Source organism: Zingiber officinale, chromosome 5A, assembly GCF_018446385.1.
Source record: "Zingiber officinale cultivar Zhangliang chromosome 5A, Zo_v1.1, whole genome shotgun sequence".
Taxonomy (NCBI): domain Eukaryota; kingdom Viridiplantae; phylum Streptophyta; class Magnoliopsida; order Zingiberales; family Zingiberaceae; genus Zingiber; species Zingiber officinale.
The window spans coordinates 117,257,527-117,370,539 of NC_055994.1; the positions used below are offsets into that span (position 1 = coordinate 117,257,527).

General features: G+C 37.9%; 2 protein-coding genes and 1 long non-coding RNA gene across 4 annotated transcripts; 2 read left to right on the plus strand and 1 right to left on the minus strand.

Annotated features, from left to right (window-relative positions):
• Positions 1–2,034: 2,034 nt before the first annotated feature.
• Positions 2,035–34,872, minus strand: LOC121981464 (2-oxoisovalerate dehydrogenase subunit beta 1, mitochondrial-like). Of its 2 annotated transcripts, XM_042533995.1 has the most exons (13): positions 34,659–34,872; positions 18,261–18,372; positions 18,044–18,079; positions 17,837–17,896; positions 4,134–4,191; positions 3,974–4,071; positions 3,465–3,554; positions 3,287–3,355; positions 3,135–3,221; positions 2,826–2,921; positions 2,670–2,747; positions 2,468–2,554; positions 2,035–2,223 (listed from the first exon to the last, which is right to left on the minus strand). In XM_042533995.1, exons 1-13 carry the CDS (start codon positions 34,817–34,819, stop codon positions 2,188–2,190), a joined length of 1,068 nt encoding a protein of 355 aa, XP_042389929.1. In that variant the 5' UTR covers positions 34,820–34,872; the 3' UTR covers positions 2,035–2,187. The 2 variants fall into 2 exon arrangements, 1 of the variants encoding a protein (XP_042389929.1); XR_006111818.1 differs by lacking the exon at positions 2,035–2,223 and having other exon boundaries at positions 2,486–2,554; positions 2,670–2,742.
• Positions 34,873–66,481: 31,609 nt separating this feature from the next.
• Positions 66,482–102,495, plus strand: LOC121981465 (mediator of RNA polymerase II transcription subunit 33A-like). Its single transcript, XM_042533996.1, has 11 exons — positions 66,482–66,821; positions 66,948–67,058; positions 70,306–70,638; positions 75,629–75,942; positions 76,084–76,175; positions 76,277–76,640; positions 86,751–86,958; positions 90,748–90,862; positions 91,004–91,171; positions 96,450–97,110; positions 101,262–102,495. Exons 1-11 carry the CDS (start codon positions 66,538–66,540, stop codon positions 101,495–101,497), a joined length of 2,886 nt encoding a protein of 961 aa, XP_042389930.1. The 5' UTR covers positions 66,482–66,537; the 3' UTR covers positions 101,498–102,495.
• Positions 102,496–102,629: 134 nt separating this feature from the next.
• Positions 102,630–109,845, plus strand: LOC121981467. Its single transcript, XR_006111819.1, has 2 exons — positions 102,630–105,997; positions 106,056–109,845. It is a non-coding gene; the product is annotated as an uncharacterized LOC121981467 (long non-coding RNA).
• Positions 109,846–113,013: the final 3,168 nt, after the last annotated feature.

Genomic DNA, 113,013 nt, shown 5'->3' on the forward strand with positions numbered 1-113,013 from the left:
ATACGATTTTCTTTAAGTGTTTTACGATTGTGTGCTTCCAATGCTTGTAAGAGGTTTCTCCGCCTACGACGAAAGGATAATTTGAGTAGTGCTTCAGAGTCTTGGATTAACAACCTTCTCGGTTGTAACCAAGTAAAAAATTGATAGTCTCTTTCTTTTTGCATTTATCAATCCCTTTTTTTTATACAAGTATCCTATTGTTTCAAAAGATTGAGAAAGATTTTGTTTGTTATTATTGTGCAGGCAATTCACCCCCTCTTGTCGTGTGCACCGGTCCTAACATTCTCTACAACTTTCATACTTGAGTGCTGCTCTGAAAATTGCTCCGAACACAACTAAGTCTTCTACTTAAGAAGTCAGTATATTTATTTACTTGCACTTAAATTTCATATCTCCATAACTTATTCGAGCTATTAATGGATTGTCCAACGAAAGCACTTAGAGAGTGCATGCCTTGGAATAGAAGTTGAATGCTTCGAACCAACTAAAAACAAAGTGTTAGCGTTGTTTTTATCTCTTTTTTATTTCTGCCACATACTTGTTATGTTTTTTTAATGAAAAGTTGAAAATATAACGTGCGTTATTCACCCTCCTAGCACATTTCGATTCTACATATACAACACCTAACACAACCTGGCCATGTTATGTAACACGACCATGTTTGATGCTCAACACGCAATCGTGTTATGCAACATGGCTGTGTTCGGCCGCACAGTGTACCACACGACTTGGCTGTGTTCGACCGCACAACACCCCACACAACCTAGCCATGTTATGCAAGTTGGCCAACATGGTTGCAGCACACCGAAACCCTATTCACTAATTACGGATCAAACACAACAATTCTCCAAAAATAGTGACGTTTACTACTGTTTTAGTAAAAAATCATGAAAACTCAATAACCTCGCATATCCTAGGTTTTCTTCATGTGTTTTATACTAAAAAAATCCTGATCTAGCACAAAACATCAAAACCAATGAAAACTGAAACTTAATGTCATAAAATTGATGAAACAACCTTGGCTCTGATACCACATGATGAGAATTAATATTTTGCCTAGCCGGGTGAATTCTAGAAATCAAGAACTCGACTAGGAAAACATACAAGAACAAGGATCTAGTAACATCAAATATTACGGTATAAAAAAAAACATAAACTAAAATTAGATGATGAAACCTAAATATAACAGAATTGTCATCGTCTCTATAAGTTTCGTCCACGGAGTCCAGAGATCCTGCTGAGGAGCAGGAGAAGCGAGGAGGTTGGTCTTCTAAAGGAAATAGGGTAACAACATCGTAATCTCTTCACTAATGGAAAGTGTAAAGATCTATCAGATTCCTAATCCAATGGAGATCAAACCCTATATCTGATAAACCTGTATATGTTATCAGCATATCATTAATGATAGTGCGGGCTAACAAATTTTACACGTATAAACCTCACAACTAATAATACAAACCCCAAATAAACATCAGTAAATGTGTTTATTTCTTAACGGCATGAATCCACGTGTGACAAAATAACATGGTTTCCCACCCAATACAGATAATAATCCAACATTTTCTGCTTTGAAGATGAAGTTGGCACAAACCCAGGTCCATCAATGTTCTTTTGGATTCATTATAGAATAATATGTCTATATTCATACTAGTTTACGAATAGATTTGAGATAAATAATCTACATTAGTTTTTTTTTTCTCCCACGGACTTTTACCCTTATCTTTGCAAGAAGCTTTTCCATTGTGAGAAGTTTCAGATTGATCATTGACTAGATGTCTTAAAATTTTCACTGAATATTATGTTATACTAATTGCTGAGTAGGAGACACTACTTGTGCAATTTTCTTTGTTACTTCCACAGCCTACTGATTGCTATTTAGGTTTGTTTGATCTGTTAGCCCACAAGCAATTGCATCCTAAAGCATATTGCTAGACTCCAAGAACCACGACAGGTTTACAAGTTGATCTTATCATGACAATAATCAAACATTATAAACTAGCAAAGAAACTAGTTATTAGGATCCATTGGTCGATGAGAATAGATAAGATGTTTGTTACGGAAATTTATTCAAATACTAATAAAGGGCTATTGCTTTACATATAAATGATACATAAATTCTGCAACTGGACCAACCTTATGTCAATAATGGAAGAACTAATAAAGTGGAATGATTCTCTCCTCTTCACATCAGTACTTCACTGTTGCCTTTATCGCATCCAATATCTGGAAATGAAATTACTAATTTAATTGAAAAGTAAGGAAGAAAAGGAGCATTGACGAAATTGTAAAGTTATTACTTTGTGACCAAAAAGTCACATGTTCGAATTCTGAAAACAGTCTCTTGCAAAAAGAAGGATAAGACTGCGTACAATAAATCCTTTTCCGAAACTCCACATGATGGGAGTTTCATACACCGGACTACCCTTTTACTTGAAAAGCGAGGAAATCAAGATATGTATTCACTCACCTTGTTCATCGTTGGTAGGTAAAATTGTTCGTAAACAAGAGGGAATGGTGTATCAAGTCCACAAACTCTTGCTATAGGAGCTTCCAACTGTGAAGCACAACAAATAAAGGTGAGAGTAAAAGGTCTGATAACGGATAAAGACTAAATCAGATCTACATTCCTGAGTTATGTAGAATGACATGTGACTTCTAGAAACATGTACCCGTAGAAAGCAGCGCTCGACAATTGAAGCAGATATCTCTGCACCAAATCCACCAGTCACAGGAGCTTCATGACTGATCTATGAAAGGGAAGAGATTTAAAAATTAGTGGAACTAGAATGTGCCAGAAGTATGTTCCATTGTACAAGGCATCTTACAAGAAGCTTTCCAGTCTTTCTAACAGAGCTTTCTATCGTTTCCTTGTCCCAGGGTATTAATGTTTTCAGGTCTATTAGTTCACAAGAAATTCCTTCCTGTATAAGTGCCAAATAGAAATTACTGGAAGTCTGTTGTATCTAAATCCACAGCATAGTTATAGAAATTTTTGCTTATTTCATGTTCAGAATTCTTTTCCAAAGAGAGTGACGAGCCAATGTGCAGAACAGCCTGTTCTTTAAGTACTTTGATATGCCTATTAGATGATAAACAACTAAAAAGTCAAACTGAATCATCAATCCATGTCATACCTTTGCAGCAGCATCACATGCTTGTTCTAATATTGAAAGCTGGGCTCCCCAGCCAATAAGTGTTATGTCACTCCCTTGACGAATCACCTGGTAGTATATAGTTAATAGCGTAAAGTTCCATGGTAGTCTGTCAGTGTGAAAAAATGGTTTACCTCAGCCTCAGATAAAGGCAACATGTAGTCATCTTCAGGAACCTCTTCTACAGATAATCTATACAACAACTGCATAGTCGCAATAACAAAGTGACAATTTCCTAAATCTAATATTTTCATGACTATGAAATAAGAAGGTATTGGGTGAAACCAAAAATCTTATCAAAGATATCCATACTTTTGGTTCAAAGAATATAACTGGATTTGGATCACGTATGCAGGATAACAGCAATCCCTTTGCTTGTCTGGGACTTCGAGGAATCACCACCTAAGAGAAAACTCATTAGAACAAATCTTGGATCCTATATGCAGGATAACAACAATCTATATTGCACGAATTCAAGTACAAATATTGGATACTGAAGTAAATCGATGTGAATTGTTATTTCCAAAACCCTTTACACATGAGCAATAGGAATATCAAGCATCCACTGAAATCTGTATGAGATTTTGTATATCAGAGACAGTAATCACTTTGCGTCTCATGAACTTTGAGAAAAATCACTTAAGATCAAAATTCATGTGACATTTAGTGAAGGGTAAATCAAGGCAAGTTGGAAGATACTAATAGGGAAAAAAAAAATCATCCTAGCATCATATGTCATAAATACATCATGAATATACTAAACTACTAAGAAAATTTAAAATGTACATAACATGAAAGCAAGAAATTAGGAGCTAAAAAACCTTAAGACCAGGCACGTGACAGAAGAAAGACTCTGGTGATTGTGAATGATAATGACCACCATGCCCAACAGCTCCATATGGAGATCTCACTGTTAAACCTGGGAATGCATATGCATGAGCTTAAAAACTCATTTAAATAGATGAACTAGGGAAAAGCTACCTCCACAGTTGAACTCATTCCCACTTCGGTATCTGAATTTGGCTGCCTCATTGACAATCTACAAGATAAAACAATCATGCCAGTGAAAGAGGAACATACAATTGGAGGACAAAGAGATGAGAAATTGCAGTCTCCAAAAAATCTAATTGAGAATTGGGATAAACTATATGTGCATCCCTTGTAGTTTACCATATAACCCTACTTTTCTAAAATAAACCAGACCCGTTAGTCAATGGCTCAGTTAACCTAATTGAAATATAAGTTAAAACACATACCATGTTATCTAAATGATTTTTGGAATAGATATGATCCTTAAGGACAGGATATGCAATGAAAATATTTTTTTTAAAAAAAACTGACTTTTAACATATGTTAAATAAGACAACTATCATATATTATGGAATATAATGGAAATTTAAGGAAAAAATAAAAGTTCAATGTAAAATCAGTTAGCTACAAGGAATGTACATACAATTTACACTTAAATTTTATGCTATTCTTCTAATTGCCATTTCAGTGAGAACTTAAAGGGTCTAAAAACTTTTGGACGTCAAATACAACTATTAAGAAAGTGACTGGTCTCCTGGGATACAAAGTAAAAAAAATCACCTAATGCCAAATAACTGACTTGAACTTTGAGTGTCTAAAAACTTTTAGATGCCAAATGCAACTCTTAAGGAAGTGACTGGTCTCCTGGAATGCAAATAAAAAATATCACCTACTAACAAATAACTGATTGTGATCCAGGGCAATATAATTCCTTTCAAGTTGGAAGCTTTAGCAAAAGAATTTGCAACAAAGCGCCTCTACACTATCTTATTTATAACAAATGATACAAAATAACACAATGTTATATTTTACAGCATGTTCTTGTTCTCTTTATTTTTAAATACTTAGTCAAAATAATATATATTATATAAATTACAAAGCCAACAAAAAATATACAAAAAAAATTGGAAATGATATCTTATATTCATTGATAACAAGAATTTTGGGAAACTACAAGACTACTAGACAAGTTTTAAAATCTCGACCTATGCCTAGGTTTTGGTCTAGATCAGAACGATACGGTTTCGATATCGTATCATGGAAACGGTTTCAGTATATATATAGTAATTATTAGATAAAGGGCAGCCCGGTGCACGAAGCTCCCATCATGCAGGGTCCCGGGGAAGGATCCATTGTACGCAGCCTTATCCTGTTTTTTGCAAAAGACTGTTTCCAGGATTTGAAACCGTGACCTTTTGGTCATATGGCAACAACTTTACCGTTGCGCCAAGGCTCCCCTTCATAGTAATTATTAGATAAATATGTTTATGATGTATAATCTAAAAATAATTTATATATTGATTTTGTATAAGTTCTATATTGTTAGAAAAAATTAATTAAATATAATTTTCTTTAAAGAAAAATTAATTTCTCAATAATTCAAATTAAAATTGATACATCTTAGCTTAAAAGTTCTAATATATATTTTAAATAGTAAAAAAAAATAAAAATATCAATTAAACAGTAAAAAAAACAAAATAATTTTAAAAAAATATAATTTTTTTAGAAATTTTTAAAATTTTTAAATGAAATTTAAAACAATACAAAATAATTAAAAAATATTAGAATATAAATCTTATTTATTAATTTTTTTAGAATTTTTAAATGAAATTTAAAACAGTAAAAAACAATTTTTTAGAATATTAATTAATAAATTTTATTAAAAAAATTTATTTTAAATTTATTTGTTAATATATTTCATTGGTATAATTTAATTAGGCTTTATAAAAGTCTCTTCGAAATATCACATAAGTGGGAATTATTTAAATTAATTAAATCGAAATGAATTTTTGATCGGTAAAATAGTAGCATCGCGCAGGTGTCCGACGATGCCGAAGGAGTCACGGGATGCTTGGCGACGGAGGTGTCCCGTGACACTTCTAGTGGCGCTAAAGGCATCCTGCGACGCATCTAAGATGCTTAGCAATGCTTCCGGCGGAGGTGGTTGCACAACGCGTGTTCAATTCCGTCTATCTCGCATGACACATGTGATGGCGCAATAAATTATCACGCGCAGGGTGCCAGTTTCGCTCCCACAAAGGAACAGTAAAAACCGTCTGTCGCCTCGCAGCTCAAGTGCCGGTGCCGAAATAATTTCAATATCAGTCAATGGGCGTAATAGTAAATTTTGCCTGTGTCGACCAACATGGCTTGGTATCACAATCATTGCTTGAGAGGTAAATAAAATATTCTTGGCAAGTTAATTGGAATCACATGTAAATTATAATAAGGAACTCTAATATGTCATGAATTAAATGCTCAATAGGAGCAATTTATTTTCCTAAAGCATGTAATATCAAAATAAAAAAATTTGCACATGAAGAATTCTATCTGCATTATATTTAGCTGATGAGATATACATTAGTATATTACACCACCATGAAATTTTAATAGATATAACCACAATATGTTTCCTTAAATAGTACAAATACAAAAAAAATGTTTGGCAAGTAAAACATAATGAAATTCAGTCAATAGTCAATGTATGCTTGTGCTTCCTTCTGGGTAGTATGAGACACATTGTTGCATTATATAATTAGGTTTAAAATTAAAAGTTTAAATGGAAGCTTTAGATAGTTTTAGTTTTTTTTTTAGTTTTCAGAAATTGTAAGTTTTATTTTGATGCTGTCAGTACAATGTAGAATACTAGGCAAAGTTGCTACGGAATTGATTATTTGTTTACCAAGTTTGTGGAATTAGGAGAGAGTTATAGTTGGGCCTTTAAAAGGAGTCTATGACAGCCTGCTCTTCTTGAATAATTTTATATTTAATTTTGAGTTTTTAAGTTAAAAGATTTATTATCCATGTAAGATTGTTTGATTTTGATGTTGCAACACATATGCACACCTTACAATAACAAGAAGAGTGCGCCAACTACTAAGAAGAGTGCTCCAGCTAGTTGGAGTCCATTACATGGATGCTTGATGCATTATCAATGAGCGTCTTAATTAATGTATAGTGATGTCTAAATGTGTTGTTACTCACTGAAACAAGGTGATGCTTTATTATATTACTATAGAACTTCGTATATAGAATAGTAGAATATGTGAGAAAGTGGAAGTCAATTAGAGAATAGGAGGAAAAAGCTTGAAAGATCAAGGGGAAAAGTTGACACCAAAATAAATTGTATTCCAATTAACATAGAACCAAGAAGGATAAACACAACATAGGTCCCTAGACCTTAAAAACATTCAAACAAAGTGCAACATAAATTTTCTACACTTAGGAAGTGTTCAAAGATAAATGCATCTTAGTTCCTAAGACCTTGAAAACAAAAAACAAATGATATATGGCAGAAGCTGGTAAGGGCATTCATGGTCCCAGGGTAACTCAAGTGTAAAAAATAACGACACATGTGGAAATGCCAGCAAGAACATAGATGGGATGAGTGGTGGAGCATATGGAGGGAAGTGGTTGAAAAATAGCAACAATTATCAGCAGTGATGGCAGCAATTTGTGGGGTAGTTAATCAAGTGGCAGTTAATGGTGGTAGTCAGTGGTCGTGGTGGTGCCTTGTTTTGAAGTAGTAGTAATTAGTAGTTGTAGTTGCGTCCCATGTGAGGAGTGGTTGGGGTCAATTATGATTTCATGGGATGTGCACTTTATATATTTGGTGAATGGAATTTCAAGCGTTCTCATTCTAAATTTCTGCTCTTCTTAGAAGATCATGTTCTCTCTTCTCTGAACAAGGCACAACCCATTCACCACTATAGGCTGGCAAAGGAAGTTGTCAGTTGCACAGAAGTTCCCCTTTTAAAAGTGTGAAAACTGCCTTTCTTCTTTGCCATCAATAGCTCTGGACGCCCCATAACTGGATCCTAGCATCAGATCCCTACCAATTTGGCATTCTAGCTAAGAAATGGAGGATTCACTGCAACTACTTTTGGAATCCTTCACAAGTATAAAGAGGATCTTAGACATCTTACTTCACCGGCAACAACTCGAGCTATCAAAGTGGCTAGTCACTTAGGTGGAGGCCTCATTCAAAAATGGGAGACTCGCAGTCAGATCAGTAGCTCATAAGATTGAGATGATCTAGAGCTCAAAGGAACCACTATGAACTGTTGGGACATGAGGATGTGATGCTAGAGGGGACTGAATAGCATATGTACCTACAAATACAATTCTGAAACTATTCTTTCTATTTTCTAAGCAAGGTCATAAACAACTAGCAGCGAAAACAAACATAAACACAAGCAAGTACTTACAATCACTAATACACTTATTTATGTGGTTCAACAACCCCAAGGCTCGTACTCTACACGCCCTATGATGCATCAGTGGATCACTCTTGAAAAACTACAATCTTTATCCTTCTCGGTCAACTATCAGAGGTGAACAAATTTCTTACAAGCATAAGGATTGCAATAAAGTACAAGAGGACGGCTAAAGAGATTACAAGAGATTTCTAATAGGTTTAACTAATACAATTTCTATGGTTTAAAATCTCGTGTCGTACATGGTGGAATAGGCAAAAATTATCATCCGCCCGCCAACCGACACAACACCAAGACGACCCTATGAGGCTCCGCAAGGCCTCCCTCGCGCGAAGGACTCCCACGATCCCCACGGCCGTTGTGTGGAGGACTCATGAACCCCGCGACCGCTGCGCGGAGGACTCGTGAGCCCCTGACCGCCACGCGAGGCCTCACTGTGAGGTCTCGCGAGGGTTTAAATTGTTAATATGAAATTTCTATCCTTTGAATGTTTAAATTAGGAATTTAATAATAATAATAATAATAATAATAATAATAAATAAATAAATAAATAAATAAATGTCAGCTCGATGTTCCGGTGAGAGTGTAATTGGGTGACTAAGGGAAAACCAGGACTAGTCCATAAACGAGGTTAAGTAATATATGTTTCCTGTAAATGCTATTTAAAGGTTGAAGGTAGGGCATAGGTTTTTAAAGAAAAATTGGGGACCCTAAAAGATAGAAGAACCCTAATTTGGATACATGCTCCTAGTCTTATGGGCCAATTGATGGGTTTTGGACTTACTATCAGAACTGGAGCCTAAATATAAATATAAAAAAAAAAGAGAAAAAGAGAAAATCTGTCCTAGGGCAAGGGGAATCGGGGACAAGACAAGGGGGAGGGGCAGTGCGATTTGGTGGAGGAAGGGCTCCCGACGACAGACGTGATCCCTTGAATGAGAGCTCCCGACGGCGCTGGTGGATTGAAGGCTCGATCTGTTTCGAAGCCGGGATTGCTCCTCCAATTTGAACGAAAGGCGAGCATTATTCATTTGGTTTTTTTTTTTCTGGAGTGGGCGATTCTCCGTGAGGATGGGTGGATTTGGATGCTTCATTCGATGGAATGATTGGGGACCTTAGGTTCGATAAAGGAGGACTTCTTAGGGAGGAAAAGTCTTTTAGATCATACCTAGCTTTCTGCCGAATTCTGGGATTTCTTGCCGTGATTTCCTGCGATGAATCCTATGTGTGAGAGCTTAACTCATGTTGGTTTGGTATTTTAGATTTGATTCCGTGATTTTCAGCTGATGAACTCAGTGTGTGCTTGCTTAAATCATGTTGGTATGGTATTACAGATTTGATTTTGCGAATTTCTACTGTTAAATTCAGTGTGAGCTTGCTTAAATCTAGTTGGCTTGGTATTTCAGATTTGATTTAGGGAGTTTCTGTCGTAAGTTCATTGATGAGTTGTTTAATCATGCTAGTTTCGCATTTCTATGGAAAAATTCTAGTAGCACGTGTTTTGATTTTAATGTTAATGCCTTTGCTTGGTTCTTGAGTTAGCTGTGTTTAATGCAATTTCAGGTGGTTCATGCTTCTCCGTGGTGTTTTCGAATTTCTGGACAGATTTGGTTGGGTTGGGAGTTGATTCGATGTTGTTCTTGATTTCTCTAGCTAGCTGTGGTTTCTGGACAAATGTAGTAGGGTGTAATGTGATTCCAATGTGGTTCTTGCTCCTTGTGATGGCTTTGGATTTTCTGGACAGATTTGAAGATGATGAATTGTTTTGATGTGTTCTTGCTTCCTATGATGGCATCGGATTTCCTGGACAGATTTGGAGATGGTGAATTGTTTCCGATGTGTTTTTGCTTCTTGTGGTAGCTTTGGATTTTATGTATTGGACGGTTTCAGTAGGTGGTAAATTTTTGTTCGATATTGATCTTGCTTCTTCAAGATGGTTTGGATATATTTCTGGACCGATTCGAAGGATGTGAATCGATTTTGATGTTGTCCTCACTTCTTCATGCTAGCTTGACTCTTTGGGACAGATTTGGTAGAATAGGAATTGATGTGTTTTTTTAGCTGCTCTTCCCTTATGTTTTTTCTCAGGTTATTTAGATTGTATATGCACTACTTGAAGCTTTAAGTGGCTTTATTTTTTTTTTATGGAAGATAGTATAACTATGAATGTTTACTTGCGAGGTAGGATACGAATGAGTTGTGTTTTTCTTACATGGATAACTAGATAAATATGTGCATGTGAGATGACACTACGGGATGAGTGCCGTAGTGCCCTGGGATGAGCCTCGAGAAAGGTCCTTCCAATCATAAATGATAATACTAATATATGTTGGCTTCGGCTATATGATTATAAGTTCTTCCAAGAGGTACCTAAAAAATTCATGATCATGGACCAATGAATGGGCTCTAATGATGGTTACAACATTTGTATCATAATCAACTTCTACAAGGTTATGTATATGTTGTTGCTCCATGCGTAAATAAGTTCATGTTCCATGTTGCCTTGTTTATTAGTCGTTTCATGTACCTTCTATTTGAATATGCTTGCTGGGTCTATAGACTCACTATGTCGATGATGCAGGTGAGGGTGATGCCTTTAAGGATATGATAGGAGATGTGAAAGTAGAGTAGCTGAGGAGATGAGATGGAAGCATGACACACTGTCGGGGATCCCTGATAGCATGTCATGAGATATGTCCGTTGCTTGTCATAATAAGTGGATTGTGGGGTTTGTCTTAGCCTAAACTGTGGTAGACAATTCATGAACTTTGTTCGAGGAGCATATGTTACGTTTTGCGATCCATATGTTATGCAAATTTTTCATGAATCCAAGTTTAGCTCTTTTGATGGAATATAATGTAGTAGGTTATCCGCATGTGCTCTGTGTGTATTGTATGTTCTTGTCATGAGTAAGGAGTCCGGGTCGTTTCACTCACGCTCCCCGCGGCAACCGCGCGAGGCCTCTATGATTTTTTTTTGCATTTTTTTAAATTTTTTAACTATTAATTTCTTTTCTTCTTTTAAAAGATTAATTCTTCTCCTTCCTCTATATTTTAAATTTTTTTATTCCTTTCCTACGTAAATACATGGGGAAAATATTTCTTTTTAACCTTTTTTATTCCTTTCCTACGTAAATACATGGGGAAAATATTTCTTTTTAACCTTTTTTATTCCTTTCCTTCTTAAATACATGGGGAAAAAATATTTCTCTTTAAAATGATTATAATAAATTTAATTTAATTTAATTTAAACCAACTTGATCATAATCATTATGTCTAAACTTTAGATAATCCTAATTTTTAAAATATTAGTTTAACCTAATAGTAAGTATTTATAGTAATCAAATATTATAATAATATTTTTAATTAATATATTTTATATTTAAAAAATACTGAAATTGTATTGGCATGGCACAATACAATACCAAAAACATATCTTTTCGATCATAAACTAAAACTCTAATATGACTCGAAATTTTAAACCATGACTATTTCACTAACCTTCAAGCCTCTGTCAAGTTCTCCTTTTATAACCTTTAAAACCCCTTCATTCTCTACATATTGTAATCTGATCTATGGCCAATCAGTCGAACTAATTTGCCCCCATCAGTCGAATCGACTACTGCACAATAGTTGAGTACCCAACATCTGTGCCCAATCTTATTCGTCAACGACTCTTTCCTTCTTTCCATATGAAGCATCAGTAGATTAGATCCCAACATTAATCAACTGATCTATCATTTGATTGCCCATTCTACTACCAACCCAAATAGAATGTTGGCATACCAACTTGTGTCGACTTCGGAGTTTTAGGTTTCTCGACTATGATCATCCTAATGATAAAGTGCACCTAAATTGAGTTCTACCCTCGCCCCATGCATATAGGACAATCAACTCTCACAGTTTGCCACCGGAATGTTACCATCGCCACTTAGCTTCGCCCAAAGGCCATCTCTTATCAAGTTTCTCATCCCCAGATGCACTTGAGCTCTCTGCTCCTCCACATGTCATCTTCACGCTCTACCTACATAGCCTTCTCTGGCTATTGTCCTCACTACTCTTCGATGTTCCTTGTCCTATAGTCCCTAAGTCACCTTTTGTAGCCTTCTCCAATCTCTTCGTACCTAGAGTCACTAAGCCTCCAACTTAGCAACACCAAGTCATGCTCCAGAGCTGCTCCAACACCACGTTAGTTCTTCTCATCATGTGATCCTTCGATTGTCTCATACAACCTTCATAGATTTCCATGGACCTCCAAGTCACTAAGCGGCCACATTGGCCACGCTAAGTTATCATCCATATCATTACTAGACCTTGTCAAGCACAAACTCTCCAAGTTCTATATGTGTTGCTACAGGTCCCTACATAATCAAACACACATATCAAATCATAACACAAGGTCTAACTTAAACTCTGTCTAAACATCAAAACCTAAGATTGTTCACTCGAAGCATGATTGCACTAATATGAACAACTCCACTACTCAGGAATGCCACTAAAATTTTCAACTGGATTTCACCAAGTAGAATGGAGGATCCAATCGGCTGGATCAATAGTTGTGAGAACTTTCTTAGGAACCAAAGGGCATCAAAGCATGGAAAGGAAGACATTGCCTCACCACTCTAGACAAGCATCACCAATAATAAAAAAAAACGCAATACTAAGCTTACATCATCCTCAAAACAGAAATAGCACCATTAAACATGTAATATCAAAACAATAAAGAAAATCTAACATATACTAATATAAACAACATTATAAAACAAGGTGGATCCGCTACCTTAGCGGCCCCCCTAATGTTGGCCCCACGGATATGAAAGGAGACCCCATGTCATCAATTTCTGAGAATCGACCCCTGGCTATTACGCCCGAGATGTCATGCGTCTACCATCTGCACTATGCCCTGGGGGCAATATAAACAACATTATAGCCCCCATAAGTGTGGCACGGTGGTAAATCACTCAGGGGAGCAATAAGAGGTCGAATCCCAAATGGGACGAATATCTTGGAGGTCAACTTCTGAGTGAGCATAAGTTGTGCTCTGGATTTACCTAGTACGCGAACCAAGGAAAGGTCATCCACCTCCAAAAGAGAAGCCCAAACACTAGGATTATCAAAAATATATATATATAAATAACAATATAAGATAAGCATGTTATACTCAAAATGTATCAATATAGTAGTAAAGAATCCAATGAACATAGGACAATATAAACAAACAACAAAAGTGTTAAAGGTCCTCCATTAAGTTAGTGTCTCAACTAGAGCACCAGTAACAAAAGTGGTAAAGAATCCATCAAGTTTTGACCAAATGACATACTACATTGCTAAGGGCGCCCATAACATTTCTCCTTAGGTTTCTGCAACTTCTTATTTTTACAATTCCTGCAGTGGGTACAGTACTTACATCATCCACACTCAACACATGCTCCCCACACGACTTACAACCTTGAACAAGGAAAAGTGGCACACACAACATGGTTACAATACAACTCAAAGGTGAAACTCCAATGATTTTGGTGATACAACACACAAACAATGTTCTCTTGGTCAATCCTTTTACCATGACTCATGTTTTCCTGATTCATCGTCTGACTCAAGAGTCTTGCACCTAACAAAGGGGTCAGAATCCTACCTAAAAAAGAAGGCTTGGCAATGTCAAAGGATTGATTCAAAGATGACATTTTTTATCCCTTGAAGTTGCTTCACTTAAACAAAAAAGAAGATTTTTTTGGAAAAATCCAATAATTCAAGGGAGGGCCAGGATCGGATGGATATGAGTCCAAGTTTTTAAAGCAGTGATGGGACACTATAGGGCTACAAGAGTTCTTTCATAGTGGGAAATTATTGCGTCAATGGAACTACACCTTGATTGCACTTGTTCTCAAATCAGCACATGCTAGCAGAGTATCAGATTATCAACCTATCCCTTGTTGTATGGTATGCTATAAGGTTATTTCTAAGGTATTGGCAGCCAGGATGTCACAAGCAGCTTTTGTGCAGGGCAGGCTCATTGGCACAGGAGCTTTTTAGGAGGTATAACAGAAAGAGGACATCACCCGATGCATCATGAAGATTGACCTCTAGAAGGCCTTTGATCCCTTCAATTGGGACTTTCTACGAGAAGCTATGTTGGGACTAAACTTTCTTATGCAGTTTGTATCATGGATCTTGGAATGCGTGACCACCACATCCTTTTCTTTGGCTATCAATGGATGAATTTTTGGACACTTCAGAGGGGCTAGAGGTTTGAGCAGGGAAACCCATTAACTCCTTATCTTTTTGGCATTTGTGTTGAGGTTTTTGGGAAACAGCTACAAAGATGCACCATAAGAGCGGACTTTCGTTTTCACCCTCAATGTGGTCATCTCCGTTTAGCACACTTGGCCTACGCAGATGATCTTCTTCTTTTCAGCCGAGGTGATGTAGCATTCATAGGTATGCTAACTACTTATTTATTAGATTTTGGTACAACAGCCAGACTTCACATTAATAGGCTGAAGTCAGATATTTTCTTGGTTGGAGTCACGGACTCTACACACTAGCAGATTCTTACCATCACTGATATGTTCTTTTGATATCTTGGGATCCTACTAGCGGCAATGCGCCTCCGACTTTCTGATTATAGCCCCCTACTTGACTCTCTGGTCTGTCGGATCAATGTTTGGCCGAAAAAGACTTTGTCATATGCTAACAAGGCACAACTAATCATGTCTGTCTTACAGGGATTGAGTGCTTCTGCTATCCATCCTTCCTTTGCCCCTTGGCATTGTTGATCGCATCCATGACATTTGCAGGTCTTTTATGTGGACATCTAAGCATCCTCCAGTATGGACAAATATGTGTAGACCGAAGGATGAAGGAGGCTTGAGATTCAGAGACTTGCGAGCTTGGAATTTAGCCCTCTTGGCTAAAGTACTTTGGCGGATACAGGCTAAGAGGCACTTTGGATAAAGTGGATCCATCACACTTACCTGAGGCGTGCGGATTTATGGATCTAGGAGGCAGCCAACACATATTCCTCTTTGGTCAAGTGGTTGCTGCAGATATAAGATCTCTCATATTATTGGCTACTGGTCTGGTCACTAGAGGCTGTTGGACAGAAGCTAGCAGAATGGTTTTCTCAGGATGGTGGGGTGGCTGAGGCATATGATTTCTTTAGGCAACCTAGGCCTAAGAAGCCATGAGCCCGGACAATGTGGAAGACATATGTACAGCCGAGTCATGCAATTACCCTCTGGATGTTGGCAATGAGGAGACTACCCATGAGTGACAAACAGGACTACGTAGAGGACTAGTAATGCGCCTTCTGTCTAAGGTGCTAGTCTAAGGTGCTAGAGTCACAGGAGCATATAATCTTTGGGTGCCCCCCTATAGCAGAGTTATGGAGGAGGATGAAAGATTGGATGCAAATGGGATGGAAGATGTCCACATATCGACGGATGATGAAGGTCTTTGGGAGATATTATCGTGGGAGTAGAATGTTGACAAAAGCTCCTCATCTTTCCTTATCTTCTATGGTACACCATGTATGGAGGGCTAGAAATAAAAGTTCTTTGGTGACGATTAGTTACCGAGCCCACCTAGTGGGATAAGGCTTGGTTGTTATTGCTGTTCGTGAGGATCAGTTAGATTGTGAGAAGATTTCCAAGAGTGTGTAAATTCATGTATACCTGTCCTTAGAAGTGTACTCTAATCTAACTCTTTGTCAAACATAAGTCACTCATAATGACCAATTCCTATACTCTTGGTTCGAGCTATAAAATTTACTTATAAAAAAAATTTAACTTTTGGCCCCTTGACAACTTACCAATTGATTTCTTAGCTACGTCGCTTAAGCCCACCACAATCACTTGTCAAACTCAAGTGATGGATCTTGTCCTTATTGTCAAAACCCACACATCTCCACTCACTATTGGAGAAGAAACAAGGGAGTCTGTTGCTCATGTGATCTCGAGCCACAAGATAGTCACGGGCTAAAAGGAAGTGACAAGGGAATGAAGCTCAATGTATCCAGCCAACCATACCCAATAATGGCACACGCATTAAGCTTAGGAATGAGATATAAAAAGAGGAAGAACTCAATCGTTAGCTTGATCTATTCCATATCAATGGCAACATGAAATCATACAAAATTCAATGGGGGTTAAACCCCTTCCCAAATCTAATGACAACCTTCTAAATAAGAGAAGGAGAACCTATCATCAGGGAGGATTCCAATTTAAGAGACAGGAATTCTTTCCATATTTCAGCTACATACAAATCATGAGGGGGATCTAGCAAACAGTTGAGGAAAAGAGGTTCTTAATAAATCCCTCGACTGAACCAAGTCCTTTTTGCTTCAAAAAGACAGGCCACCTGGTTCACCTCAAACTAACTCAGTTGGCCTTGGGAAAGAACTCAATTCGAGCCAAAAATACTTTAGGGAAAACTTACTGCATCGTGAACTTTTTATTATACATTAAAATTTTCAGAATCAAGCCACATTGATATTCAAAAAAGATAATATCATACCTAGTTTAGTTTACATGTAAAACTAAGGTATAACACTTATAAACTCAAGAACCAACCACTAACCATCCACCATCAAAAACCTAACATGTTTGGAACATCAACTAAAGGGTTTGTGCTTCAATTGTGACAAGCCCTACACTGCTATAGCCATCATAGAAAAAAACTATTTTGGTTGTATGGCATAGAAGAGGAAGAAGATTCACCACCCAATCTACTCTATAACACTGAAATATCCTTGTACGCCATGTCAGGAGAATGATACCCCAACTTTCACACTTGACAATAAGCGCAAATCCAAGGGAGAAGCAGTGATATAGCAGAAGCTAATGTGAACACACCCGGTAACATGGTAATCCAAATGTATAAAGGGCATGACAAGTGGTGATGCCGGTAAGGGAAACGAGAGTATTAAGTAGTGGATTGTATGGTGGATGGAAGTGGCTGAAAAACACTATTAGTTATCAGCAATAATAATAGTAATTTGTAGGATAGTTAATTATGTAAGAAGTGACAGTTAGTGATGGTAGTTATGTCTAATTAGTGTGAGTAGTGGTGGTTGTTAGTGGTGGTAATTGTGTCAAAATAGTGAGAGTGGTGGATGGTTTCAATTATGATCACGTGTAATGCATATATATACTGAATGGAATGTCAAAATGTATATTGGGATATTTTGTGAGACTGCGGAAATGTTTTTGACATTGGGATGTTTTGTCCATAAACTTATTAATTCAGTGATTTTACAGAGAAAAGGACTATTCACCTAGAGAGTTAAATATCAAAAACAATTTTGATCTAGCTATCACCCACACTAAAAAGTTACCTATTCATAAGAACTATCACAAACTTCAATCTTTCCACTATATCTTCTAAACTATATATAAAAAACTTCTTAGATCAATAAGTATTTAAACAAATAAAGATATGCCTGATCAAACGCTGGATAAATGTAATCTGCAAACTGGATTTCAGCAATAGCTCGATTGCCCTGTCAAACATTGAGAATGAGAGAAATCATGCCAAGTCAAAAAACGGAGAACTATATATACATTGACATCTACGAAAGAAGGAAATAGAAATCAAATCCAAGACTAGTAAAATCTCTAAATGAATATAGCACCCAAGGTTACCATACCATTGCTGCAAGGCCAATTGCAAACCCAATAATACCCTGTGAACATGGAAGCCAAAACAGGGAGAATCAAGCATAAGCAAAGAAAGTTTAATATAATTCATGGTATATTTCCAAAAATTTAATCATAAACCATTTTTATCTAACATAAGTCCTATGACATTACTCATGGAATCTAACTATGTTCAAAAAATATCTCACACAAAATATCATGTAATACCTGCTCACATAGGGGAGTATTAAAAACTCTATCTCGGCCAAACTTATCTGTCAATCCGGTTGTACATCGGAAGACACCGCCAAAGCGAACATCTTCTCCAAAAACATAAGAACTGCAAAGAAGACCGTTTAGCATTAAAAAAAATCAAAGTTAAATAAATAGTTGCAAAAAGCATAAGGACAAGTATCGACATAGTAGAAATTTTTTCATACAATTTGACCAGTTCATAAGCACATAGGAGAAAGAACTATTTCAAGCAATAGAAAATTCCTAAGATACAAGAACATTATATGTGAGTAGTAGAACTTTTAGTAGTCAAGTTGTTGGAAATTGAAAATTGTATTAACTCAAAAGATATTTAATACATGGATTGGATACTGACCACTTTTTATACATTGATAACACAACTTATTCTTCATACAAGCACATACTTTTCTAATGCACAAAAAACTAATTATCTCAATAAATTCTTTAAGAGACTTTTCTAAAAACCTATCCAGTCTTTTGTGAAAACTAACCACCCTTTTGTAAATATTTTCAACCTAACATATTTAGGAATACATATGGTTACAAAATCAGGTTTTTGCACACTCCCCCTCCCCCTCCCCCTAAAACTGATGAATGATATTTATTATTTCCATCTTGCATACAATACTTTTAACATTGAAATACTTAACTTTTAGTAAATATATTTCCAAGTTGTTCATGATAGATATGTGCAGGGTATAGATCAACTTGCTCTCTAATTTCTCTTTGATGAAGTGTGTGTCAATTTCAATATATTTTGTTCGATCATGTTGTACAGCATTGTGAGCTATGCTACTTTCAAACTTATTATCGCAATAAAGTCTCAACATCCAGTGGTCAACCTACATAATCAGCATTTGTATATGCCTCTATCACCAAACCTCCATTTATTTTAAACAGAAAAGTCATTGCTAGTGTTTCTTTGATATATATTATAATCCTCGGTGAGCCACTTGCTGATTCTTTTGGGTTATACATAAATTGATCAATCACACTAACTACATATATTATGTCTAGCCATGTACGAGATAGATAGATAAATAAGTTTTCCTACCAAACGTTGATACATTTTCTTATCAACTGCAGCATCTTCCTCTGCTATTTCAACTTTGAGATTTAGTCTATTAGAGTACCTACTTGCTTGGGAAAACTATTAACATATTTATGTTGGGAGAGAAAAATGTCTTTCTTAGAGTAAGCCACCTCAATCCCAACAAAGTATTTCAACCTTATACTTTGGTTTTAAACTCCTTCGCTAAACACCGACTTAGAAATTGTCACTCCTTATCATCATTTTGTCAGAGCATTGAAACTCCCTTGAAAAAAAGTGTTTAACAAACAATGTGTGATCCCCTTAGCTTTGTCTATATCACATGACAGTCACAACTCTCATAAATGCCTCGTGGTTGCTTAAGTCCATATATAAGGCTTTCTTCAATTTGCATACAATATAAGCATTAAAATTATTTCCATATATAAATTTATTCCTTTAGTTCTCTATGCAAAAATGCATTAATGACATCGAACCATGGTTTAAATTTTTTTTACCATGTCGGGTGAAATTTGTTGTTCCGCCTGTACACTCGTGAAGACACCTCGATAGGTCGCCACAGAATCGACGCAGCCCCGCGAGCCTATAGAGGTCGCTACCAGGTCGGAGTCACGCCATCATCCAACGTTTTTTTCTTTATTTAAAAAATATTTTTTTATTTTTTATTTTTTAGGTTAAAATTTTTATTTTTAGTTAATATATTTTATATTAAAAAAATATTGAAACGACACGGCACAATACGGTACTAAATAGTATTGTTCTCATAAATCGAAACCAATATGGATTGAAATTTTAAACAATGCATCAAAGATTTGGGTTAGATTCTTGGACATGTATTAGTTTTATGACAATCATCTTCTTCCTCAAGTACGCCTTGTTAAGTCTCACATTCTCAATGACAGAGTCAGAATTTTCATGCACTGGTTCAGATATAAAAGCTGACACAAATTGACACAAGATTTGGCATAGACTTAGATATTGGAAGAATGATAGGTCGAGCAAAAACTCCATTTCATTATCCAGTAGGCACTTGTTCATTGAAGTAAAGTCACACAGAAATTTTTTTTATGGAACACTTGTATCCTTTCTGAGTTAGGGAATAACAAGATGTTTCAAGGCAGTAGAGCCCATCCCGTTCTTTAGCATGTCCAATCATCTTCCCTGAATCCTTGTCTTGAGTACACCAACGAACAAGTATGTGAAGCTTTGTCAAGGCTACTAATAAGAGAACTTTGCCTCTCGACCTTTTGACTATGTTGTAGTTGTAGTTTGCAACTTTTGACATTTTAATAAGCCAACAGTTGCAAAAAAAAAAAAATAGTCAAACAATGATGACAGCCCAGCAACATGAAAAATCAAGCTATAAAGGTTGGTAAAAGGAATCCCAGTATGAAGGTTGGTATATGGAAACAGAAAAAAAAAACAACAAGAAAGGCAGAGCAACAAGATAAATCAATTGTAAAGGTTGATAAAAGGAATCCAACTATGAAGGCCGATGAAAGGAAGTAGGAACAAATCAGCAATGAAGGTCAAGTAACAAACATAAACTGCCAACGATGAATACTAGAGAAAGGAATCCAACTATAAAAGTTAGTGAAAGAAATATGACAAATATTCTAATTTTTTAGAAAATAGAGAAAACAAAAAAAAAAACGGTGAAGGCTGGAAGAAGTAAACTCAAAACGGTGAGGGGTTAGGATCCAAGAATGGATGAGAATAAGGAATTAATAATGGTGGTGGAACAAAACATATGATATTAAATGTGCAAAGGATGTGATGGAGGAAACAATGTGTAATAATGGGAGAAAAGGAAACCATAATAAAACTAAAAAGGATGTAAGAAAAAGTGATGACTAAAAAAGATGTAAGGAACCAAACCAAGTGTTGGAGTAAGAATGATTCGTAGATGAGGGCAATACTAAAGCTTGAGAATGATGGAAAATGAAAACGAGGGTAAGTTGGAAAAGAAGATTAAAGGCAAATTAATTAATATATCTAAAGAATAAGTAGGGGTTAAGTTTTTGCATCCTGAGATTCAAAACGATGCTAAGAATCAACTAGTATAGGAAAAATGATCTATTTTATCAGCGGAAGGAGAAGCAATACAACAAAGGAATCTAAACCTAATATAGCAGAAATCCATATTCACATCAAAAATTATGAAAAATGATTTTGATACTAAGCAGGCTATCTTTTTATGTGATGAAATAGATACCCTAGGAGAGGAGGTCTACCAAATAATGGAATTTATGGGATCATTGCAAATACACGGGTGGGTTATAATAAAATTCATCGCACTGATACTACATTGAAAATTTAAAATTATATTAACTCAAAACTTATCCACTACATAGAATCTTAACCTTTTTTATAAATTGATACCATAACTTATGCACGTGTTTTAAATGGTGGCCAAGGCAACCACCTAGGTGGGAGACGGGTATCAACCGCACCACCTTTGCCTTAGGCGGTGCTTTAGGCGATCAAAGATGAGGTGAGGCTGGTGAGGTGGGCGAGGTGATGGGCGAGGCAGTGGCTGAGGTGGTTAAGGCAGTAGGTGAGGCAATCAAAGTCAACAAAATTTAAAAATCCTAGACATATTAATACACTCTCTCCCTTTCAAAACATAAATAACTTCACCAACCCTCATAAGTCACCCACAACCCACCTCCTTCTGCTTGGAACCACCCTCACCGTTGCCGCACCACTGTCGCCTACTACTACCACCAACACATTAGGTTAGCTTTTATGTATGCTAGTAAGTTCTTGTATTTTTGATCTTTGATTTAATTATTGAATATTAATGGCCTAAAATGAGATGGAGGTGGAATTGAAACGAAAGTCTAGTGATATTATTTAGGATTGTAGGGTGTTGTATTGTAAAGAAGAGAAAGATTAGATCACACGCAAATTGTATAAGAGGCTTATTAAGGAAGGAGTTTATCGGATGAAGCATCATATTCTAGGTATTGTAGGACAAGTTAAAGCATGTCCTAAAACATCCGATGAAAACAAAAAATTAAAGTAAAAGCTTATCTTGAAAATAATACCAATCAAAAGCGAGAAAGGGTGGAAGAACTAGAAGAAGAGAGCTCAGAAGTACATATAGATGTTGATGTAGAGGATGGAAGATTCTTCTAAAAAGAAGTTTAAGCATCTCAGGCCTATTGATAAGTGGGCATCTGCAATCGATCAAACAAAAGCAAGACAACAAAACATAAATGATGCATTGAAGTTAAAGTTTACAAACGATGTGCATAAGTAACTTACACGATGGATTTATGTGATAGGGATTCTTTTAAATGCAATTGATAATCAATGTTTTAGATAATTTGTAGAGGCCAATTCGGTTTTGGCTACAAACTTCTAAGTCAATATCTTCTAAGAGAGTCACTTTTGAAGCAAAAAGTTGAGAGGATCAAATTATCTCTAAAAATGCATGAAGAGTGGGTGAAAAATGGATGTTCAATTATGACCAATGCATGAGCAGATTGCAAGAGGAGAAACATTATGAATTTATATGTTAATTGCAAACTAGGTACTTTATTCCTTGGTTCTATTGAACACTTATATCTTCAAGTTTATGGAAAAAAACATTAATGAAATTAGCCCTCAATATGTTGTTCAAATAATAACGGACAATGCGACAGACAATACAGCGGTAATGGAATTGTTGAAGGTTACACAACCTCAAATTTTTGGACCTCTTATGAGACTAATACAATCAACCTCATTCTTGAAGCAATTGAAAAGCTACCCAAGTTTAGCGGAATGTTTGAGAAAATAAAGGCCCTAACAATATTCATCTATGCACATCATAGAACTTTCGTTATTATAAGAAAATATACCAAGAAGAGAGATATTGTGAGTCCTGGGATGACTAGATTTGCTATTTCGTTTTTGACCTTGGAAAGTCACAAAGGCAAGAAAGATCAATTGAGACCATCCGAGGAGTGGAGCAAAGTAAATTAAGTAGTGTGAAGGGGAAAGCGGCGAAGGTGATAACTAGTATCTCTTTTTGGAATGATATTTCTTTGGCTTACAATATTTTCACCCCTTTAGTGAAAGATGACAAATAAACCTTTTTATTGGGTGCACTTAAACAATCCAAGGAAGAGATTAGAACGACTTTCAAAAGAGAAGAAAATCTCACCCTATTTTTAAGATTATTGATGAGAAGTCTAAGAGTAGACTTGATAGTCCTTTGCATTATGTCACTTATTGAATATGATTTTATACTTTTAAAATCCAAGCATACAAAATGATACCAATGTTATCAATGAGTTCTTGAATTGTGTTAAAAGAATTGTTTCCATCGAAAGGGCATGCAATCCACCATTTCTAATGATGAATTGTTGAAGTACAAGAGTAAATTTGAAAATTTTGGAAGAAAATTACGGCCGTGACATATGAGAAGGTGGATGTATATCATGACTTTGATCTGAGTACATCTCTTTCCTTTATTTTTATTCACTAACATGAATGTCACTTTTACCTATTTTTTTGATTTGCCTCTACTTTTTTAAGTTGGATGGTGGTCTAATTATGGTGGTAACACTCCAAATTTATAAAAAAATGACAATGAGATTTCTCTCTTTAAGAGGTAATTCATCAAGGTGTGAAAGAAATTGGAGCCAATTTAAAAGGGTAAATAGTAATTCATAAATTATGTTATCTACCTTTTTTTTATTAGTTTTTAATAATTTTTTAATTATTTAGATACATACTAAGAAGAAAAATAAGCTTGAGGTATCAAGCTTGAATGATCTTTCAACATCAATCTTATGATAAAGAGTAAAAGAGAGATGGAGATTTGCTTCTATCCTCTCAAACTAATGAAGCTTTGTTTGTTGATTGTGGTGATAAAGATGAGATCGAGTCGGGTTAGGAACTTACTTGGAGAATGGTGGCGAACCTTAGGAGTGGATGAAGTGCTACAACCAAGGAGGATTGCAAGGAACATTCTCATTGGAGAACTTGATGAGAATTTAGATATATCAAAGGAGAATGAAGACTATGTTAATTTTAAGTCCGATGATTAGAGGATTATAAATGCAGTTGATGGTGCATGTATAGATTTAGAGCATCCAAGCGAATATTTCTCCTAAATATTTGTGGTTCTCACATCCAAATCATCAATCCAATATCCCACTTTTCAAATATATTAAATTCCACAATCAAATATTCCATCAGCCAAATATTTATGGTCCCACCATTAAAGATCTTACTTCCAATATCTCAAATTTCACAATCAAATATCTTAAATTACACAATCAAATATTTCAATATTTATGATCAAATTGTTATTTTATAAATTTATTATTAATTTTACATTTAAATAAAATTAATTATATTTTTCAATTGAATTTAAATGCATTGAATTTTTAAAAAATAAAAAATATTAAAGATAAAGCTGCAACAATGTTGCATGCAAGCACGGACTGTAGAGCTCTTTATTATTATTATTTTTTAAAAAAACTAGAAATCAGCTGGCAAAATGCCCGGTGATTTTAATCTCCACCTTTTCCAATGGCAGAGATTTGGGATTTGGAGAAACATCCTCTTCAAATATCCCCTATTATGGATGCCCTTAGACTTTTGATAAAAGTAATAATATTGCTTTTCTAGTATTAATATGGTGATGAATCATTATTAATTATCTTATTAGGTATATTTATATATTTATTTGTACCTTATATAAATTGTATTGTATGCAAGGTTTAAAATCTCGACCCGTGCCATGGTTTCGGTCCCAAACCGGAACGATACTGTTTCGGTATCATATCGTGTCGTGCCGATACAGTTTCGGTATTTTTTTTATTTATATATAGTAATTATTAAATAAATATATTTATTATTTATAATTTAAAAATAAGTTATATATTGATTGTATATGAGTTCTCTATTATTAAACAATTTAATATTGTTAGAGAAAATAATTAAATATAATTTTTTTAAAAAAATTAATCTATCAATAATTCGAATTAAATAATCAAAATTATATAAATTAATACAAAATACTATTTTATATATAATAATTATATAAATTAAATATTTATTTATTTAATAATTTAAATAATATATTTAAAATAGTAAGAAAAAAGTAGAATATCAATTAAACATTAAAATAGTAAAAAATAAAATACAATAATTAAAAAAATCAGAATATAAATTTAATTTATTAGAATTTTTATAAATTTTTTAAAAAAATTAGAATTTAAAAAAAAAATTAAATAAAATTTAAAATATTATAAACTATTTCAAAATATTATTTAATAAAATTAATTAATTTTTTAAAAAAATAAATATTTTTTATATTTTATTGGAATAATTTAATTAGGATTAATAAAAATCTCTTTTAAATATCACACTTCCTTAGAAATTGTTTAATTTATTTAATTAGAATATGAATTTTGTACAGTAAACCTAGCGACGTCGCCTTTGACGCCCAAGCCTGCCTCCGACGCGACGCACCCGGACACTGCTGACGGCACCGGAGGAGTCTAGCGACACCTCCGGCGGCACAAGAAGTAGATCTCTTCTTTGAGTCTAGCATGTAGTTGAGCAACTGTTTCCCCTTCAAGTCGGAGGTTGCTGAGTTGGTTCCAAAGTAAATCTCTTCTTGCTAGCTTAACCTCCGAGGTTCTTTTGTGCAACTGCAAGAACTTCTCTCAGAGTTCTTTAGCTGACTTGTAGGTTTCGATCCGGTTGACTTCTTGGGGGACGGCAAAACGCTGAGCAGATGAAATTATGCTTTGTCGTTGGCCTTCATCCACTTGCTTCTTTTTGGTCCAGTAGTGTTCTTCCTTTTCAGCTCCGTGTTGATCTATGGGTGTTACAAAATCATACTTAATAGATAATAAAATATCAAAGTCAATTTTAAAAAATACCTCAATTTTTCATTTCCAATTGGCGAAGTCCCCCTCAAACTTTGGTAGATGAATGCTCGCTCCGACCATTTGTGTTTTAGACAACAATTAGTCCTTATGAAGCATCCTCGCTATGATACCAATTGTTGGTCGTTGAGGTCGGCTAGAGGGGAGGGATGAATAACCTGCAAGTTAGAATTTAAAACTTCTATTGTTTTTCAGCTTAGCAACGATCACATGTTGTTAATTTGAGATAATAAACATAAGCATAAAAGTAAGAGACAAAGAATTTTTACTTGGCTACCACCAGAATAGTTGTTAATCCAAGGGAATAAAAAAAGCTCCACTAATATTCTCATTGAAAGTAGGTGGAGTAGCCTCTTACAGTCGTTGATAGCACAAAAACAAACAAAGAATTCGAATACAGTGTGTTTTGCTAAACTCCTTGGACCAAGGCTCTATTTATAGCCTCCTGGTTGAATTTTTCTGTTGACTGACATAGCAGCTTCGGGCACCTGGAACAAGTCCGGGCACCCAGCAGTGCATCTTATCTGCTCGCAATGGCTCTTCAACAATTCCACAATAACATTTTTCTGCACCCGAGCGCCAGGACTCGCTCCTAGACTGTTGCTGCCGTGGACTCAAACTTTATCCCCATTGCAACACCTCCGAAAAGGAGCTTGTGCTTGCCCAAGGCGGTCCAGGTGCCTGGACCTGGTCCAAGCGCCTAGAGTCTGAGCGCCTGGACTTGGTCTAGGTGCCTGGACAAGTCAACATTGTGTTGACTTGTCCAGCTTCTGCTCTGGTTGCTTGGATGATTTCTCTGGCCATCCAAAGTTAAGCTGACACGAACCCAACTCCGGCCTTCTCCTCGAGCAGTCTTCCGCTCCGGCTTCTCATGTCCTTCTCGTCCGTCAGTGTACTCTTTCGCATTTTCGTCCCTCGAATGCACCAAGCCCATCGACTCGCTTCCTGTGTCATCCTTCTCGTTCGCTACGTCTTCCACTCGACTTCTTGTGCTCCTAAATTCCTGCATACTTAGACACAAGGATCAAATATAACAGGACCTAACTTAACCAAGTTGATTACGTCAAAACTCACCCGGGGTATTTACAACATTGACTTGACTAGGAAGAGTCGCTTGATTGAGTGTTTTGTAGCCTATTGTTGTGAGAAAATCTAGCTTCATATCATACTCATTATAAAAGCTTATTGTATTACCTCTTCTAAAGTTTAGTGGATTTGAGGGTGACACATCAACTGTGTCGTAAGTTATGGACATATAAGCATGGTCTTTAAACCACATTATATCTTCTTGTTAGCGTGGGTCTTATTTTTTTTTGCTCTAAACTACATTATATCTTCTTGTTTGCATGGGTCTTATGATTTTTCACACTTGATCATGCATGTACACAATTGTATTTAAGTATTGTTTTTAAGATTTATGTTTTGCAAGAATTAAAAGAATTTGCATATCATCTATTCAATCTCTCCAGTTAGACCATCATTGATTAACACATGACTCCCTTTTTATAGGCCTCAAAGTTGATGGCTAAGTAGTAACACAATGTTGTTGGGACCCTAAGGATGAGATGGTCGGATGCTGGAGGGGGATGAATTGTAATTATACGTACAATTTATGATTCTAGTACTCTTGCTACAATCTTAGCAAAGAAACAAAAGTTACCACGACAAAAATGAAATATATATATATATATATATATATATAAAAGCAAGCTTACCGCAATCACCAACACAAACCGTTTACAAGGTCAGTAGTCCCTGGACTCCTACTACTCCATGATCTATGATTCGTTTGAGGATCACTCCCAATAAGTCATTAACTTTTCTCCTTCTTGGTTGAATATCGAAGGTAAAGAAACCTTTTACAAGCATAAGGATTACAATGAAGCACCAGAAAACTTAAACTAGGTCGAATACTTCTAATAGGGTTTAACCAACTATATTTTACCCCTATCTTGAAGCATCCACCAAGCTCCCCTTTTATAGCTTTTGAAACCTCTTCATGTAATTTAATCTATCGTCAATCAATTGACTAGTTTTGTAACACCCACTAAGCTTTTAAGATAAATAAGAGAATGACGAATTTTGTCTTAGAAAAATAATAAGAAGTGAGTTGAAGCAAAAAAAGAAATAAAATGAAATAAAAAGAAGAGGAGGTCAAGGATTGAACCTTGAACCTCTTATATTATAATTTATAGAATTAATTAGTAGAAACCAATTGGGATAGAGAGAAGATAGAGATTGGTAGGTTTCGGCCATGAGGAAAAATAAAAGAAAAAGGAAAAAAACCTAGGAAGCCTAAGACACAATTCACATGTATGTTTATTATGCTTGTCTTTATACATGCTATGAAACTTGTATGACTTCCTATGCTTTTAGGCTATTTGAAGCAAATTTAAACACTGATGAGTCTCGGCCAAGTAGGGTTTAAATGACCTAGAGGCCTTAGAATTGAAACCAATTGTGTTAAAAATGCTTCTTATGGAAATAGGATAATATGTTGATTGAGTCACATGCTTGTATAATTTTTCCATGACCTAAATGGACCATTGTATGTTTCGGCAATGAAGGGATAGATGCCCTAGAAACCCTAGAACAAAAATTAAATATGCTCATGTCACTCTACATGAAATATGATAAGTAGAAAGCCAAAGTTCTCATGCTATATGTTGTTTAATGACCTAAAATGAGGCTAGGGTAAGTTTCGGCCATACCCATTGTATGATGTCTTATTATGAATTTATACATGATGTTAGTTCAAGTTCACATGCTTGTATGCTTGCTTTTAGCCCTAATGAATACTTGTTAAATTTCGGCCATGAAATATGTTAAGGGCTTGAAGAACTTAGGAACTAGCTCAAATATGCTTACTATGTTACTTGGAAAAAAATTCTATAAATATGGTTTAAGGTTTCCATGCTTTCATGACATTTGGGACCTTGTTTCACACCTGATAGGGTTCGGCCACATGAAGTTTAGGGACTTGGAGAACTTAGAAACCAAGTTAATCATGCTTATAATGCTTTCTATGAAATTGATGTGATGATAATTTAGGTTCCACATGCTTGGAGGTTGTTTTTACCTAAATTGAGATCTAAGGGGGGGGTTCGGCCATGATAAGAACCCAAGGGATTAGGAAGCTTAGAACCCAAGCTAACTATGTTACCATGTTTCTTATGATAGTATAATCACATGATACACCCTTATGCTTAAACATGTATGCTTGTGATTTATACTTTCCATGATATGATATGTGCTTAGAAATATGCATGCTTTGATGATATGCTATGTGCTTAAAATATGCATGCTTTCATGATATGCTATGTGGATAGAAATATGCATGCTTGGATGATATGCTATGTGCTTAAAATATGCATGCTTTCATGATATGCTATGTGGATAGAAATATGCATGCTTTGATGATATGCTATGTGTCTAAAATATGCATGCTCTCATGATATGCTATGTGGTGAAAATATGCATGCTTTTATGACATGATGTATGCCTAAGTGATGCATACTTTTTATGACATGATGTATGCCTAAGTGATGCATACTATTTATGATATGATGTATGCCTAAGTGATGCATACTTTTATGACATAACGTATGTCTAAGTGATGCATACTTCTATGATATGCTATGTGACTAAATGATGCATTTTTATACATGCTACTTTACTTTGTAAGGCTTGTACCAAGGGTGGGCTCCTAATCAGCCCCTAGGCCTTTGGCTGTGTGATCCAGGCTAGTAAAAACAAAGGGATGGGCTCCTTAGTACGCCCCTAGGTCTATGGCTGTGTGATCCGGACCTAGTTCCTAGTATGATTCAAGACTTGCTACCTTGGATATACTTAGGAAGCGCGCATATCTACGTGATTTATCTATGTATGGTACAAGCCGGGGCCCTGATTATGTTGATATTATGTTCAAGTATATATGTAAGAAGAAATGGTTTTAAAGATCATGAGACATACACATGTTTTTCGGATACATGTTTTCAAAAATCATATTGCATATACCTTATGATCATGTTGTGATGATGCTATGATTTATGATATGCCATGATTAGATACGATTATGTTATGTTTCATGCTATGCTTTAAGAGCTTGATATACCATGCCACCTTATGATGATACTATGATATGCCATGATTAGATATGATTATGTTATGTTCCATGCTATGCTTTAAGAGATGATATGCCATGACTAGTTATGATTTTGTTATGTTGCATGATATGCTTAAAGAGTATGATATGTTATGCCATGACTAGTTGAGATCATGTTATGTTGAGACATTCTTTGATCATGTAATGATTTTCGGTTTTAGTGAGTAGGAAAGGAACTTACTGAGCCATGAGTGCTCATAGCTTACTTTCCTTGTACCACAGATAAAGGAAAAAACTGGATGAGCTAAAGGAGCAGCAGGAGAGGCAAGGAGATGTGTGTGGCAGTGGCTAGGCAACCAAATAAGAACCTGCTTTAAAAACTTTTAAAGAACTATGCTTTAGTATCATGAATTGTAGTACCGTATGTGTGACTTGATGTTATGTTTCTACTAATTTTGATATCATGTTATTGATGCCATGATAGTGTAGTTCAGATTTGATGAAAAGAAAAACAAAAGAAAAGTTTTTATTAAACTAAGAAAATTATTTTAAGTCTTCCGCTGTTTTAAAAAGAAAAATTTGTACATGGAGTATCGTAGCCCCGTCCCTTAGGGTTAGCAGGGAGGGCGGGCGTTACAAGTTTAAGCCCAACAGTCGACTACTATGCGATAGCCATTAAATATCTGATTGTGCGACAGCCTTTTCCATCAATGCCCTTTTTCTTCCTTCCATTCGTAGCATCGCTCGACTAAATCTCAACATCTACCATTTGCCCAATTGACTACTCTCCCGGACAAAATTATTTTGTCTAATCGACTCGGCCATTAGTCGACTAGATTCCACACCAGTACACTGGACTAAACCACAAGTTGATCCAAACCATAAACCCCGAACAATGTTTAGGTTTTGTTAGTTACCTCATACTCATCTGTAAATCAACTAGTTTCCTAACTTAATCATTCTAACGATTAAATTCACCTAAATTAAGTTTTACATTCACCCCATGCATATAGGTTACTCAACTCTCATAAGCCACTACATCTCCTCCATATATCATCTTTCACATCTTCACCTCCATCAATTGTCATCCTTGCTGCCTTGGTACACCTCATCCTACTGTTCCTCAGATGCTCCAAATCATACTTCTCCGATCTCTACGAACCTTGAGTCATCGAGTGATGTGTGTGTTTCATGCATATAATTTCGATATTGTTTTGCATGCATTTGTTACATTATATCAACATATTATGCATACTTTCATCTCTTTTGCATTGATTTCATCCTTATAGTTCGGAGATATGCTCTTTGTACGTCCTTGTTGATAGAACGTGAATTTAGAACTCAACCGGGGTTAAAGAAGCCTTGGAGCGTGCATTTCTAGTATGGTACATGGTTTGGTCGTGTCCTCCAACATGGTCGTGCACCATTTGAGGAGTTAGATGAGATTTGGAGCAACATATGGACTTCCAGCACCCTACTCAAGCAAGTTGTATCCCTTAACACAGTCGTACCACTTGATGCCACTTCACAAGAGATTCCAGCACTGGACACGGTCTGGTCGTGCTTCCAAGCACGATCGTGTCCGACCAATTTTTGCCCACCAGAATGCCACACGGCCAAGCGATGCTTCCAAGCACGATTGTTCGGCCAGTTTCTGCCCACCAACATGCCACATGACCAAGCCGTACTACCCAACATAACCGTGGTCCAGTGGCAGCACCCCGACTTTTTTGGAAAGTTATAATAGATTTGGATGATTTTAGAGGCTTTAAAAGGCATCAAGGAGCTCATGTTTGAGGTATCATGGGTTTTCTTATTACAAGGAATCCTAGGAGAGAACCACTTCTAAGAAGTCGTCAAGATTCCATCCTACTAAGAGCTTGGAGTTCCTTCGAAAACATCTATGCACACAACAACTAAACTTTCTCTCTGTTTTCCTTGATTTGAGTTGTAGAATGTTATTCTTCATGTTATAACTCCATCTCCACAGAGTAGTTCTTCTGATTCTAGGATGAGGGAGTAGCCCAATACATTGGTGACCTTCGTTTTAATTAGTTTATCTCTTTTTATCGCATGATGTATTGATTCATGATCTGAATATATTATGCATACATGACTGTGACACTAATGTGTGTTTTCATACCACAGGGATGCGGGGAAGGACTGAGAAGTGAACTAAATTCTCAGGCTCATAAAGCTCAAGACTTGAGGGTTTGTTCATAAAAGTAATCCAAAACATCTTGAGGTCTATCACGAAGCTTAATGGATTTCCCAATTCGATGTCACTAAGTAGAGGATAACACCTAGAGGATCGTGAAGCATCATAACAGGAGCGAAAGCCATCGCTTTAGTAAAGTTATCTTGAAAGTAGGCGTCGTGTTTGGATAGATATACCAGTATTATTCAAGATAAATATCGGGTACCTCGGGATATACCACCTTCATGCATAACAACACTAAGGTAAAAGAGTAAATTATATTTAGGGTGTCAACGATCATCGCGGTAAAATCGAAGTCCTAGAATTGCTTCCTCAAATCGATTTTTCCACAAACTCTTCTTGTTTTCCTAATTCATTTTCTTTCTCACACAAATTTCTCAATTTCGATTCGGATTAGTACTTGATTTACAATTCCAATGGGTGGTATTTTATTACTTGGCTACAACAGTGCCCTTACGGTTTGCACACATATCGAGCTACCAACTTAACAATGCCAAGTCATTACTCTAGAGTTGCTTCCACACTACCTTAGTGCTTACATCATGTAGTCCCTCCAGTGTCTCATATCATCCTTCTCTGATCTCTACAGACCTGCAAGCATTGAGCATGTCACCTTAGCCACATCAAGTTATCATCCATATCATCACTCACCCTCATTGAGCACGAGCTCGCTTAGGTCCATGTGTATTCTGGCAAGTTTTTGTACACTTAAACACACATATTAAATAACACAAAACCTAATTTAAACTTTTTGCCCAAACATTAAAACCCAAGATCGCACTAGACCACCTGAGGCGCCCAAAAATGCTACATGGATAAGCGTCCAAACCATGGATAACTTGCCCTTAAAATAGCCCATCCCTGTATTAACCACATGCTATCTCCCTATTATCTAGGCCTAAAGCACATGGATTGTGTATTTTTCACACAACATGTGCCCTTTAATTGGCCATGTCTACATTGAAAATTGCTTGCTCATGGCTATCACCATTAAGGGGAATTTAGTTAAATAATTTTAGCGAATTCTCTTTCTAGTATAAACAAGTAGAGTTCTATTTCCTATATTTGTATTTATAATCAAAGATAAGAGCTAAATCTAACGTTTCTCATTTATCTATTCTGAGGCTGCAAAGAGGAAGGAATGTAATTCCCTCTGATGCCTTCAGTTATTTTCCATTTATATTAGGTGAAAACATAGGGTGAAAAAGTTTAAACCTCTAGAAAACATAAATATGTTCAATCAAAGTAAACAAGGTGAAGGGAAAGTGTGGACGTGAGATAAATTCCTTTTAGTCCTTTTCCTTCACTACAATTACTTTATTTCCCTCTTACTTCCTTCCTCAAGTAAATACAGCAGAGGCAACTTGACTAGATTATATCAAGCCTAAAGTCTCTTAGAAGAAATTACTAAACCAAATTACCAGATTGAAATCATTGAATAGATGAAACACATGACAGGTTATTAGCACAAGCACTAAGAAGCATTTCATTCCAAAATCCTTCTCAAATCTCAAATCATCCATAAACAGTAGTGTGCTTCATAATTTTATGAAAAATAACGATGTAACTTCTAAGGATTATGAGCATTTGGACTTCAAAATTAGAAATTTAGCAGCTAGATTATTATAATCATTATCTAAATGAATAACCAGGGATCAACTGCATGCATCTAATAAGAAACTGTACCGCAAAGACATTTAAGCTTATTAAAACATTTTGCAAGTCGAATCAAATTAAGTAATCAAGAGAAATGAATATGAAGCCACACCGGAAGGACCAGTAAAAAAATAAGAAAACTTTGTTAACCCAGAGAACCACGATATCCACAATGCTACAATAAATTCTCAATGACCAAATGCACTTTCTCCCGGGAGTGATATCGCCATGACAAGGAAAATCATTCAAAATACCTCTAAACAAACAATACGAACACAAAACATCATTAATGGATTTATTTTCAAAGAAAACGATAAATTGGTTCTTAAAAATCTGCTTTCCAGAGACAAAAAAAAAACATTGATTATTACGGAAAGCCAAGGCAATCTAGATCTCTCAAAAGAAATGAAAGTGAAGAGTCCAGGTAGAAGGATCTAGGACGAACCGTGGATCGGTGTCGAGGGCGATGTGGAGGGCATGGTTAATGGCGGTAAAGAGATTGATAAGCTTCCCGTCGCTGGGAGGCTTCGCAGCCTCAGACAAACTCGAAAAGAACCTATCCGAATGCGAAATCCTCCTTCCTAATGCCCGCAACGCCATGGCCATCTGCAGACTGCTCGATCTCCGCTGGGACGGCGAATTGGACGATCCACGAAGATGCAGAAAGGATCACTTATAACTGTTCCGTTCCGGGACCCGTAACTTTAATATTTTTTTCAAGGCCCAAGTTTTGTCCCCGCAGCTTTCGCTAATTCCCCTACGGCGCGAGGATTACTTGTGGGTCCAAACACCAGGGTGCGCCACGTTGAGGAGAGTGAATATGTGGGTAACTTTATCCTGGTGAAACTATTGTGTAGGATTTGGATGGATAAACGCTGAGTTGGATTATCTGTCAGATCATCTGGATTTTTATCTTTAGTGTTAAAAAAACGTGGACGGCGAGCGTCTACTCTGATACCGTTTCTTATTAAAATGGATAATTTAAGTTAAAAAAATATTTTATTAAATTTAAATATTATTAATTTTTATATTATTTTTTTATAATGATTAAATAAATATAAAATTTAAGGAGTAAATAAAATAATTATATATTTTTTTTAATTATTATATTTAAAATTTAGAATAAATTTTTTAAGATAGAATAACTGGATGCTTATAAAATAGAAAATAAAATTAAGTAATTTTTTTCTTTATTTTATATTATAAAAAATTTAGCATATGATTTTAGGAGGCAGTAAAGAGAAAGAAGAAATAAACAGGATGAGAGAAGAAGCATAAAGAGTTTTTATTTAACCTTTCACGCCTTTCCATTTAAGGGGGAAAATCCTCAAAACCTTGACTGGAAATTAATGATGTGACCTAATTAATTATTAGCATATATATTTTTTTAAAATTTGAATTGTTGTCTTCCTTAAAAAAATATATAATGTGTTATACATGTTATCCTTGTATCCAGAAATGCTTCGCCTTATTAATTTTGATCTCCTTCCTCTGCTAATGAAATGTAGCTTCTGAGATTTTTTTTGATGTTTGGCAATTGACACTAGAATTTATTTTGATTTTTCAAATGGGTTTTAAAATATATTATATAGAAACTATTTAGATTGTTTGCTTAGTTATTGCTTGAATATTTGTTGATGAGTTAATTTTTTTTATAATTCAAGATCCAATTTTTTGAATCGATTAATCCTAAAAGTTATATGTCTGATCCTAAAAAATTTTTCCACCAACCACTAGGATAAATTCAGAAGCATAAAAGGCTCATCGCTCCGCAACTTGTGTTCCAAGATTATCTTCCCATTAGAGGAAATTAATCCATAGTGTACCGCAACTAAGAATCGACCAATGAATGCCTAGTTAACTATGGAAGGGTTTGACCATTGCAGCGTAGTCAATCATCCTCTACTTGTATTGAACAAGATCATAGAAAAAGCAAACAGATATGTGAATATGATGTTAATATATAAGACGAGATAAGATGTTCACGTCTAAAAATGGGGTCTTACCAACCAAATATGTTAGAGTATCTTGGTACAAAATTTGGAAGTCAAAATCATTAGTTTCAAAAAAAAAATAGTTCCAAAGATTTCAAATATTATTAAGGCACCCGTACATTTACATAGATTTAATTATCTGATACTTCCTACACTAACACACAATCATCGTCAAGTAATAAAAATATTATCCTCCGGGCCTGTGTTATTGAGTATTAGTTATGCACAATGTAGATTATCTAGATGAAATCAAAATGAGTAAATAGTTGTAATAAGCAACTAAATTAAACTAAAAGAATTGAATGAAAAGCGATGGGAAAACCAAAGCTTAAGATAATCTTAGGATTTCAGTTTCACCACGATGATTATTGACAACTTAACAATGACTCTCTCTCTCTCTTACCTCAATGTTAGATTATGATGAAGATGATTTGCCCTAAGGCAATTGATATTTCCTCTCGAAATACACTGATGTATATATATATATATATATATATATATCTTGATGCAACTCATATTCTTATGATAATTGAATCAAGATAGACCCTTTATGCTTTGTGATAACCAATGTTATCCTTGAGAGAGAGGAACTACTTTCATGATCAAACACTCATGTCCAGTTCTATAGATTTAAGATTAGAGTTCACCTCTTAGTTCGTCCCCTAATCTCTAATATATGTAAACGTATGCTTATACATCCACAGTTAAGCATGCTAAAACTGAATCAAAAATTGAACATATCTTTAATAAAATAAGGAAATCACAAACATAATCGTTAACTTAATATCATGTTACTTCTTAATCTTAGAATTAAGGGGACTATTCTATCATGATGGAGATACAAGTCATAGACATTAAGGAAAATATTCTAGATCAAAAAACATTAGGATTAAAGTGCAGAAAGAATGTAGTTGCAGATATCGTCGAGGTCTTTAGAAGATCTTCATGTGCTCTTCGATGAACAAAATCTCTAGGCTCCTTGGATCTATTGGAAGACAACTCTCTCTTAGGGTCTCCTATCATGAGAATCCTTGATGATTGTAGCTGACACCCCTTGGCTTTTTTTAATAGCCACCAAACTATAACAGAATTTCCTAAAATATAAGGGGCGCTATCAATAAAACCCTAACAATACATGGCCATGGTGGCTACCATGGAGGTCGTGGATTGTGTGGAGGTTTTCTCGTTAATGCTCAGAATGAACCATGACCATGGTGGCTACCACAGATTGGCTATGGTTCTTACTACTTCCTTTGGTTGATGCTTAACAGGCAATCTAACTTCTTGGATGACCCACGACCATGGTGGCTACCACAGTATAGCCATGGATCATGCTGCAATGTTGTTCCTTTAACTTTGCACCTCTAAGCATGCTCCAACACCAAGATCTTTACGTCTTATCAATAAAGCATACAAAGAGCAATCATCCAAACTAAATAGATAAAATAAATGTAAAAGTTAGATGTTTATTCAAAATATATTCATGTAATTGTTGGTGCAGGAAGCATCCGACAATCTAACTTGTGTTTTGATTATGTCAAAGGGTTCAAAGTTAAGTTGTCTTGTTATCTAATAAGGTTTATTGAGTTTGCAGGAAAGTCCTAAGTTGTCTTAGGTAAAAGTCCTAGCTGCGGTTAGATAGGTGAAAAATCTTAGGGGGTGGTAACCCTAGGTGATGGAAATCCTAAGGGGCGGTAACCTTAGGTCTTAGGGGGTGGTAACCCTAGGTGGTGGAAACCCTAAGGGACGATAACCTTATGCCCTAGGGGGTGGTAACCCTAGGTGGTGAAAACCTAAGGGGTGGTAACCTTAGGTCCTAGGGGGGTGGTAACCCTAGGCTATGAAAAACCCTAGGGGATGGTAACCCTAGATCCTAGGGGGCGGTAACCCTAGGCTGAGGAAACTGATAGGCGATGGGTAACCCTAGGCAGAAAGTCCAGTTGGTCTGGATGATCAATTTGACAAACACGTAAACTCTCCTAAGTGGAGTAGGTAAGGACATGTTCCCCGGTGAGGAAACAGTAAGCGTCGGTTTGATCTAGAGTTTCTGAAGTGAAATCTAAAATCAGAATCGGACAGTCCGGAGACTATCAAAATAAGTTTCTATTTATCTTATTTTGTTGTACTAACTTTGTTTTACAAGGTATACCTTGTTTGTAGACTAACATGCTTTGCAGGATGGAAATTACACAAGAAAAGCCTCGGATGAACAGTCCCGAGGCACCCTCTATGGAGCCTAGAGGCGCCTCGGGTGTCCTAGTCGATAGCCTCGCAGCAAGGCGCGAGGGCGCCCTCCATGGAGCTTGGAGGCACCTTGGATGTTGGATGGAGGGCATCCTCCATGGAGCTTGGAGGCGCCCTCAGGCGGATAAGAAGCGAAGATGCAGGAGCTTATCAACGCTGCGATTTCGACGGGGTTGGAGACACCCTCAACAGGCTATTTAAGCCTGGTTCGAGCATCAGCTTAGAAAACACTTGAAATCATGATCCTTCTTCTGTGTGCTGCCTAAAGAACGATCCGACAACGCCGTAACTCAACTCCGACAACCAGAAGCATTCAATTCTCATTTCATTACATGTCAGTATAATCTTTGCATTGATTTTGTAGTTCAAAGTTTTAATATTTTCCAAAGCTATAGTGATTGCCCATCGAAAGTACTCTTACGTGCGGGCCTTGGAGTAGGAGTCGCTATAGACTCCGAACCAAGTAAATCCTTGGTGTTCGTGTATTGTTTTTATTTTTCCGCTGCGTGTTTTACCTAAACGAACGAAATAGTCACGAGTGCTATTCACCCCCCTCTAGCGCTTTCGATCCTACAATTGGTATTAGAGTGGGGTCGCTCTGAATCGGTACAACTACTGTTCGAGCATTCTTATTCGTCACTTTTTCGTCCGTTTTTGTTATTCGTTTTTTCCCTCCAAAAAAATGCTCCAAAACTACTATTCAAGCATTCTTATTCATTTTTTCCCTCTAAAATTATTTTTGAAAAATTTATTTTCATATTTTCACCATTGGTCGGTATTAGCGAAATATTGTATTTTCAAACATTTGTAATAATATTTTTTAAAATATTTTTATTGATATTTTATTAATATTTTATTTTTTTAATTAGTGAATTGCTAATTTCATTTTTCTCTCGCACTACTAATTCAAGACCAAGTCTTGAAACATTCTTACTTTTTTTCTTATGTGCGAGATTCTATTTCAATAGCCCATCAAGAAGGCTATAGCACAGCCTGCCCACCTCTCTTCTCCGACGAATACTTCGGCTACTGAAAGGGCCGAATGGAGTACCATCTAAAGACTCAGGTGGAAATGTGGATAATAATCCAGACTAGATTCACATTTCCCACCAAACCCTGTGACAAATGGGATGCACCAACCCGCAAGAAGATTAAAGCCAATGCAAAAGCAATCTGCACTCTCCAATGTGGCCTAAGCAAAGAAGAGATGAACTGGGTTGGTCCCTTCAACAGTGCAAAGGAGTTGTGGGAAAAATTGATAGAGCTGCACGAGGGCACTTTCGACACAAAGGTAAACAAACGAGACTTAATTTTAAATAAATTATATAATATAAAAATATAGGAAGGTGAGTCAGCGAGCCAGCTTCATGCTCGCATACAAGATCTAATGATTAGACTCCATGCAATCGGACAGAAGGTGGAGAACCGCGACGTAATAAGGTACGCACTAAACTCTTTTCTGAGGAATATATTGTGGGCATCAATGGTGGACGCCTACAAAGTATCTAAGGATTTGTCATTAATTAAATTAGATGAACTATTTTCTGAATTCGAGTTATATGAGCAGACTAATACTACAAGGGTCGAGAAAGGTATTGTAACGACCCGACCCCCTCGGCCCCTTGGGCGGCCCAACTGGCGGCCCATTTGGAGGCCCCTTGGCGATCCCTTGGGCGGCCCAACTGGCGACCCCTTATGTCGTCGACCGACGACCCTCGGCCGTGCCGTTACTCACTAGGTCTTCCCACCCCTGGCCAGTGAATTTTTGCCTTCCCAAGATTCGAACTCTAGACCTCCAGGCGAAGTACTAGAGTTTATGAATCCTACTAGCCAAGTGAGCGCCAAGACCTAGTGAGTAACGGTACGGCCGAGGGTTGTCGGTCGACGACATAAGGGGTTGCCAAGTTGGGCCGCCATTGTGGCCGCCAGTTGGGCCGCCCAAGGGGTTGAGGGCCGGGTCGTTACAGGTATTGCCTTAATTATAGGTACGAGCAGAACCCGAGAAACAAAAGCAAAGTGCAGAACTGAACCCGAGTCCGAAGAAGAACCTAACTCAAATGACGACGAAGACGAAATCACCACTAAACTAATCAAATTAGTTCGAAAAACACTAAAGAAGAAGAAGAAGCATGGAAGAAGGAAAGCCTTCAAGGTAACGTGGTCCGAGTCATCAGAAGAGTCCAACGAAGAAGAACACGAGCAAGCAAGCTTCCTTGCTCTAGCGGTACAAGTGTACATTGCCGAAATTGAGTCAGAGTCTGATATCGAGAGTGAATCGGAAATTGAGTCTAAGGGAAGTCACGGATCCGTATCCATTTCTGATGGATCTAACCCCACTGTAAGTTCTCTATTCACCGGTACTCAAGTAGACGATCTAGAAAAGTTAGTTTCATATCATTTAAAGAAATTGGCCAACTCCAACATTTGGGCCAAGTCACTCCATGTAACGACCACCCTTCTCTCTACTATACTATATGATCCTGTCCGAATGCTGAATCAACGGACGCTGGGCACGTGGCGCTCTCCGGTTGTTGACGTGGATCTTCGACTGGTTGCACGAACCTCCGGCGAACCTGCACAGAAGTCGGGCCGGGAAGGGGTTCCCCGCGGCGACCCTCCGACGCTCAAGTCAGGCAAGCAAGTAGTGAAAAAAGTGGCTCCAAAGGTGTCCCACCCGTACCTCTGGCGAAGTATAAGGCTCTTTATATAGAGCGGTGAAAGAGCTCCTGCACGTCCATCGAGGCGCATACGTGTCCGCAGCCCATACCTCGGTATGTGTCTGTCAGAAAACTTACCTGACGCCATACTGCTACAGTCCAAGCACGTCTTCGATGGGACAACAGAACACCCCGTTGTCAGACTTGGAGTATGACCTAGCCATAGGACTTGACAGCTGTCATAAGATGTTCTTGTCCTTCTTTACCGACCACAGGCCGGGGCGTCCATCCGGCCGGCGGGACGGGGAGTCCGTCCGGCCAGCATTCCTCTTACGCCCGGCCGGATGGCCCTTACATCACGTCCGGCCTTCCCTCTTCATCGGCATGCTGGGGAGATCTTCGGTAAGATGTTATATAGGGACTACTAGCAGTATGTTACATTGTCTTCGGACGATCATGACATCCGCTCGGCCCTTCGTTACTGTTCAATCGAGCGCCGGAACCCCGATCCCTGTCAGGGCGCCTTTTTATTATCGGATGTTCATCGGTCGGCCGGTCGGGAGGCCGACTCATCCTTCTCCGGTCGACCGGTCGGTCTGCCCTTTTCTCATGAGTCCGGTCGACTCACCCTTCTCCGATGGACCACCTGGCCCTTTGACTTCACGTGGCGTTGACCCCTCGCTATGGGATCCCGTGTTCTAATCGCCGGATCACTTGTCTTCCCCTCAAGTCTAGTCGAAGGAGGCGAAGTCCGACTGACTGGACTACCGATCTGACCGAGTAACGACTGATACATTAGTCTGCTCGGCCAGGATCAGGGATGCTCATCCGTTCGGCGGTATCTTGCCCGTGCCTTGTATTACCTTGGAATTCATGCCGAATCCTCTTCTCTACTGTCAACCACGTGCGTTGCGTGCGATACAGGGCGCTCATTAAATGTAACCCGTATCTTGCTGACACGTGGCAATCTTACTTTTGTCAGGGTATGGCAGTGGCGTCACCTCCGATGGGACAGCCGTCGTTTGAAATGAACGGCTGGATGATGACCTCGTTCTTCACGACCTGAATCGGACGGCTAAGGCCGTACGGGGCAAACGTTATAAATCTCGCGACCCCCTCTCTCCGCCGCCTTCTTCTTCATCGACCTTCGACCCCCCGCTGTTGTTTCTGCTCCGGCGATCCTTATTCCCCGCCCGTTTGGTGCGCTCGCCATCTTCTTCCTTTCCTCGATCTTTCTCGTACCCGTAAGCCTTCCTTTTCAGCTCCCCTCCTCCTGTATTGCTTTCTTTTTCATTCTGTCGGCATTTTCTTTTAGTTTTTCTGCCAATATCTCTTCTGTTTCGACCATGGCGAGTACTTCTACGCCTACAGTCGGCGCTCCTAGTCTCTGGTATACGACTATGGAGATCCGATTCGATGAAGAAGATGCCTTGCGTCTCATTCGAGCATATGAAATTCCGGCTGACCATGAGATAGTTGTAGCTACTCCTTCCGATCGGTCTAATGATCCGCCACCCGGCACCATTTGCTTCTTCCGTGATCAATTTTTGGTCGGGCTGCACTTTCCTCCACATCCGTTCATCATCAAAATATGCAACCACTTTCGCCTCCCGCTCGGCCAATTAGTCCCGAACTCGATTAGGTTGCTGAGCGGGGTGATAGTCCTTTTCAAGTTGAATGATATCCCCTTGGACCCCCAAATCTTCCACTATTTCTTCTACCCAAAACAATCCGAGTGGGGGACCTTCATATTTCAATCTAGGTCGGGTTTCATCCTATTTACCAACATGCCGAGCTCCAATAAGCATTGGAAGGAGCATTTCTTTTTTATGCGTCTCCCAGAACGGCCGGCCTTCCGAACGAAGTGGCAGACGGGCGGTGCCGAATCAACCGGGTCTTGGCAAATTCAAGAGTCATCCGGCGTATCTTCATGCGGCCAACCAGCTGGTCGGCCAACGTTACGATATCGTCAAGTTGCTCCTTCCTGGAGTAATGTATATATTCGACTTGTCTCCCGTCCAAGCCGATCTGCCTTGTAGCATGAGTAAGCGATTCTTATCTCCCTTTTTCTTTTGTGCTAACTGATTTATTCTTTGTTTCTGCAGCTGAAGTTATGTGGCGTGCTAAGGCAACCGAAAAGCTCAAGCTGAAAGCCACCAATATTGAGGCGGTGAAGGACAAAGAGGTAGCCGAACGGGGTTTGGTTCTGGCCGGCTCGACAATTGAAGGGGATGGGGGGACTCAGATGGTTCCCACTGATCCGGCCGCCCCTATCTCCACTGATGACGCCGCACTCGATCTTACTACTACTGATCATGCCGAGGAGGAGGGCCTATCGGCGGATGAAATCCCTCTGGTGACTTGTAAATGCCGTCGGCTAGAGCAAGCCGCTCAACAACCTCCACCAGGAGAGCAGCTTTCCGAGCGGAGCGATGATGCTCATGTGATTTTTGAGGCGGTCTCCTCGGAGCACACTCCGACTCAGCTTGACTTGCCGCCGACCATCACTGAGGTGCAACCTTCCACCTCTCGGACTCTACGTCGTCTTAGGCGACTGGGAGACCATCCGGTCCCGATCGGCGAGTCCTCTGGCCATGCTGCTGCATCTCAAGATGACTCGAGCGGCCCGAGGGTGATTAAAACTGTCCTCAGATTTCCCTCGGAGGAATACCTACTGGCCGCCGATCGGCCATCGATTCCCGAACAGCAGATCACCCTCACCGGTCCGCTCGCCAAAGTTTGGGAGGACGCGCGCGTACGCGTCGCGCTCATGTCCCCCAGTCAGCTAGGGGACAGTAACCTGCAGCAGGCGACCGGGGTATGCCTTTCTGTTTTACTGATATTTTTTATTTTAGCTTTTAACTTAACTGCCTTTATTCGCAGAGTTGGGTAGAGCAGATCGCAGTCAGCAATCGACTGGCTGAGCTGGAGGACGAAATGAAAAAACTCAAACTTTCGGAGGCAAACCAAGGGCAATCCACGGCTGCTTTGGAGAAAAGCAAAAAGCTTTTGGAAGCCGAACGGAAACGAGCTTCCGATCTGGCGAGCGAGGTCGCTCGGCTTGAAGCTGTGGTCAAACAACGGGATAAAGAGATCAAGACGGCGACCACTCGGAAGCGCAAGGCCATCGACGACATGGACCTAATGAAGATGGAGATCAGAGGGCTAGAGCAACGCATCAAGGATCTGGATGCCCTTCTGGCCACCGAAAAGGAGAGTCGCTCGACCGATCTGCTCAAATTTGAAGGAGACTTGAAGGATCTCCATGTCGCCAACGATGCTTCCCGAGCCGCGCTCAAAGGGTATCAGGATGGGGAGTCGGCTCGCTCCGACGAAGTGAGGAAGGCATTTGTCCGCTCGGACGACTTCGGAGAGAAATTCACCAACAAGATTTCCCTCACTTTCGAAGAGGCGATCAAGGCGGCGGTGGATTACTTGAAGACTAAAGGTCACCTTCCCGCCGAGCTGACCATCCCCCCAGAGGATCTGGCTACCGTGATGGACGCCATTCCTGATGCTCTTTTTGATTTTGACGCGTGAGGAGTGATCATGTTTTTGTACTCTTGTTGTTCGGCACAACTTATTTTTGCTGTAACTTCTTTTGTTTGCCCAGCGTTTGGCGTAAATAGATCATCTTTCTGTTCTTGCAACTTTTGTTTTGGCAAGAAAATTTTCTTTCGTCATGTTTAAAGTGTTCTTTAAAACTCCTCCGCTCGGCTTCATAATCTAACATGAGCTCAAGCCGATTGTCTTCAAAAAACGTCTTTCGCCATGCGACTGCATGGTCGCTCGGCACGCGAACGTCATTCGTTCACGTGCTCACATCTTTAATTCTTATTAACCATCTTTTACTTTGCACCTTACCTCAAAGGGGTTTTCCATATATTTTTGCTAAGCGAGCCGCTCGGCCGTATGTTGGCCTTAACACTACTACAAATTGAGCCTAAGACATCACCCAAAAAGTGTTATTTTTGGCCCTATAAATGTTGTATTATGCCTAAGGTAACACTTTTGACTCTATCTTCTAAAGTCCTGTCATGTTAGATATAACACAACGCTTTTGCCATTTTAGGCAACACTTTCTTGAACTATTACGATATATATCAAAGGCAACATTTCTTTATATGCAACACATTTTTCTCCGAAAAGTAACACTTATTTTTTTGTTACTCTTGAGAAATAACAACACATTTATTATTAATAGTAACACTTATTATAATTTTTTAACCCAATGATGCAACACTTTCTCTACAAATGCAACACTTTTTATTAATTTTTTTACCTTTTAAATGCATCACTTATTGCTTCATATGCAACACTTATATTTGTATTTTATTTTTAAAAAGGTAATACTTTTACCCATTAAATATATGTAAACTAAATTTTACAACACTTATTGCTTCATATGCAACACTATATTCTCCTTAAAATTTTAAAAAGCCAACTATTGACATCTAAATATATGTAAACTAAAGTATTACACAAAATCCATCAATTAATATCTTCATGAATCCCTCCACATGGCATAAACATGTTCGCACCCATAACTTTGCCATATACATATTGTAGTGTGAAGCTCATTTCAAAACTCAAATCATCACAATTCTTTTATGGCATACAATTCTACATAGCTATACAAATCTGTGTGCCACAGCTAAGAATGAACCTCTCAAATACAACTATAACTGACATACTTGTCCACATACCCCTGCAAAAAACACAAAGTAGCAATCATTACCATGCAAACTCCAGAGAAACTATGATTGCAATTGAATATAAAGAAGCACAATCAATTAACATAGAAGGAGCAAAATAAAAGTAAACTAACAAGAGTATATTGAACTTCATTGATAAAGCTTGGCTATCTACACTCAAAGCTAAGTATCCTAATATGTTATTTTAGGCATGTATAACAAGTACAGAAGACTCTTGGTCACAAGCATGTTAACTATTTCTTCTTCAAGAATAAAGTATGCAGGAAAGAGAAATAATTGAGTAAACAAAACATGCAGCCACCAATCAAGATCACCAAGTCAGCTAAAAGCAAGAACATCTTATCAACTCCATAAAGAATAAAATGAGTTCAGAAAACCACATTGAGCCATATCGAGCATATAACCAAAGATGCTTGTAGTTGTATTTTTCCATTTAACTTCTTAGAACCTTAGACAATATAAATAGTAGAAAGACCAATAAATTTAGGTCAAGTTGGAGTGAAATAACCAGTTAATGAATCTTCACATTCTACATAAATCATCTTTCTATACACACCAGAGCTTTGACAATAAACTAAACAGGTTAACAAGTTTAATATCAGATGAAGGAACTAAACATCTTAAATGCCCAAGAATTGGAAACAAGAAGCATAACATACTCAATAATATTTTTTCTTCTTTTCTAATGGTAAATCAGTCACCAGAACTAAGGAAATAAACTGCATCTGCTTCTACAAATCTTTAAGAACTATCTACATTTGCAAATATATGGCAGCAACATACTAGATTAATTTTCCAGAGACAATCAAACTTTCCTGGAGCCTTAAGGTTGTTGTATGCAAGACATAAAACTCATACAGGGATGAAAATGATTCCAATGAGTTTCTATTACAAAAGAATCATTGAACAAATGTCCACTTTCCCCAAGTTGGGATGATGGAAGGGGCAAAGTTTCCCAAGCTAATAAGATATTTAATAAATATACTAAGAGAACTACACTAATGCACAAGAAAAGGGAGACCTTACTCACCTCTACATCAAGATTTGAAAATTTTTCCTCAATGCGTGTACCTAAAATGGAAATTGAGAGATACGAATGAATAGAATTTAAAAGGACAAAAAGGTAAGGAATATCACAAATTTAAGACAGAATAGTCGGTGCAATAACCTTATCTATTGTTTCTGGTATAAACTTCTACCCACCAAATCCAGGTTTAATAGTCATTACCAAAAACATTTCCATTGGTGTTTCATACTCAACCTTTCTCAACAGAAAATGCCAATCATCAGTAACATATAAAAACAAGTATAAACTAAATATTAGGATTTTAGATCCCTAATGTTCAATACTCATAAGAAAAAGAAAGAGAATTTCCCAAGAGTTTAAAGAACTTGATATCATCAATAGAGACATAAGAAATGAATTACCAAGTGATACACTTCTTCAATAGGTGTTCTAGGCTTCAAGGCATCTTCCACCTTTCATTTTAAGCATCTAAGGTTCAAAATTACAACTTGATTAGTATTAATCTAAAATGCAAATTGCCTTTTAATTTCTTTTGTATTACTAAGGCACCCAATGGACCATTAGAATCTTGTAAAACTTAAACATTTATAAGTCCATTAATGGATTTCTTTAATAAAATGCATCTTAGATAAAGCTACTCATACATTCGATAATGAAATTACTAGAAAAATATTCCAATAATAGCATGATCAATTGTTTCATCAATTCTCATTATAGCAATCAGCACTCCTTCCTAATATATCCTTCCTAATATAAAACCCACCAAGCTAAAATGGCAAAAGAAGCTTAAGAACCAGAAAACGTAAGTGCTTGCCTGTTGGGTTTTTCGGGCCGCGAAAACCGCTTTTCGCGTCGCGGAAACCCCGAATCGCCCAAGCCACGGATCTCGTGCAAGGTAAAACCGAACGAAAATACGAGTACGAGTTTGAAAACTTTAATCTACAGTAGATCTACATAAGGATAAACCATTTATACCTTTGTAGCGAAGCCTTTCACAATCCCGCTTGTCCTTGGTTCGCCGGATCTCAAAAGTGTCAAAGTAGACACTTCTCTATTTGTATCCACACAAGCAAGAGATGGAGAAGAAACCTTAGAGTGTGCTAGCACTCAAGCAAGGTCTCAGCAAGAAGGAGAAGAGGGAGAGAAAAATTGTGAGCAAGAGGAAGAAGATGAAATCAATTAGCCTTGAATGAAAAATAAAACATTCATTTTACACTCAAAGTGGCCGGCCACATTAAACCTTGTAACCCCCATGGAATATCAAGAGTCACAACTCTTGGTAACTCCCATGAGGTGGCATTTGGTCAAATCAAACTTGACCAAATGAAGAGGCCTTGATGATGTGGCATTGGTCAAGTCAAAGTCAAGTCAAAAACGTGACTCTTCATCTTCCTACTTAAGTCAAGTCAAAAACGTGACTCTTCATCTTCCTACTTAAGTCAAGTCAAACTTGACCACTTCTATCCCTTGGTTGATCTAATCTAACCATTAGTTCAAGCCAATTTTAATTTAATGAATCTCTATTCATTGAATTAAATTAATTAAATGAGTCTAAGTCCAAATTAGACTCACTTAACACATGAACCAACTTGAGTCCAACTCAATTATCCTACTTTGGATTACTCTTAATCCAATTTGGTTCATCATATGAACCTAATCATTTAGGTTCATCAAATGAACCTAGTCTCCATCTATTTGCCCTTAGTGTGTGACCCTATAGGTTCTTGTAACGTTGGCAATGCCCCTAAACCCATTTAGGAGCATAAGTAATGAGCGGTATCTAGCAACACATCATTACTACCCAAGTTACAAGAATGTCGAGATCCGACATCACCTTGTGACTACTAATTGTGACTCCTCACAATATGTGACATTGTCCTTCTATCCTAGACATCTAGATTGATAAATGTGAGGCATAGACCGTGTCATCCTCCAATCAATCTAAATCTTGAACTCCAAGTAGACTCACTTGATCAAATGAGCTCAACATCTAATGTTGACTCATTTGGGCATGACCATGCACTTAGTGGTCTCACTCTATCAAAAATAGCGATGTCGCTCCCGTCATATGGAAGGGATAGATCCCTTCTACATCACTCACATCCCTCTGCATAATTCGTTACATACCCAGTAATCGCCTTTATAGTCCACCCAGTTACGGGTGACGTTTGACGAAACTAAAGTACATAACTCCTTATGTAGGGATCCATGGTGACTTCAGGTCTAAGGACTAATAGTCATACTAATAGTCACATGAGAAAGTATATGACACTCATATAACGATCCATGATACTTTCTCATGGCGGGTCATTTAGTATACATTCTCTAATGCATACCCATGTGTCAACTTGATATCTCTATATCCATGACTTGTGAGATCAAGTCATCGAGCTGACCTACATGCTAGTCTTATTGCATTAACATTGTCCCTGAATGTTAATACTCGACTAGGAATGATTTAGAGTAGTGTTCCCTATATCATCTCACTATCGATTCAACTAATCGATTGATATAGGTATGAACGTTCTACTCAAGGACGTTACTATACTTATTTTATCTGACACTAATACAAATAATCATAATAACCAAAAATCAATGCCTTTATTAAGAATATGATATACATGAGTCCATACAATCATCAAATGATTGGCTCTAGGGCTCTAACTAACATTGCCTTGAGCCATTTTTCTTTCAAGCATGGATAGTTGATAGAGTATTCTTTTATTGGGATCCTGGGCCGCAACACAACAACATCACAATCTCATATCAGAACATCTTAGCATCCTATTAGTACAATGAATAAAGATCTAAGCGAGTGAAACAAGAAAATTACCTTGCTTAAAGCAGGCATGAAGTAATTATTTGCAGCAAATAAATCACCCTTCTTCCAATACAATTGCACAAACTCAGCCACACATTTCCAAGAGAAGGATTAAACTTAACATTGTACAAGTAAAAAATAATTGACAACTTTAATAACACTAAGAAAAGAACAAAAACCCCAATATTCCAAAACAAGTTGAAATCCACCAGAATGAAAAAAAAAATCAATAACAAACAGCTCACTGAAGCCATCAAAAGAGAGAAAACAAGCGAAACCATTTTGAAGAAAACTAATGCTAATAAACACTTAATTGATCCAACAATGAACCAAATGAATGTTCAGATTCATGTTAACAAACTGAGCAAATTTGATCTAATACCAAATTTACCTTCACTGACGGCAAAACAACAATTCCTTCTCTGATGATAGCTCCAGTGTTCAGGCGGAAAACCCTACAGCTGGTCGGAGTATCAACGGAGCTGGCAGCAACTGTGGAATGGCTGGGGTGGCTACGGAGAGGATTACAGTTGTAGGTGGCTGGACATGGACTAGTGTGGTAGTCGTACAAACAGGAGAAGGGGCATCTACTCGGCTGGAACAGTGGCAACGACAAGGGCTCGGGGGACGGTGAGCGTCGAGATCTGCTCACAGTGGTGACATAGAACTGACCACGACAATGTTTTGTGCCCGTGATGGTTGAGATGGCAGAGACGCTCGGACGAGAGGGGCAGTAGATCCGCGAGAGAGAGTGGTCGGCTCCGGTGGATTGGGAGGCTAGGGTTCGGAGTGAAGTGGAAGAGATGGGGTGGCGGTGGTTCTCACTCGGTCGGCGATGAGAGGGTGATGCGAGAGGGAGGCGGCGGTGATGAATCGGGGAAAGAGGAAGAGGAATCGGGGAAAGGAAAAGAAATTGGGAGAGGGGAGAAATTAAGCTTAGGGTTTAATTATAACTTATGTATTTATATTACAACTCTTCTAAAAAGTATTGCCTTTTCTAATGCAAGTGCAACACTTCTAAAAAATGTGTTGCATTTTAATTATAATGCAACACTTATTTGAAAGTGTTGCATGTTTTTTTTCTAAAATATGATATATGACAACATTTTCTAAAGTGTTGCTCTCAAAGTGATATCTTAGGCTCATTTTGTAGTAGTGTAAAGAACAGGCTCTGTCGTCGGTCGGCTCTTACCGCCGGAATGTATCACGTGGATGACTATCCGCTCGGAGTGTTTATAGACGCCGACTCGTCTCTCGATATTTAACGTCGGAGCTCGACGGTCTTCCGCTCGGAAGATTTATAGACGCCGGCTCGTCTCTCGATTTTTAACGTCGGAGCTCGACGGTCTTCTGCTCGGAGCGTTTATAGACGCCGGCTCGTCTCTCGATTTTTAACGTCGGAGCTTGACGGTCTTCCGCTCGGAGGGTTTATAGACGCCGGCTTGTCTCTCGATATTTAACGTCGGAGCTCGACGATCTTCTGCTCGGAGCGTTTATAGACGCCGGCTCGTCTCTCGATTTTTAACGTCGAAGCTCGACGGTCTTCCGCTCGGAGGGTTTATAGACGCCGGCTCGTCTCTCGATATTTAACGTCGAAGCTCGACGGTCTTCCGCTCGGAGGGTTTATAGACGCCGGCTCGTCTCTCGATATTTAACGTCGGAGCTCGACGGTCTTCCACTCGGACGTTTATAGACGTCGGCTTGTCTCTCGATATTTAACGTCGGAGCTCGACGGTCTTCCGCTCGGACGTTTATAGACGCCGTCTCGTCTCTCGATATTTAACGTCGGAGCTCGACGGTCTTCCGCTCAGACGTTTATAGACGCCGGCTCGTCTCTCGATATTTAACGTCGGAGCTCGACGGTCTTCCGCTCGGACGTTTATAGACGCCGGCTCGTCTCTTGATATTTAACGTCGGAGCTCGACGGTCTTAAAGGCTAATCTTTAACACAGCCGCTCTGCGGACTCACTAGCAATCTTTTAATTCATTTCTGCTTCCTGCATTACAAGGACATGGGCGACTAGAATATACACAAAAATGAGTTGCATCAGTGCACCTTTCACCTAGCTCGATAAGGCTGGAGATGATTCGCGCTCCAAGGTCGGTCCAACTGTCGTCCGTCTTCATCCTCCAAATAGTAAGCGCCCGAGCGGAGCTTTTCGATAACCTTGAAGGGGCCCGCCCAGGGAGCTTCCAGCTTGCCGACGTCGCCGACCGGCTTGACTTTCTTCCAGACAAGGTCACCGACCTGGAATGATCTGGAGATTACGTGGCGGTTGTAGTTTTGCTTCATCCGCTGCCAGTACGCCATCAGCCGAACGGACGCCTTGGCTCGCTCCTCGTTGATCAAATCCAACTCCATGTTCCTCCGTTCGGCGTTGCCATCATCATAGCTCTGGATCCAGACAGACTCGACGCCGACTTCAACAGGAATGACTGCTTCGCCGCCATACACCAGGTGGAAAGGCATGACGCCCGTCCCTTCCTTTGGAGTCGTTCGGATAGCCCATAAGACGCCCGACACTTCATCCACCCAACTTCCTCCCAAATGGTCGAGCCGAGCACGCAGAATACGAAGAATTTCCCGATTAGCTACTTCAGCTTGACCATTGCTTTGGGGGTATGCTACGGACGTGAAGTGTTGCTCGATGCCATAGCTTTGGCACCAATCTTCGAGCAACTTTCCAGTGAACTGCCGTCCGTTGTCGGAAACAAGTCGGCGAGGGATGCCGAACCGACAGATAATGTGTTGCCAGATAAACTTCTTGACCATCTGCTCGGTGATCTTGGCTAGCGGTTCGGCCTCCACCCACTTGAAAAAATAATCGACTGCCACAAATAGAAATTTTCGCTGCCCGGTCGCCATAGGAAATGGACCAACAATGTCCATTCCCCACTAGTTGAACGGGCAGGAGACCGTGGATGCCTTCATTTCCTCTGCCGGTCGGTGAGAGACATTGTGATACTTCTGGCAAGATAGACATGTCGCGACGGTCCGAGCGGCATCAGCTTGCAAGGTCGGCCAAAAGTATCCAGCTAGCAGGATCTTTTTAGCTAATGATCGTCCGCCCGGATGTCCTCCACATGATCCTTGATGTACTTCTTGGAGGATGTAAGCCGAGTCTTCCGAGCTCACGCATTTCAGCAGCGGACGAGAGAAAGCCTTCTTGTAGAGTTGATCACCGATTAGTGTGAACCGACCGGCTCTCCTCCTTAACAGCTGGGCTTCATTCCGATCGGACGGTGTGGCGCCCGAGCGTAAAAACTCCGTGATGGGTGTCCTCCAGTCGCCTGGAAACGTGAGGCCTTCCATCCGGTCGACGTGCGCCACCAAGGATACTTGCTCAATTGGTTGCTGGATGGCGACCGACGTTATTGAGCTTGCAAGTTTGGCTAACTCATCGGTCGCTTGATTCTCTGCTCGGGGTATCTTTTGGATAATAACCTCTCGGAAATCAGCTTTGAGTTTTTCAAATGCTTCTGTGTAGAGTTTGAGCCGAGCGTTGTTAATTTCAAAGGTGCCGGAAAGCTGCTGAGCGGCCAACTGCGAATCCGAATGGAGCGTTACCCGACCAGCTCCAACACGCCGAGCTGCCTGCAAGCCGGCTATGAGGGCTTCATACTCCGCTTCATTGTTTGTAGCTCTATAATCTAGCCGGACGGATAAGTGCATTTTTTCTTCTTGGGGAGAGAGCAGCAGTACTCCAATCCCGCTTCCGAGCCGAGTGGACGATCCGTCCACATATATTCTCCACATAGCTTCTGGCTCCGGCTTTTGCACCTCAGTCACAAAATCCGCCAAGGACTGCGCTTTAATTGCCGAATGGGGCTGGTATTGAATGTCGAATTCGCTCAACTCTGTAGTCCATTTGATGAGCCGTCCGGACGCTTCTGGATTCGACAAAACTCTCCCCAGTGGACTATTCGTTCGGACGATGATGGAATGAGCCAGGAAATATGGGCGAAGACGCCGGGCGGCGAGGACCAGAGCGAAAGCCAATTTCTCGAGCCCGGTGTAGCAAGATTCAGCATCTTTTAAAATATGGCTCAGAAAATATACAGGCTCTTCTCCGCTCACTCTCACTAGTGCCGAGCCGACTGCTTGCTCGGTTGAAGATAAGTAAATACAAAGTGGCTCACCCGCAGCTGGCTTAGCTAGTATCGGGAGAGAATTCAAATAGGTCTTCAAATCTTCGAATGCTCGATCGCATCCTTCGTCCCAATGGAACTTGGTTGCTTTGCGCAAGATTTTGAAAAAAGGAAGGATCTGGTCGGCGGTTTTGGAGATGAATCTGGATAGAGCAATTATCCGACTGGTCAAACGCTGCACTTCCCTTGTATTTCTTGGAGGCGGCATGTCTTGTAGAGCTTTCACCTTACTGGGATTTGCTTCAATGCCCCGCTCGGTCACTATGTAACCTAAGAAGCGCCCTCCTTTTGCTCCGAACAGGCACTTCTGGGGATTTAGCTTGACTCCATATTTCCGTAGTGTTCGGAAGGTTTCTTCCATGTCTTTGAAGAGATCGGCCGCTCGGACGGATTTGATAAGAATGTCGTCCACATAAACTTCCAGATTCTGCCCGATCTGCTCCTTGAACACTTGGTTCATCAACCGTTGATAAGTGGCTCCCGCGTTCTTTAATCCGAACGGCATCACATTGTAGCAGTAGGTGCCGTCGGCCGTCACGAAGCTAACATTTTCTTGATCTTTCCGGGCGAGTGGCACTTGATGGTATCCCTGATAGGCGTCGAGCATGCATATCAACTCGCAGCCGGCCGTAGAATCCACCAGTTGATCGATTCGGGGCAAGGGGTAAAAGTCCTTTGGGCACGCCTTGTTAAGGTCCCGGAAATCGATGCACACTCTCCACTTGTTGCCGGGTTTGGAAACTAGCACCACATTCGCCAGCCAGCTCGGGAACTGGACCTCGCGTATATGGCCGGCCTCCAAGAGTTTCTCCAACTCCGCTCGGATGATGGCATTCTGCTCGGCACTGAAGTCCCTTTTTCTTTGCTTTACTGGCCGAGCGTCCGGTCGGACGTGGAGCTCATGCTGCGCTATACTTGGTGAAATTCCGGGCAGCTCATGTGTCGACCAGACGAAGACATCATGGTTTCTTCGGAGGCATTGGATCACCTCCTCTTTCTGATTTGCCCCTAGATCGGACGCGATGAATGTCGTGGCCTCCGATCGGGTCGGGTGTATTTGCACTTCCTCTTTTTCTTCGTAAACTAAAGAGGGAGGCTTTTCAGTTATAGCATTCACCTCGATCCGTGGCGACTTCCGAGCGGAATTTGCTTTTGCTCGGACCATTTCGACGTAGCATCGCCGAGCTGCCAGTTGATCTCCCCGTACTTCTCCCACTTTATCTTCAACGGGGAACTTGATCTTCTGGTGGAAGGTGGAGACGACCGCCAGGAACTCGCTGAGCGCCGGTCGTCCCAAAATGACGTTGTATGATGAGGGAGAGTCGACCACCACGAAGTTTGCTGTCCGCGTTCTCCTGAGCGGCTCTTCTCCCAGTGAAATAGTCATCCGGATTTGTCCGACCGGCAGGACTTCATTGCCCGTAAACCCGTAGAGGGGGGTTGTCATGGGCAGCAGCTCGGCTAGGTCAATTTGTAGTTGATAGAATGCCTTTTTGAATATGATGTTGACCGAGCTTTCTGTGTCAATAAAAACGTGGTGAATAGTGTAGTTGGCTATTACCGCTTTGATGAGCAGAGCGTCGTCATGGGGAACTTCAACTCCTTCCAAGTCCCCGGGCCCAAAACTGATTTCGGGTCCACTCGCCCGCTCTCGGCTGCAGCCGACTGCATGGATCTGGAGCTGCCGGACGCTAGCCTTTCTTGCTCGGTTGGAGTCTCCTCCGGTCGGCCCACCAGCTATGATGTTGATCTCGCCTCGGGAAGTATTACTCCTATTTTCTTCTTCTCGGGCGGAAGGTCGGGGACGTTCCCTAGACATTCGGAGATTCTCCCGCCTCGGAGAGCGATGCCGCTCGGGAGTCAGTTGTTGTCGCCTGTCGGCTACCATCCGATCGGCTTCACGAGGCCTCTGCCGCCTGTCGGCTGATGGCGACCGACGACTGACGCCTCTGGGAACTGGGTGGGCGATTAGAGGAAGACTGCGGCAATCCTTGGTGTTGTGTGTGTCCGTCCGGTGGAAGGAGCAGAACATTGGGGTCCATCTCTTCTTTGTCTTAGGCCGCTCGGCTGCTACTTCTTGGACATGCGGTCTCGGATGAGCTCGAATTGCTTCGGCCCGTGGTCCTCTCGGTGGTTGAGCGACGTGCGACTTCCGTTCGGTCGGGGGAGCCCGCTCAGCTGGAGTTTCTTTTTTCCGGGCCGCTTGCGCTTCCTCCACGTTGATGTATTCGTTGGCCCGGTGTAACATGTGATCATAGTCTCGGGGCGGCTTCCGAATGAGCGATTGGAAGAAATCCCCATCCACAAGGCCTTGTGTGAAGGCATTCATCATGGTCTCCGAGGTGGCCGTTGGAATATCCATGGCCACTTTGTTGAACCGCTAGATGTAAGCTCGGAGCGATTCACGGGCTTCTTGTTTGATGGCGAACAGACTAACGCTGGTTTTTTGATAGCGCCAACTGCTTGCGAAGTGGTGGAGGAAGGCCGTCCGGAAGTCCTTGAAGCTTGTGATGGATCCGTCCGGCAACCTCCGAAACCAACGTTGAGCCGATCCATATAGGGTGGTGAGGAAAACCCGACACTTCACCCCATCTGTGTATTGATGCAGGGTTGCCGTGTTATCAAACTTACCCAAATGATCATCCGGATCGGTGGTTCCATTGTATTCGCCGATCATCGGAGGCACGTAGTGCTTGGGCAGAGGGTCTCGTAGAATAACCTCTGAAAATTGGTGATTAATCCGCTCGGGCGATGAGTCCGCTCGAGGGGCTTTTCCTTTTCTGTCATCTCATCTCGGCATTTCCTCCGAAGAAGATCCCCGATCTCTATGAGTGGGTGCTGCTTCGGGGGTGCGGAATAGGGCCCGATGAAATGCAACGGTGGCATGTGGTGCTTCCACTCGACCACCAGACGCTGACGTTGCTTGCTGCTCCGGCCGCTCGGCTGTTGCTTTCTGTTTTTGCTCCATCAACTTAGCAGCTCTCAACTCGATCAGAGCATCGAGTTCTTCCGTGGAAAGCGTCACCGTATGCTGTCGTCCAGCCTCGTCCATTGCTTCCATTCGGATGTAGGAGCGTTCCCACAGACGGCGCCAATTTGATCCTGTCCGAATGCTGAATCAACGGACGCTGGGCACGTGGCGCTCCCCGGCTGCTGACGTGGATCTTCGACTAGTTGCACGAACCTCCGGCGAACCTGCACAGAAGTCAGGCCGGGAAGGGGTTCCCGGCGGCGACCCTCCGACGCTCAAGTCAGGCAAGCAAGTAGTGAAAAAAGTGGCTCCAAAGGTGTCCCACCCGTACCTCCGGCGAAGTATAAGTCTCTTTATATAGAGCGGTGAAAGAGCTCCTGCACGTCCATCGAGGCGCATACGTGTTCGCAGCCCATACCTCGGTATGTGTCTGTCAGAAAACTTACCTGACTCCATACTGCTACAGTCCAAGCACGTCTTCGATGGGACAACAGAACACCTCATTGTCAGACTTGGAGTATGACCTAGCCATAGGACTTGACAGCTGTCATAAGATGTTCTTGTCCTTCTTTACCGACCACAGGCCGGGGCGTCCATCCGGCCGGCGGGACGGGGCGTCCGTTTGGCCAGCATTCCTCTTACGCCCGGCCGGACGACCCTTACATCACGTCCGGCCTTCTCTCTTCATCGGCATGCTGGGGAGATCTTCGGTAAGATGTTATATAGGGACTACTAGCAGTATGTTACATTGTCTTCGGACGATCATGACGTCCGCTCGGCCCTTCGTTACTGTTCAATCGAGCGTCGGAATCCCGATCCCTGTCAGGGCGCCTTTTTATTATCGGATGTTCATCGGTCGGCCGGTCGGGAGGCCGACTCATCCTTCTCCGGTCGACCGATCGGTCTGTCCTTTTCTCATGAGTCCGGTCGACTCACCCTTCTCCGATGAACCACCTGGCCCTTTGACTTCCACGTGGCGTTGACCCCTCGTTATGGGGTCCCGTGTTCTAACCGCCGGATCACTATACTACTCTCTAAGGATGACCATTACTTAACTACTAACTCTACTTAACCGGTATGATCGAAACCACGAGGAGTCCTTACCAAAAAATTTTGACAGACTCTGGCATATCTAGAGATCCCGAGGTCCTCGTACGTGGTCGTCCAGCACCACGTCTCGCAGCAATACGTGTAGATCTTCTCATATCTGTTAAATTATATCACAGATATTACTACAAGTATCAACAATTACCAAAATAATTTCATACCTAATTGCTGTCTGGAGATGTTCCATCGCTGTCCAGTCCCCAAATTGATCTCGGAATTCCATACGAGAAAATCACTGGAAATCCATAATAAATTCCGAAACGGAAGTCCAAACATATACGTAATGGAAAATCCGTGCAACCAAAATAACTACCCAGTTTGACTCGCAAACTTGGGCTAGCACAATATATCCAGAATACTAAAAGCAGGTATCACACCCTGTTTTGATACCAATAAATTGGTATCAGATAAATCTCGAAAATCCAACACACGAAAATCAAACAAGTATCGCCAAACTTTGGCGCTCTGATACCATATAAATTGGTATCAGGTTATCCCAAATATTCAAAATACGAAAACAAAGATCGTAAAACTTAAGCTCTGATACCACTAAATTGTCATGCCCCAGAGGATTTCCTGTCCGAAGAAATTTCGACATCATCTCCCCTGTACGGCGGACAATCTGAAAATTTTCTACATCATCATATATATCAGCCACATGCAGCTGGAATAATAACAATAATAAATAAACAACAACACAGACAACCACGCAGTTTATATAAATTTCAGCATCTGGCTGACACAACCATGCAGTTTAATAATAATCAAACTGAACAGTAGTACAATGACTCGAAAACAACCCTACTCAACTACACTCATAAAGCTCAAAACCAATATCCTACTCCACTACACTCGTAAAGCTCAAATCCGACGATAAAACTAACTTACCTCTTCTGCCACCTAGGAAGGCATGTAGTAAGAGCAAATCCAAATAAAAAGTCATCCACAAGTAAAACAATCCATACAAACTCCAAGTATCAAAATAAAACAAGTCTAAACATAGTCAAATAAAGAAGAAAACCAAAAGATCAATAAGCCCTCGTGGTCTGCAGGGGATTAGCAACTGGAACTCTCTCCTGACAGCATCAACCTGAAAATAATAACGGAGACGGGGGTGAGTCCAACGCTAAGTGGGTAACAACTGATATACATAGTAAGGAAGTAACATCTAGCACTAATCATGCGTACAGTCTCCTGACGTAATAAAGGTAAATGCAATATGAAATGAACAGGAGAATACTATACTAACCAGGACCTGGTACAAGGATAAACAGTCCAAGAGGTATAGAAATCCTGTATGCATGTCAAGCATGTGCATCCAACCAATATGCAGCAAATAAATGCAGCAAACACAATCACAAGAAATAAATGCATCAATGTGTATGATGCCAATGCAGTCATGGTCACTCCTGACGCCAGTCAGTCATCTCACACCCAATGGTAGGACCGAGTGGGTAGGGCTGTGACAACTGTGTACTCTGCATCACTACTCCTGATGAGTGACCAAGTGGACGGGAGGCTGTCGGAGTACACACATACTCCTATCCCAAATCATAAATGGGGGAGCGTAATGCTCTCATCTCCCAGTACACCATGACGGGGAGGGATCCTTGATGTGCTACCATGCTGCGTCACACTACCCATGAGTGGACCAACGGAGCACCGAACAGAGCAAACTGACGTGCTACCACGCTGCGTCACGCTACCCATGAGCGTCAACAACGGAGCACCGAACAGTGATGAAACTGGCGATGTGCTCGATAATAATGGAGCAATCTATCACACAGCATGCAATCATGCGAATGGTGCATGACACTAAGCATGGTAATATACTGAACCAAATCTATATACATACATGATGTGCACCATAGTCAATAAATCATATCAAGGGTACATAGATCAGATAGGGTATCACACCTAGGTCCTGAACATGGTGAAGTATGGTTAAATCACTACCCCTAAGCATGTATAATTAGGTAAGTAATAACATGAGATGCAAAACAAGCAATCAACCAAGCATGTAACAGGTAGCGGGTAGTGATTAACCGAAACAAAATAATAAACATAATTATTGCTATTTGTTAAATTCACTACTATGCATATCAAAGACATAAAGTCAAAAGTACCCGCCTCCAATAAGAAAGGATCCTATCAAGTCCAAATCCGACGTCGAGATACTCGTCTCGCGTCAAAGTCCTGTGTCACCAATACATATACATTTTATTCAGCTAATTCCTATAAATAGCTAAATAAAAATCTCTTACACTAATTTAGGGACAAACCCTAATTAATACAATAGCATAAACCTAATCCACAATCCACCAATGGATCAAGAATCCAAACTTAATTCCATTTACACAAGATTACACATCTACATAATCAATCACCTAATCCTTACCTTAATTCAACCGCTGCTAGAACTCAAGGGTTGCTGTTGGACAAAGTGCTACTGGACGAAGAGTTGCTGCACAATTAACGGCTGCTCGTTGCACGACACGAGATGAGCAACTGCTGGAAGCAAGAATACCTGCTGGACTAAGGGCTGCGAGAATAGGCAATTGCTGGAAATCAGATATACTACCAGGAATTTATTGATCTGATCCAAGATTGAACTCCTAGAAATCAACAAGGATACGCATGCTCACCTCACTACTGTTTTGTTCGGATCCTGTCAGCAAAAAGGAAATCTAGGGCATGGTAGCACCAGGGAATTGGCGGCGGTCAACAAGACAGCGCACAGTGGCGGTCGGCTAGGGCCGAGGAGGAGCGGCAGAAACTCTCAACCGACAGTGGATCGGGGTCGGTGACGTCGGGTCGGCTGTGGTGACGGTGCAAGGTGACTAGGGCAGACGACACAGAGGGAAAAGAGCTCGGCAATGTGGCTCGGGCTCGAGGGCAGAGGAGAGATCGGCGCTAGACTGAGTCGACGGCGGCGGCGCGTCCGGCGATCAGCACACAGTGGTGCGGCCAACGTTGTTTCGCGCGGAGGCGGCGCGCTGCAAACCTAGGGCAATGGCATGGAATCAGGCGGAGAAGAGTCGGGGAAGAGAAGAGAATCGGCAGAGGTGCGGCGCAATCGAGAAGAAATCAAATAAGAGGAGAAGAAGAAACTGCCACGGGCGGTTAGGGCTTCGACGTGAGAGAAGAAGGGAAGAGGGCGCGTGGGTTTTCGGTGAGGAAGAGAAGAAATAAAGAAAAAAAGAAAAAGGAAAAGGAAATATAAAAATAGACATTTCCTCGCTTAAATGGGTAGCCTAAACAGGCTTTTCCCGACCCCCATTTTTATCCCCGTTAACTCGTCCATACGAGCTCCGAAAAATTCTCGAAAAATTTCCAAAAATCTCGAAAAATTCCCTTATTAATATTTGCCTATTTTCAGTATTTACATCATAACTGACATAATCAATGCACCTAACATATCTGCATAATAAATGCACATAACTATAACTAATATAATAAATGCACATAACCATAATTGACATAATAAATGCACATAATCATAACTAACATAACAAATGCACATACATATTCTGGAACTGACACATACGGTATAATGATCAGTAAACTCACTAGGGATCAATAATAAATCTACTCATAATATTTGAGCAATATAACTGACAGTATATACATTTATGATAAACGACATGTATGAAATATGACAACCATGTGCAATAATTATATCTCAAGCAAATACAACAATCATCAGTAAATGTAGATATATCTCTAAAAGATGAACTACACATCATATGTATATCCATGCATGCATCATGGTCACTCTTGACCACTTCTCGTAAAACCACTACTTCTATATGGCTGAGAGGCCAGATCCATGACAACTGTACTAACCTCCAACTACCACTATAAAGTAGCCGAGGTTGATAGCTCGTTAAGTAGTTATCTAATTACATAACATCAAGGTCCCTGACTACTCACATCTCTAGCCCCTTGCTACTATACCTTTCAGACCCACTACTCTCGAGTGGCTGAGGCGGACAGAGTATAACACCGAGCGCCCAAGTGAGCACGATAGAACTAGCTGTACTCCAAGCTAACACTCTCCCACAGGGATGGTGGTACCAGATGTGCAAAGAGGAAATAGTCGGTTGGTTGAAATGCTCACCAACAGGGATGGCCAGAGCTACATCAATCGGTCAAATAACTAATGTGTTTTGAAGACATGAGATGATGAGAATAGTCTGGATCAGCTGGAGGCAGTCAACGGCGATGATCGTGAGGCCGCTGTGACAAGGGCGTATTGCTTCTTGGATAGGCCACTGGCGACGAAAATGGTGTTGGGTGGCGGCGTCGAGCGAAGGCACGAGAAGGGAGAACGAGGGTGGCAGTGGTGGTTGCAGCCTAACCACGTCTAGCAACGATGGTCGGAGGCAGAATGAGAGCATCGGGGCGGTGCCGACCGCTGATCGGGTGAGATCGCGAGCGAGAAGGGGCGACTGACGATTGAGTGAGATCATGAGCTAGAAGGGTGACTGGATCTGGAGTGTCGACGTGAGAGGAAGTTAGGGCACAAGCGGCGGTGAGAAGGAGGTCGGAAGAGAGACGTGTGAGGAAGAGGATGAGGAATCAGGAATGTGCAGCAAATGAAAAGAAGAGAAGTTTAATACCCAAAATTAAACCCTAAGTTAATTCATCAATCAACTCCTATTTAAATGGTTAATCTAAACAGACTTTCTCCTATCCCAATAGATCTATCTCCTCAAAACATGTCATCCAAGCTCGGAATAAATCCTAGAAATTTTCTAAAAATTTCTAAAAAAAAATCATAAGGTTATTTCTCTAATTATACTTATTATTTAATTTATCGTATCTTACACTTTCACTTACTAAGTATCCGGTCCTTGACCTACTTGAATGTACACTATTGCACCTTGCAATTAATGTCAAACAATCTTTATTTGCATGTTTAACACATTATATAATTAATGACAATATCATTCAAATTTAAACCTTTACTCAAATATTAAAATCCTTATACTCAAGGACATTATTGTACCAATAATATCAACTTCATGATCAATGTGTTATATTTCAATTATCAAGCTATATTTTTGTTATATGATAGTTGCCATGAATGTGTAATGGTGGTTCAAATATGTGTTTACCTACAAATGATTTTTCTCTCTTTTAAGACAAACACAACTAAATCATCCATATTGTAATGTTCTCATGTTTGTGTTAAGTATGTATTCAATGAAAAATGACTAACAACATAAGCAAAACAATGCTAGCATATTCAATTTACATGTTTCAGAGACCCTACTCCCACTCAACCTATGATTCATTAGGTGAGTCACTCTCAAAGGTTTCGCTAAATCACTCTTTACAAGAGGTATTAGGGTAAACTTTTTACACTCCTAACCTTGGTATATTTACACAATGATCACTTTGTTTGTGTAATCATGCCCTAAGTGGTTGAGTTCAACTTTGAGTTTTGATGTTTGGTCAAAGAATTTAAGTTAGGTCTTGAATTTCTATCTAATATGTATTAAGTTGTGAAGAGACTAGGCTTGACACACATGTAGGTCATGAAGCTCATGACTGGATGATGTCGAGTGTTGATGATAAATTGACATAGTCAAGCCAACACACACTTGGAGATCTAATGGAGTTTAGAGAAGGTTGTATGAGGCATGCGACTGTATGAGAATAATTGAGGTGATGTTAGAGAAGTTCATGTGACTTTGTTTAGCGCGAGCAAATAGGTTGACTCGATGACTTAAGGATTGTTAAAGATAAAAAACAAAAGAATGGTATGAGACATTTGAGGGGTCACAAAAAGAGGAGTATTGAGTCACATAATTGATAGTAGTTGGAAGAAAGTGACAGGATAGGCGAAATGTGAAGGATAAAATGCGGAGTGATCCATGAGCTAAGTGTATTCGAGGGACAATAACCAAGTGGGAGACAACTTTGGTGGTGAAGTTAAGTTGAGAAAGATAAGCTCTTGTGTGAGCTATGAGAGTTGAGAGACTTAGAGAGCGCTTGATTTCTATTTTCATTTTCTGAAAAATAAGTATTTTTCTTTTTCTTAGAAAATAACTTTTAGACATTATCTATTTTCCCATAAAATAATATCTCCTTTTCTAGAAAATAAATGTGAAAATTATCAATCAAATAATATTTTTATTTTCTTAGAAAATAACAATAGAAAATTTACAAACCAAACACCACCTTTTTTTTCTTAGGAGAGGGTAAATCTCAACTTAGGTAAAGATTCAATCATTATAATGATCATAATTAAGGATCCTTTTAACTAGCACCTGCAATTTACTAGTGAACTATGTCAACTAAGGAGTCAAATTGAGTTTGGTGGCTTATGAATAAAATATATTTTTTTATGAGCCTAGTTGATTAGATAATTTTATGAGCCTAGTTGATTGGACATTTGACTATTCAAGTTTAGTTTGTTGATATTAGAGTCTAATCGATTCATGACTTAGGGAGAAAGTCAAAAGTAGTCATTGATTCGACAAAGTTGAGCTACAATAGTTGAATGACCAAGGATCTACAAAAAATCAATTGACTAATGGTGGAAGTTGATCAACATAGGTTAGCTATTGGTAGACTAATGGTCAATCTAGTAAACTAATCAATAATAGAACAACAAAATAATAAGTGAAAGATGATGAGATCGAACACTATAAAAGGAGGACTAAGAAGAGTATTTGAAGGTTGATGAAATATTAGTTATCTAAATCTTTAAGCCTTTTTGTTGTGTACATTAACTTCATCTCCCTTGCTTTCACTCATTGGATCTTTGTAAGAGAAGATTGCTGTAAAAGATTTTTCCACCTTCCAAAGTTATCTAAAAGGAGAAATCTAATGGGCTTTCATGAATGATTTATCGATGGATTATAGATCGTGGAGTACGAATGAGCATTGCAAACCACGTTACATGGTCAATTGCTATTCACCTCACCTCCTCTAGCTAATTCCTAAAGGTCCTAACATGCTTTTCTCTCAATATATGAAATAAGCTAAGTATAAGAGAGATTACCAAGGGGTTTGAGTTAATCCCTTCAACCTTTTCCAAGCCCTCATAGACCTTTAAGCATTGCAAGCACAACAATAGAAAGCTTTTAGGAACTTATTCAAGCAACCACTCTCAATTCAAAGTTCTTTAAGAATTTAAATAGAATTACCTCCAATGGCTCTATTTTGTCTAACTCCAATAAACTTATCTAGCAAAACTAGTCATTGTGTAGCTAATGATTAGCTGAACAATTGACTAGAAAATCTATTTGACTAAAGTTTCTAATCATTTGGATTTGCTTCCACTTGACTAAGTACTTCAATCAAGTTATTTTCTAGTCAACTAAATGTGCTCAAAGATCTCAATTTCACTTGATTTTAGGTCCTATTTTTTAGTTGACATTTGTAAGTTTTTCTAAAATATATTGTTAAATATCGAAAAGGGAAATATTATTGGTGCAATAGTGCCCTATGCGGTTGGTTCAATTTTGAATTTTGATATTATCCAAATGACTCAAGTTAGACCTGATATGTGTCTTAAGTTGTACAATAAACTTGGCAAGATATATATGGAGCTTGGAGAGCTCGTGATTCAATGAGGCCAATAGTTGATGATGGTTTGATGCAACAAAGTTGGTTGGTGGTTGGAGGTCTGTTGGGGATCAAAAAAATGATGGTATAAAATATTTGCGGAATCATAAGATGAAGAGTATCAAAATATAACATTTGGTTGGTGGCTCAAGGTCGGTTGGAGATCATAAAATGATAGTATAAAACATTTGAGGAATCATAACATGAGAAGTATCAAAATCTAACATTGACAACAATTGAAAGAAGACAAATTACATAAGCGAAGCGTGAATGATGATATATAGAACTAGCTAGGAATTCAATGTATTAGGCAGACGACTAACTTGATAAGAGACTTTCTTTATGATAAAATTAAGTTGTGAAAGGTAAGCTCTAGTATGTGAACTATCAGAGTTGAGAACGGACATCATTAAGCACAGATATATCTCAATTTAGGTGGAATCCAATCATTAGAATATTTTATAGTAAAATTAATTATAATTGACTAAGGATTTGATTGAGATTGATGAATAAGCGAACTTAATAATTCATTTATGTCTAAGTCAATTGGATAATTAGCTAACCCATAGTTACTCAATATACATTTTTTAAAATTTTTTTTTAGCAACTAAAATTATTTTTTTAAACAACTTGATTTTTTTCAGAGCGCTAAGCTTTTTCCATATTTTGGGTCAAGGAATTAAAAAAGCCTGAAAAGACCTCGGTTGACACTTTAGAATTAGAATATAAACATTCTGTTTATAAATTTTCCATCACAGAAGGATAATTACTAAAAAATTTAAAAATAAGGGCGACGGCGACGCTGGGAATTTTGGCTAAGCACTTCACTGATTTTTGTCAACTTTCCTGCTAACAGATTGCATTTTTGTGGGCCAATGCGGAATTGAAAGCTTCGGCTGGGATAGCGAGGCCGTCGATCTGACGGTCCAGATCGCAGAAGATCACCACCTCCCAAGTGTTTACTGCTCCCCTCTCTCTCCCTCTCTCTTTGTTTCTCTCGCTCGCTCACAAAGCATAAGCAGGGACGGACGGACGGACGGAAAGGAGAGACGACGGCGATGGAGGTAGCGGAGGGTGGTGACGGAACGGACCTGGATCGGAGGGTCATGGCGGCCGTGAAGGCAGCGGAGGATCGGGGTGATCCGCCGCTGTTACGCGCCGTGGAGGCGGCGCGGTGCGTGCAAGAACGCGGCCTGGGTCTCCCCAACGTCGAGCTGGCCCACGTCTTGGTCTCCAATCTCTGCTTCGCCAACAACACACCGGAACTGTGGAAGTTGCTCGATCAGGCCATGGCGTCCCGCTTGGTCTCCCCCATCCACGCCCTGGCCCTCCTCACACCTAGGCAAGTACGCGAACTATCCTCCCCTCTGACAGTAGATATTCACTTCTTTGCCTTGCTCGTACGTTTTCCATTTTCTTCGAGACCCCTCTCATAATTCTTGTTTTTGTCACTTCTCTATGAATTCAGGGTGATTCTTCATCGACAGGTGCAACCGGAGGCCTACCGGCTTTATCTTGAACTCATGAACCGTTATGCCCTCTCTTCTCTTTCGGTTGAGGCCGGATTTTGCCGAGACAAGTGAGTCTATGACATCTCTTTGCACGGTTATGTAGAAAACCTTTTGTTTTCTTGTACTATAGCCAATCGTACTATTTATGCAAGTTTAAGCTCGTTGGAAAATATCATAGAAGGTGTGGCAGTAAACTCTATTAGCCTTGTGAACTATTTTTCTTATCTATTTTTTTTGTTCTTTTCCTTTTTTTTTTCTATGAGATCTATAATCAGTTTCTAGGTTAGTTATTCTTTCCTTTGACGCCCTTGTATGTAACATTTTATGAATTAGAAAAATTTCACTCATGATGAATTAATGAACTGGAGTGAAGAGTGCTTTACAATGAAAGGGAATTGGATCTGAAGGGATTAGCCTAAGAATTTTTTGACACTGTCCCCAGTCATTTATCACCACCACACTAGTAGTTCGTGTGGTAGCACATATGCAACATGACTAGAAATGAATGTACCCTCACTTTGCAAGTTTGTAGGGCAGGTTATTAATCCATGCACATAAAATGTGATACAGTATTGTTTTTTTTTCCTGCTTTAGGTCCCACAGAATCTGTTGCTACTCAGGGGCTCCTCCAAGTGGTGCACTAGAAAGGGATTTTCAGTTGTTCAAGATTGTGTTCTCCTGTATATAAGAGGTTGAGGAAACACAAATTGCAACATCTTAGGACTGATGGTAGGGTCCATGTAAGGAAAAAAAGATTTCTCTTGATAGGAAACATGCTGCTGTAATTTTTTCTTCTCATGTCCTCCACACCTCTTTGGTATAATATCATCATCATCATCATCATTGTTATTGAAGTCTGTCATAGCAAAGCTCTCTGTTTATGCATGTTTGTGGCCTCTTCCACATTTTGAATAGAAAATATATGACCTCTTCCATCAAAATCTCAATTGAACAAATGAGTTCTTGTAGTATGAGATGGGGTAGACAATATTGGTCACAATTCATAGTTGGATTTGGTTTGACCAAAATACGATTAATAGAGGCAAAATATGGAAGTGAACAATACAAACTTAAATATGTAAGTGGGTGACATATATTAATTTATATGTCATATCACTTTACTTAGAAATTCTGAAGGGGAGACCGCTTTGGCATAATAGTAAAGATGTTGCCGTGTGACTTAGAGGTCACGGTTCAAGTCTTGGAAACAACCTCTTGTAAAGCATGGTAAGGATGCATACATTAGACCCTTCACCGGAATCCCGCATTGATAGGAGCTTCGTGCACCGGAGCCTTTTTTTTAAAATAATTTTACTTAGAAATTCTAATTATAATCTTAAGTAATTATGTAACTTGTTTTTTTATGTAATTACTTATATATTTTTTATTGACACAAATGATATGACCCATGTGCGATGTGAATAACTTAACATAGATTGCCACCGCTAGTGCGAGGCCGCACTTTGTTTGAACCACTTTATCATCATATATGATTTTCAAATTCCAGATTTGGAGTTTCTTTTTTTTGCTTAATACTTGTGTGTTCATTGCTTTAGTTTGTTGGTTCATTTCTTAATATCCTCACATAGACTATTAGCTGGGCTGATTTAGAACATTACTCTTGTTGATTTCAAAGAATCCATTCTTGTTGGTTCGCCTCACAGATTCTTTTTTAACCTCTCCAAAAAAATCCTTTTAAAAAAGTTGTGGGTAGTTTCTAATGTTGCATTCCAAAAGTTTAGAGAGTAGCAGAGAGTTAGATTCTTTCATGTCAACTTCTTGTTGATATGTTTCACTACTTCTTTTACCATTTTCCTTCATAGAATGTCTTTACAACAATTGTTATTTATTTCTTATATTGAATCCCTGAAGTGTTTGAAGTGGTATAAATCTTGTAATAGTTTTGATAATTGTCTATCCAAATAAATATAGCAAGAACAAGCTATTAGTCTAATTAGTTTATGTTGATGATAAAAATATTTTCCCATCACAGAGTTGTACTACTCTTTGAAAGTAGGGATTTATGTGTCGAGCTGTGCCAATTGACATGGGTGAAATTTAGCATTTTGCCTGTAGATCGACATACAAGATGAATGTGAGCTCTCCTAGCTGTCCGAAGCAATGGCAATTGCACACTTTAGAAATAGAGAGACAAGAGGACCAAGAGAGAAACTAAAGGAGGGAGAAAGGTTGCTGAAGGAGAAGGGGATCTGGATTTGTTGGTGAAGCCACATGTGCAATGGGCAGTTGACAATGAATGAGGTAGAGGAATCGAGGAGAGGAAGAGTGAGGAGAGTACACGAAAAGAGAGGAAGGAAATTAAATATCTCTTAATCTTCCAAAACTTCTACTAACTTAATTAAGTATAATTGAAGTAGACTATCTTATATAGATAAAATTTCAAAATTAATTTCAGATATAAAAATTTAAATATGATAGAGTTGATCTCTAGTATGAACGAGGATCCTCTTTGTGTTCTGACTTCTGTGATATTGGGAGAGACCAAGAGAGATCATGAGAATAAGTGACAAAAAAACTTGGCTTTGACAAGGTCGTCTTGAGCTTCTTCTTCTCCTCAACTTCTTCTGTTGGCTTTGGTTTGAGTGCCGAGGAGCAATCACTTTGAAATCTTCTTCTCCTCAATTTTTACTATTGATTACTCAATAACCAAAGATTGTTATTTTGTTTCAATGAAAGTGTTGTCATTTATTTTGTTTCAGTTTGATTGTTAAAATTCAAACTGAATTGGAATTGATTTTTAGTTAAATGAAGTGAAATTTTAGAATTATGTTGAGCTAGAGAAATTATTGTATTCTCTTTAAGTCCATAATAACTTCACTTAATTGATAGTGTGCAAGAGGAAGTTAGGTGAGCCATATATTTCAACGATGGCTAAGTTGAATGGGTGATCCTTTATTTGATAGTGAATCTCATGATGTAAGAAGGCTAAGAAATTTAAGAGGGTGACAAATACACTTTCTTCCTTGTGAGTTCTTGAAGAGATTAATTGAAAGACTAGATCAATCATGTTTTGCAAGGTCATCTCAATTGACCAATTTTAACTCGATTTCATGTGTTTTCACATTAAATTTGGATTTCATCAATTTTCACTGTAAACTAACTAATTTCTACTTAACTTTTTTATTTTTTAAAATTTTCCTTAATTTCTTTGAGATTGCTCATTTCTTGATATTGATGCAACTCGGGCGTACTGGTACATGCACCTTGTTTGTTTAAATAAAGTCTTGCTCTTGATTATATAATGAGATTTTGAACGTTATAATTTAATCCTTTGCATTACTGTCCATTTTGCAGGATTATAAAATCTGTTGATGATGCTCTACGACTTTCTGATACATATGGGGTTCAAGAGATGGATGTTGGACATGCAATTGTTTTGTTCATCATGACTATTATCACAAATTTGATTGATTGTACAATTGAAGATTGTGGACTTCTTGGTAGTGCATATGCTAATGGAGGAAATCAACTAATGGAGATAGACATGACAACAAATTTAAATGAGAAAAGGAATGAGCATCGTGAATATCTGCGTCAAAGTAATGCATTAATGGCTATTGAAGTGGTTGAAAAAATTTCTTCAAATAGAAGAGCAAAAGTCTTCCTTCGCCTCATCCACATCAACATGTATGTATAATATAATGTGTTGTTTACTTCGATCATTAATTGTGACCATGGTCTAAAATTTCGAATATTTCGAATTATATCAGACGTTTGATTTATGATTAGAATGATATTGTTTCATATCGTATTGTGTCATGTCGATATGATTTCAATACTAAACATAAAATATATTAATTAAAAAATATTAGTATAATATTTGATTACTATAAATACTTACTATTATGTTAAACTAATATTTTAAAAATTAAGATTGAGTAAAAATTAATTTAGGATTAACTAAATTCTAGACATAATGCTTAAGATCAACAACCAAGCCTTATCTCACTATGTGGGATCGGCTATATGGATCCTTTTACGTCATTGGACTCTATCCCCTGCTATATTATCATCTATACTTAAATAAATTTTATTTTGTTTTATTGTTGCTAACCAAGTTTTTTTGGTCTTCCGTGTTTGTCATAGTTCACATCGCTTAACTAGAACATTTATTGGTCGTCTAAATACATGCTTGTACCATCTTAATCATATCTTTTAGAGTTTTTCCTCAATATATGCAACTCCTATTTTCTCTCTATTACTCTATTTCTTATTTTGTCCATCCTCATATGCCCACACATCTACCTTAGCATCCTCATTTTTACAACTCTAATTTTTTGTTCATGTGTTTGAGTCATAGCCTAACATTCAACTCCATATAACATAGCAGGTCTAATTACGATTTTGTAGAACTTTCTTTTAAGTTATAGAGGTACTTTTTGATCACATAAAACACTTGAGCTCTCTATTTCAACAATCCTGCTTGTATTCTATGTAAGCATCTCTCTCAATTCCTCTATTATTTTGTAAAAATAATCCTAAATATTTAAAACTCCCATCATCTCGTATCTTAAAAATTATTTCATTACATCTAATATTGCTAAATTTAAATTCCATATATTTTGTCATTATTCTACTAAGCCTACCTTTCCCTTCTAGTGTTTTCCGTCAAAATTCTAGTTTAGCATTTACTCCTTCACGTGTTTCATCTACCAAAATAATATCATCTACAAACAACATGCACCACGGTATTATCTTGAATGTATGTAGTGAGTTCATCCGTAGCCTAAAAAGATAGAGACTTAGAGTTGATCTTTGATTTAATCCTATTTTTATTGGAAATACTTCAATTACTCCGCATGAAGTTTTTATTCTGGTCGTTAATCCTCATACATATCCTTAGTTAGTTCAATATATTTTATACTAACACCTCTCTTTTCTAGAATTCTTCATATAATTTTTCTTGGGATTCTATTGTATGTTATTTTTAAGTCATATCATGTGTAGATCATTTTTGCTCTGATATTTTTCAATTAGTTGTCTAAAAAGATGTATAGCTTCATCGTTAATCTTTTTTCGATTACCCTTTCTCAAAGTTTCATGCTATGACTCATTAGTTTAACACCTCATAGTTTGCATAATTTTGTATGTCTTCCTTATTTTTATATAAGAGAATTAGAATACTTGCTCTTCATCGATCACATATTTTTTTTCATTTTCAATATCATGTTAAGTAATTTTGTAAGTTATTCAATACCTTATTTCCCTAATTTCCATACCTCTATCGGAATATTATCTACTCCAACAGCTTTTTCATTGTGTATTACATTTAAAGTTTGTTCTACTTCTGAAGTTTGAATTCTACTATAAAAATTTAAATTTCTATACTCATTTGACCTACTTAAATTATCTAAGTTAAGTTGATCACCTAAATTTTCATTAAAAAATTGATAAAAAATACCAATTTCGATAGATTTAAATTTAATTTAAATCAAATAGATTTAAACTTAATTTAATTTATTTTAATCAATTTAAGGAGAAAATTTTTCCCATGTATTTAGGAGGAAATGAATAAGAAAAAAAATCTAAAAAGATTTTTTTTCATGTGTTTAAGGTTGAAAGAAATAAAAAAATTAAAATATAGGGAGGAAGCTGAAAGAATTAACCATAAAGAATTAATGGTTAAGAAAATAAAGAAAAATTTTTAAAATTGAAAACAATTTGGTGGTCTAAAAATATTAAATTTTTTTAAATGAAAAAAACTTAGCGGCCTTCGCGTGACCATGGGGCTTCCGTGCGATTGTGAGGCCTCATGGGGTGGTGCCAGTGTGGTATCAGTCGGTGGGTAGAAGAATAAGTTTCATCATTGCCTCTTGCTACAACATGAGATTTTAAAACATGATTGTGACAATGTTTAATGATGAAACTTCCCTTAAAAAATATTAAAAAAAGGTATATTAAATGTGTATCTCACATTTATATTGTAATTGAATCTTTAATACACCACTTAAGGTCAAATTTTCCTCTAATGCATGGCCTTTGAATCTGTGGTTTAAATTATTGTGGTTTTGAAATTTTCTTCCTAGCTCAATGGGATACTTTTTGTGATGTCCATATTGGGGAGAAAAAAAGGATGTGTGCCATTTGGGCTATAATGAAAATGATTTCTATGATATTTGATGTCATTACTTTTGCTGGAGACTTGTAGGAAGGGTGATAATAACTCTTCCTATTACTCTTTAAAAAAATGATAAACCAGCTAACACCGAACCTGAGGCTGCTGGCTCGACCCTAAGGAAGTTTACCACCATCCGCTAGGTCAAAGGAGACCTGATTATTGATTTTGCTACATGTTGATCATTAGGAACAAACTTCTATTTAATCAATATTTCTAGAATTGACTTGCTTTGCATGCCATTCATTTTTTTTTGTTCTGATAGTGATTTTTCACATCTTCATTCATTCTTTTCCTTGTGTAATATGTTGCTCTAACAGTCAAGGACAAAATATTCCTTAGTGTAGTCTCTTTAATAGCAAAATACATGAAAAAGAAGTTGGACTCCTACTCGATTACTATCTTTTGTCACAATTTAATTTCTCTTACCAATCACAGCTGTATTAAGTCAGTTCGTCTTCCACGTCGTGTTCACATTGAGGGCTTTCTCATTCTTGTAGTTTATATTAGAGCTTCTTTCTTAAGATTGGTTAGTCATGATTAAATACAAATAAAATAACTATTATAATAACGTCCCATTTCCAGGAATAGTCATTCTATTATAATGAAATAATAATTCTTCATATTTATTCCTTACATCATCCAAATAATTTCTAATATTCCATTTCTACTTTATTCCGTTTTCCAAGGAATACATATTTCTAATTGGCCAAATGGGTTGAGGGGGTAGTGAATTTTGTGACAAACAAATATGGTTATCAGATAAATCAAATCGTATCGAGCAAATCAGATGGCGTTAGATGGATTAAATTGATGTTGACCGAGCAAATCACTGAATAAGTTGGGCTGTGATGGCTTGATTGAGGAGCATATCAGAAACGGATAATCCAATAAGTCAAATGCATTAAGAAAGAAAACCAAGTAGGGCCATAAGATGAGGGTTAGGCGAGCATACTAGGCAAGCAAATTAGGCAAATGGGATAGTCTATGCAGCTAGGCGAGAAAAAGCAAATCAAGTAGGGCCACAAAATGAGGGGCTAGTCAAGTAGATTAGGCAGAGTCTGTGTGCCTAGGCGAGCATGATTGGTTGAGTAAATTAGGAGAGCCAAGTGGACTAGCCCTTTGGGTAGATCGGATGAGAATGGTGGTTTGTGTGGATGGGATGAGTTAGGCGCCCTAAGTGAATTGATCGTATTGAGCTTAGGTGAATAAAGTGGTCTCAATGAAATATTACTTATAGGGATATTTTAGCATTGTTGAGACAATTCTTACTTACAACATTCTTATAAACCATACGAATGTGAATGAACCATCTTTCTGTTGTATGAATCAAACTAAGAAATCTATATTCCCATTTCGTTTTTAATCTACTCTACTCCCCCAAAATAATTATTCTGTTTTTTCTGTCAATCCTATTTTATGAACCAAACCCACCATTAGATTTTGCTTGTGTTGAAGGAAAGTTGGAAGGAAGCTGTGAAGACGAAAAATTAAGTTAAAATTCAATCCTTAGTTTACTTCAATGGACATGTATAAGATGGAAATTAAGGGTGGAAAAGGGACCTTTGTTTTTGTTAGATATGCTATTGCCAACATGTGGGTGGATATGGAGGAAAAAAAACACTTGTGCACCCAAAAGATCAATATATCATTCTTTTTGGTTAAGTTACTCTCAAATGGAGGATATTCATGTCTTTGCATCAATTTATGATTTCATCCTTCTAATTTTTGTTTTCCAAGCAAAATAAGGAAAAATAATTTAAAAATATCTTTATGTCTTTCCAAATAACCAAAGGAAAGAAAAGTTAAACTCCTTCCATCCTTTAATGTTTTTCTTTTGATTCTGGTTTCCTTTATTTCAGGTAGACAAGCTCAAAGACTGACTAAGAATGATACTTTTAGGAATTTACTTGAAGAGAAATCAGTCATCTGGTACTTTTTGGATGGGCTAAGCCAATCAAATGGGCTAGGTGGATCGAATGGGTTGGGTAGATTGGTTAGGCTGAGTGGATCGACAAGCTGAATGCATTAGTGAATTAGGCAAGCCACTCAAGTTAGGCCGCTACGTAGGCATTGCAGATCAGTGGGTTAGGCATTTCGACAAGACCGAGCGAATCAGGTGGATTGAGCACACCAAACCAATCTAAGGTATACATTAGCTGCTACTTATTTATCATACATACCAAGCATTGAAATATGGATGAACAATCTATTGCATCTGCTGAGCCAAATTAAGTCCTATTCTATTCTTATTCTTGGCCTATTCCATTTCTTTGGAATAACTCTCCTATTCCTTGTCAATTCCATTTCATGAACCAAACACCCACCATTAGAGTGCTTAAGTATGATATTTGAGGGAGTCTATTGAAGCAAAATCTGACATGTGATTCTTGTAAACCAGATGATTCATCAGGATTTGTTAATTTACTTTTTTTTTACTGATTAAAACAAAGAACTATTTTATGGATATTTCTTTGACTCCGTATTTTCTTCCAAACACAGGCCTGAGAAGTTCAATGGTCTACTTCAGAGACTACAAACTGTTGAATCCAACAAATCAAAGTCAGACAAGTTGTCATCCATAAATAATGTGTTTGATAAGTTGTTCATGAATATAAAGAGGGCGATGAGTAGGGAGCTCCTAAATAAGCATCAGCTTCTTGGAGCTCTGGCTGATCCTGGGCCATGTAGCTTGAATTCTTGCAACAGTTTTGGAGCTGGAAGGGATGCCTGTTGGATTCCTGTTGATGTATTCATGGAGACTACAATGGATGGGAAGCATCTATATGCTATATCTTGTATTGAGGTTCTTACAGGTATTATGGTATTTGTTCTTCCCCAAAAAAAATAACAAATACCATAATTATCTTGAACAAATACCATAATTATCTTGAATTAATTATTTTTTTTTCATTGTGCATTCATGCTTTCACACTTACATTTCATTTTTTAAACAGAATTGACCAAAACACTCCAAGTAATTAATCAGGCAAGCTGGCAAGAGACATTTCAAGCTCTTTGGGTTTCAGCTCTTCGACTTGTGCAACGAGTTAGGCGATTTTTTTTTTTAATTTGTTCACATCTTTACTTCCGCAGAAATTTAATTAAACAATTACATTTGAAACCTCACATTATCCTTGTCAACATTAGGATCGAGAACCCCAGGAAGGGCCAGTCCCACACCTAGATGCACGACTTTGCATGCTACTTTCACTTGTCCCTTTGGCTATCCTTTCTGTTGTCAAGGATGATCATGATACACCTATTCCTGTCAGCAATAGTCCTATGAGAAGTAGCCCACATGGACGTGAAGGAAATAACTTTACTTCTAGACGGCATGGATTGATATCGTCCCTTAAGACTCTGGGACAATTTTCAGCACTTCTCTCACCTCCTCCATCAGTTGTCAATGCAGCTAATAATGCTGCCACAAAAGCAGCCATCTTTGTTTCTAATTTCAAGGCTGGGAATAACAACCTAAATGTTGGGCGTAATGATACTTCTATAAGAGCAGGTATGTTTTCCTTAAAGAAAATTTTCAAAATGTTATCATATGAATTACAAGAATTGATATCACATCTTAGGAACAAATTCTGGATTTATTTCTTGGCTTTTGTTTGATTACCACATGGTCTTGTGTGCTTTTAGTTTCATTTCAAATTTAAGGATGAACTCATTGAACAAGGTAGTTTCATTTCAAACTTACCATATCAAGGATTAGTTTTAAGTCCATATCTTTTTAGTCATGGATGAACTCACTTCACATATCCAAGACGCGATACCATAGTGTATATGTTTTTTTTGCATATGACCAATGTTTTTGTCGATAAGACATAAAAGAAAGAGATGCTAAATTTGAATCTTAGCAGAAAACATGATAGAATATAATTTAAGTTTAGTATTTAGAGATAACATGTCAATTTGTCAAGTGAAGAGATTACGAGTCACAAAGTTTTAAGTATCTAGATTTGTTTTTGCAAAGGGTCTATACAGATGTTTTATATATGATACAAAATGGTTGACATGGAGGAGAGTCTTAGATGCCCTTTGTGATTATAAGGTACCTCTAAAATTTGAATGAAAGTTTTATATAACGGTAATTAGACTTGCTATGTTATATGAAATTAATGTTAGACTATGAATCAAGCACATGAGTAGAAGATGAAAGTCGCAAATGAGAATGTTAAGGTAGATGTGCGGACATACAAGGATGAACATAGTAAAAAATAGGAACATTAGATAGAAAATTGGGGTTGTGTTTATTGAGAGAAAACTCTAAGAGACCCTTTTAAAATGATATGAATATGAATGATACGATTTCAATATCGTATCATGTCATGTTGGTATGGTTTCGATATTTTTTACATATCAAAGATATAAACTAAAAACAAAAATATATTAAATTAATAGGATAATTTTATTAGGGTTTAATTAAGTTTATTTAAATTATCCTAACTATAGTTAGAAGATGATTGAAATTATTAATTTAAGTTTTTTAATTAAAAGCTAAGTTCACTATTCCGCTTTCTTCTTCCGTTGTTCTTTGCAATGTTCCATGCCCCCAGTGAACGCGAGGCTTGCACATGGCATCCACAGTGGCCACGAGGCGTGCGCGAGCCCTCCGCGGAGGCCGTGAGGCTTCCTCGGCCATCGCGAGGTCTCCGCGGCCATTGCAAGGCCTCTTTGACCATTGTGAGGCCTCCGCGGTCATCGCGAGGCCATTGCGAGGCCTTCACAGCGCTATCACGAGGCCCTTGCGGCGACTGCGAGACCATTGTGACATCCTTTAGTTTTGTGCAGGGCCTCCATGGTAGTTGTGAGACCATTGTGATATCCTTGAGTCCCGTGCAGGGCCTCTATGGCGGCAGCGTGGCTCGTGTGTGGCCTTCGCGCAACCACGAAGCCCTGTCATGACCTCCACGGTAGATGTGAGGTCATTGCGATTCCTTCGCAGCGACCACGGAGCGCGTTGCTGACGCGTCTATGGTGGCTACGGGGTGCGCCGATGCCTTCGCGGACGGGGCCATGGGACTCCTTTGTGGATGGGGGTCATGCGACGCCTCCGCGGCAACCATGGAATGAGCACGATGCCTCTGAGACGGCTATGGGGCGTGCAAGACGCCTCCGCGACGGCCGTGGGACACGCACGATGCCTCAGCGGCGGCCCCGGGGCGCGCACGACGCCTCCGCAGCCGCTGCGGGATGCGCACGACGCCTTCATGACGGTCACGGGGCGTGCACGATGCCTCTGTGACTGCCGTGGGTTGCGCACTATGCCTCCGCGGCGACCGTGAGGCGCGCATGACGCCTCCACGACAGCCGCGGGCTGCGCACGATGCCTCTGCGGCGACCGAGAGGCGCGCACGACGCCTCCGCGGCGGCTGGGCGCTCACGATGCTTCCGCGGCCGCTGGGCGCTCACGACGCCTCCATTGTGGGTGCGGAGCGCACACAATGCCTCCGCGACGACTGCGGTTGGCGGAATGAAATATTTTGCTCGTACTGACTGACATGAGTCACAACATGATATTTTAACCCATGATTTAGGAGACTAATGAATATTCCAATTACATGATGTGGGACCATGATAAATTCATAGATTACTCGAAGAAGAGGGAGACCATGATAAATTAGCCATATTGCTTCTATCGGACTTACAGCGGGTTTCCTTGGATGGGATAGTCATGGTGGAACAATATACTCATTGTAGTTTCCATTTCCATGTCATGGGTCGAAGCTTCCTTGTCATGCTTGTGTATGGAGTTCATTCTATTATGGCAAGCCGTTATAGAGCTCTCTTTTGGCATTGGGGCAGAATATCTCAGAACCTTGGCTTATTATGGGTGATTTCAACACTCTCTTGACGGTGCAAGACAAGGAGGGTGAGCAACCGGTCACCAATTATGAGACAAGATCTAGAGCGGTTTATACATGCTTGTAGCTTGGTGGACATTCGATCGATTGGATGTAGATTGACTTGGACGAATGGCACGATGTCTTCAAAGCTTGATCGGGCTCTTGTCAACTTACACTGGCTTTGGGAGGACAATGAGAGTTATGGGGAATTTACGACGCCGGGTTGTCTTTCGGATCACTCATGCAACATAGTTTCTACAATGGCAAGGGAGAAGAGGCTGAATAGGCCCTTTAAGTTCTTTAATATGTGGACATTGCACAAAGGGTTTCAAGACTTGGTTGCTAGTGCTTGGGAAGAACTGATTGATGGGAATGCTCATTATACCCTAAAGGTGAAGACAAATTGAAAAGCAAACTAAGATCTCTTGATAAGCATCACTACCAACATATATCGGAGCAAGCATAAAGGGCGAGAGGAGAGCTAGACGAAGCTCAAAAATAATAATGGGACATCTAGTGATTATGGGGCTTTGGGGAAGAAGGCCACACTCCTTGCAGAGGTGGAGAAGATGTTCCACCAACAAAGAGCCAAGAGTGAGTACTTAAAGAAAAGTGACAAGTGTACGAAGTTTTTCCATGACCTAGTGAAGCGCAACAACAAAAGGAATGCCTAAATAGTCTTGGGAACAAATCTCAAGTTTGGAAGATGTTGCTAATGAAGTTGTGGGGTATTTCAAAGGATTATGGGGCACAAAGGAGACATGTATGCCGCTGTAGCTCCATCACCAGCCGGAAATTGTCGGAGGAACAACGGAATAGGTTGATTGTACCGGTTACTACGGAGGAGATCCATACTACAGAGGAGATTCAGATGTCGCTTTTTGATATTGGGAGTGATAAGGCTCCTGAACCTAATGGATATAATGCAGAGTTCTTTATTTCGGCATGGAACACAGTTGGGGAAGATGTGATGGTGGTGGTCAAGCAGTTCTTCCATCATGGTAGACTTCTCAAGCTATGGAACCACACTTTGATCGCTTTAGTACCCAAATTTGATCACTCTGAAAGTTATTGATTTTTGACCAATTTCATGTTGTACGATTTTTTGTAAATCATCTCAATGGTATTGGCGAGTCAGCTAGCAAAGGTTATGGATAATTTGTTAAATCTGGCACAAGCGACATTTGTTTGGGATCGATACATCAGAGAGAACATCAACCTTGTTCAAGAATTATTGAGGAAGTATGATCGCAAGAAGATATCTCCAAGATGTATGATCAAAGTGGATTTAAAGAAGGCATTCGACAATGTTTATTTGAGCTTTCTTATGTCAGCGCTAGTTGGTTATGACTTTCCCCAACAATTTCGAGGATGGATTCAAGAATGCATCTCCACGGTCATGTACTCGGTAAGCATCAATGGAAGCATACATGGATTCTTTGGAGGAAGAAGAGGATTGAGGCAAGGGAATCTCTTATCCCCTCTATTATTTGGCCTAGTCTTGGAGGTCTTCTCAAGGATGTTGAAGGAGGCATTATAGCTACTCCGGTTTCATTTTCATCCTAAGTGTAAGGAGATACAACTCACTCACTTGGTGTATGCGGATGATCTACTGATGTTCACAAGAGAGGATACCTCTACCATCACGATATTGGCGGATGTACTTGAAGATTTTGGCAACAAGGTGGGATTGCGGGCCAACCCATTGAAGTCTAACATCTATATGGCCAGTGTGGATGGACAAACTCGGCAAAGAATTCTGCACATAATCGGTTGTCATCAAGGGTTGTTTCCATTTCGGTATCTTGGTATTCCTCTAGCCATGGAGAGATTACGTATTGCGAATTATGGCTCTTTGCTTGAAGCGGTATCAAAGAAGGTGGCGTCTTGGCCAAAGCATACATTATCATACGTTGGAAGATTGGAGTTGGTAAGCTCGGTATTACAAGGTGTGGAGTGCTATTGCTATCTATACTTCCAATGTCAAGTGGTGTAATTGACAAATTATATGGTCTTTGCCGGTCTTTCATGTGGTCCACCAAACATCCACTGATCTGTTGGGCGCCAATATGTCTACTAAAAGATGAAGGTGGCTATGAGCTTCGGGATCTTCATGCTTGGAACAAGGCATTATTATGTCGGACGTTATGGAACATCAAAAGTAAGACGAACTCGTTAAGGGTAAGATGAGTACAACACCACTACGGTGCAGATTTTTGGCAATGGCGCGGTAAGACATTAGATTCTCCATTGATGAAGAGGTTATCACAGATTAGAGATGATCTATTGCGAAGATTGGGGAGTCAAAGTGATGTGAATATGAAGTTAATCGATTGGTTTGTAGCGGAAAAGAAAGGGGTGGTTAATGCATATGAACTATTCGGATCGTGCGTGACGAAGGTGTTTTGGGCGCCAGTTGTGTGGAGGGCTGGCTTGATGCCTGAGCATCGGTTTACTCGGTGGTTACTTGCTGATGGATGGTTGAGGATGGTGAACACGATGACTCATGAGGCGTACAAAATATGTTCCTTATGCAAACAACAAGACGAGTTCAACGACCTCATCTATTTTCGCTGCTCGATCACAAGGGAGCTGTGGGATAAGGTGAGGTGTTAGCTAGGATTTCAGCATCAAATCAATTTTGTTTAGCGGCTATTCAGGGCCCTTCGAAGGTGGTATCGAGGCAATGGTAGGCTAATGAAGGCGCGGTCTCTTGCATGGTTTACCTCTTGTGGCAACCATGGAACAAAAACCAGTTTGAAGGGGAAACACCGTGTGTAGCAGGGCTGTTCTGGAAAATTCAGATTCACGTGTTTTGATTTGTAGATGTTTAGAGTTGGTACTTGTTATGATGTGTTTAAGTTGTGTGGTGTAGTATGTCTCCTTGTGTGGTTATGTTTGGCCGCAAGGGGTATGATGTTTTGTAGTTTTGTGGGTCATGTGATGTGTGTGGTGAATGATGTCTCCTTGTGTGGCTGGGTTTGCCGCAAGGGGTTATGATGTTTTGTGGTTTTGTGGGTCATGTGATGTCACCTTGCATGGTTGTGCTAGCTTGCAAAGGTTATGATCTATATGTGGTTTGGTGGTCATGTCTCCTTGCGTGGTTTGTTTGCCCGCAATGTTTAGAGACACTTCTGTTTTTGATTGGTAGGCATCTAGAGTCTGTATTAGTTTGATCATTGAGATCTTAATATATATTTACCTTTAAAAAAAAACAACGATAATAAAATAAAATTCATTTAAATATATATGATACAATATGGGAGTGGGTCCAATGACATCAGAGGATTCATATAGCCGACCCTACTTAATCAGCTAAAGACTTGTTGTAATAGTTCTCATGTATGTTTCAAACATACCATACCATTGGCTTGGTGCTTGTGTGCTCCTCCTAGGTGCCCAAGGAGGTGTGGTGAGGCCAAAGAGCATGGTTTTTCGTTGATGGGCACGATGCCTAGGATCTTGTCTTGCTTCAGAAAAGCTATTCAAATTGGCAAAACTCTCTAGGTTGTAAGTTTCATAGTTTGAAATTTCTTATCATGCCTAGCTAAACACTTGAATTCCGGTAAATCACCGAAACTCAATACCACTTGGTACCAAAGTTCAAAATCTCAAGGCATGTCATAGTTTCGGTCTTTGTCCAAAAATACTGTTCATGCTTTGATGATTAGTACCATTGGCAATTAAAAGTTGAAGAAGGAAGGAGATGAAGCAAAGGAAGGAGACATTGGGCTTAGTGATATCAAATTTTGATAATTTACTGAAATGATATGTTTCAACCATTTCGCCCGATATGATTTAAGATTTTAAACCATATTAACATGGATCCTTCTTATGCTTTATCTCCTTCTTCAACTCCAGTCCGTTACTGACATCGACATCATGATGGCTTTAGATTTTGAACCTTGGTAGCTTTTGCCAACAAGTTTTTGTTTTGTGTGGATTACCCTCTTAAGAGTGAACTTTGAAGTATAGTAAAATATAAGGAAAAAAGAAATTTTAAAAATTACAAAGAACTTTGAAGTAGAACTTACTGTTTTATAGTACAAGGTTTCAACAACAACAACAACAACCAAGCCTTTTCCCACTAGGTGGGGTTGGCTGTATGAATCCTTTTACGCCATTGAGCTCTATCTCTTATTATATCATCATATATATTTAAATAAATTTTATCTTGTTTTATTGTTGCTAACCAAGTCTTTTTTGGTCTTCCTCTTCCTCGTTTGATATGCATGTTTATCATAGTTTCACACGCCTAATTGGAGCATTTATTGGTCGTCTAAGTATATGTCCGTACCATCTTAAACGTGTCTCTCGGAGTTTGTCCTCAATAGATGCAACTCCGACTTTCTTTCTAATACTCTCATTCCTTATGTTGTCCATCTTCGTATGCCCACACATCCACCTTAACATCCTCATCTCTGCAACTCTCATAACATTCAGTATTATATAACATAGCAGGTCTAACAATGGTTTTATAGAACTTACCTTTAAGTTTAAGAGATACTTTACTGTTACATAAAACACCCGAGGCTCCTCCATTTCATCAATCCTGCCAGATTCCATGTAAGACGTCTCTCAATCCCTCCATCATTTGTAAAATGATCCTAAATATTTAAATCTCTCGATTAACTCGTCCTCTCCTATCTTAACAATTGTTTCATTACTTTAATATTGCTAAATTTAATTATATATTCTGCCTTTAATCTACTAAGCTTAAAACCTTTCCTTCTAGTTTTTCCTCCAAGATTCTAGTTTAGCATTTACTCCTTCACGTGTCTCATCTACCAAAATAATATCATCTGCAAACAACATGCACCACGGTACTGTGTCTTGAATGTGTGCAGTGAGTTCGTCCATAATTAGTGTAAAAGATAGGAACTTGTGATCCTTGATGTAACCCTATCTTTATTGGAAATGCCCAGTTAATCCGCTTGAAGTCTTTACTCTGGTCGTTGCATCCTCATATATATCCTTAATTAGTTCAATATATGCTATGCTAACACCTCTTTTCTAGAATTCTTTATATAGTTTTCTCTTAGAACTCTATCATAAGTTTTTTCTAAGTCAAATGAATACCATGTGTAGATCTTATTTTTTAATTAATTATCTAAGAAGATTTATATCTTCTAGCATGAATCCAAATTGATTTTTCGTCACCGTGGTCTGCTTTCTTTATCTTTTTCTATTACTTTTGCCCAAAGTTTCATAGTATGACTCATTAGTTTAATATCCCTATAGTTTGCACAATTTTGTATGTCTCCCTTGTTCTTATATAAGGGAACTAGAGTACTTATCCTCCATTGATCAGACATTCTTTTCGTTTTCAATATCATGTTAAATAATTTTGTAAGTCATTCAATACCTTGTTTCCCTAAGCACTTCCATACCTCTATCGGAATATCATGTGGTCCAACGACTTTTCCATTGTGCATCTCATTTAAAGTTTGTTTTACTTCTGAAGTTTGAATTCTACGATAAAAATTAAAATTTCTATGCTCATTTGACCTAATTAAATTACCTAAGTTAAGTTGGTCACCTAAACCTTCATTAAAAAGTTGATGAAAATACCTCTTCCACCGCTCTTTTATTTCTCCATCATTTACTAATACCCTATTACATTCATCTTTAATACATTTTATTTGGCTAAGATCTCTTGTTTTCCTTTATCTCATTTTAGCTATTCTATAAATATCTCTTTCCCCTTCTTTTGTATCCAATTTTTGATATAACCGTTCAAAAGTTTCATTTTTTGTTTCACTCACTACTTTCTTAGCTTCTTTCTTGGCTATTGTATATTTTTTTAAGTTTTCCTCGTTCTTACAAATATATAATTCCTTATAAGCTATTCATTTTTCCTTCACTTTCTCTTGTACTTTCTCATTCCACCACCGAGATTCTTTACTTAGTGGTGCATATCCCTTTGACTCACCGACTACACTCTTAGCTACTATTTTCAACTTTGATACCATCTTATCCCATGTTGTATTAGAGTTTTGTACTTCTACCTTCTCCTTAAATATATTTTGTTTCCCATCCTTTAACTTCCACCACTTAATTTTAGGAATTGTATATATTTTCTTTCTATTGATACTATGGTTGAGGCGTATATCCAACACTACTACCCTATGTTGGGTTGTTAAGCTTTCTCCAGGGATGACTTTGCAATCTTTACAAATCTTTTTATCCTTCTTCCTAATCATAAGAAAGTCAATTTGCGATTTATTATTCCCACTTTTGAATGTGACTAAGTGTTCTTCTCTTTTCTTAAAAAATGTATTAGCTAATATAAGGTCATATGCTATCGCAAAATCTAATGTAGTTTTCCCTTCCTCATTCCTCGTTCCAAACCCATAACTCCTATGTACTCTCTTATATTCCTCATTTTTCACTCCGACATGTCCATTTAGATCACCTCCTATTAAAATCATTTCACTTGGTGGAATATTTTGTAATATTTCATCTAAGTCCTCCCAAAACCTTGATTTGGTAGCTTCATCTAATCCTACTTATGGTGCATATACGCTAATTATGTTCATACTTTCTTTCGGCACTATTATCTTAAGGGTTATAATTCTATCCCCTTTTCTAACTACTCCTACAACTTCATCCTTTAACAAATTATCTACAATGATACCCACTCCATTTCTTACTTTACTCTTCTCAGTGTACCATAACTTAAAACCCGAGTTCTCTATCATCTTTGCCTTCTCGCCTATCCATTTTGTCTCTTGTACACACAAAATATTAATTTTTCTCCTAATCATCATATCTACTACCTCCATTGATTTACCAGTGAGAGTTCCTATATTCCATGTTCCAAATCTTAGATTATTAGTTTTCCTATCATATTTGTTCTTATCTAACCTATGGTGTGAGAACTTTTGCCTATTTAACACTACACCCAAGTTCTCATGGAGATGTAGCGGTCCTTGCTGAGACGTTACAGTCGGACCCTGTAACGCGAACTCTTGCATATTTATCACTACACCCGAGTTCTGGAGATATAGCGGTCCTTGCCGAGACGTTACAGTCGGACCCTGCAACGCGTTCCTTCCGGGGAACAACCTAGCATTAGCACAATAGTTTAATGAATTCATTCATTGAATATTTGACATAGTTTGATGCTGGCTGACAACCTAACGCGTTTCCAAAAGTTTGGATTCGCGATTCCAAAATCCAACCTAGCAGAAAGCTCATGCAAACTTGCTTAGAATTTGCTTGCATCTCCTGCTATTCTTCCATTCCTTGAGGTTTTGTATTAACAATTTTTTTTTATATATTTTATCTTAACATTACACACCATTATTAGAACAGTGTGCGTACCATGGTCCTCTGTGAAAAATTTCTAGTTTGCCAATATAACCCAATCCTATATGTCTACTTGATTGAAAGATAACTTAGTCCTATTTTTATTATAATATGTAATGGTATTTCTATCTTGTGTGTCAGTGGTCGTATTTAGTTCCACATTTGTTTTCTGTTGGCTGATAAATACCTTCATTTGCTTTAGCTGAGGCTAACACAGGGCCTTGGCATGCAGAAGCATCTACTACTTTATATTGCACTGATCTTACTTTAGATGCATTTACAGAATTTAGTTGCATATCAGTTGATAAATCTAAATCTCATCTTTTTAGCAAGAATGTCTTTTGTTGCTATGCTTGTTTTCTTGGTGTATTACTTTTTTTTTTCTTTCTCTTATTGTCTGTCACCCAACATCTGCCCTATAGTCATAATTTTGTTCCCTGATGGTTTGCACTTTCCAGTTGGGAACATGTTACATCTAATAGTTGATGCCTGTATTTCAAGGAATCTGATTGATACGTCCGCATACTTCTGGCCTGGTTATGTTGTTCCTTCTGCATTATCAAAAGATTCAACTTCATTTCAAGACTCTCCTTGGTCAACCTTCCTTGAAGGGGCTCCACTCACTGGTTCATTGAAAAGCTCCCTCATGATGACTCCTACATCAAGGTAGGTTGAGAAAATAATTATCAGATGATTTGGTCATTGATAGTAATCTAGTTAATCTAGTATGACATATCTTTAAGTTCTAGTTCAGGTATGGAGTATTGACTTGAATTAGCAATTCTTGGGTGTGAAATATTTTAGGCATCAATAAATCTTTTGTTTGAAATTATGATTATTATTTGTTCTTTTGCAAAACAAACTAGTTGTTACAGTCCTTCATTTAGAAAGGTGTCAGTAATCTTTGAACTTTATATTGCTACCTTTCCACCAAGAAACTAATTTTTGTAAAAGACTATTCTTTAAACTCTACAAAAATATGTTCCTCCAAGTAGGATTATCAGGTGACTTTGTTTGGGCAGTTGCTATGCATGCCATACGCCACTTGAAGTCAATTTGCCAAATAACAGACCTCCTTCAGCGTGATTTAGAGCAATATCAAAGTTAGAAAATTAGCTTGATTGAAAAGCAATAATTGTCACAAGAATCAAGCCCAATCCACTTGTTTAACCTAAAATTGGGGGGCAACCAAAGTATTAAAAGGCGGTTTTAGGAGATGGGATAGAAAATCAGCCTCTAGGAGGAGGCCTAGGTGGTTGGTATTAAAATAATATTAAAATAGGAAGAGAAGTAAATTTAATAATTAATGATAAGTAAACACTAAATACACTCTAAACAAGTAAATATTTTATATTTTACTTTGTGAATTAGAAATAAAATATTAGTGAGATACTATAATATTAAAATATAAATAATTAATAATATTAAATAAACTAATAAATTATAAAGAATTGAGGGTTTTTCTTAGACCGCTTAGATGGTCCACTGATCCACCTATATCCTTTTACAAGGGTTGGCCAGCCACAAGGCGAAGCAGCCCCAGGTTAAACTGCCTAAAACTGCAAAAGATAATATGGGGAAAGTAGGGAAAGTTTGTACAAATATGTAAACTAGACACAAGGGGGCAACATGAATACATTAATAGAATAAGGCTCAACAACAACAAATATTCACCAACAAATATCAATGTAAATTACAAAAAAACTAGGTAAAACATCAAAGATCATCTATTCAACTTCAACATAGTTTACTATGAAAGCACAATGCACAAAATAGACATTGTAACAACTCACTTTAATAGTTTCATGTCAATTAAAGGAGTCAACACTGCCATCAGTATAATATTTGCTAACTGCTAACCACTACCAACCAATGAGTATGGTTGGACCCATACTCTAGCCTTTATGTGTAAGCCCCTACGCTCTTCTATTATGCCAATAGAGTATTGCCTCACGATTAACGGTAGCCTATTTGTGCTATGTCCAACAAACACTCGCCGACATATCTATCATATGATCGAGGTGATAGAAACATATAATTATGTGAAGTCATAGTCCTCATGTCTATCCACTGAAGGCCTCATCTCTACTAGTTTGTCACGGTAAAAGGCCTCATCCACACCACAAGTAAATCATTAGATGTTTGTTAGGTTGTCTTTTGACAACAAGGTCCTGACATCTGTCTTTTGACTACCAAGTGATGTATACCAGCACTAAGAGCAATGCATGCTAAGGTGCATGAAATGAACTCATATAAATCAATCATAATAAATATGGGCACTACAAAAACAATGTCATATATACACTACATACTTACCTCATGAACAACCACACAAATAACGTCTAGCCTAAGATGATAACCTATAACAGCATTTTACCAACAAAATCTTAAATATGGGCATTATTCAGAAATGCACAACTTCATCAATACTTTTCAAATGCATAGACGTTATGGTTGTTCAACAAGGGCACTCATCTAAGGTTCTTGTATGGAAGGCAGGACTTCAAGAAAGACTATATAGGATGACAATCACCTTGTGGAAGAGTTGCATAAAAGAGTTTGAAGGGAAAAACACTAGCAGCAGTAGGACATCGAGGAAATGCCTTCGGTGAGGAGGGAACCCTAGTGGTGATAGGAGTTTGCTTGGAGAAGAGGAGTTGACTAGAATGCTTCATTGACAAGCACAACTTGTGGCAATTCTGGTAGACCTAGTGGCAATAGTAGCAATGATAATGTGACTTTACTGAGGGAGTGATCCTTAACGAGTAGAGGATGACGATGACTTGGAGGTGCTGAGCATGGAGGGATATATGGATACGTAGATGATGAGACACATTAGAGGAGGGGGTGAATAGCATCCGTTTACACGCAAATAAAAATTCAAACTACTCTTGCTTCACAAGGTCATATAAGGTTCGTAGTGGAAATCAAAAATAAAAAATACAACCGAAACCTCTAACAAGTTGTTTAAGGTTAGCTCAAGAGGTTACACCAGAGTAGTCATGGTCAACAAGAAAGCATAAATAAAATCACAAAATATTGGCGTGAATATGTTCTTTTGTTGCACAATTTGAGGCCTTTTGAGACTCTTATAATAGTCTCTTCCTTGAATTCTTTTATTGAGATGATCTTATTGTGTTGGCACCCATTAGTCAACTGATTAACTTAATTCGTTATTTGATCCATCCATTATGGCTTGTTGAAGTCATTTTCCTATAGCATTTGCCAACCAATCATCAGCATCTTGATCAACTAGGACTATTTCCCTTGTATGACCACCGTTTCCTTCGGCTTCATCTAGGCTTCACTAGTTGCCTCATAGACATTTGTCAATTGGACTATTACCAATCGATTGGTCGCTAGAACAAGCCATTTTGTTCGTTGTGTGTGTTGGCTACCCATTCTACTCAGCTATCAGTTGAATGGTATGTCGACTATGACCAATCGAATGACCGAGTTCGCCTAAGTTGAGCCTTGCTTTCTATCCTCACTTGAGTACATTTGTTTTCTACTCTTAGCTCGCTATAGAGTCTTTGCTTACTAGGCCATCTCCGGTCTAGCTCTCTCAGATGCATTGAGCCTTTGAATGTCTCCTTGTGTCATTCTCATGCTTCACTTATGTAGTTTATCTCTTAGTCATATGTCATGAAGCTTCTAGTCCATTGGATGCATGAAGCCCTCAACTCTTTCCTTGCTCCATTCTTCATGCTTCACTTTCGTAGTCTGCTTCCCAAGCACAGTTGAACTTCAATGCACCACGTCCTATGACCTCTCGGATGTCCCATACTACCATTCTCTAATCTCCATGGACTTGAGCCATCAGACTTTGGTCGTATCAAATTATCTCCATGTGCGCATTCACTGAGTCCTTGCACACTCAAATAGACATATCAAATCACAAGTCAAGGCCTAACTTAAATCCTTTGCCCAAACATTAAAATCCATGGTTGCATTGGACCACTTGGGATACTATTGCACCAACAGGAGGCTTTGTTAGCGAGTGTAGTTAACGACTATTTTGACAACTTACATGGTGTTCTCAAGGAAGGTCTCTCCCACAATTTCAAATTGCGATGGGAACAAATTCATGGTTTCAAATTGAGATGGGAACAACCATTACGGGCTAAGGGATAATATTATGTATATATATATGGGGGTGTGGATGGGGAGGAGCGAGGAGGGAGGGGTCTAGGGTTGCGTTGGACTTGATCAATGTGTAAACCGGAAGAGATAGGGTGTTTTAGTCGTACCCTGAAATGCTACTGTCTGGTTTTTGTTAAAACATCTGCAGTAACTTTAGTTTTATTTTGGTTGAAAAGGCTGGTTGATGGTCAATATTATGGCATGTTTGCATTGGATAGTGCTTAATTATACTTAAAATGCTAGGTGCATAACCAATCCAGTCTAATTTTTGGTTTTGTTAAGCCAATGGTCTTGCTTTTTTCTACTCTTTAGTTTTGTGGAAGTGGAGAAAATGTACAACGTTGCACTAATTGGATCAGAAGAAGAAAAACTAGCAGCTGCTAAGATTCTATGTGGTGCATCTCTTCTCCGTGGCTGGAATGTCCAGGTAGAACATTGATCTGGTACTTTCATGAATTAAGATCTTTCTGTTTTACCTATGCATCTAATTTCTACATTGATCTGGTACTTTCATGAATTAAGATCTTTCTGTTTTACCTATGCTTCTAATTTCTCTTTATTAATCCAGGAACACGTTGTGCGTATTGTAGTCAAAATGCTATCTCCTCCTATGCCTTCTGATTCTTCAGCTCCAGGAGCAGGGAATTATTTAATTGGTCACATGCCTGTCCTCAGTGCTATTTTATTTGCAATTTCTGGAGTGGATACTGTTCACATTCTTTCTTTGTATGGCATGGTAAGTTTTTTTTTATGTGCGCATTTTCTTGCATGCCTGTTCTTGCTACTTCTGTTTTATTTTTCTCTTTGTTTACTGTTTCGCTAGTCACTCTAGGGAAACATGGGTTTGATATGATGATATTCTTTATATCTAGTTGACAATTAATCATGGGCCAAAATTAGTTGATGCATAAATGGATTGCTTGAGTTGGATAGCTATTGGCTTCAATATTTGTTGTCTTAGTCCCACTAAGATTGATGAAGGGATTTAAAAAATAAGAGATGCAAAGAAATTAAGTTGATTTGATGAATTTGGTTTACTTTTAGGTCAAATCCAGATCGAAAATAATGGAATTGATTGAAATTTAGGCTTATTATATCTAATACGATTGAAGTTAATATAGCTGCTTCAGATTTATTTTTGGCTTTGACATGGGTGCCTACATTAATGGTGGTATTATAATTCAGTCGTCAAAACTATATAATTTATATTTTCATCCTTTCTCCATTCTAATTATTAATTGAGAATTATTATAAATTGACCGTCCAATATTTTGTGATTTATTCTACCCCATGAATTGGTGGCTGGGTTGTGCATTACTAGTCATACTACATAAAATGATTCCATATTTTATAATTTGTAAATGTACCCAAATGAATTAATGGTTATGTTGTCCAATACCAATGAATTGTGCCCAGATCAAGTCTGACATGGGCTTACTTGGCCTATTTAGATGTAATTGCACTGGGCCAAACATGACACTTCGTATTGGGCTGAACACGATATGCCAGATCACAGGTTGTGATAGGCGTGGCTCTTGATATCACATCCATGATTTGATATCTGGTGTCATGTTGGGAAAATGGTTGAAACATATTGGTCTAGTAAATTACTAAAATTCGATATCACTCAGCACAAACAATGTTTCCTTTTGTGTCACCTCTTTCAACTTCCAATCCATCACCTTCACTATGTATCGAAACGTTGTCATGATACCGAGATAGTATCGTTCCAATCAAAGGACAAAACTCCAATAAAGTTTGAGATTTTAAATCTGGATCACATCTCTCTTTCTTGGCATGAACATAGACCTAGTTAACTCATGCTTGTAGTGGCCCATGCTTAAGTTTGTCGGTTGAGAATGATTTTCAAATACAAAATTTAAATAATATAAAAATACCTAAGAAACTAAAAATATTAAATATTAAAAATTTAGAAAATAAAAAAAAAATCAAAACTAAGGAAAAATCTAGAAGTATAAACAAGTTTTTGGCTTTTTGGAATTTTAAAGTAAATTTTAGGTAGTTATAAGAAAATTTTAAGAATGTTTTATATTTGTTTAGGTCAATTTGATAATTTAGACTAAAATTTACCAAAATATCCTAACTAATTAACTGTTTTTTTAATCAGAACTATTTTGTTTTTTTTTTCCCAGATTTTGTATCGTTGAAAATTTCCCTAACTCCTAAACAAGTGTAGGCTTGGTCCAACAAGTAGGCATTGCCCGGGTCTGCCTTCAACTTGACCTAGTATCTATGCCGGGTCTGACTCAAAATTTGGCGGGTAGTGCCGAGCAAACTAGTGTAGTGTCGAGAAAACGAGTGTAGGCTTAATCATTAGTTTAGTTTTATAAAGTTGTTAGTATAATTCACCATCAAAATTTGGAATATATTTTTATGTAAGTTTACTTTTTTAAAGCAAATGTTCAAGTGTCTTTTATAGCCGACCCCACCTAGTGGGATAAGACTTGGTTGTGGTTGTTGTTGTTGTTCAAGTGTCTTTTATGCTAGGGTGCAAATTAGCATTGTATTCTTTCATTTAATTTGTTTCTGCTACGAATATATATTGATACAACTTGCATTCAAACACCGTATGCAAACTAACAAGCTTGACTAATTTTATATTGGCAAGAAAATTTTATTTTAGGTTACCATCTATTCACCACCCCTACCAAGCTCATGTTGAATTACTCAAACAGACTTTTAGACTGACTATTGATCCTACAGTTGATAGCAGAATGAGGACTCTCTTGTTTGAGGGATTAATTGCATTCCACAAGGCTCCACATACATTTTTTACCAGTGAAGCTTGAAGTGGATTTTAATTCATGTTGGTAAAAGATAAAAGTGTATGTTTGGATTGATTTTATGGCAGATATGATTCTGTGTTCAATCAAGATGGAGATTTGATCAATTTGGCAAGATGGAGCAAGAAATAAAGTGGCGAGTATTCAGTGGATACAAAGACACAATTTGCCTTATACAAATGCACTCCCTACACAAGAGTTAAATTCCTATGGATAGATGAAAGAAAAAAAAAATAACCATCTCTTAAGAGGTTTTTTTTCTTTGTTTATCTCGTAGACGGATGACGAAGGGAAAAAATTAACCATCAAGAATCCTTGAAGAGATAAGGGTCTTTTTCTCTCTTTGTTTGCTCTCATAGATACATAAAGGAGTGAAGGAGGGAAAACAATTAAAGGAGGAAAAAAATTAAGGAAGTGAAAGGACTAGGGGAAGGAATCATAATAAACTGTGTAAAAAATTTAAAAGATGGTAATGAAAAAAAATGCAACTTAATGGAGGCCGCCGTGAGGTCGAGATGACTTCGTGGCTCCAACCTATGCTTGTTAAATAGGTTCAAAATTTCAAACCATGCAGAAGTTTCAATTTTTGACTAGAATGATACTATTTTGATATTGTGCCGATGTTTCGATGCATGGTGCCAGTAATGGGTTGATATTGAAAGATGGAGATGAAGCATAGGAAGGAGTCTGTGCCAAGCAGTACCATACTAGGCGAAATAGTGAAAACATATAATTTCGATAAATTACCAAAACTTGATATCATTCAACACATTCTTTGCTTCATCTTCTTCCTTCTTCAACCTTCAATATGTCATCGACACCATGCATTGGAGCAATGATATCTTTTTGGTCAAAGACCGAAATTACGACACAATTCGAGATTTTGAACCTTGATTCCAAGTGATATCGAGTTTATGTTAGAACAATATGATTTATTCGGTTTGCTTGCCATAGTACGAGATTTCAAATTTTGCTTGTCGGTGTCGATCGACAAGCAGAATGATAAATTTATTATATATAATTAAATAGGATTATATTTGTTATATTGTTATAATTAATAATTAAAGTAAATATTAATTAATAATATGATGTTAAAAATTTAAAATATTTTAAAAAATAATGTATAATTCTTAATGTGTAATTTTAAATTTTTTAATAGTTAATTTAAAAAATTAAGAACTTTTAGATATGTTCAAAAACTAATTTGAAATCTCTAATCAATCTGAGAAAAAAAATTAAAATTATTCTTAAACTATTTAAATTTATTTCTCTTTTTTTGGAAAATTTTAAGAATTATTTTAATTTTTTAAAATCAATTATTCCATGAATTTGTTTTATATTAAACATTTTAAAAATTTATTTATATAGTTTAGTAATAAACATAATTTAAATATTCAAATATATATGTATAACAAGTTCAAATATTTTTAGAAATTAATATATATTTTTAGAAATTATCGAAACTATATCAGTGAAGGGGAGCTTTAGTGCAATGGTAAAGTTGTTACCATGTGTGACCTAGAGGTCATGAGTTTGAGTTAGGGAAAGGGTAAGAATGCGTACACTAAACTCTTCTCCAGGACCTGACATTGACAGGAACTTTGTGCACCGAGCTTAGGGGTGTAAATGAGCCAAGCCGCTCGTGAGCTATTCGAAGCTCGATTCGATAAAAGCTCGTTTGAGCTCGTTTAATGAGGCTCGTTAAGATAAACAAACCAAGCTCAAGCTTCACAATATTCGGCTCGTTAGGTCGTGAACATGTTCGTTAAGCTCATGAATCAACTTTTAAATAAAAAAAATTATAATTTTGATATTGAATTTACACTCTACTTATGAAAAACATAGACAAATATATTAACTTTATTTATTAGAATAAAATTATAAATTTTAACAAGAATATTATATATTTTTTAAAATATATAATTTAGTTTTTAATGAATATTTAAATTTATAATTTATATTTATTAAGCTCGTTTAGACTCGATAAAAGCTCGAATAAGCTCGTGAGCCATGTATATATTTGTTAAATAAAGCTCGAGCTCGGCTCGATTATAAACGAGCCAAACTCAAACATCCAAGAGTTCGGCTCGGCTCGGCTCAATTACACCCCTAACCGAGCTGTCCTTTATTGAAAGCATATCAGTATGGAATGATACATTATCGAAACGGTATCATTTTAGTTTGAGACAAACTCCGACATAGCTCAAAATTTTAAACTTTTTTATCACCGTTATCATAGGGTGATGAAGAATCACATGTAGTCTACATGGTGAAGATGATTTTCAAGAAGAATCAAAATTTAAATAGAAGTGAAATTAGAAAGACACAGGTAAAGAATTTTACAGCATCCAATCGACTGCATTAAAAATACAATTGACTGGAACATAGTCCAATTGGATAGGACTGCCCATGTGCCTAGAATAACAATTTAGAATTTCTTTCCTTTTAAACAACCTCTCTTCATCTTTTAATAATTTGATGCCACTAAGAATGGTACTATAATATGCATAAATTAATTTTACCCCAACACGAGGAAGAAGAACCGACTTTCCTATTATCTGCTACGTTTTTTTTTACTTTACTATTTTAATTTAAATGTTATTATTTTAATTAAAGCTTTATTAAATTAAAATAAATTATAAGTAAAACTTCATTATTAATTTTAATAAATTATTTAAATAGATTATAAAATAAAAAAGAAAATATTATCTAATTTTATTTATTTATATTATTAAATATTAATATTATTAATTTAATTTATTTTAAAAAATAATCAAATATTAAATTGATTTAGTTATAAAATACCTTAGATGGAACAAAGGGTAATACCGTAAATATTAAATTAGGTTATATATTAGAACCTCGAAACAAACAAGTTTGAGTTACATTACTTAGAATTGAACCAAACAACATTAGATTATGTTATATTCCCCATAACCTTGGTTATGTGATTACCTGGTAATCATATAACCAAGGTTATAGATGATGACTTGAACCAAACGTGCCCTTAATGATATATTTCATTTCTAGGATGGTTATCATACCTTATTATATAATGATTGTCTATTTATTTTATTTTCATGTTTATAGATAAAAATAATGGGAATTTAAGCAATGATTGTTTGAAATGCATAATGTATGCTTAATTGTCTTCATTATCTTACTTGCATTTTATTCTCATCAGTGAATTAAGTTAATGGTATCTCTCAGGTTCCAGAAGTTGCAGCAACTTTAATGCCACTTTGTGAGTTCTTTGGGTCACTCTCACCCCTTTCCAGTCATAGATCAAGCACTTCTGAGGAATCCTCTGTTTACACAGTTTTCTCCTGTGCATTCCTCTTTCTTCTTCGGTTGTGGAAGTTCTACAAGCCACCTCAGGAACACTGTATAGCAGGTCGTGGAGGTCCTGTTAGGCTGGAATTAACACTAGACTATCTCTTACTGATGCACAATAGCCGTTTGGGTGTGCAGAACTCTCCTGATGCAGATAGACTATCTCTTTCTAATGCACCGCCAAGTCAACCAGTTTACATTGACTCATTTCCAAGACTAAGGGCTTGGTACTTCCAGAATCAAGCTTGTATAGCCTCAACCCTTTCTGGTCTTTCTAGTAAAAATCCTGTCCACCAACTTGCTAATAAGATTCTGAGCATGATTTGCCGAAAAATGTCAAAATGTGGACCTGTTTCTGGTAATCCTTCATCAAACTCAAGCAGCAGCATAAGTGGATCACCTGTTAATTCAACTGAAGATTCTTTTCAAAGACCAATGCTCCCTGCATGGGAGATACTAGAAGCACTTCCCTTTGTTCTTGAAGCTGTTTTGACTGCATGTGCCCATGGGAGGCTCTCATCCCGTGAATTGACTACAGGTTTTATGCACTTTTTGTCTTGACTCTTTCCATGCTTTCTTCTCTGGATTTTATTTTATGAAACCTAAGTAGGAAAAACTAGATCTGCTGTACTTTAAACGCAAGCTATAGGTAACATGTTTCACTGAAGATGCATCTAGTCCACTCTCAAGGCTTTGAGTGTCAAGTTTTCAAACCAAGTGCTTATTTACGTGTTTAATGTTTCACTTGTCTAGCAAATTAAGTTGTTGCTTGATTGCGTGAAGATCCAAGTGAAAACCAATAATTAGTCCTATCATACAATTTGAAACGTTCTAAAGGTGAAGTTTGCCATTGTTTTGTGGTGCAGTTATACCCCAAGTGGTTCGGCGTGACTTTAAATTTTGATGTTTGGACAAAGTGCTTAAAATTGGTCTTGGATTCATTGTGTTTTAATATGTGCATTTGAGTGTGTAGAGACTCGTTAGAACACACATGTAGCTTAGAGAGCTTGTGGCTGATTAGGTTGAGTGATGATTAAATGATGAGTGCCTTGAAGGTGTGAAGAAATTAGCGAAGGATGAAGGATGATATGAAATAGCCCAGAGATTGTAGGATGAAGAGCATTGAGGTGGTGTTAGAGTAGCCCTATACTAATGACCTAGCGTGGTCATGTTGGCGGCTTGATTGCTTGAGTTCCGTAAATAATTAGAGAAGATTGCACGAGACAAACCAAGGGACCGTAAAACGTGATAATCTAGGTAGTGAGGATGATAATGAATGGAGGTGGATTACATAGGTTAAGGCCACATAGACTGCATGTGCCAACCTAGGCGGTCTAGTCCTATATATTAAAAGTCAATTTTTTTTTTTTGGATAAGTAAAATTTTATATATAGCACTGACAAAGCGTATAATAAGTGGACTTTAGTAGCGACTCATGATTGACAAAGTGTCAGATCAGAGTACACTCCTAAGGACAAGAATACATGAATTTGCACACTTCTAAAAATCTTCACAGCCTGTACCTTATCAAAGAAACTACTATTTCTCGCTCTGCACACATAGTGGACCAAAGAGGACAAGGCAAGATGTGAACCAAAGAGGACAAGGCAAGATGTCAGATCTTTGTCAACATTCGACTCCCACGATAGTATATCTCAAAGATTCTCAATGTCCTTCGGTCGGTAGACATCTCCTGCCGCATGTGTAGCCAATTCCAAATGCTCTTCCATAACTCCATACTAGGGGGCACCCGAAGAATAGGTGCTCCTACGACTCGAGTGCCTGTCTACAAAAAATGCATTGTCGATCCTCCATGTAATCTCTTGTGGGAAGATGCCTCTTTGCCAACATCTAGAGTGTGACTGTATGACTTGGTTATAAGTAGGTCTTCTAGACTGTTCGGGTCATGTCTTCTTAGGACTAGGATATCTAAAGAAGTCATATGCATGAGTCATCTGCCATCTTGAACAAACCACTCTGCTAATCTTTGTCCAGTAGCCTCCAGGGAGTGAATATCTAATAATAAAAGATTTCATATCTGCAGTATGTGCTTGATTAGAGGGGAATCCAAATAGGCTACCTCCCATGCCCATATATTTGCACGCCTCATGTAAGTGTGATGCACCTGCTTTATCCAGAGCACATCCTCAGCTTGTATCCACCAAAGTACTTTTGCCAAAAGGTCTAAGTTCCAAGCTCATAAATCATGAAATCCCAAGCCACCTTCTTCTTTGGGTTTGCACATATCTGCCCATGACACTGGTGGGTGCTTTGATATCCACATGAATGATATGTTGTAAATATGATCAATGATGCCAAGTGGTAGTGGTGGAATAGATAGCCAGAGTATGGAAGTAATAAGCTGTGCCTTGCCCGCATATGATAGCATCTTCTTCGGCCAAGCATTTATCCGTTGCACTAAAAAAGAATCAAGTAGTGGGTTGTAATTCGAAATCCGAAGACGCTTTGCAGCTAGTGGAATCCCAAGGTATCTGAAGGGCATAGTGCCTCTTGAAAGCCCGTGATGGAAACGTAAATACATGACTTTAGTCTATTAACCTGAAGCCTTGCTGTCTCTTCAAACCCTTGTAAGCAAATAGTCAATATGGTAACTGCAGCTTCATCACCTCTACTGAATTGAAGTAGATCATCCGCGTAGGCTAGATGAGCTAGTATGATATGAGCACACTTAGGGTGGAAATGGAAGCACAATCCTATAGTTTGTGTATGCCTCCCAAAAATCTCTATACACATGCTAAATAAATATGGTTATAATGGGTCACCCTGTCTCATGCCTCTAGCTAAGAGTCCAAAAGATCCTCCGTTAATGACTACTGAAAATGAGGTGGTAGTCACACACTCCATAATCATACAACAAATTGTTCCGGGTAGTTCAACCCAATAAGTGCCTCATGCAAGAAATCCCAATGTACCGAGTAGAAAGTCTTTTGAAGGTCAATCTTTCATAATGCTCCAGGGTGAGATGCGTTTTCTATTGTATTTTCGAAAAAGCTCCTGGCCAGGTGGATATTATCTAAATATGGTCCAATGTGGTCGACAGTTTGCTTGCCCAAAGCTTAAAAAAAACCTTGTAACACACTGTACAACAGAGATTGGTCTATAATTGATATTGTGCTCACATAGGCTGACTTTGGGACAAGAGATATCAAAATGTGATTCCATCTTCGGAGAAATTTATCACTGATGAAAAATTCCAGGATAGCTGCAGTAAAATCCCCTCCAATTGTGTCCCAACTTGTTTGAAAATTTTTGATCCATAGCCATCGATAATCCCTTATGTCAAGCAATGCCGCCTTGATCTCATCCAATGTAGGGAGGTGGACAAGCTGATTATGCTGGCCCAAACTGCAAACAAGAGTGGGGGAAAGCTGACCGGTCCACTGATGTGCCGATCTGTCTTTGAAAACAAGTCGTGAAGGCCTGTAGCACCTCCTCAAAAGATTCTGTAAGACTGTCATCTTTCTTCACGATTGTGATTTCATTACGCCTATTATTCCTCTTTACAAGTGCGTGAAAATAGGAGGTATTACGGTCCACCTACTTGAAATATCCCAACTTGGCACGTTGCACATAGAAACTATGTTCTGCAGCGTTTATGCGGGCTACGGATTGTTGCACCTCCTTGTAATTGTTGGGCATGGTTCCCTGGGTTAGTCCAGCATCTTGTACCTCTTCCAAATTCTGACGAGCAGTAGCTGCTCTTGCTGAAATATGTTGAAGGCGTCCAGTATTCAGATTCTTCAAATCTGTTTTCAGCAATTTCAGAATCTGCTTAATATCGAACTGTTTGGTACCTTGGTGAAAAAGCCAGTTATATGATGTCCATTTTAAAGTCAATTGCATATGCTATATGTGATCTGATATGTACTGTAAATGCCTAGGCAACATGCAACCTCGGCCAGCTGGTCATTTGTAAAACATGATTAAAATATGTAAACAAACTCCATCCTCATTACTGATAAAACTAGTGATGAATTTATTTAAAAGAACGTGCAAATACCTGTATTCGTTTTTGACTTTCCTGTGATACTCTTTCTTTCACCTGTTTTTAGGATTCTATATCTCTACCATTTTATATTCATTCACATGCCTCGGCTTTTCTCTCTGTTGGTCGAAATATATGCAACACCCATCTGCTCCTTGCTGCTAGTCATCAAGTTGAAAAAAACTGGCTTAGTTTCTATACTTGAAATGTTGCTGTCATGGAAGAATGCAACAATTCTTTTGCCGTTAGCAATCATCTCTATATGAAATTGGAATCATATCCTCATCCTACCTAACTATGAAAGATTATATCTCTAAGAAATTAAATGAGGATAAGTACCTAAGTGATGTATTTTGAATGTGATTAATTCTGACAGTATACATCATTTTTTGATTTTCATTACAATGTTTTCTGTCTTAGCTGCCAATTAAGGTGCCATCTGGAGCATGAGACAGTATATACATGTGATCAGGTTCTTCGGTGGCTTTTAGATAAAGCTTGTGTTATTTCAGTTATAAAAGTAGCCTGTATATCATTAAAGAGAACTTGCATTTTAGACACTGTAGTGTATCTCTCATAACAAGCATTAATGTTGCTCCATGTTTTTAAACCCAAATAGTAGTCCCAAAACATTTTTATTATTTCATCTCTATTTTAGTATAACAAATCTAAAATTTCTTTAGGTTTGAGAGATCTTATGGATTTCCTGCCTGCTTCTATTGCTGCTATAATTAGTTATTTTTCTGCTGAGATTACTCGGGGAATATGGAAACCTGTTTCATTGAATGGAACAGACTGGCCCAGCCCTTCTCCAACTCTTCTCTCGATGGAGTCTGAAATAAAAGAAATCCTTGCCTCTGTTGGGGTTCATATCAACAGTTGTTATCCACGTATGAATTCTGTTCTTGTTCTTTGGTGATTCTCACTATCTCAATTTTGTTATTTGTCTGATTTGCCAGTGCTAGTTGTGTTGTTTCTGCCATTTGCTTTCCTTTTTGTTGGCCTAGATCTTTGGAAAACCAAAGATTTAATTGATGGAAAAAATTCTATTGTTTGGAATAAAGGAGAAAAATTTACAGTCATATTTATGACTTTGACATGACACATCATATTATAATGTTCATATAACAACTATTGCTGACACTCACCTCATGTATGACATAGATTGATGTAGATATCTAGCTTGTTAGATAATATATAAAAAGTTCCTCAACTAGGAAAAAAATGATAAGATACCCTATGAAGATGATGATAAAAAACTGCTAAAATGGTTTAGATACTAGGTGGAATTCTCTAGGCTAAAGTTGGGGACAGTCTTTGAATAAGACTTTGACTTGATAAGATCTTCTAAGGAATTGATAAATCTTGGTTAACTCCCTCTATAGTTGAAGATACCCCATGGTACTGATGTTCCGAATATGAACTAACAACTTGTGAGCATGGTTTAAAGTGCTATGCCGAAATGGTCGAAACGGGCAAAATGTCTCGTTCCGCTCGACGACCGGTACCGGCACGACCTCGGCACCAGGCCCACGACAGGTGTGACGTGTTGCGCGATCCCGTGGTAGGGGTCGCTCAACCCTTCAACAGTAGCGGAGAGGTCACATAACCCTTCCGCTGTCGCCGTGGAGATATCGTGCAACCTTGCGGTCACTGTAGAGGGTCACACGACCAACGTGGTCGCGCCGAAGGAGTCATGCAATCCCTGCGGCCATGGTTGGTCGCGCAACCCTGCGACATCACCGAAGTAGTGCGGGCTCGAGAGTGGTGTCGGATTTCAAATTTTTTATAATTAAACTTAGGTTAATTTTTTTAATAAACTCCTAGTTATGGTGGAGATAATTTAAAGAGATTTTATTAAACCCTAATAAAATTATCTAATTAATTTTATATTTCATTTATTTTAATTTAAAAATTATAATAAATTTTTTATTTATTTATTTATTTATCTATTTTTATATCTTTTCCTTTTAAAAAAATTATTTTTTTATCTTGTTTATTTTTTAAATATTTATGTTAAATATGTTAGTTTTTGATTAATATATTTTATATTTAAAAAATACCAAAACTATATCGGCACGGCACGATACGGTACCAAAACCGTATCGTTCCGGTCCCGGACCGAAACCTCGGCACGGGTCGAAATTTTAAACCTTGCTTGTGAGGATTAGAAAAAGAGATTAGTCTAACATCCATTTTATGATCCGTTAATATTGAAAGCAATCAAGTACAAATTGATATTACTTCAAGAGATGAGAAAATAATAATGTTTTGACATCTACTTGGAATAAAGACCAATGAATCAATTGTGTGTGATAACAATGGCAAATTGAGATTAGAGTTCCAACTTTACTTTGAAACAAGAGAAAATGCTATCTAGGAATTGAGTTTGTGAGCATTTCCCTGTGAAGGAAAAGTGTCTAGTAAATTGAAATTTTAACATTGACTTTCAGAAGAGAAGGTTGTTGGAATAACAAACAATAACTAAAATTAAGAGTGTCCCCTAGTTTACAATCAAGGGAATACACCTTCTTGCATGTCCCTGTAACTTAACATGGCGAGATGCCATAGTTTGGTGAAGGAGACCATGACATGGATTAAAATCTCGAGACATGCCGGTCAACACCATCAAGATTTATCATTTCGCACTAATACCAAGATGCACACAATGTCAATATCAACACAAACATTGATAACAACAACGTGGTGAGAATGACACTATTGTTGAAGGAGAAATTAACTTGCAAGAGATGAGAGGGAGAGTGAGAGCAAGATCACAAATGGAAGAGAGGATGACCTACTAGAGATAGAGAATGAAGGAGCTAACCCACTAAAGGCTTGATCTAGTGCTTCAACTTCACGATTAGATCAATGGTGATGCCAGGTGTGAGGGAGTGAGAGAGCAAATATTCGAGAGAGAGAATAGTAAGGCGGAGGGATCAAGTGGGAGGAAGGAGAGTACAATGAGCGAGAGAGAAAAAAATTTCATCTAAAACTTGGCCACTTGAACTAGACAACACCTCTAAATTCAGTTTGAAATAAAATAAGTTTGGTTCAACCTTAAACGATCAAATCGAGCACGAATTAAACCAAATTTAAACCCGCTCGACCAAGATGATAAACCCTACCAAAGGACTCCATCACACTCCAATTACACTTTGATTGGGTTTCTAAATCTAAAACTCTGGTTGGTTAATCTTAAATAACCAATAAAATTCAAAATTAAATAGTAGCAAAAACTTTAATTGAAAGCAAGACTTAATATATAACAAACGTTGGGATTTTGTATACATTCAAGTAGTGATTCTTGTATTGAATTTTTTTTTAGCTTAATTAAAGGTTCAATAGGGATATATATATATATATATTTTCAAGAGTGTTACTAACTATAGGTTATGCTCAATGAAATGAAATGAGTGTGATGTTCCCAACAGAAATATTTTATTTTTAGAACAAGCAATGTAAATTGCATAGATTTTGCTTTGAGTTATCTTTTTCTATTTTGAATGTTATAATAATTGACTACATGCCTTAGTGAAGTTTGAACTAAGAATTTAATTATTTTTTAGTAAATGAAGCCTTTACACAATTAATGTATCCAAGACGACATTGTATCCTACTAACAATATAGTTTCTTTAATTTAGCTTTATTTTGATATTAAAAATCTGGAAAAGTTAAATAGATATCAATCTTTGTATCTTGTCAAATAGTAATAAGGACTTGGGTAACAACGTTTAATAGAGCAAGTGACAATATATTTTTGACATTAACTAAAAAAGGGAATTTTGACGCAATGGTAAAGTTGTTGTTGTATGACTTAATGGTCATGGGTTCGAGTCGCAAAAACAATCTCTTGTAATGTATTGCAAAGGTAAAGTTGCATACAATAGACTTAATGCGGTCCGATTTTTCCCCGAGACCCGCATTAGCAGAAGTTTCATGCACCAGATTACCCTTTAACTTTGCAAAGGAAAAATAAAAAATTGTTATACTTTACTCTTGTAGATGAAAATGACTACGAAAAAAATTTTAGTCTCATTTTAATTATTCTCAGCTTATAAAAATAATATTGCTTCTATTGCTATTGCAAGTATTAATTTAGATGAACAAACATTTATACACACTTGGTTTCCGGATGTAGAATACATATTGCATACACAGTAAAACTCTTTCTTTAGTTAGTGATTTCCTACTTCGTACAAGGGAAACAAATTGAAACAATTTTTGGTATTATTTTTATCAAAGAAAGAAAACAAGTAGAATGAAAGTTAAAAATTTATAGCTTGTTTGTCGAAATCAGAAGATGATATGAGATATATATCATATAAACTCTGAGCAAGGTGGTTGAGATTCTTATAATAATTTCTAACTTATTGCTTTCAAATACTAATGAGAATTATTTGAAAGTAAATACTTACTAACACCATATTGGCATAGTATTTATTATACAACACTGTTTAGAGACTTAAACTCAACACAACTCACCTTGGACTAGAATGATATTAGAGTTAGAAGGGGATTCTTTTGCACTAACACAAAGGATTTGGGTAAAGATCATATAAGAATCAAATTTGGCATCACTTGTCGTTCGCTTTGCATGATAGTGGGTGGAGTGTAGAAATGATTGGGGTGAGGAGGGCACTCACATAATAGGACACTTCATTGGTGTTGAGGTGAGTTTTCCCTGCATTGGTGTTAAAGGCTTTGGATAGAGCACGTGACTATCACTACATGAGATGATGAGCATCATTTCCTTAGATTTAATTAATCTTTTTTTTTCTCCCAATGCAACAACCTTTTTGTTGGTACAATCAGCCTTCAGGATTTTAAATATTTGTTTGAACAATATGTTTAAGGGAATTTGGTCAAGAGCGGCCAAATAACTTAATCAAGGTTGATCAAGTTGAGTGTAAAGTCCAAGCAAAGTCAAGATTGACTTGAAGCCTTGAAGTGAGTGAGAAGTTCAAGTAGGACTAGATACTTGGCAGGATGATGGAAAGACCTAGTGGGACAAGGTAGTGCAAGTCCTAGTGGGACTAGGCAAAGGGAAGACCTAGTTGGGAACCATATAGCAATTGAAGACCTAGTTGGAAACTAGGTTAAGTTAAAGGTGGTTCAGTTGGGAGCTGAACACTTGGCAAAGAGAGAAGTCTTGGAGGAGTAAAATGAACCTTGTAGATTAGGTAAACCAAGTACTGGGTTTTGCATCTTTTGCTTGTTGTTTGCTGGTTTGTTTTTGCATGAAACAACAGCTGGACGAAGGCTCGAGCGGGACAATTTGGGAATTGGTCTCGGTGATCGGACCCTTTCGGTCAACCAGAAGTCAACGTGATCAGGTTTGCGCGAGTCGGTCCTCGGATAAATTTTGACTAAGCTCCAGTCGATCGGAGGGTGTTCCTCTATAAAAGGGAAGTCGAGGTAGCCTCTTGAAGCATCAACTACAAACAATCTATTCTCATTTTCATGCTCCAAACAGTGCTGCAGGTTCTACCTGTTGATCTATGAAGATCTAGGATGAGCGCCTTCGCACTTAGGATTTTCGAACCGGAGATCGACGAGTTTGTTTTTCTTTTATGCTTGTTATTATATCATCTATTCAGTATTTTTGTACTTGTGATTTCCTTACAAAATTTGTAAGAGGTTTTTATGCCTCTGGTAGACTCTAGAATGGAGAAAGACACTAGTGGACGATCGCTTTGTGCATGGCCTTGGACGTAGCACCTTGGGGGGTGTGAACCAAGTAAATCTGGTGTTTTCTTTCTTATTGTTTTTACTTTTATTATTCCGCTGTGCAAACTAACAACTCTGTAGAAAGAATGAAGAAAATTGATTTCGCTATTCACCCCATCGACAAAATCTATCCTACACTTTTCACCTAGAAATGGTAGGCAACATCAAGAAAGGATATCTAAGAAGCCAATATATGACCAAGAGGAGCTTTTGCAATTATATAGTTTTAATGAAATCTAACTTGCTTGTTATAACACTGAATTGTAATTGAGCAGATTAAAGAGGACGCCCTAGAGTTGAGGGGAGTTTACGTCGAGCAGATAAGTGACATTGAATGATAATGATGATGTAGTTCTAGGTTGAGTGCCAAAGTAGACATTGGTGCATTGGGCATTGACATCTTCTATTTTGTGCAATTGTTGATAAAGATGATGAGTTTTAGACATGATACATCAATAAAGCTTTATGCTTGATGATGGTCAATGTTGTTAGAGGCGCGAGGCGCATCGAGGCACAAAGGACTCCTAGAGCCCGAGGCGTAATGCACGCCTAAGGCGCGCGTCTCTTGAACATGAGGTTAATTACTAAACTACTGACACACACATATAATATGTCAAATATGATAACTATTAATATTCCACACACACAAATATCAAACCACTAGCCATAAAACATATAATATGACAAGCAAAACAACACCATGATAAAATTTATAAAAGTTTCAAATTTTCAAGTTTCAACTTTCTAATCTAAATTAAGAAAGTTCATCAAAACAAGCGTAATAAGTCAAATTAATCATCAAGCTCAAGATCATTCTCATTGTATTCTTCTTCTTCTTCTTTATCTTCATTTTCTTCAAATTTAATTTCTTCTCCTCCTCCATCTCTAAGTCTTAGAGATGAGTGTCTCATAGAGGAAGATATATTTCCCTTCTCGTTTTGTTTATGTCTAGCATGTGAACTAGAGGTCATGGATGCAATGTTTTTTCCTCTAGTACAATATTCAGGCTCTTTAGCTTCACTAGCCCTAGCAACGACATCCCATGTCAAGTCATCACCTTCAAAAACCAACTCATCTTCTTCATTATCACTTTCTCCATTCATTCTACCCATTAACCATTCATTACTGTCATCAATATCTGTCAAAGAGATGGGGTCAATCTTATCACGTGCATCATACCGAAGTTTTAATGCACGATTGTATTTTACAAATACCAAATCATTTAAACGCTGCTGAGCTAGCCTATTCCTTTTTTTGCTGTGAATCTACAAAATGTTAAAAATCACAATAAGTATAATAAAATAGCAAAGAATATTTCTACTTATAAAAGTAACATACTAATAATATTATACATTTATATTTATTACATACCTGCTCAAATACACTCTAATTGCGTTCACAGCCGGAAGCACTACAAGTGAGGCTAAGCACTTTAATAGCAAATCTTTACAATTCTCGGGTATTTACTCTGTAGTTTTCCCATCATTCTGCTGGAGATAATGCTCTTCTACGTCTAATTGCCACATTCCTCCCAAATAGCCCTTCTGTCTTTCGATATATAGAGAACTGAGTAGTGATTTTATCTTGCTCAACATCGCTTGAAACCAATCTCTCCATAGTTTCAAACAAACCATTCATCACTTCTCCACAGATATTTGAATTTGTGTATGAATAAAAATATTCTGATTCAAATAATGTCCTGCAGCATACAAAGGCCGATGAAGTTAACATTTCCATCTTTTATTAATGATCTCAAACACTTCTTTGTATTTCTCTTCTTTCTCCTTAAAAGTCTTCATAATTGTTTCTTTTGCCCTATCCATAGCCTCATAAATATAGCCCATTGTAGGTTTTCTTGCACCATCAACCTGTCTCAGAACACGGACTAAAGGGACATATCTTTAAAATATGCACAACACTGCTCTAAAATCTAAGTGTCATGATGATTTTAGCTACCTTGTTCCCCGCCGCTTCTTTTACCCATTTACTCTCTATCTAATCCTTTGAAATGAACATTTTTCTTAAATTTTGCTTCTATAAGTGCATCCTTTCAAGAGTGAGAAAAGCAGTAGCAAATCTTGTGACACCCGCCCGACAAAGCTCTTTGTCTTGTGAATTGCCTCAACATATTTACCATGTTTGGGCGAACATAAATGTAAGTATTCACACTCATTGCCTTCTTCAATGTTGTTTTAAAATTAGGCAATTTCTCAATATCTTCTAAGATCAAGTCGACGCAGTGAGCAGCACAAGGAGTCCAATATAGGTGTAGCCTTTTTTGCTTCTAATAATTTTCCTACAAAAGAAGTTAGAAAACTAGATAAGTTTAACATAAATAAGAAAAAACATATTGATAAGAAAGAATTAAATAGATTCTTACCAGCAAGCACATTGTTACTTGCACTATCCGTAACAACTTGAACAACATTTGCTTCTCCTACACGCTTCACAAATCAATCAAGCGATTGAAATATTTTCTCTCCAATCTTTGCATAATCAGAAGCATGAACCGATTCGATGAAAACTAAACCTTTAGGTAAATTCACTAAAAAATTAATCAATGTCCTTTGCCTTTTGTCTGCCCACCCATCTGCCATCAAATTACAACCATACTTGGCTCATTTTGTTTCACACGACTTAATGTAATCATTTGTCACACTATCAACAATCTTTTTTAGAAAAGGAACCCGCACCTCATGATAACTAGGTCCTTTTAGACCTATACCAAATTGGCCAACCAAGTCCAACATTCTTTTGAAGCTTGAATAGTTAACGACATTAAAAGGAATTGCCGCATCATACATCCACTTAGTTATGGCCATATAAGTTTTTACCCTCAATTCTTTCTTGTATACCTCATTTATCATAGTTTGCCTCTCTTTACCCTTTCTACTTTCAACATTTTTTTTTTGTACATTAGGAGCAAAATACGTATCCATTTGACCTATTTGTCTTGGCCTTTTTTTATGTATTCACTGTTCTAGAACTTGTACTTAAACTTATAGGCGGCACAGATTTAGCTCCAATATCATCCATAATATCATCACCAAGAGGATCTACATCCTCAAAGTCCAATGTTGCAAGTTTAGAAAGATTACTTTTCTTCGTCTTTTTCTCCATGAAATTTTTTTATTTCTTCACGTACATGAGACGGGCATTTTTTGCAAGTCGTATTTCGAAACCCCCAACAAGATGTTGTTTTACACGATTGATACCCCTTTTGTAATTTTTTTGACAAAAGTTACAAATCAAATCATTTTTGTTATTCGGATTAACTCTTTGAAAATAATTCATGTCGGATCTTTTGATATATATGTTGGAGTATCACTACTACCTTCCATGATAATTGAACAAGAAAATAGTCTGAAAAATCAAAAACAAAATAAAATCAACACTGTACCAGTAGGCAGCAATAGAAAAATATTGTACCAGCAATAGAAAAACACGACAAAAATAAAAAGAAAAACAGGACAAAAAAATGGAAAAACAGGACAAAAAAAAAAAGCAAAATCGGACAGCAGCAAGAACACTAAACACGAACTAGCAAATTATGCTTTTGTTTGAAAAATCTTTAGTTCACAAAATATGCTTCTATAAGTGAAAACAAAGAAACATTACTTTCCTGTATAAATGGTAAACTAAAAAGGATGGATTAGTAAAACAATTTCTAGGGAAAATTTTCAGTTGCAAAGCCCAGACAATGTGAAAATAAAGAAACATTACTTTCGAGTATAAGCAAGGAATAACTAAGTAAAATAGATAAATTTTTCATACCTCTCTCTTATCAACATATGCTCTTTCTGTGATCTCGTTTAGTTTATTATAACATCTACTATTATAAAGAACCTAAAATTCAAAATGAACAAAAAGAATGATTTGAATATTGAACAAGAAGTATTACAAACTAAGTAAAAGAAAATAGATTATGTTCCTTAGCAAACTTGATAACATGATCAATGTAAATGTGAGAAGGTAGACAATGTATTTGCATCATATCTATATTGTACCACTATACCAGCAATAGAAAAAAAGGACAAAAATAAAAAGAAAAACATGAAAAAAAATGGAAAAATAGGACAAAAAACCGGACTGCAGCAGTTAGGACACTGAACATGAACTAGCAAAAATAGAAAAATAGGGGAAAAAATGCAAAACTGGACGGCAGTTAGTAGCCAGAACACAACCTAGAAAAACAGGGAAAAAAAACAAAATCGAATAGCAACAAGAAAGCAAGAACACGAACCAGCAACTTAGCAAGAAGAAAAAACAGCAAAAGGAGAAGAAAAGAAGATACCAGAAGGAAGAGAAGAAAAGAAGGAAAAGTGAAAATGAAGAAGAGAAGAAGAAAAGAAATAACGGAAGAAGAGAACTGAAGAAAAAGAAGAAGAGAAGAAGAAAAGAAATAACGGAAGAGAAGAAGAATATAATAGAAGAAGAAGAAGAAGAAGAAGAAGAAATAGTGAAGAACAAAAAAACAAAAAAAAAAAAAGAGGAAAAAACACATACTTGGGTACGACGACACGACTCAAGCAACTACGACGGCGGACGGAAATGCTCTAGGAGAGCTCAGGTTCAAGTTTCTTCTTCTTCTTTGCTTCTTTGCATTCTTTTCTTCTTCCCTTTTATCTTTTTCTTCTCCGTGCCCTAATCCCAAACCAAATCAAATGGTTTTTTTGGCTTAAAATCTTCACGATCGCGCCTCGATCACGCCTCAATTGAGGTGCAAAGGTGCCCTAGGTGCGCGCCTGACGAACAACGCCCACCTCGTGTGGGAAAAGGTGTTTTTCCTAGTGCCTTGTGCGCCTGACACCTCGGGTGCGCCTTTAACAACACAGATGATGGTGATAATGATGTTGATGGCAGTCACAAAATCGATGAGGGAACAAATTGGCCATGCTAGTCTCAATGGGTTGACAAATAGAGTGTGCGAGGGGAAATTGTGTCGCTACATTAAACCCATGATTAGGGTCCTAAGCAGATTAAGAAAGAAAAAAAAAATCTATCCAACCATAGGAGAGAAACTACATTGGTATTTATATGAGAACAATTCAAATCATGTATTTATATGCTTTTGGTATAACTCCTAATGATTTAATATCCCATGTGGGACCTAAACATGTATATTTTTTTGATATTCATATAACTATTAACTCAACACAAGGTTTAAAATATCAAGCCGTGCTAGAGTTTCAATATACGATTAGAACGATACAGTAATCGTATCGTGTCTTCTTGATACAATTTTGGTATTTTTTAAATATAAAATATATTATTTAAAAAATATTTTTATGAATATTTGTTTACTATAAATGTTTACTATTAGATTATATTTGATATGTTGAATATTGAATTCTAGTTTTGATATCAATTGTAATTTATTGTAAAGACATCAAGTCCAAAAACTTGCATTTACAACAACAATGAAAATTAATCTTCCGTTTTAAGTTTTATTGCGGAAGTATCAAGTTCGAGACCTTATATTTATAATAGTCATGAAGATTGATCTTCAATTTTGACTTCTTTCGATATATTTTGATAATTTTAAGATTTGGTATGTTATATTTATTTGAAAACTTTAAACTATCCATGGATTAATGTAATTATTATATTTTGAGAATATGTAAAAGTGTGGACATGATATTTTAAACGTTGTTCAAACTTATAGATTGATTACTTGGTAAATTATTGTGTTATCTCACTTAAGATGTTGAACATAGATCTTTCTATGTTAAAACAACATACTATGGCAGGGTTAACCAAACAAATTTTAAAGAATTATTCAATGATGACCAAAATGGTATAGTTTTGGAACTGTAGCATGCCGACACTTGACACTCTTCAATACCGATGACAATCATTGTATGTGTTTTAGTCCTATAATTTTTTCCACTTATAATGATTACTTTTAAATATAAGTTTATAACAATTGAAAACTCAACATAATCAAATTTTAATGTAATGCTACAAAAATATAAGTGTCTCAACTAATGTTTATTACTTATTGCTACCAAAATGAGTATCATGCATTAAATGAAGTTTAAGTTCTTGTAGAATCCTAGTTAGACCATTCCTATACTTTTCCAAGATGCAAAATAAAGAATATTCTCAAGGCATCTTGTTGTGAAACCAATTTCTCATCATGTTCATCAATATACATCAATAGACCATTAGGAATTGGATTAGGAGTTGGATTTACAGAACTAGAACTAGAACTAGAACTAGAAATGACATGGCGTAGTATATAAATACATCTCAATTTCTCACTCTAGCGTTGATTTCTTTGACTTCGGCGTGACTCTTTTTTATTATTGTAGGTGCTCTATGGTACTTTCCCTCTTCTTCTCCCCTTTATAGTGTTTTTAGTTGACTACTTTTGATGATACCTATGGTGACGGTCTCTAATTTGGGATCACTAGATTTGTGTTGTCACATTCAAGATAATGATATTTACCCATATTGATATAGTTTCAATATTAGTCAGTGGCCCCCCAAATGTTATGTTTTAACCTTCTAATTGATATCAATCGGCACTTGAAACCATGGTTCCAAGTTCCAACTATTTGGAATGAGTTGCATACATTTTCCCTTCATTGAATGTGATGCATGGTTTGGTCAAATGTAATATTCAAATCTCAAATCAGTTTTGTTTATGTAATTGACTTTTCTTTAAACCCCATATACCCCTCACATCTTCCTTTCAAATT

Bases quoted from the DNA above. Each gene is read 5' to 3' on its own strand.
- LOC121981464 (XM_042533995.1), bottom strand. From the start codon at position 34,819: ATGGCCATGGCGTTGCGGGCATTAGGAAGGAGGATTTCGCATTCGGAT. The intron at 18,080-18,260 runs GTATTACATGAT...CCATGTTCACAG, and splicing joins ATACTCCCCTATGTGAGCAG to GGTATTATTGGGTTTGCAAT. The intron at 2,224-2,467 runs GTGAGTGAATAC...TTTCATTTCCAG, and splicing joins ACCTACCAACGATGAACAAG to ATATTGGATGCGATAAAGGC.
- LOC121981465 (XM_042533996.1), top strand. From the start codon at position 66,538: ATGGAGGTAGCGGAGGGTGGTGACGGAACGGACCTGGATCGGAGGGTC. The intron at 70,639-75,628 runs GTATGTATAATA...TTCCAAACACAG, and splicing joins CGCCTCATCCACATCAACAT to GCCTGAGAAGTTCAATGGTC. The intron at 90,863-91,003 runs GTAGAACATTGA...TTATTAATCCAG, and splicing joins TCCGTGGCTGGAATGTCCAG to GAACACGTTGTGCGTATTGT.